Source organism: Labrus bergylta, chromosome 23 (assembly GCF_963930695.1).
Source record: "Labrus bergylta chromosome 23, fLabBer1.1, whole genome shotgun sequence".
Taxonomy (NCBI): domain Eukaryota; kingdom Metazoa; phylum Chordata; class Actinopteri; order Labriformes; family Labridae; genus Labrus; species Labrus bergylta.
This window is the reverse complement of record NC_089217.1, coordinates 21,446,100-21,590,278: the sequence shown is the minus strand read 5'-3', so window position 1 is coordinate 21,590,278 and position 144,179 is coordinate 21,446,100. Positions and strand designations below refer to the sequence as shown.

Below are 144,179 nucleotides of genomic sequence, written 5' to 3'. Positions count from 1 at the left end.
CATCTACTCTACTTTTCAACAAATTCACTACTCTTTTTTTCCCCCCAAAACCTAGTTTACAACCACAAGCTTTTAAATGATTCATTGCCGCAAGCTGAATTTCCTACTGGCCCGTGTTTGAGCCAATAGGAAGCAACTTGTGTTTGCACTGTGAGTGCACGTTAAAGTGTGAGGGATCTTTCTTTGTCGTTTACTCTGCAGTGCAAAGACAACCAGAGGAAAACTCCCCCCACACTACGATCATCATGACAACACCTTGAGTTTCAACGTCTGTTCATACTTCCATTTCAATAATGGCATGCCTTACTGATAAGGAAATGTAAATAAGGTCTACATAAAACTCTATCAAAGTAGATTGGAGTGTGAAATATGCAGAGTGCCAGAGAGGGGAGATTTTAATGGTATCTCAGTGTGCATGCAATAATGTGTGATTGGTCTTATTCTACCAGTTCTTCTGTGATTAATTGTGTTTTTGGTTTGTTGTGTCCCCTTTTGCCTTGTTGACATTTACACTGATGGAGATTAAGCTTTGGTAAAGAGCAGGCCAACAGGTCAGTACATAATAGCAACATTTTAACAAACCAGCACATTGTTTTCTAACCTTTTTTTATTCAAGTCTGGAAAAGACATACATATATGGATGTAAGACAAATCTACATTTCTTTGAAACATGGCAGAAGTTTCCGTAAATTTCTGGCTGTATCTGTTTTTTTTACTCTTGTCTTTGAGACATTGCCATTATTTTTCTGTTGTGCCATCAATGATGTTTTATTTTTATATATATAATAATGCAATGATGCAGCCATTATGAAAAGAGCCATGAAGTGGTTTTGAAAGTCATTTTAGGAACGTGTGGCTCAGGGATGTTTCAAAATGGAACATTGTCTAAGAAAGAATAGGCAGAAAGTAAAAATGCTGTTTATGATGTCTGAAGCCATTTGACAAGTTAAATCAAATTACTTCTCATGGGAACTTGAGTTTAACATGTAGCATTGGCTCTAAAACAATAAAAAATATTATGGAATGAGGATTTGGCGAAGAGAGGATTGTGATTTTTCTTTGAAAAAGAAAGTGTTTCTGGTGGCTCATGGTACATGTAGTAATACACGTTCTCTCTTGTATAAAGATACATGTACAGTAAGCTACAAGAGTGAAGAAGACATGGCAACTCATCAAATGTGTTTACATGAGCATTTCACTTTAAACATCCTGCGGGCTAATATCACCAGCTTACATGAACTCAACAATCACACAAGAGAAATGATTGTGTATGTGATTTTGTAATGTACCTAGCCTACTTTAATTTTTAGCTCTCAGAATATTACCAATTTATTCTTTGGGTCAGCAACAATGAAGACAGGAACATCCAATTCAAGAACAATGTAAAATAATAAATGAATAAAATATATTTAAAGCAATTTCATTTTGGGTTTATTTTGGCTGTGGTAAGTGCATGTGGGACATTTTCTAATTGAAAACTCTATTCATTGTTGTGTTTGAGAGGTAAATGTTATTTTGTATTTACAGTGGGTACGGAAAGTATTCAGACCCCTTTACATTTTTCACTCTTTGTTTCATTGCAGCCATTTGCTAAAATCAAAAAAGTTCATTTTATTTCTCATTAATGTACACTCAGCACCCCATCTTGACAGGAAAAAAACAGAAATGTAGAAATTTTTGCAAATTTATTAAAAAAGAAAAACTAAAATATCACATGGTCATAAGTATTCAGACCCTTTGCTCAGTATTGAGTAGAAGCACCCTTTTGAGCTAGTACAGCCATGAGTCTTCTTGGGAATGATGCAACAAGTTTTTCACACCTGGATTTGGGGATCCTCTGCCATTCTTCCTTGCAGATCCTCTCCAGTTCTGTCAGGTTGGATGATGAACGTTGGTGGACAGCCATTTTCAGGTCTCTCCAGAGATGCTCAATTGGGTTTAGGTCAGGGCTCTGGCTGGGCCAGTCAAGAATGGTCACAGAGTTGTTCCGAAGCCACTCCTTTGTTATTTTAGCTGTGTGCTTAGGGTCATTGTCTTGTTGGAAGGTGAACCTTCGGCCCAGTCTGAGGTCCTGAGCACTCTGGAAGAGGTTTTCTTCCAGGATATCTCTGTACTTGGCCGCATTCATCTTTCCTTCAATTGCAACCAGTCGTCCTGTCCCTGCCGCTGAAAAACACCCCCATAGCATGATGCTGCCACCACCATGTTTCACTGTTGGGATTGTATTGGGCAGGTGATGAGCAGTGCCTGGTTTTCTCCACACATACCGCTTAGAATTAAAGCCAAAAAGTTCAATCTTGGTCTCATCAGACCAGAGAATCTTCTCATAGTCTGGGAGTCCTTCATGTGTTTTTTGGCAAACTCTATGCGGGCTTTCATATGTCTTGCACTGAGGAGAGGCTTCCGTCGGGCCACTCTGCCATAAAGCCCCGACTGGTGGAGGGCTGCAGTGATAGTTATCTCTGGAGCTCAGCCACAGTGATCTTTGGGTTCTTCTTTACCTCTCTCACCAAGGCTCTTCTCCCACGATTGCTCAGTTTGGCTGGACGGCCAGGTCTAGGAAGAGTTCTGGTCGTCCCAAACTTCTTCCATTTAAGGATTATGGAGGCCACTGTGCTCTTAAGAACCTTGAGTGCTGCAGAAATTCTTTTGTAACCTTGGCCAGATCTGTGCCTTGCCACAATTCTGTCTCTGAGCTCCTTGGGCAGTTCCTTCGACCTCATGATTCTCATTTGCTCTGACATGCACTGTGAGCTGTAAGGTCTTATATAGACAGGTGTGTGCCTTTCCTAATCAAGTCCAATCAGTTTAATTAAACACAGCTGGACTCCAATGAAGGAGCAGAACCATCTCAAGGAGGATCAGAAGAAATGGACAGCATGTGAGTTAAATATGAGTGTCACAGCAAAGGGTCTGAATACTTATGACCATGTGATATTTCAGTTTTTCTTTTTTAATAAATTTGCATTTACATTTCTGTTTTTTTTTCTGTCAAGATGGGGTGCTGAGTGTACATTAATGAGAAATAAAATGAACTTTTTTGATTTTAGCAAATGGCTGCAATGAAACAAAGAGTGAAAAATGTAAAGGGGTCTGAATACTTTCCGTACCCACTGTAATTAAACCCAGTCATAGATTGGCAAGCTAGTTCGTGCATATAGGCTACTAGTAATCAAACAATGACTCCAAAATATAGCTGTTAAAATAAAATGTGATTTAATACGTTTTTTAATTCAAGCCACCCTAAATCATTTGAGACACATTTTCAAATGATGACATTCACATTCTCCTGTGATGCCCGAAAAGTAACGAGAGAGAGGGGGTGCCAACATGGTTTACTGTGCTTCCAACTACCCAGAAACGTCTTTGGGTTGTATTTGCATTTAATATATCACTATTATCATTGAGGAGGATCAATTATGGACGGCAAGGAATATTGATTTATAATGCTTCAGAGAGGTATTTAGTAACTTGTAGTAACTGTGGGACACTCCCACATCATGTGTAGGAAAGTGCCAATTACATTCAAAGAGAAAAATGAGCAGTTTGGTTAGGTTGTTAATTTAATTTGATAGCGTTTTTTGGGGTGTTATGTAAGTTCTATTTGCAAAATTGAAATGTATCAGCTGATGATTTGGGTTTCCAGATGCCATACTAATATTTCTCTAATACTTTAGTCCAGTTGATATGTGTTGTTAATAAGATCTTTATATATTGTAACTTTTCCTTTGGGAATACCTAATCATGTTTTGATGAAAATAAATAAGGGGTGACTGGGTGGTTGATACCATGGAACTCTGTATGCCCGCACAGCTGACCTAAATTGTAAATATAGAAAGAAGAGCCCGGTAAGCATCTTTCAGATCTGAAAATGTTCAATAACCATTAACATTCACGACATCGCCTAAAGTATGTAAACCAGAATTTATCCATTTACGAGCTACAAAACAGAAACCCCCTTTTTGACAAAGGGTTTCAACCTGCATTAGTTCATGTTTTGTGTTTTTGCATGTTTTAATATTATTTCCTGGTTTATATTTTTGTATTCACCTCGTCTCTGTGTTTCAGATCCTACTCCTCACGTTCCTGCTTGTGTGTTGGCCCCACTCCGGATTACCCTCACCTGTGTGTCGTTGGTCCCTGATTGTCTGTGTATTTAATCCCAGTGTGTTCTCCCTCTTGTTGCCAGTTTGGGTGTGAGTCTTTGTGTCACTTTTAGTAATGAGGGATTATAAAATAGAAGTGTCTGGGCATGCCTCTTGGTGTCCCAATTATGTAATTTTTCATACATCTGCCATACTGATACTGCATTAGAAATGACTGACATGTTGACATTGAAATCTAAACTTAAAGTGAACAACTTGGTAGGAAATCAAAGATTGGAAGAGATGCTGTTCAGACATTGGCTTCTTCAGTGATGTTATAGGATATATTTTGGAGCAACAGTCACAAAGCTTATGTATCAGAGTTAATAGTTACATCAAATGTATGCTTAAACTCCTGTTATACCTGGGACTTCCATGCATGGTTGTTTTGGTCGTGTCACAATTTGTTTGTTGAAGTTGTGTTGTGTGCAATGCATTATGGGTATCTCAGTAGTACAGGTACATGGTGTGTCTCATATTGTTGCAGGTATTCTTATCTTGAGCTGTGAAGTGGGCTTCACTAGTTAAACTGGCAGAAAGTATTGTATGTGCAACAATGTTTGTTGTAGTTCCTTATTACCACTAGATGGCAGCATAGCCTGGATTTCTGTTCTTTACGTGTAAAAAGGAGCTCTAGAATGAGAGTTTTATGATTTAATGTCATTCATAAAGAGTGCACAGTAGCACAAGATCTGATGCTGTGGTTTGACCGGAAATAGACACCTGACCAACTGTGGTTGTGTGTTTCCCATGCTGTTGCAGAATGTTCTTTTTATAGCAGGCAGATCAAAACACAGAAGGTCACACTTACAAAGTCCATCCTAATCTAGCCTCCCATCGGTGCATTACTGACAGCTGATCTGTAAACAGAGGGCACATTTGGGAGAAGTTGTCATCTCATCTAAATTGTTTATGGATTGACAGGGTGTTAATATGTGCAACAGCAAAATACTGCAGTAGTGTTGGCAGTAACACAAATTGTAACTCATCAAATGAGTTTTACAGGGTTTTTCCTCCACACATCATTCAAATTCCTCTTTGCTGCATCTTGGTCCCAGGACAGTTAAACAACTTTTTTCACCATTTAATCAAATGGAATTATTTGTTTAGGGTGATGCACATTTTTCATCAATAAATTATCATATGTAAAATGTAATGGTTAACCCTCCCCTCCCCAAAACAAATAAAAAAATAAAAAAATAAAAACTGGCCTGGAAGCACCAAATTTTAAACTGCCATGATTTTTCATGCCTTCCAAACAAACCCTGCTATTTGACTGCTGTATAGACACAATGATTGTGATCAGTTATGTTTGACATCAGAGAATGATTAATAAATTATTATTTTTCATAAAGTAGTATTTTTTTCTGTAATGAGTAAATACATATTTTGAAGTATTTAACTCAGATTTGTTGAGCTGTGTAAGGAAGGTCTTGGTCCAGGGACTGACCCCTCCTGTCCAGCGTCTTGTGTCAGCTTTGGCCAGCCTTTGGTTTCCTCTTCAGGGATGATCCTTGAAGAAATTTGTTACAGGAACAAAGGTGTAAAGTGAAGACATACAGCAGTCATCTTTAAATACAGCCCTTTATTCCCCAATCTCCAGCGAGGCTGCAGAAGTTTGAAATTGACATGATTAGAGCTATGAAAGCTTCCAGGAGCTCTCACACCCTCATGCTTTTGCAGCAGCTAGAAGCAGCCTCGCCCAGAGATGCTGTACTGGTCCATACACTGTAAACATCTGAGAATGTAATTTTTGAATAGTTTTTCCACGTTTGGCTACATAAAACAACACAGCCCCACACCAGGTGATAGATGCGTCAATCTTTGGTAGAGTGTAGTTTTTACACAGCAGGAGCACTGTTGTAAGTGCAGTGAGATTCTCCAAACACAGTTTGTCTTTGTCTAGCTCTTGCTGGGTTCTCCTCTCACCTTTCCTTAAACCTTATGCTGTTTCCCATTGAGGTCAAGATAAGGGGGGAAGGAGAGGACTTGGGGGTCATTTTTTGCAGTCACTGACTTCACCACTAAATCTTTCACCCGGCTATAAACCACATTTCCCCGGCAGCCATGTTGCCGTGACAACACGCTCAGGGTGGGAAACCTACTTGTTGCCATGTTAGGTTAAACGTTAGTTTCTTTTCAACGTTTGCACAAGCAATTTGATCATTTCATTAGCGTACTACTTTAGCGCTGTTAACATCAATGTTATGGTTCAATTCATATTTACCTTAACTCATCAAACATACATTGTTAACAGTACGTTATATACAGATGTAGTAGGTCTTACATTTAATGTTATACGTTGATATGACATGATACTTATTGAGCATACACTTTCTTACTACGGAAAATATTATTTATAATATTTAAACATCGCACAGAAAGTAAGGACATCTGTGTTTGGTAGATTATTTCTTTGTTGTAACAATGCTTCTTGGCAATAAATCTTATACCGTTGGAAAGCCTGTTTGTTTCCCTTTTAAATGATGCCACATCTGTAAGGAACATGCATTTGTGGGATGAGCAGCAGAGCTGAGTATTTGGGTTCAGAACAAGAAAGGATAAGGAAACAGGCAAACTAGCCCATAATACACAACTTTCTTGTTCTTCTCTGTTTTTTACACAAATTCAAAATGCACATTAGTTGTAGGATGTCACAAGACATTTTTGAGGCCACCAGAGAAAGAGATTATTATACAGTCGGACTCTGATCTGGACTCTGATGATATGATTGTCCTATTCTGCTGAAGTTGTTGAAATATGCTTGGTGGCTTTGTGTGGTGCTCCTTCCATATTGTTTTACAAACTAGTAGTAATCTGCACTGTGGCTGTGTGCAGAGCTCCATATGCATTCTGATGAAGTCATGGTAGTATACACTTTCATGTTCGCAGTGCACTCTATCGATGTGGCTGTTTGCATCACTCTTTCCATATTCATGAAGTTACAGTGACATCGTTATTTTTGACTCGCTTTTTTGGTCATTATTGTTGAATGCAAAGTGGCTGTGTTTAGTGCTGTTTGCAAAATCTTATAAAGGTTTTTTATACAATATAAAGACTGCATCTGTTATTTATTTATGTTTCTATGCAGTAATAATAATAATAATAATAATAATATGCACTTTGGCTGCATAGTGCTATTTATATAATCAGCTGAAATTGTTGCAATGTGCACATGACTGTATACAGAGCTGCTTTCATATTCTTACGAGCTTATTGTAATATAAACTGATGCAGTTTGAAGTGCTCTTTTCATGAAATTCTTTTGTTCTTTTTTATATTCTTGTGCAGCTTCTTAACTCTGATGCTGTGTGTTAAGATACACACAATGCTTATCATTTAGTCAGAATAAGGGGGGGGGGGGATGAGTGGAAGACCACATTTAACACTCCTAGCGGACACTATGAGTACCTTGTTATGCCTTTTGGTCTCACCAATGCTCCTGCAGTTTTTCAGGGATTGGTTAATGATGTTCTCCGTGATCTATTGAATGTGTGTGTGTTTGTGTATATTGATGACATCCTGATTTTCTCCCATGATGAGCAGTCTCATGTCAAGCATGTTAGGCAGGTGTTGGAACGTCTGTTTCAGAGTCATCTTTACATGAAGGCTGAGAAATGTGAATTTCATGTGGACACTGTCTCTTTCCTAGGTTTTGTGGTAACCCCACAGGGTATTCAGGTGGACCCCAGTAAGGTCAGTGCAGTGGCTGATTGGCCTGTTCCCACCAGCCGTAAGCTGGTTCAAAGATTTTTGGGGTTTGCCAATTTCTATAGACGTTTTATACGCAACTTCAGTCGCTTAGCGGCACCACTGCATGCATTAACATCCTCTCATGTCAAGTTTCAGTGGACCCTGGAGGCTGACGCAGCTTTCCAGAGACTCAAGGTCAGCTTCTCTACGGCCCCTGTCCTCACACTGCCTGATCCCAACCTTCAGTTTGTTGTGGAGGTGGATGCCTCTGACTCTGGGGTTGGGGCTGTTCTGTCTCAACGCTCCTCCAAGGACAACAAGCTTCATCCCTGTGCCTTCCTCTCCAAGAAACTAAGCCCTGCTGAGAGAAACTACGACGTTGGCAATCGAGAACTTCTGGCTGTGAAAGTGGCTATGGAGGAGTGGTGGCATTAGTTGGAGGGGGCTGAACATCCTTTTCTCGTGTGGACGGATCACAAGAATCTCGAGTACCTCAGGTACTCAGTAAAGAGACTCATGGGGATGCGTCGTCGTGGGCGTGGTCGACAGTACCTGGTCGACTGGGAGGGATACGGCCCAGAAGAAAGGTCATGGGTGGCGGCCAGTAACATTTGTGACTCTACGCTTATTCAGGATTTCCATAGACGTCTTGCGTGTATCTTAGCATCCTTTAACTGTTCAAAAGCAGAGGATATGAGTGGGAGGGGGTACCTGTTTTTGACTGTAATGTCATTGAGTCCTCTGTAGTCTATACATGGTGGAAGAGTCTTGTCCTTCTTATCCACAAAGAAAAATCCAGCGCCAGCCGGCGACGAAGAGGGTCGGATGATCCCAGCAACAAGAGCGTCATCAATGTATTTCCTCATTGCTTCTTGTTCGGGCCGAGACAGGGAGTAGAGGCAAACCTTGGGAGGTGAACAGCCCGGAAGGAGGTCGATGGCGCAATCAGAAGCACGATGAGGAGGTAGGGATGTGGCCTTGACCTTGTTGAAGACCTCCTTAAGGTCCCTGTAACAGTCCGGTACACTGGAGAGATCAGGGAAGTCCAAATCCATGGAGGTTGAGACGAGAGGTGTCGAGGAGATTACCATCACCGCCGGGGAGCCACGAAGAATCATGGGAGGGTGCTCGGAAGAAGAACCAGAAGCGCAGTAGGTCAGTCCACATTCCTTCTTCCATTCAATAATTTCCCCAGTTAATGAGGGTTATGTTGCTTCAGCCACGGAAAACCCAAAATAAGAGGATGGAGAGCAGAACGTAAAAGGTGAAAAGACAGTGTTTCAGAGTGCATACCTGCCACAGTGAGGCCCACAGGTTGAGTGCGATGAGTCACTCGACACAGGAGTCGACCATCGAGAGCGCTGGCTGCTAGTGGCTTCATCAAAGGTTGATGTGTCAACCCCAGCTGGTCTGCTAAGTCCTGATCCAGAAAACTCTCATCAGCTCCAGAATCCACTAGAGCCATGAGAGATCGTTGTCCAGAAGTCGTAGAAAGAATCACTGGCAGGAGACGGCGAGGGGAGTGGTTTTCAGCAGAGGTTCGGCTCAACAGTGTCCTCCCTTTCACTGTTGAGCCCTGCCTTTTAACGGACATTTTATCAAAAAATGACCCAGATTATCGCAGTAGATGCATTGTCCCTCTCTCATGCGACGCTGTAAAGGAGAGAAAGACTAGCTCTGCCGACCTGCATAGGTTCATCCAGACCGGCAGGGAAAGATGATGGCTGCCTCCTTAGCTCAGGTAACTCAGGTGTACGCTGTGATGACATGAATTCTCTTGACTGCCCCCGCTGGCCGGAGTTGTTCATGGCTGCCGCTCTCCGCTCTCTCTCTCCCTTAATCTAAGGGTGTCTAGCCCAATGGCCATGGCAATCAAAGAGTCCAAATCTGAGGGGAGAGTTAGTGGAGCTAACTGATCCTTTATGGGATCAGACAGACCGTTACGAAAAGCATCCAATAAAGACACATCATTCCAGCCACTGTCAGCAGCTGAAGTGCGAAACTCAATAGCATAATCCACTACCTCTCTCCCAGGAGTGGTATGGTCGAATATCCATGTTAGTGTCTCAGTGAACAGCGCAGCAGACTGACACACTGGCGAATTTCGCACCCGCTCTGCAGAAGCCCAAGCCTCCGCTCTGCCTGACAGGTGGGTCATAATAAAGGCTATCTCCGTTTGGAAAGTAGCCGCTTTCGAGGAAGGCTCGGCACTTGTCGGAGTCACCAGAAAAGCGCCCAGGCTTGGCCAGGTGTGGAGACGGAGCAGAAGAAAACACAGACACCGGAGACACTGCCGACACAGAAGCTGAAGCAGACGTGGCAGCCGGTGGCACCAAAGCATCCAAACGAGTGAGTAAATGTTGAAACTGTGTACTCAACATATTCACCTGCGATCCCATGGAAGCTTGGAATCCCTCGTGACGTTCAGTAAACTCCCGAACACCACTGTAAACGGCATTCAGCTGGCTCTCTTGACGAGATATTCGCTCCTCCTGTTCATGGACGATGGCACGAAAACTAGAGTCTGCTGCATCCATCTTGCTGGCCAGTTCGTAATGACACAAAGACTCGCAACGAACTGGCAACAGGAGGGAGAACACACAGGGACTAAATACACAGACAATCAGGGACCAACGAGACACAGGTGAGGGTAATCCGGGGCGGAGCTGACACACAAGGCGGGGACAAGAGGGGCAGGATCTGAAAGACAGAGACAAGGGTGAAAACCAAAACACAACAAAACCCAGGAACATAATATTAAATTTGCAAAACACAAAACACTCTTGTCACTATGTGTGCAGGGCTATTCTCACATTCAGGTGAATTATGGCTGGGCGGTGTTATTTCTTATATTCTGTCGATTCTGTTTGTGCACAGTTACTGTTTGCAATGTCTTTTTAATAATCTGCTTATTTCATAGTCTCCAACATGCTTTGTGGGTTTGAACAATGTTTTTTTTCATCATTCCATGAAGTTATCTTAATATAAAGTGTTTATTGTGGTTAACATGTTGCAAATTTGCAAATGATTCAATTTCTGGCGTGCAAGGACTTGAAGTTCTGCCATTCCATCCATACATGTGAACTATTGCAAATGAGTTTTTTTGAGGATAAAAATAGGATAAAAAAGGGTAAACTGTTGCTGTTAATACAACCCTGAGAAACGTTACATGATCGCTGTCTGATAGAATGAGTTTGTGTGCTACTCAACCTGCTCATCCAGCCTCAGATAAAGAGAAAAGAAAACCCCGCTGACACTTCTATTATATCCCCTCAAATCAAATACTTTGTTAACAATCAAGTACTGGTATTATCAGGATGACACTCATCCTACAACAAAAGTTTATTTTTTTGAGATGGTATTCTTTCACGTTAGAGAAAGCCGCCGCTGAATCCTGAAGGAGCTGGAGACGTAAGGGTGACTTCTTCAGTTGTCTAAATGTGGCGAGATTAAAGCACGGATGACATTCTCTAAATCTGAAAGGATAAAAACAACTTCATTTTGGATATGTTTCTGAATATCAGGAAGTAGAGTTGCAGCAGCCTTTTTTTATTTTTATCTGCACTTCAGAAGTCAAGTAACTGTCATCACCACATGCAGCTCTCTGGCCGATGGGCTTCGTGCTGCTGGAAGGAAAGTTTCTCCAAACACGGCTGATTCTAAATGTATTTCAGAGTTACACTTCTGAAACTTTGAAACTTAGGTTATCACCAAGTTTTTTGTGTGAAAAGTCATTGTCCCTCTGTGTCTCCCCTGTGTATTACTGCTTTAATAGTTTAAATGGAGCTCAACAGCTGGGTCAGAGGGGCTCTGATTACATCTGTGACCCTCTCACACCAGACCACTCCTGAAGATTTGTTGCCTTAAATGCTGCTAAGTTCATCCAACGTTCATTTTTTGAACCATTACTGTCGGCTGTAAGGTGCTGTCATTACATTTAAGTGTTTGACATTCTCAGCAGACATAACTATTTGTGATGTGTGTACCACGTCTCATGATCTCAGCATGCAGTCAGAGCCACGCCTGCAGTAGTTACAACACAACAGGTTTCATTTAGTTTAAAGTGCTATATTTTGAATGGAGGCTTGTAGAGGAAATAAGATATGTGGACATTTTAGCCCAATAAATAACAATGTAATGAAATGATGTAGAAACATTAAAGGCTTTATATGCAAAATTTTTTGATCCAGCAGATGTCGCCCTTGAGCACCAGCATGAAACACAGTTAAACAGTGAGTACAGTATGTTATTCTTCTTTTCTCTAGTCCCTCAATTAAACTACTTTTATACACGAGGGGAGGAGTCAGCCGGCCGTCCCGACGATGTAAACAAACTGAAGATAGGACTCTGAAAACTCTGAAAACATCACAGACAGTGGGACTCGGGTGTTACACCCATTGTAGACAGTCATGACTCACAGAGTTATTTTCAGAGGATATACTTGATTTATATTACATTTAAGAATGAAAAATCACATATTAAGGCACTTGTAACTATCCCTATATGGATTGTAACTACAGTATAGTTACTCTATAGAGATAGCCATATCTAGCATAAAGAGACAACTCTGGTCACTTTTATTTCTTGTCAAAGTGACCCTCTAAAACATGGCTGTAATAAACTGTGAATTTATAATGAACCATACTGTATGGTGACATGTGGACGGACCTTCTGCTTGGTGCCTCGCTCTGAAATGACTCCATAGTTCTTGTAGACTTGTGTTACTGTTGGTAAGAGTTATACTATGAGAAATATTCACTATGTCTCATTTTGGTTTGTTTATTAAAGGAGTTCCTCACAGAGCTCTCTGCAGAAGTCTTTTGCTTTTTTCTCTGGTTCAGAATTTCACAGTCCCACAACAGTTTTGACAGTTTTTACCAGCACTTGCCACAAATGCTTTCTCCTTTTTTTTGTCAGTATCACGATCACCATTTTATCTTCATACTTATCTTAAAGAAAATGTTTGTAAGTTAATGACAACCATTTATTTCCCACTTATTCCCTCTATAATGTGCTGTTAAGTTTAGTGTATTTAAAAAAATGTCTGTGGGGGTCTGAAGGTACTGAGGTCTGAACTGAGGTCCGGACTGCCTCCCTCTGTTTCATAACACAGTTTCATTCTTCATTATCACACCAGGTGAGCTTGGAGGGGAGAGGCCTGTTAGTAACTTGTAAAAACAGAGAGAGCAGAAAAACAGTTTAAATAACAGGATTCTATCTCCGCTCTGTCTGACTCTCTTTAACGTCTCTCGTTGTGTTGCCATCCGGAGTACAAACTTTAAGCGTGCAAACCCTGCAAATACCTCACTCGCTGTCGCTTTGGAAGTATTTTAAACATTTCCATTTAACCAGATGGAGTTCTTTTTACAGACTCACTCTGTTGTTTTCAGTAATGAATCCCTCTGCGCTGCAGAGCAGGAGGAGACGCATCTGTAGGAGAATAAACTGCATCATGATAGAATGAACGAATCAGCCCGGTTCTACGATCTCTCTGCTCTGGCAGATCGTCAACACGTTCAAATCCTTCACGATCTAACATCGTTATATCACCCACAACTACATGACAGTCTGATGAACTTTGTCAAAAATGTAATGATGATTGGAATATCGGAAATGATGCCCCATCCATCCTTGTTGTCTAAATTGAGGGACCGGTGGGCTACCAACAGATTATACTACAGGGCTTTTTCCCACAATGCTTTGTTCCTATGTTTTTTACAGTTATTATTTCAGCCAATCATAATTTGACAGAGAAAAAACAAGCTGTTTTATGTTGTTTCTACATTACAAATACAAATACTACTTGTCCATACATTTTCAATACAAGTCTTGTGCCCTGTAACTTCATGTATTATTAATGGATACTAATAAACTCTCAAAGCATGCAGCCTTATTGCAGATTACTATAGTCTTCTTTTCTTGTACTTGTACATTTTGTCAGCTGTGAGTCTTTAATTGATTCAAAGTTCTGTCTCTCTAAACATTTTACATTTAAACAAAGGATTGCAAACAACATGTTACTGCCTCCAAACACATGATGGGAGGAGTCAGATTAGGTTCTTTATTGCCTTCTGTAGCGCTGAACTGTTGGTGAAATAAGAATTTATCATCGGTTCAAACAACAAATGTAGTTCCCTCTAAGCTATATCAGCTTCTTTGTCTACCCTGAGCTCAGCTGATTCAATCAAACAGCCACCTCAGTGCTTACAATAACATCAGAGTAGTTTGATGTTATCAGACGAAAACCTGTACGATGCTGTGGTGTGACGAGCCTTTAGTGAGCTCTCTGCATGGAGATCTAAGGTTTCATGTGAGCTGAGTGTATTCTGAGTGTGCTGGATGAGTAATAGTCTTATACTTTTGAATTCTAATTAGTTAACCTCAATTTGCAAATTATGATAAAAATATTGCACCGTGGATGGATTAAACCATTGTGTTAAGGATGAGTTATAGTTGTGCCTGATGATTGATTAGTCTACATATCTGTGTGCTCTGATGGGCGCGCATGTGTGTGTGTGTGTGTGTGTGTGTGTGTGTGTGTGTGTGTGTGTGTGTGTGTGTGTGTGTGTGTGTGTGTGTGTGTGTGTGTGTGTGTGTGTGTGTGTGTGTGTGTGTATTGATATTTGCACAAGCCATGGCTGATGCCGTCATTAAATAGCCCCTTGGTCCCTCTCCTAAATTTGTTTATTCTGCACTGGGCATGGGAGAAAGTGGCAAACAGATGGGCATCCATGAATTATGGAAATGATGGGCTTTGATTAACCACCACACACTCTGCTGGATAAAAGTAACTCTGGGGTTGCCAAGTTCTGTGAAGCACCGGGCTGAGTCGTCAGTCAGTCAGCGGCAGGATGGACCTGATTCTTTGATTGATGTTGTTTCTGCTCGATCTTAAAAAAAATTTAGAAACAAAAATGCAGTATGTTTGAACTCCAGTTTGGTGCAGGTGTTTCAGATTCACTCTTAATCCTCGTCTCAGTTTCTCTCCGTAGTGGAGATTATCCGTCATTTGGGGAGTTCACTGTTTTGCCAGCACTTAGATGAGAAGATAATGACACTCTCAAGTCTCTGTATTGAAGGTGAAGCTGCAGCCAACAGCCGCTTAGCATAAAGACTGAAAACAGGGGTAGCAGCTTGTCTGAGTCGGACCAAAGATTGGAATAAATCTGTTTAGCAGAACTTCTAAAACTCATCCAAAACACATTTAATTGAGTTTGTTTAATCTGTGAAAACAAAGTGCCAAAAGTTATGTTTGGTTGTGTTGCCTTTGGAATGAGCAACCTTGTGTTTACTTTGTGCTCATATATGCTAGTAATAGCATATCAATGTTTTAAATACTCAAAACATTTTAAACCATTTACTCAAATCTTAAGATCTCGTATTGTTTGACATTTTGTAAAGAAACCATAATTTTATGCAGCATTACATAGAAAGACAATTGATGCCATTCATGTCTGTACAGTCAATTTGAGGCAGCTGAGCCATCAGATAGCTAGTTTAGCCTAGCATAAAGCTCTGATAACAAGGGGAGACAGCTAACCTGGATCAGTAAAAGAGACCATGTATCAGTTAGTAGTTACTTTATTACTAAACTCAAGAGATGCTCGCAGGAAGCTTTGTAACATCCTTTTCAAACTACAGCACACTTTAAATGCTAAGCTAAGCTAATTGGCTTAATTAAGCTGATATGAAAGTAATATCAATTTCCCATGTTTTGTCAACAAAGCAAACAAATATGATTCTCAAAATGTCATTCACAGCATTTTTAGCTGAATTGGTGGATCCTGTCTTACATTTACCGTTTGTATATTTCTTGAATTTGTTCATTAATGGTCCAATAAATAAACTTTAAAAAACAAACTTTATATCAATGAAAAGCTAGATCCAGCTGCTTATTTCTCAACTGCAAAACAATCCAAAAAATCATGAAGCGTTCTTCAGTAGTGTGCTGCAGGATGATTAATCATGTGGCTTAATTATCATGATTTAAGTTATTTTCATCAAAGTCAGATTTCTAAAGTTTCTAATCAAAGCTATTTAAAAAAGTGTCAGATTTGTTTAAAACAGGCACCAATTATCTTTGCATTGGATTTGAAACCAACAACCACCCCCCCCCCCACACACACACACACACACACACACCCACTCTTTCACACACACACACACACACACACACACACACCACTGTCCCCATCTCCTCACTCTCATAAATGAAGAGAGACAGCCTTATCCCGGATCCAACACGGAAAAGCAATTATAAAGGAATTAAGGGTATGCAGGGAGGAATTGGATATGATATCCGACGCCTATTGTAAATGTCAACGTTATTACTGTGTTGTTGTTTCCCATTCCTTTGGCCCCCTTGCCCATTTCCAGGAGTGACAGCCCAGAGTGTGCGGGGCTTAATGAAGCCGTCTCTGTATGTAAGGGTCTCTTCTGCATGCAGCTCTCATTAAGAACTGTTGAAGTGGTGAATAGTAACAACCTCCACTTGTCTGTTAAACTTATTTAACACTGCAGCTCTAATGCTATGTGAATTGTTTAAGCGCCATAGATTTGTCTAATTGTGCCTTTAGCTTGTCTCATTCTGAGGAGGAGCAGGGATCGCCTTAGGCATTAACCAATGAGGCGTGTGATCAAAAAAGTCATACTGACACCTTCAAAACTTTTTTATGGATCACAAAGTTCCTGATTTTACTCAAAATGTTAAAACAACATATAAAATGTCAAACACCAAAACTCTTATACATCATCACATATGATCTCTGAATCTATTTTTTTCATTCAAGATTCAATTTAATAGAATATAGAATAGAATAGAATAGAATGACTTTATTGATCCCAAACTGGGAAATTGTGGTGTTACAGCAACAGGTTATCCAAACACACAATATTAGCAAATAAACACAACATAATATTAAATACAAAGAAAAACTAAGAATGAGAATATATACAACCAGGATTTAACTTAACATTAATTCTAGTCTTAAATATGAAAAGATCTGATAATCAAAATGTTTTCTTTCCTTAACTGGGTCCAGTTTTAAAACAAATCTCAAATGATATTTTCCTTTTCTTGCACTTGGACCTGATTTGATTAGTTTGAGAAGTTTGGATCATTTCTCATCCTTGTTTATAATTACTCTATTGCTAAACCACACTTCATCAGAAAAACACTACTCTTATTAGAGCTCTCAATGCTTTCTATTTTCATAAATGACACAGTGTAGTAGTGCCTGTCACTCTCAGTAAATCCTGTTCTTTGATCGCGCTAAATAACTTCATTATTTCATCTTGTTTGACTAAAACTGTCTGCTGGGTAAACTGGACATTTTCTGCATCGAACAAATCAGAGCTCCTCATTATATTCAGCCCTGGAGAGAGAATCTACCTCGAAATAGGACTTTGGGAGACACTGAAAAGTCATTTTAAATTCCACGCAGCCCTCCTGACACTGTCTGAGCTGTCACTAAAAACACAAGAAGTGATTCTGATGGGAGTAAGTGAAAGGTGTAACACTGCGCTCTGGGATCTCAAAGGTGAACACAGCTGGCTGTATTACTGTAATATGTGAATGTCCTGTTTTATCACACTTTAATTCCCCCAAGGGACTTTTATTTTACACCATGTAGCCTTGGCTGAAAAGAAGTGGTATTCCCATGAGTGCTGCCTAGATTCAGATTTCTTTTCAAATATATCCTCAAAGGGGTTTTCACCAGCTGCTTTTCTCAGCGTTGTGCTTCAAATTCATGCAGGCATTCGACGATTGCAGCCACAGTCTGCTGCTGTCGGCCACTGAGCAGCTTCAGTGGAGCAAGCTGAGGTTTAAGTGGCTTCCTCAAGGGCACCATGGTGTGTTTGTGGAGGGAGCTGGGAGTGTTGCCCATTCATTTTCCACACCTCCAGATCCCCCAAGATAATCTGTCCTGAAATCTAACATCCAATAATTATTCCTTGTTCTGTGATTATACGAGTCCAGTGAGTGTGTGTGTGTGTGTGTGTGTGTGTGTGTGTGTGTATGTGTGTGTGTGTGTGTGTGTGTGTGTGTGTGTGTGTGTGTGTGTGTGTGTGTGTGTGTGTGTGTGTGTGTGTGTGTGTGTGTGCACGTTTCTCTCAGCTTCCTTTGTTCTCACACTCACATCTTACAGTCTGTCTTGTGTGTCCCACTTCATCCTCGGTATAATGGAAGTGTGTGACAGCCACATCTGAAGTCAAGAGATGAAAGACATCATTTACAAGTAGGTGTCTGCTCCCACAGTGTGTGTCTTTCTTACACAAATTTACACACACACACACACACACACACACACACACACACAGGCACGCACACGCAAACGCATACGCACGAGCAAACACACATACTTGCAATACAGAACAGTGTATCAAGAAACCAGCAAAATAATCACTCGGCTGAAAAAACTGTATCTTTGCAAAATGTTGATTTGTGTTAGATAATTTGTTGCAGAAACCAGCATGAATGTAAATAACCGTATTTGATTTTGTAGGATACAGTATGTCATTGTAAACAAGTCAACACGCCTCAAACATCCGAAACGACACATCTCATCCCGGACACTGTATGTTCACCACCTTTCCCTCAGGCAGACTCAGGACCATCCGCACACGGTCAAACAGACTAAAAAACAGCTTCTATCCCAGCAGAGCTGTGGACAAACTCCTCAACCCATAAGGAGACGGGAATACAATGTGCAACAAGACGGGAATACAATGTGCAATAATTACCTAACTGTTGCTAACTGTTCAATGTTACGAGTGCAATAACTTTGTAATTCACTGCTTTATAATTGTTTATTTATTTACTCAGTCACTGCACTTTAACTTTAACTGTCTATTTATTTATTTATTCATTGCACTAAAACTGTTCATTTACTCATCCAGTCACTCAATAATAACTGTATATACTCTTTCACTGCACTATAACTTCGCTTATTTGCACTTTATCTCTCTATATATATTTGTTTAATTAATCAGTCACTGCAAAATAATAACGGTATATAATCTTTCAGTCACCACAACCGTCTATTTATTTATTATTATTATCATTCATTCACTGAACAGCATTTGCTCTGGCCACTTTTCACAAACATATTTCTCTTTTATATCACCACAAATATATTTTTATATAGGTGAACTGTTTTTGTAAACGCTGCTGTTTAGGATTACTGCTAACGAAGTTTTGTTGTGTCCTTGTATACAATGATAATAAAGATTCTATCTATCTATGCTAATGTATATTAGACGGCATCACCCAGTTGTGCACCACCACAGATGGATGGACTTCCTGTGTCACTTATCTTACAGAGGCTGCACACTTCATCAACTCTATTGAAATGTAAACATAGATGATGGTGGCCCACTTAAATAATCAGTCGCAGGTGTTTGCAGGTTGTTTCATTGATAATGGTAATAAAATCTAAGCAGATACACACTGACACATGCTCATCATCCACCTCCTGCCTTTTCTTTTGTTTCACTAGATTCTGAGGAAAACCTTGAAATTGTCTTTTTCCTCCAATTATGAGAAAGGTAACCTGCCAGGTCTGATTGTGTTCCCATAATCTCTGCTGCTCCTTCCCCCTGCATCCTGCTGTACCCTCTGGCGTTGCACAAACGCCACGAGGGGTTAGAGTACAACATGCTTCAGCGTCAACCTCTCTGCACCTTGTCTTGATGCCCTTGAGCAGTAATTGGTGGAATCCCTGCAGAATCTGACTTGAGGGCACAGAAATCCACAGCTCCCCAATCAGTGGGCTGTCAATCATTCTGCCAACTAAAGTAAAGCCAGGGATAACTAACAGGCTGAGATTGGAATTGAGAGTTAGAGAGACATAAATCTTTTCCGACAAGTTTGTGCTCAGCCAGGTAGGGGATCGCCAAACTGAATGATAGTGATGCTGCCAACATGGTGGTTAGAGGGAAGCCAACATCCAATTTAGTTTTCACATCCAGAGAGGAGACGTGCAATTTTTTTGTTTCAAATATGTAGAAGTGACAACATTGAGACAGCTGTGAGAGAGATAATAAATGGAAAAGTGGGAGATTCACACAATATCACATTTAACCCTTTCATGGTTTGTTAGAAAACAATTACATTTGTGATGTCTTTGTTGGACTCATCTGAATCTGACTGAGACATTTCTGGCAGTCATTTGAAGTTGTTTTTTTGTACCACTTTAGGTGTCTTCTTACAGGAAGTTAGTGGCAGATGAATCAGTCCTGTTGATGCTCTGTGAGAGTTCAATGAACAGAATGGTGTAAAATAATATCACCAAAAAGACACTTACTAAATCTCCTTCATTCATCATTCGGGACAAAATTATGTTCAGACATTTTAAATTTGTCAAACATGAATCATGCAGAGTATAAAGCTAACTTTCCCCTTAAATATCACTCAGTGTTCAAGCCCCCTCATGTTTACAGCTTGTGTGCAGAGCCCAAAATGCCGACATATTGCATTGTAAACTATGTCATATATTTACTGTAATGCATCATTTTTAGCTTCATAAAAGTAACACAGTTATTAGTCTAATTGTTTAAAGACCCAACAAGGAGATACACTTCTGAAGTCATAATTTAAAATACTAACATCAATGGAGGTTTTTTTATTTTGTAGTTTTAAATTAAGGCTGCTGTTAAAACCCCCAAAACAAAATGAAAAACAAAAAGACCCCCTCTATACTGTATCATTCTTTATGTCATTATATCAGTATATTGTCAATGTGTAATAATCAACTGAATAAAAAGTGATTTGATATTTCTAATGAAGATCTAGAAATAGCAGCCTTGGCCATAAATGACAATAAGATGCATTATTAGTGTGAAATGAGTAGTGAAATGTAATAAAGGCCGGAAAACTACACAGTCATTTCTATGTGAAGGTAGCCATGAGTCAGATCTGATTTGTAAATACTTTAATCGATTCTCTGAAGATACCAAAATAGTTACATGTTTTACCAAAGTTTGGATCCACATTGAAGTGCCTAGGAAAGCCTTAATATATATATGTTTTTGTCATTTGTACCCAAAGGAACACAGACATGCAAGAAATCAAATGAATGTGTTCTTTTTTTTATCTGTGTGTGTCTGTAAAGGGACTGGTATATTCTCAGAAGTGGCAACACAATACCACACTCAGCTCCTCTGAGCATGAATAAAAACATATTTATTTCATTTGGTAGTGTAGGTGTGAGTGTATCATCCGTTTCCTTGAGCAGAAACAACAGCATCCTTGTGGTCAGAGAATCCATCCTCAAAGCCATAAAACCCCCACATACAATCCTCATAACCCCCAGCATGCACCCTGCAGCAGCGTCCTTTTAATCACAACTCTAAATCTGTACCGGCTCCTTGAGCTGCTGACCCTACAATCTGACCTTTGTTGAGGTGGTGATGGTGGTGGGGGGAACACAACAGCTCGCCAATCAATAGAGAATTAGAAAGTTCAGCAGCCATTTTGCTTCCATTCGCTGATCACAGAAGAAGGACAGCAGTAGATTGTGATCCCATTCAACATGGATCAATACTGCAGAACAAAGATCTTCTCCTGCACCATCATCCTTATGACTCATCGTGGGGCGCTGGTGTTGCAGTAGTTAGTGCGCGCGTCTCATGTATGGAGGCATGGAGTCCTCAACGCGGGAGGCCTGGGTTTGAATCCAGCCTGTGGCTCCTTTCCCGCATGTCAATCCCCACTCTCTCTCTCTCCCTGATTTCCGTTTACTTCGGTCAGAGCTGTGTTTCTCTCATAGTTCTCTCAGTAGTCCTCACTGCAATGTCATACACTAATTAGTATATATACAAAACTTTTGGCCCAACACTGTTGCTAATTTTGGAATATACAATGAATAAAATGAATGCCAGTGGACATAAGTTGTAAAGGGGGGGGGGGGGGGGGGGGGGGGGACTGTGTGGTTACCAAACAATAAGAACAAAGAAGAATTCAAACATGACCTCTCACTACATCATAGTTACATAAAAAAATTATGTTGTCTAAACAACGACTAATAGTGTGAAACTTAAGCCAGTTGTTGAATTTACTTGCTTCATATCTACCGGCAGTGTGTGAATGTGTAGGTGTGACACGCGGTGTAAACGCACTTTGAGTAGTCAGAAGACTAGAAAAACACTATTCAAGTCCTTTCACCATCTACCTACATGGGGGGGATTTTAAACCTCTATGTGACCTACAAAGTGAAACAAGACCATCAGAACAATATTGATTATTCCTGTAGTATTGTAATGCAGGCTTGTATCAGTTTCTTCATCCTTTCATACCGTCTTGTCATGTTACCGGGATATACGGTAAATGACTGTATTTGTTATCATTTGTAATAATAATAGTTTTGTAGCGACAACATTCACAGTTCATAACCTGGTTGCCGACTTAGGATTTGCTTTAGCTTTGTTTTTGAAGGTCACTCAGAGAGAGAAAAGGTTTAAACTGTCTTCCTGCGTGATGATTTATATTACTACAACGTTCAATTTGTGTGCAGCTGTGTCACTCTTTTAGTTCTGTTTTCAGTTTGCTCTCCTACTAGCTACAGTACAGTAGTCGAGCTCTCTGTGAAAGTTGTGAAGCACAGACTCCTAGCTTGCGAGCTCTCTGCCCGACTCCGCTGGTCACTCTTTAACTTTAAAGTTAAATCAAAAGGTTTATTCACAGAACAATATACCACTGTTTTCTGTAAAGTCATGATTATGACCTCGTGAGGAAGAAAAGATGTGCAAAAGTCTCCCTCCTCCACTCTGATGTTAGCTTGGCCCGTTTACCTTCCCAGGGTTTACCATCAGCACTGCAGTCATAGTAGCCACGGTAACGGGCGTCCACATAGGACCTGACCCCTGCTGGTGCATGCTGTGCATTACAACCCCTCAACTCAATACATTATATTTGAGTCACTTTAACAAGAAAAGTAGCATTCATATTTTCGGCGGTATTAAAAGTCATACAGTCAGGATTTCTAAACATCCTGGTTTACCTTCATACCATGATACCACCATAGCCTGTTGTAATGCTGGCGTCACTTCCACTGGATCTGTGTCAGGCAAAGACTTTATAAAGTACACTTGTAATAGAAGCCTGTTCCCTTTAGAAAAAAAAACCGGCATTTAACAAATAAGGTAGAATGGGAACAGTCATCTACATTACCCTATTATTAAAAAGTGATGTAATGTATTTTATGCTTTATTCTGCTACGTATTTTTAGGGTTGTTCACATTCAACCTTAATCTGCTCCCCTTGCTTCCCATCAGTTTACACACACTTGTCCCTCCTAATACACACAGCTTGGCAGGGCAAGTGATTCAGACTTTTCGTCCACATGCGAAAGATGTCTGTGACCACCGGGGGAGCATTTTGGCTTCACTTTGGTTCAACAGGAACAGGTGGAGACGCGTTGTCCATCTTTTGTACAGTCAATGCTTTCATCCCTATGTGTGGCATCCATTCTGGCTACTTTTGATTTCACTGTGTTTTCTGTACATTTTATCAAGCAACAGGATAGAGAACAAACCATATGATGTAATTTTGTAGGCCAACCCTGAAGTAGCATCGCCATGGGGTCTAACGAGAATTCTCCTATGGGATTTTTTGCATTGGATTTTGGATCACTGCAGAAAATAATCTCTGTGGCGAACACACGTTTCTGAAGCGTAGGCGTTTTGTTCAGCAGGATAATCTTCACAGATGAACACCATTTTTATGATGTTTGAAGCGTTAATGTGGCCGACAGAAGTCAAAAGCTAACGTTATGCTACAAGCTAACTACACCACGGTCGGATGAATGTGACGTCACTAGCGTTATGCTTCAGACGATCTCCGATAAACTAATCAGCGTAGCTTAATAAATAGTTTACTAACATAATATTCACCTTAACCTAAAGATTAAACCTACAGGAGACATCTCAGACTAGTGAGAGAGTTCCTGCCCTCTGTGTCTGGCGTGATGACGTTTAATGTCCCCGACAACCACTGTAGTCACATTTAGCCACTTGTTAACAACCGCCTTTTTAAAGACGAGTAAAAACTTCAAAATTCACAAGTGGGGGTGTTACCTAACGTAGTTTATGTGGTCTAACAAAACACCAACATCTCTGAAGCTTGTGTTAACCACAGACCTTATTTCAGGTGTCTAACCACAAACACATTCAAAATCCACGTTGACTTTTAGACGTTAGACCCCATGGCGCTCAAATGCTAACTTACTTCAGGGTGTTAGGACTCATTCCTGTGGCGCTCTATTAACAGTTGTGATTAGCCAGGTCAGTTGGAAATGTGACTAACTTGAAGGGGCACTCACATCTCATCTAGAATAAGATGTTGTGATATTTCACTCAGGACCTAAGTGGTGGACTGAGCAACAGATAGTCTCACTGTTAGCGGTTGCAACATTGCTGCAACAAAATTGCTTCAACTGTCATTTTAGGTCCGAATTTTTTTAATTTGTTTTATTCTGGCTTTCAGAATGATTTGAACCATCCCAGTCTGGCATCATGAAATAGACCGTTGATAAGCACCACTTCCATTAAAATTCAGATTGATCAACTCTTTCTCATAATTCATTTCTGTCTGGTGGGAGCATTGTCACAAAGCACAAGTGGCCATCCAGTTGTTTGATGAGCATGATAATTATTTCAGCCATATGCCAAGGCTTTCCAAAACACCTGTGCGTACCAAACATCCGGCAGAGACGGACTCGAGCCAGAGAATTGACATTCCCTTTATTCATTATTTGCTGCTTTATCTCTCGCTGTTTGCCTTTTTTTTATCACTCTCATCTTGGTCATTCCTTTAAACCCCCCTCCCCTACACTCCCAGTTTCCTCTCTCGCCCCACCCCCCACCCCTATCCTGTTCACTTGATTATGTAGAGCCAGAGTCGGGGAAAGTGTCACTATGGAAACAGGGGCAGAGGCAGCGGAGGGCTCTCTATGGGAGTGAGGGGGAGAGACAGAGAGTTAGGAAAAAAGCTGCTAACTGGCCACTGCTGAGGAATCCATGAGTGCTTATCTGACGCAGGTAAGATTCCAAAGTATCAAATATAACAAACACATTATTTCTTAAACCTTTTACCACACACATGGTTTGTAAAGTGTCTTTCAAAGTATATGAATGAATCACAAGTGCCTTTTTTTTCTCTCTGGCTTTGTCCAGCCACATTCTTTTTTATCTATTGCAGGAAACTAATGACTAATGCAGCAGACGTGATAGGTAACTGAATGTACAAACTCAGCTCAGATCATTTCCTATCTCTACATCTCCTTCTCTGAGATTGCTATCGTTTTAAAAATGGAAAACTAATAAATGAAAACAACTTCTGCTTGGATTTACCTCGTTTATAAATGACAGCTGAGTAACACTGAAACATTTGAGCATCAGTAGAAGTGAATCCTCAAGTAAGAGTAGAATGACTATAAAACACAAGAGATTAGTCCATAAACATGAAATCAAGTGGTTGTTGTGTTATTTATTAAAACTATAATGAATTTAGTCACTTTATCAGGCAAAGATGTCACACATTCGATGGTTTGGGCTTCTCAATTCCTCTCTTTTCCACTTCCTTTTATCATATAAGGGTTATGAATAGGGATGCTCGATTGTGGAAATATTCATAATCCTGATTATTTTCATTTCCACACAAGACAAAACCTTTAAAAAAAAAATTACTGCAACACAGCATGAAGTGCAGTGATCTTTGAATCTTGATTATCTTGTTCACATGATCGTGGGAAAGGCAGTTAGTTTCCCAGCCCTATTTATGGACTATTTTTTGATACAACACCCAATATGAATGCATTACGATGACATAATTTCTCCACTTTTTCTGACCTTTTCAAGAACTTAAGATGAACAAATTGTTTAAAAAAGATGAAATGAGGAACATAATGTATAGTCTACAGAGCTATATGACATTTCCCACTTTCATACCAAATATTGGGATTTTTCCAACACACCTTTGTAGGTGATTGAACATATATGGGCATATATGGATGCACAGCAGCAACTAACTGTAGAAAACTAATGAGCCTTAATATCCTCTCTCACCAATGAGTTTAAAGAGTAGTGTGGTGTAGGAGTGAGGAGGAGAGTCAGGCGGGAGCAGGTCATAAAAAGAGGAGGAGTGAAAAAAGAGGAGGAGAAAAGAAGAAGAAGAAGAGGGAGGGAAGGGTATGATAGAGAGAGGGGCTGAGACGGCAGCAGAGCAAGCCAGAGGCAGCGAAAGAGCAGCTCTCTCCCACTTCTCCATCCCAAAGATGACGGAGGGGAAGAAGACGGGGCGACATCTCCTGCACGCTGAAGTGAAAAGACGTCTGCTGTGAGGTACGTTACATCTCACCGTCTCCTCTTTGCCTCCTCTCATCTCTCCTTTTGGTCTTAATCAGAAACTGTGGAGCAGCAGAAGTCAAACACTGAGGGTGTTAAAGTGTGTGAGTGCAAAGAACCAGTATGAGGCTTTTCCAGCAGCATGTTGCTCTTTCTCTGTGTATGTGTGTGTGTGTGTGTGTGTGTGTGTGTGTGTGTGTGTGTGTGTGTGTGTGTGTGTGTGTGTGTGTGTCTGTGTGTGTGTGTGTGTGTGTGTGTGTGTGTGTGTGTGTGTGTGTATGTTTGTAGATGTGTGTGAGTAGATAGGGTCTGATTTATCAAAATGTCAACTGAGATTGTGCTGAGATGTAGTTTTTTTGGCATTTGAAGAGTGATAACGTTCTCTGTAATCAGACTCGTCCTCAGCAGTGTGACCTGCTGCTATGAAAGGACACGCTGGAAAACGCTCAAAAACATGATTTTTTTTCTCTCTTTTTCTGGTATTCCTTTACTCATATTTTGAAAAAACACACCTAAAATAAACTACTTTAATGCATGCACAGTTTTCAACACAGCTTTTTGTAACTCTCATATGTTAGATTTGACTTTCAGGTAAAAATGCTCACATTTAGAAATTTGCAGAAATGCACAAGTATGTTTAAGATTTCCTACTCAATTGACTTTATGAATCTTCTGATATCATTGTTTTGCAGAAAAATGACTTAATCCTTTCAAAATGTCTTAAATCTTTTCTTTAATGTAAAATAATAAATATACTTAATAGTAAAGACTTGAAACCCTCTAAAATGTGACGATACTTAAAATAGATGTGCGTAAGTGACTGCAGCTAACAGACTGTTTCTGTGCTCTAAGTTCCCCCTGAGTATCTGTCAACCACTCTCTTCATTAGTGCCATTAAGGTTGCTTTAATGTTATCAGGCACATTGCCGGTATTGATCTGCTAACCTGTCCCCGGGGGGGGTGGAGGGCAATAGTCCATACGAGCTAGCCTGTAGTCTTCATGTGTAGCTGTGTTCTGTACAGCAGACAGTGTTGGAGAGCAGAGTGAAGGATTATTGAGTGGACTAGCGCAGGGACGGTCTTTGTGCAGATGTCATGATGTCATACCAACTGGCTGTGCGGTACAAAATGGCTTGACATTAGAAAAGAAGTCAACTCCCCTGTTCAAACCAAAAAAATTTGCTAAATTTTAGATTCACTTGAGAGTTGAAGTGTTATCTTGGAAAGGCTTGAGGTGTATAACTGTGTGTGCTTTAAATGGAGATTTTCACATAAAAATGCAGCTTTTGTTGGTGGTGTGGCAGCAGTCTGTCTGTGTAACATGATGTCCTCTCATTTTAGTTGCTTTTACTATAATCTTCAGCGCTGACTGTTGATAGTTAACAATGCTATGGTTGATTACTAAAATATGATAAGAAAAAGAAAACTAGGATTAGTCAAGCAATTGGTTTATTTATGAAAAAAAATGAATCCAAGAAGTGTGTAATTTCCACGATATAAAAGAAGAGCTCTCTTTGCTTTTTATATTGCACAAAATATCTCAGTTAGGATTTTCATCATGTTAGAGAATGTGTTAACATTTAGTGCATATCATCTTCTCTTATGAAACCTCACAAACTGTTTAATTTCTTCACTAATGATTTCAGGGTTGCTATGATTTGTATAAAACCTGTTGATTAGCTCATGAAGTAAAAGACAATCCATGTACATTTTTTTAATCCATATAATATATGATTGTAATATTAACCCGCCATTTAACAGATTTGTCTCATTATCTTGCAAATGAATAACTGATTGAGGATTATCTCATCGAGCCATTTACATTTTAATTTGTATTTCTAGGGCTGTAACTAATCATCATTTTCATTATCCCTTATCTCCTGATTTATTTTTTGGATTATTTGATTAATCTGTTAGTCTATTTCGAGAACCTGGAACCCCCGTCTCACACACACACACACACACACACACACACACACACACACACACACACACACACACACACACACACACACACACACAGACGCACACAGACACGATTACACCAAGAAAGAAATAGAGAATATAAAATACTTGCTGAATGGGTTTTCTATCAGAGGGAACAAAAGAAATCTCTGAAAAAGATTGCATTTAGAAAAGCTGCAACCACTAAAATTAGTCTGTTTCCCCCAAAAAAGACTTCTTAATTGAGTGATATTCAAAAACATTGTTGATTTATTTTCCCATTTAATGAACTATTCCGTCAATACGTCTGATTTGTACTTTTCAAGCCTGATGCACTTGCAGGATAGTTGCAGAGTTTGGGGTCAGACTCACATCAGTCCTACAGTAGATGCATGTATTCATCTGCCTGTGGGCAGCATCTGTGTTTGTGTAGACCAGCGTGTGGATGGCAAAGAAAGTATATGGAGATCAATGCAAGCAGCTGTTCTCTCTGCACTTCAAACGCAGCTCTGTTGTTGGCGCATCAACGCTCCGACAGGCCTCGCGCAAGGGGATCAAAGGCTAATGAGACAGCCATCGCACAAACGCACCCAGCAGACCCATGAATATTGATATAGAAGGGGAGAGAGAGAGAGAGATGGGAGCAGGGTGTCTTCACTCTCTCAACTGCAGCCCCATCATTTAGAAAGGGGGATGAAGGAGGGGGGTTGGTTGCCACTGTAAGTTAGGAGGACTTAAAGTATTAAAGAAGTGTTAAATGAGCTGAACACACATTTCACTACAACTTCATATCGTGATTAAAAAAATAATTTGCCTCCATATTTACCATTTAAGATGCTGTACTGAAGTTGCCCCTGTTGTTAACATTGCTTACATTAACTTACAGTGCAGAGTGTAACAAAATCTCCTACACACAAAAACCCCAGATTGACACCTCATAAATGTACAGAGGGTTTTTAATGTCTGATTTGATATTCGAGATAAATGTGGCAGAAGCTGATAAATAATTGATTGTCATTTAAAAAAAAAGTTAATTGGTGTTTCTCTATTACTTAAAATATTTGGTGAAAACGTTGAACTTTTAAGTTTGACAAAAAGAAACCCTATGTATTATTTGGTCTTATATTTGAATCCTTAAATCTTATCATTCTACTTTACTGTAAATCAGATATCCTGATTCATGTGCCCCGCCCACTTACTGTATATTCACCAAGAGGAAATGGAAATACAAAAGACTCACAGAGAGTTACCAGAACTGTTTCAACAGTACATCAGTGTAGCTAACCATAAGAAGTCCATAAAGAAAATAAAAAGTTCTCTCTGATAAAATTGTACTTCCTTACCCGTTCCATCATCGCACCACACTATAGCGCCGTTCGTTCACACTTAAGCGAATGATTGAGTTTCCACAGCACATGCTGCGGTCTGACTCCAAAGCGAGCCACTAGTGCCACTCCGCTCCATTCCAAATGTGCATCGAGTCTACACATGACATCAAGCTGAACAGAGTAGACCGACCCGGGACAGGAAGTCAGACAAGGAATGGCGCAGAGCATCTGGCCAATTTCAAAATAAAACGCAATATAGAGGCTTTCAATCATATATTAATTAACTTTATCAACATGACGTCATGGCTGCCCGCATGCTCCAGAAACAGACCCAGTGTACCATCAGAATGAAGCTGGTTCCACATTGATCTTTTTACAACACTGCCTCAGAGTGTACTAAAAAGTGATATGCCCCCAAACAGTGATGCATTGTGTCTCTATAAACCTCATTGTGGTTGTATAACTTTACCTCCTAAATGTCACCAGTTTGTTTCCCCACTGGTGGACAGCTACATGACTTGTTAGAATTAACTCTTTCTTTAAAACATCCAGCATCATCTCCCCTCTGGCTCATTGATGACTCATACAAGGTGAAGGTGACATTTAGGATTTCACCATGCAGCAGATCCAACTGAAGCTAGAGAACACAGTGAAATGTTTCTCTGGGTGGGATGTCGTCTCAGCTCGTTCCTGCTGTCAACAGGCGGGCGAATAGAGGCTGGAAGCAGCACGAGCACAGCAGCAGGCAGGCAGGCGGAGACGGATGCTTGGGGAAGGCCGTCTCCAGCGCATGGGCGACCGTGCCTCTGTCTTGACTCAGAGTCGTAAATCAAGCCTCCCCTCCAGGGCCTATTTTCCATCCTCAGACCTTCACAACAGCTTGTTCTGCAGCCTGTGACGAGAGGGGCTGTTGTCATAGGAGCGATCGATCGTGTGGGATGAGTTTGTCGGGACGGGGGATTTCACCCGTCTGAGCGTGGTCACTGAAGTGTCCCGTCTGGATGTCTGTCTGCGGGCTACATCTTCTATCCAATGCCAAGTTGCTACCAGCTGCTGTCAGCTCCATATATCACATAGTTCCACCCCCCCTTCCCCCTACAAAGAAAAATAAGAAAAAAAGATCTTGGAGATTTCACAAAGTATATCTAGAACTTAAAAGAAGTCTTGTAGGTTGTTTGGGTGCAAAATAAAAAATTTCCAACTGGCAACTTGTACAGGCTGTTCCCTATCATCCAGTGCATGCTTTGATTGGTTCCAGACTCAATTGGCACTAAGCAGAAAATAATGCATGAATTGTTGAACATGTATAGAAGAGTGAATGGAGATTAGTTTTTGGTGGACTTTCTACTTCTCCCTAAAACCCAAAGAGGCTGCACTTTCTTTTCAGCCTGTGTATGACAAATAGGTTATAAGATATTACTAACAGAGCTTCAATGAACTGTTAGATGTTTATTAGCATTAATCAGATCAATAGTAGCTTTATTACAGTCTTTATCCCAAACCAAACTAATCTGAACCATACAGTTACAAGGTGCATTAGAGCCCCACTCATTAATGGGCCAGCCAATAATAGCAGCAGATATTAGCTATTTTCCAGTGACTATCAATAATGGATTTTTTTAATTGCAGATATGTGCCGATGTTACCAGAAGTAGTTAACAGTCAAATAGCATTTCATTTGAGTATCGTCATATTACACCAGCAGTGCTCATGGATCATAACAAGCATCATCACCCTCCACTGAGTGTTTCCAGTTGAGTCCCCAGCTTGACTATGTTATAATGTTTTCAACAAGTGTTCGATAACTGCATTTGAGGGATCAATGCAAAGAATGTGTATATTTATATCTATCTCCACAGATTGAACATAGATCTAAGAAAGATATTGATATATCAGTATCAGGTTTTCTCTTTCCTGGTATCGATATCGTAGACCGCCCCCCCTAAAGTCCCATATCAGTCGGGTCCTAGTATATAAACTGAAGAAATACTCAATGCCATAAAATCAACAAAAAAAAAAACATTGACCAAATATCAAACAAGGTCTTTCACATATTAAACAACAGGCTTTAATAGAGATCTTTTCACTCGAGCTGGGAATCTTTGGGTGTCTCACAATTCGATTCAGAATCGATTTTCGATTCAGTACGATTCTGGATTCATGGATTCAAAGTCTATTTTTGAATTAGTACAGACTTCAGGATCCACTCCAGTCATCTGAAGAGAAAAATCTAAATTTTTATATAAATAGATTTTTTTCCCACCTGCACTTTAGTGAAACAGAATATTTGTGTCATCTATAACTGTTATTATGATGCAAGCTAACAACATCTAAAACATGGCACACTTCCACTGTATCTGTGACAACAGGCTCATTATCACATTATATCATTCTCTTAGAAGTAGTTTAATCCCTCTGGGTTTGTTGTTGACTGAGGAGGAATGTAGAACATATGCAAATGAAGATCAGGTGATGTTCTGATACAAGTGAACGTGTTAACACATCATTGTAAAAGATTAGTTTGAATGGAAGTAAACCTGATGCATAGAAGTGAAACTGACAGATCTGTATGTGGATTCTTTGATCTGTTTTATCTATAGAGCAAACACACGAAAAAGAAAATGCTGTCAGACCCAATTCAATTGAATTTGATTGATGATTTATCACTGTTTTGAGTCTGTTTGCATTTCTATAGCTTCTACAACATTACAGCACATTCAAACTAGACTGATAATATCTTTTAATGAGTTCCTAGACGAGGAAATAAATTCAAATCAAATCAAATGCAAATTACATTTCAGGATAGTGGCTATATAAAAAAACAAAGTTTAACCCTGCACAGTAATGGATTTTCAATATTAGTCTCCCTTAAGTCAGACTACTTTACAATCCAAAAATTTAAATGATTCACCAGGGCTCACTCCACCCTTTCAGAGCCAATTAGGTGAACACTTCATGGAAATCAGGGACAGCGTTTGATCTCCTGATGTCATTTTCAATTCAAGAGGGGAATAAATTACACAAATTTGACAGTTCCAAAATCAAAGAGCCCATCTATCTGACACTGCTGTCAGGTGAATACTTAACAAACTAAAATCCACAATTATGTGATTTTATTTTTGTATTTATTATTCATGCCTTTGGTGTGAATAAATGCATGATTGCGCACGCGTATTCTGTCTTCAACTGCAGTTTCATGTACTTACAATCAGACACCTAAAACCCTAATTCATGAAAAGATTTAGTTGGATTATAAAAGACAACAACATTTGAGTAATGTTTAGATATAAAAAAAAAAGTCACATCACACAGCAGCCCTAACTCCTTTCATCACGAGGAGGCAGTCAAAAGAAGAACAATCGTTTTTTAAACGGGAATGAATTCCATCTCTCCGCTCTCAGAAGTGTATGCAAATGAAAACGTATTGAAAATGGTAATAGCGGTAATATTGCGCCACCATGTCACCAGTGCCTCCACACTCTTTGTCCTCAGGCGGTTTCACAGCATTTCTTCATCTTGTTTCCTCACCCTGAAAGCCTAGTTTGTGAAACTCCACACAAGAGCCCTCCCACTCAACCTCGCAGCCTGCGGAGAGCACTTGAAAGCAATTTTCTTTTAATCAAGTTCACTATAAAGGCCCCTCTGATGCCAACCTCAGCAACACTACCATTTTTTTTTTTTTTTTTTTTTTCCCCCCAAGTCTCTCTCTACATTTTATTGATTCCACAATAGCGACGTGAAATACTTTTGACTGACAAAATGAGAATTCTGCTGGAGTTTATTGTTCTTTCAGGATAGATTCAAATATAAGAGCGCTCATAAGCTGAGAGAGTTTTTCAAATCTCTGCTGTAGTTCAATAAAAAATGTAAAACTATCTGCATCTGGGGCAACCATAGCCTAGTGGTTAGTTTGGACACCCCATGTACAGAGGTTCTAGTCCTCAAAGCAGGTGGTCTTGGTTTGAATCCGGCCTGTGGATCCTTTCCCATAAGTCATTTCACATTCTCCAAATCTATCCACCACCCTGTCTCTAATATAAAGGCATAAAGCCCATAAATAAATCTTAAAAAATATATAATATTCTATATCTGCTTTAGAGATACAAACAATATTGAACAGAACCAGTCAAATAAACAGGGTTTCTACATTCCTTTAACAACAAAGTCAGTTAGATCTTAACTTAAGTAAAATATTAAAATGTGTAAATAAAAAATAGTCCCTTATTACAGTTAGCCTCATGCATTGTAAATTTACTGAAAGCTAAGTGTTATGAGCCATGTTAACATGTTTTTGTATAGCTGTAATTCTTTCTCAATCTTTTAGTTAACAAAATATCAAAAGAAGTGGAAAACAAACGCAGCTCAAGACAACAACTTCATCTGTGTGAAAGTCGAATCATTTCATATTTTTAAAAAAAGGTCATAAGAAATGTTCACATATGAGAAGATAAAACCAGAAGAAGCGTTTGCTAAAATATTCAAAGATGACCAAACTATTACAGATTAATTGTCTTTTGCGCAACAAGTAAAAAGGATTCCTGAAGTATACTTATTGTATGACGTGAACCAGCTGGACGTTTAGCCCAGAGGCTTCTAAGCTATTGTTATTGCACATTTACTTCTCTTACCTCCTGCAAGTATGTTTACATTCAGATGACACGCCTGAAAAATGTTATTTCATTTTTCATATTTTAGACTAGTAGTAATGTTAAAGTTCAATCCTTGATGTGTATATCTCTTCTTATTCTTATTTCTTTGTATATTTTTAGTGCTTACTTACCTTGTATTTATTCTTATATTGTTTTATTTTCTCTGTTAACCTGCTGCTGTAACCACAATTTCCCTGTTTGGGATCAAGAAAGTAAATCTATCTATTTTTAATATCAAATTCCATTTTGTTGACATAAGCAGTGGTAGAAAAATGTCATCAAAGAAACAACAGAATAATACTCTCTGAAATGTGGTGGAGTTGTATGAAAGGCCCATAAAGAAATTCTCTACATTCCAAGACTGATTGAGCAGGAGTTCTGGCTCTTGTCAAACCATGCAGACAGTTTTTTTTTTGCTCAGTTTGAGCTCTCCTCCTGCGCTGCTATCTACTCCCATGTACTGTATGTCCGCAGGCAGAAAAGTTTTTGCTGTATCATTTTCATGAAGGACGTATTTTATAACCACTTAATAGTCGGCGACCTTGGAGTGATGCTCCAAAGTGGATATGAATGTTGCTCTGCTGCATTTTGAATTCAGGGAGAGTTTGAACAGTTAGTCAGACACACTGAGGCTTTAACATACATGGGACAGAGAGTGATTCATGTGGGATTCATTTACAAGTTGGATTTACACACTGCAGGTAGATCATGTATTTTTTTAATTAATGAGTCATTTTCCCTAAAACACTTGTCCAGTTTAGACCAGCAGCTGGATCCATCATCTTTCACCGCCATCAGGAAAATGTGTGGATTTTTTTTTAGGTTACAAACAAAGAATGCAAGTCTATGTTTCCTAACTAATACTCGCTATAACCAAGTGTAAAATGTTGTTAAGAGAGGTAGTATGAGCATCATATTACACAGCATTAACATGAATTCGATGTTGCATACGTGTTTGCCTCTGATGGCCTTCAGTGTGTGAATGAGTGTGACCTGCAGTGTTAAAGCACTTTGAGTATTTAGAAGATTAGAAAAGTGCTATACAAGCTTGTGTTTATTTACCATTTATTTTTCTTTCAAGCTTGGTCAGTCATTCATAGGCTGACCGATCATTTCATAACTTGATGCATTAACTATCAGAATCAGAATCAGCTTTATTGGCTTAAACACACAAGGACTTTGACTTTGGTAAACTGTGCTCTCTTTGTACAAAGGTATATAGATTGTTTCCTTAAAATGATTCAATGGAAATGTCTGCCTTGAAAAGATTTCTACCATGAGGGGGGATCACCTGTAATTGTTCACTTTAGTTCAGAATGAGAACCATTGTTGCACATTTATGACTGTTTTCCTTTGAACGTTTTGCCATCAGGTCAAGAGGACATGATGTGCCATGAAGACTGAACCTGCAAACTTTTCAGAAGACTGATCCCAGAGGTGAGCCTCACTTCTCTACCTGTCTCCTGTCAAAGATTAATAACAAAGATCCTTGAAATGATGGATGTTAGGCCCAAAGAGTCAAGCAGCCATTATGTGATTTGTTGGGAATGACAAGACAAGCTCCCTCAGTGAATGTTTGATGTTTTATGACAGGAGTGTTTTGGTCATAGCTCCAAGGTTTCACTCCATAACTAACTTCATCTATTACAGACAGAAATGATGATAAGGAAATGTAGAAGTTGTAATCCTAAAATATTTCCCTCCTTCTTGATTCAGCCAGAGTAAATCTTGTTTGACCCGACATCAGTCACTGTAAGTGTTGAGCTTAAAACAGAAGAGCAGCCGGTGTATGTGTTAACAGGTCAGCCAAAGAAACTCATGTGGTTTTGATAAAGAGGTCAGTCAATAGAAGCTGCAACCACAATCTGATTTCATGCTGCACACGGCGGGTGTAGTTTTTCAGCACACCAGCAGGACACACATAATCTGGTTTCCTTGCTGAGGAGTCCAACATATCACAGCTCTCTCTTTTTCATTACTTTAAATATGAGCTGACTGACTAACAAAGGGAATTCTGTATTCTTTGAAACACATTATACTTATAAATCTATCATTAAGAGCATGATGTGGCTCTTGCGCATTTTCTCACCCGATGGCTGAATGTGGTATTGCAACAAAAAATTCCTCTTGCAGCCCATAGTGTTTTCCTCTCGGGCCATTGATATAAATATGTCACCTTGAACGAGATTTCTTCTGACTTTTTTGATGATTAGTTTTGGATCTGTCTAACTTTATACTAGCAATTTTTTTAAACTGAACTTTGACAAACAGGAGCAACCCTACCGAATATTTTAGTGGTCTGAATTTCCTTGAAAATGAACCCAGAAGCTATAAACTTTTAGGATCTTGCTCAAGGCAAGCAACTTTCCATCGACGAATTAGACGCTATTACCAGGTCCATCAACTAAGTCTAAATGATACATCAGGGTAAGGCACTTTCACAGGCATTGCTTTAACTAAAACTACTGCACAATATTAGCTGCTGTATATTTTATGTGCGGTATCACGATATGATAAGTGGCCCACAGTAAGGATTATGGGAGAGTTAACAGTAAACCATTATATTCATGGCAACACAGGATTAACATGTTGTAAACCAACACTCAGGCATGTGTTTGATACTAAGAGCAGACTTTGCCGCTAACAATCCAGATGAGAGAAAATCTTCTCTGCATCTTTGAATCATCGTCATGGTGACTTTGACATTTATAATTTAACTCGTCATAGGGACATACTCTAGTTTATGTTCTTCTTTTTTTTTTGCAAAAGAAAGTCAACCAAGTGGGAAAACACAGAAACTTGAGAGATTGACAATCAGACAATCAATACTCTAAAACTGTAATCCTCCCATCAGACTCAGCTGGACTCCTCTTTCTATGAATGTTAAAGTGGTACACATGTTCTTCTTCACTTCCCTGCTGCTGCATCGATCCCCAAGAGAGAAACACTGTGAGTGCCTGTACAGGATGGAGGCACATTCAGCAAAGTGAATTCTGTCTGCAGAGACTGAGCCATAATGACAATTTCTTCTAGTACTGCTTAAAACACCGACAAGCAAAGCACAAACATGCAACTACAAATTGAAGATTGAAGGCCCAATTAAAGAAGTTAACCAAAAAAACAATTATGAGTAAGATAAGATAAGTCGGCTTCATCAAATACCTCCACAACCACCTCATGAAAAAAGGTGATGACACCATCGCAGAGCAATACATTATCTTTGAATCAGGGGGTAACAGTTTAAACAGCTACCTCCTCTAATGGCTTTTAATGAAACTTCACAACTAATCCCTTTACACCGCTGTTTCAAAAGGCACTTTAACCAATACAAATTATGAATGAACATAGCCCTGAAATATTCTGATAGAAGAAATGAAACTGCAATCCCCTGTGGTGCTGAAAAGTGAGAAGGGACACTAAGAGGTACTGTTTCCTCCACTTTCCTATATTCAGCTCTTGTCTTGCATTAGAATTTTCTATTATCTGTGGCCCACTTTATTTTAGGTTAAAAACTGCAGTGCTGCAAAAAACAAAACTTGCTCACTGGGTTTTGTTACTTCTACTATCTGTTTGTATGTTCCTGTGGTAATGATGGTATCCAGAGCTGTGCAGAGTTCACCTTCCAGTCTGTGTTAATGAGATGACTCCTGGGTCCACATGCAGCAGTTTAATTTACACCAACCTGCAAACCCCACCGTGTGAAGCCTTAAAAAATACAATCACAGTATGCATCCAGGCATCATGTCTATTTGCAGCAGCTTGGTGTAGAGGTCTGTGATTGTCCTGGAGTTCACCATGCCAACAGCCCTGAGGTATACAGACAGGGATGATGGAAGTGGAATAGAGTATTTGCATAAATCGGGTGTTTTGACACTGTTTTAATAACGGCACCCTCACTTAGCTCAGGTTGCAGCGTATCAGCGCTGACCCTCGTGGACTAAGTTCTGGGGACACCTTCCAATTTGTGTTAATGAGATGACTCCTCTCCGTCTGCGGGTCACCGTGATATTTACGGGAAGCGGTGCAGCGGCAGAGATCCACTCCTCTCCCGTGGCGCTCCCTCGCCTCATTTGCATAGCTTTCAGACTTCCCTTTTCCCCGCTCTCTCCCTCTTCCAGCACTCTCGCTGCGCTCCTCCATGATAGACAGGCTCCTTCGCGCTTCTCTTCAGTTTGTGTCGCACATGTTAATTAAAGCCTCTAATTAGCTTCCCCCACTAAAAGGCCGCATTAAATCAGAGCTGGAATGGCAAATGATTCCTGGCATTAGCATAATTGTGTTTTTGAAGTGTAAAGATTGGGGCATTAGGGATGCGAGCGATCGTTTTTGTTTCAGTGATTTGTTGTGTTTGGGGCTCATGGCTCAGGGGGCCACTGGAGGTTGGCTATGCCCTGGGACCTATACAGGGGCCACACACTAATGAGGCCTGCTCCTCTCTGATGGAGCACATACAGGAAAAACAAACCTGTGATGAGGTACCCTCAGGTGGTCCTGAGAGCCAGGCAGAGCGGAGAGAGAGAGAGAGAGAGAGAGAGAGAGAGACAGAGAGAGACAGAGAGAGAAACAGACAGAGAGAGAGAGACAGAGAGAGACACAGAGAGAGAGAGAAACAGAGAGAGACAGAGAGAGACAGAGAGAGAGAGAGAGAGACAGAGAGAGACACAGAGAGAGAGAGAAACAGAGAGAGACACAGAGAGAGAGAGAAACAGAGAGAGACAGAGAGAGACAGAGAGAGAGAGAGAGAGAGAGAGAGAGAGAGAGAGAGACAGAGAGAGACACAGAGAGAGAGAGAAACAGAGAGAGACAGAGAGAGACAGAGAGAGAGAGAGAGAGAGAGAGAGAGAGAGAGACAGAGAGAGAAACAGACAGAGAGAGAGAGACAGAGAGAGACACAGAGAGAGAGAGAAACAGAGAGAGACAGAGAGAGACAGAGAGAGAGAGAGAGAGAGAGAGAGAGAGAGAGAGAGACAGAGAGAGAAACAGACAGAGAGAGAGAGACAGAGAGAGACACAGAGAGAGAGAGAAACAGAGAGAGACAGAGAGAGACAGAGAGAGAGAGAGAGAGAGAGAGAGAGAGAGACAGAGAGAGAAACAGACAGAGAGAGAGAGACAGAGAGAGACACAGAGAGAGAGAGAAACAGAGAGAGACAGAGAGAGACAGAGAGAGAGAGAGAGAGAGAGAGAGAGACAGGGAGAGAGACAGAGAGAGAGAGAGACAGAGAGGGGGGGACCCTCATGTCTGGTTCCTGTCCTCTATTTCAGAGTGATATTGGCCTACCTGGATTTTGGATTTAATAGAAACTTGTAGAGTGAAAAATCCTAAACTATCGAACGTGACTGAAGCTGTCACCATCAGACCCGTCGTGCCGCGGGGCAGTGGTACTTTTCAAGAGCTTCCTCTGGGCGAAAAACTTCCTCACTGACTTCTGTGGCTGAATTATTCAGGGAGAGCTCGTCAAGCCAAAAGCACAGCAGAGGAACAGTGACAGTTTGGGGGTTGTGTGATAGCTGCGAGTGTTGTCATATGAGTTATTATTGAAGCAGCCAGATATACCACAATGTTACAGATCCCTCGCTCTGGCCTTGAATCGGCTCCAGGCATAAAAAGCCATTTAGAGTCATGGAGGAGGAAGCAGAGGGAGAGTTGAAAAAATGATGTAAAGAGGAGGAAGAGTCTGCAGACAGAATGATCAGCATGAGGCTACTTTTCATTTGAAGAACACTAATTAAACCTTTTTTTGTGTCAGCAGTCAAATCATTTGCGTTTCTTTGAAAGACTACGTCTGATTACATAAGGACAGGCTGCCATGTTCCTGAGGTGACACATTTAATTATGTGGAATAATTTTTTTAATGGCACAAAAGCGCTGTGTGCAGTAATTTGTCTCTCTACCCAGTCCTCTTCCACATGTAAAAACACAGAGCCTAAAAACATCAAATACGAGGGAAGAAATAGTGAGGATGCAAAAGCAGCTCCAGACTGTGTGTGGAAGTGTAACATTCATTATGTCTGTTTTAATGTTGCTGCTAGTCTGAACACAGTTGGAGATCTCAGCCAGTCAGCAGAGAAACCAAGGGCACCGCCAGAGGCTTGATTTACACAACAAAAAGACATTTCACCATATGTGACCTGGGTGAGACTTTCTTCTCACTCTGTCAAACTTTGTCAAACTTTTGCCAAGTTTACAGAGCTCCTGCGGCCAAAAGGAAAATGTTTTCTGGCAGTACGAGCTGCGATTGTTGGCCGTTGAACTCTTTCTGGATCGCCTGATGCTTCTTTGCCGATTCGATATCCAACTCATGATGTCCACCAGGGTGAAGTTATGAGCGTAACTAAAGTACAAGTGGAGGTCTGAAGAGTTTTAAAAAACTCACTGCAATTCATCTGAAAATAGCTTTATAAAGCCCACTAATGGACAGCTTTGTTGTTAAAGACTTAACAACAGCATGCAGTTGGCAAAGCTCATGTAGCCCCGCTCTCTTCTTCTGTTCATCCAATTTAATTTGTATGTTCTTGTTTAGCTTCAACAACTGTATATGTAAAAATGTAACTATAGTAAGTGTGGAGGAAATAAAACAACAAGTATATGCTGTTACTAGATAGACAGATAGATATATCTACACTGACCTTTCTTTTGTAAAGTCACACTCAGGTTTAAAAGCTGAGATGATGTCGTGCCTCGTTGCTTCATTCCTGGTTTTAAGTTATTTCAGTGTAAGGAATCATTTGACCAGATCCAGATAGTTCAAGGTCACATATTATAAAATATAAACTTCACCATGTTTTTATTAAACTAATATGTGTCTACAAACCCCTCAATTATGAGATATCATCTTGGTCTTTTGACGTGCACTGTATCACAAAGTGACTCCTCCCCCAGGTGGGTGACACTCCCACAGCTAGGTGTTCTGCCCTCTGAGTCTGCCTTCTCACTGTAAACAATAGGACATGGAGTGAGAAAGCCTGAGCCACCCAAACCTTTCCAGAGGTGCGTGGTCAAACACAGCTCACTTGTATTTAAAGATGGTCTGAGCGGGGATAAAAAAGGATTTAAAGGCATGATAAAAATATAGGATCAGAGTGGTTTTTGACAGCTTTTGGGGAGCTCTGACACTTTTTTAAACTTGTTGAAAAGGAGTATAATATGTGACCTTTAAGAAACTAAGGATAGTCAAAGTCAACAGAGAAGTGTTTGGTCTCACTTGAATTTGAAAACAGATTTGATAACCCTTTAACTCCAATCAGACCACAACTTCAGTTAGCTGTTAGCTACGTCTTGGCTAACATTTATGTCTGTGAATAATGGATACAATGCAAAAGACATTCAAGAGATCGACCTTCATCTTAAAGACTTTTATGTAAAACCTGAGGTCAAACTTTATTTACACTGTCACCCTAACAAAACTGTATGAATCCAGTCGATGTATTCTTTTATTCAATCATTTTTGGGATCCTGGCAAATTGTTCAGGCCATTTGTTGGAAAGAGAGTGCTGGCACACAAGTAATGCTTCTCTACTCATCAGCTGCAGGTTCATTAAAATTAATATTTTTAAAATGTAATTCAACAATCAATCAAGTAGCTGGCGAGGTAATTAATTAGGATTAAAAATAAGTAAAACTTCTGCTTATGTTAGAGGAAATCTCCTGCAATCTGCACATTCAGGTAGATCCTTTAGAGAGTTATTTTGACTTTAAATAAAAAGCGATATATTTCATCAGCTACCAAAGTAGTAAACTTATAGACTGACAGACAAACGTCAGTAGAGCCAGGATGATCTTTTGCAAAAAGAGGAAACTTCTAGTTTAACATGTGATGCTGCTGTACTTCTCTGTCAGACAGGAAGCTGGAGTGTTACACAGCTGCAGGTCTGTGTTTCAACATGACATCATTCGACTTGAAATGAACCATGCTGTGCATACAGGTGTGACTTTAATGGACATTTCACAGCAGCTGGGACAGTGACTCACCAGAACAATGTAACCACAAAATAATGTAACATCCAATGAGCAGTCTGAAATGAAGCTCTGTTTGAATGCTGTTGTGAAAGTTTGAATCTATAAACTCATTACGGGTCCTTTCTCTTTATTAATGACCCTTTGATCAATCACCACTGACCTTTAAAGGTGTGCTCTTTTATTGTGAACCTCTTACTCTGAATCGAATAAAAGAGGAAGTACTGATCCTACATCCCATAAAGATGAAAAATGAAACAGTGTGTGTGTGTGTGTGTGTGTGTGTGTGTGTGTGTGTTCACCTTTAAGAGCTCATTCTCAAAGGAAACAAGCGAAAGACAAGATGACAGGAGCAAGAATATACAGATATATTCATTTTCAAATCCTCTGGCTCATTTAAGATTGAGAGGGGGGGAGGGGAGCTCCAAATATCACGACACAAATATGACAGGTAAACACACACACACACACACACCCTCCGCAGCCCTGACTGAGTGTAAGTGTCTGCGTTGGCGGTCAAGGTCAGCTGATAATGGGAGAGATTGAGGACGGGGTGAGGCAGCGGGGGGGGGGGGGGGGGTCGGCAGCAGTCTCAGGTAATGAGATTTACGACCCTGAGCTCTCGCTGCCCCCCCCACCCCCACATGATTTATAGATCTAATAGACGTCATCGCTCCTGCCGTAGATAGATGCTTCACATTATCACTGAGGGAAAGTCATGGGCTCAACAGGGCAACAACTCAGAGATAAAGATATCACTGTGTGTGTAAGTTCAATGTCAAAAACACATTTATTATATATATCAATTATTCAAATGATCTCAAATGTTTGTCAAAGCAGTGTTGAATGTAACAGAGAAATGTAACACAAATACCACTGAATGGAAGTAAAGATGATTTTATATGAACAGACTGAGATCCAGCTCTGCAGGTGCAGACTACATGCAGAGCGTTTTAAAGACTGGACAAACAACAACAGGCTAACTTTGAAGGAAATGTATTTCTTATGAAGCTTCCCTTTAAAGGATGGTGGAGATGAATCAAACAGAAGCATAAAAGCAATATGGAACTGATGCACACTATTCAGACAAAAACAATTGTCTCTGGTCAGATCAGCTGTTAAAACTAACAGCTTTGCTAGTGTAAGCGACGTGTTTGTATGTGAAGGAATAAATCAGTCCTAACACATTCTGGGTCTTTCTCATAACTTTTAGTCAGCTTCTCTGACGCACGTTACATTCAACACCCTCTCTTCTACTCTTCCCCTTTTCTCTTACTACCCAGCTCACTCCTGCCTGAACAGACCTGATAACAGGATATTAACATTACTGTAAACAGACTTTAACCAACATTATATCAATCATTTAAGAACATACTAAAGTTACGTCTGCACAAAGAAAGAACATAATAAACTTATTTGCATATCCTATTTTCACTCTTACACTATTATGCCGACACCTTTCCCATTCATTTATCCCTTAACAAATGTCAAGATGTCATTCCAATATGAAGTGTTTTACACACCGTAGAAATTGTCTTTGTTTCAATTCTCCCAGCAAACGTCTTCACATGGTCTGATGTTGTAATCTAAACTCAAGCTTTTCTCTTAACTCTATAGCCTGCATAATGTGAGGCCACCTGCAGATGTTGCAGCCTAATTTAACTGACAAAAGTAACTACAAACAGATTGCAGGAATTAAAAAAACAAACAGAAAATGTGATTAGCTGCTACACAGAAGTAATGGGATTACTCTACCATGCCATGCTGTTCCTCTCATTGGAACAAAATGACATTCAACCGAAACCACACAAAAAATGATTCCATTGTTCCAATCCACAGCACAAGCCGACTGAGGCGCAGCGGCTGCTGAACTTACTGCTCATTACCCAAACCCCCTCTCCAACATCCAGTGTCTGTTCAGCTCTGTTTACTTATGTCTTTGCAAAAGAGTCAAAAAACGCCCCACAACAATATGGTGACAGCCAGATTGCCTCCCCAATAGATGCTGTGCTAATATTTGCACACTGCCTGCTGTACGTGTTGAAAAAGATGGTAGATTGGATTTGGAGCATAAGCTTACACACATAAACACACACAAGCGCTCCCCGTCAGCTGTTTGTTCTCATGCAGCCTGCCATCTCAGTGTATTCTGAGAATTAAACCAATAAGCCCCCCCGCTAAGCCCAGCCTAGCAGTTATTGATGTGCTGCCTTTTTATTGTCTGGAGTTCATTCTGTTCATATTCACTGTGTCTGCCTTTGCGCACACCAGCAGTTCCTTTAAACGCAGTGACACTGTAGGACTCACAGACACAAAGCAGCGGAGGAATTTAGCAGAGAAATCTGATTCATGTTCTGATATCATGATTTTTAAAATGCTGGAATGGTTTAATGTTATCAAAAGAGGCAACCTCTTCTTTTTGTGTTTATGTTTTCACACAATACTTTTTTAATCAACATCTTAAAAGGTTGCTCAACATGTGTTAGTCACTTGAATGGAAACACACATGAATTGCATTATTATGTCAGGGATATCATTATACTTGTTTTTTACAATTAGAATAAAGTTTAATTTGTTTTTTGTTTACAACAGAAACAGTTTGGAAGATAGTAGAAGACTATTTTGGATTGTCTAGCCTCAAACAGACAATAATACAGAGTTATATCACACTACATTACTGTACAAACAGACAATAATACAGAGTTATATCACACTACATTACAGTACAAACAGCTGGTGAGATGAACTAACAACATCGACTTTCATTTCAACTGACCCAAAACTCTTTAAAGATAAATTATTATTTATCTCAGTGGTAGTTTAAACTCTGGATCTGAGGCTAACATCCCCTGTGCTAACATACAGTTAATATTCTCCTTGCAATCTATTTAACAGACAATTTAGTTTTAGACACATTTTATAATTTGAATATGTCTTTTCATTAACATCCATTTACTATTTAAACGTACAGTGATACCCTTAAATTAGAAAAGAACCATACAAAAGCCATATTTATAAAAAACTAAACAAAGAAAAACCCAGGCACATTAGGACGTTTAAATCCCCGACACACACACACACACACACACACACACACACACACACACACACACATTTACTTCCCAATAAGAAATAGTTTTTATGGTACTCTTACTTTGGACTTTGTTGTTGTGACTACAACAACAAAAAGTTCTGCTCCTCCATCTTTTCATTTACAAACTCGACACCTCAGTCACCTGAAGCTGCTCCCCTCTGCATGCCTCTGAATTCATTATGCATCATCTCTCCTATCTCATTTTATCTCCTCACACCCGCCATGTCTCTGAGCGCTTATACGTCAGAGTCCCTCTGGAAGTTTGTCACTTTGATATCAGGTGGAATAAGAAGCACAGTCAGCCAAACACACAGAACAGCTTCAGAAGTGAAAAGCTTTATAAGAAATTAAATGCAACACCTCTTCATTTCTTCTGAGAATTCAATAAAGCATTATTTGAAAACAGGCGCATCCCGAACCGGGTCGGATGCCCTTTTTCATTTTCTTTTTTTTTGTCCGCTCCTCAGCTCTTTTCACCCGAGGTAGCGTCCTCGACTGAAAGGACAATAAATAGTGCTGTTCAAGTGCCTCCGCAATTTCCAGAGGAAATGCACAGTTGATTTCTCTGTAGTGTCTCAGCTGTTTTATTAGCTTTTCATCCTTCTGTTTATACTGAGCTCCATGTTCAGTATTAATGTCTGGAGGTTAAAGAAGTACTCAACATTCAGTCCAGAAGGGAGAAAAATAAGAAAACTGTCTACATGTCGTGTAGAGTAAAGTTTTTTATTTTTTATTTATTTAACTAGGAAAAAGTCTCATTGAGATTAAAAATGTCTTTTACAAGAGCGTCCTGGCCAAGACAGGCAGCAGCACAATTCACAGGGTTTCAGACATAAAACACTTAAATACAGGAATCAGAAAAAGAACCATTCATCAGAATCTGTCGTAAGTCATCAGCAACAAAGCGATCAAAAAGGGCAATACGAGTTAGCTCAAACATCTACAGTCAGATATTTCTGCCTCCAGACCATCAAGACGACCTTTAAAAACATTCAAGAAACCAGCTCCCGGAGATTTAAAGTATCTAGCAACCGTTTCCAAGAAGAGTGAGCAGCATACTTGAACGCCTTTTTTTCCTTTACCAGGGTTTCTGACTTGGTTTATTCTTTTTGTACATTTTCAACATGGCTTTATCTTTGGTAAAAAGTGACTCTGATTTCTGATGTTGAGACCAGAGTTTCAGATGAAAAACAAACCAGAATAATAGACAAACACTCACTAAAAGCTCACAGCCACTTTGCACACATGGATTCAAACAAGTACAGTAGCAACACTTGAATGCTACAACATTAGAGCTTTGTTTTCAGCTCAGAGGAGGGGGATTGTGTTGCCAGAGAAGAGCTTAAAATGGCTGCTGAAAGTCAGGATGCTGGAGCCGAACCAAGCCCAGCAGACGGTGGACGGGCTTGCGGTTGGGTGGCTGGGTTGGAAGGCAGCAGCTTGTTAGGGTGGAAACGGATTAGTGCAAGGCACAATGGGAGTCTTAGGCGTGTCTGCAGTGTTGTGTTAAAGCCCTGCCTACGTTGCCCGGGCTGCTAGACTCATTTATGCCCAGTGGTGCATGCAGCAGCAGCAGCCAGCTTTCTCTCCGTCTCACACACAGACACAGGGCTCTTCTAATTGCCATGGTCTCTTCTGTGCTCACAGCGACAGCCTCGATTCAGCATCCATCAAAACCGGAAATTAACCTGCGGCACCTCACTATAGTTCTGTTTGTTACATGCAGCTGGAAGTGGAATTATTGCACTCACTCTGTAGCGTTACACAGGGGGAGCCCCCGAAGACAGTCTGGAAATTGGACAGAGAATATCTGAGCAGTGTGCAGCATCCCTCCAACCGTACACACAAACACAACACAATATTTAGGTTTCAAAAAGATTGTTTTTTTTCAAGTTAAAAGTTGTATCTATAGCCACTTAGAGACTTCGGTTTTGTAACAGCACTGTATCACTTACAAATAAAAACTGTAAAGGTGTGATATTGGGGTCCCAGTGTGTGAACTCATATTGCAGTATGGCATTGCAGAACGCTGAGAGGAGTGCGAGAGGCACGGCGTGCGAGCAACAGCGGTAGCTCCACATACACACACTCTGGCATGCACACACACACACACACTGCTGTTCTGCCTCCACGGCAACGTTAAATGTTACTCTGTCACTACCTCAGATGGTGGATCAGATTGGGGACTGTCTACTGACAGATTGTGTAAGCACTTTGCGATGGTCTTTTCTCCCTTATGAGGTCATAATCATGTATTAACTGTGCTATATTGTTCTGTTAATAAACTTTCTTTCGATTGAGAGAGTTCTATATTAATGTTAAAAAGTGACCTGCGGAGTCAGGCAGAGAGCTCGCAAGCTAGGAGTCTGTGCTTCACAACTTTCACTGAGAGCTGGACTACCGTACAGTAGCTAGTAAGAGAGAAAACTCCACAAAGAGAAAACAGAACTAAAAGAGTGACACAGCTGTACACAAACTGAACATTGTAGTAATATAAATCATCACGCAGGAAGACAGCTTAAACCTTTTCCCTCTCTTAGTGACCTTCAAAACAGGATGCGTCTTATATACCGGTGCAACTTATATTCCAGATTTGACGTTTATTCAGTTGAATCCATTTTTACATTCATTTGAACTTTATTAACGATTTAGTGGCAGCCGTGCTCTAATATGGTTTACGTTATATAATGGACATCATAATGTGTTGAGGAGAACAGAACTATCAATCGAGACCAAAAACTCATATTGGAAAACGACTTTGCTTTTGTCAGCAAGGCACTACATCCACTTATTATGTACAGTCTGATGTTTGCTCTCTACATTTGTCAACTCTGAAATGTTAGCTTGCTAGCATGCTGTACTAAGATGTGTTGGCATTGGGCCACTAAAAACTAACACATGCATGAATACACAACAAAAAATATACACAAGTAAGAAGTCTTAAATCTGCTTGCTGTATACCTTTCCCTTTAGTTTACACATAAATTAAGCTTTTTAATAGACATTTTGCATAATTATGCAATGCTGCACTATTCAGAGATGTGAAGATTTAATGATGCGACTTTTTACCTTTCTGCGCTGATGCAAAAGACTGATTATCTGTTTTTGTGTTTTTGTTTATGCCTTTATGAAACAGCAGTCTGTGGAGAGATGACAGTAAATACGGGGAGGAAAAAGATGCAACAAAGCCTTTGAAAAGAAGAACAATTAGGGAGAAAGACACAGGTGTATGTGATAATGAATCGTGGCTGGGTTGCATTTATCTGCTTCAGTTTCATTGGTGTGTCATACTGGGACAGTTGAGTAGAAACATTGTTACCGTTATAACACCTGGGCTTTTCCTACAAAAGCAAATACAAATGTCTACTGCAAAACTTCACACCTGCAGGCAATTTAGAGTCTCCAAATAACCTCCCCTGTATATCTTATAACTGTGTGAGAAAAGCAGCTGCACCAGGAGGAAAACTCCAGGCAGACGTTAAATCAAAAGGAAATCCCAAAAAAGGAAAGACAGAATATAGTGGAGGCACTATTTGATTGACATTTACTCTTTGGGAAGTGAAGTGAAGTCAAAAGACACAACACAAATAGATAACAACAGAGCGAAACCCTGAATGCTTCCTGAAATGGCCAGCAAGTGCCCCGATTTATAACCATAACTAAGTATTCCCCCAAAAGATGAATGTTTTCATCATATGGCTATATGTAATAACATCACTCCAGTGAAGTTATTCAAGGCTCCAAAGTGTCAAAAATCAGGATTTTTCTATTACAGTACAGTAATGAAATAAACATTTTGGTATCAAAGGGGTTTATTAAAGTCTGGGTATCCACCTCCATATTGTGAAGGGAAAATGGATTTCTGATTCAGTACGATGAACATGGGGACTGAATATAACAGACAGTATGAACATTAGAATTTCACATTGATGGTTTTGCATGTTTTGAAGCAGTTGTTGACACACAAAAAAAAGGAATAATAAAATCTTATCTTTAAATCTCTTAATCAGTGGTGCATATCTGTCTCTGGATTAAGACAAATCACCATGACGACAGAAACAGGAAAGTTGCTTGGAGAAATCTCAGACTGGCTCATTTAAAGTCTTTCTCGTCACTCTTTTTAGAGCTGTTGTGTTAAAAGCAGCCACCGCCAAATGTGTGTGGGGTCATGGTTGTAGTTTTTTTTTGCCTGTGTAAATGAGGATTGGCAGGCCCCTAATGCCCTCTGCAGAAAATAAATGGATAATCGAGAATCCTGTTGTGACGCCCCCCTGTCCTGCTATCTGAGCACTGTGTGTGTGTGTGTGTGTGTGTGTGTGTGTGTGACAGAAAGATTAATTCATTCTCTGACTTTTCATAGTATCAGTCACACTATTTACATATTCATTCCTCCAAACATAATGCAGTGACAGTGATGTTATTCTCCTGCTGCCTCCACAGTGTTACTTTTCTCCCCGGTTTGACGTCTGAAGAGCAGTCAGCTTCACACGTCACAAGATGTTCATCTAACATCCCATTTTCTAATTTCTACTCTCCCATCCACTCAAAACTTGATATCTTGAGGAAAAACTTGAAGTTGAGTTGCAACCCCATGATAAATCTGTTGATGATTTTGTTTCTTTTTAATACATCATTCATTAACATCTTCTATTCAAACTGACCATCCATCTCTTGAAAAAGATTGTGTCATGAAAATGAAAGAAGAGCTTCAAAATGGTCTAACTGTTTTGTAATATTATAGCATAATATAATAATATCAAATGTCAAAGAAATCCATATTACCTAATAAGATGTTTTCATCCTAATTGTTCAAACCGACCATTATTCCCACACCCCAAAATATTCAAATGGTCATGAAGTTAAAGGAAACAATGTTGTGAATGCTCTGATTTAAGAATCTATAGCTCCAACAGATGTTTGTCTATGTGAATTTACATGAATTACAGCTGGATTATATTTCTCACAGTTTACAGCCAGTCTTAAATGTAATTTGGTGTTTTGGCATTAAATTGGGAACAAAAAGAAAATAGACTTTGATTGAATACCAACAGATATTAATAGCACACTGGTCTAAGCTTATCATTTAAGATTTGTACTTATTTGTCTGCATGTAAATTGCAGGGAAACCTAAACAACATGAGAACAGCAGGTTTAACTATCAGCAGATTTCCTGTTTTTTTAAGATTAGTTTTGGGAAACAAGAAAAAGCTCTGAGGTTTATTGTCTCAGTCCTGTGATGGAGAAGGACAGAGATGTAGAATTAAATAAAAGCCCGTGGAGGAAATGGACTGCTGGCCGAGGCACGTCTGTCCGTGCTGCACTTATCAGGTGGGGATTTTCTGGAAGTGTCAGTTGGTGTAGGAAGCCTTCAAGGGGATGCTACGGTGCTGACAGGGCTATCTGCCTCTGACAGCCCAAAGACCTCAAACCGGATGTCTGGTGGAGATAAGACTCTGTTGGCACTGGACACACACAAACTGACAGGACACACACACACTCACACACACACACACACACACACACACACACACACACACACACACACACACACACACACACACACACTGGATGTTTGTTTGTGTCTAAGTATGTGCAGGCAGGTACACCAACACACGAGCACACAGCCACACACTGGCATTCACTTTGCATTTACAAATTCCCCATTGCCTGACCACTCGCTCATTCATTCACTCATGTGCATTGACACACACACACACACACACACACACACACACACACACACACACACACACACACAGATTCTGGCTCCCTGTCTGCCAGCCAGCGAGGCTTCCCATTAGCCGTGGTGCAGTGTGCTGGGTGAGGAGCGCTGGGGCGAGAGACATCAATTTGCTTCCTCTAATGCGCTCGCTGCCCCCACAAGACATATTGATTATTTCTTCCCTGCAAAGCGACAAATAGCAATTTCGGGGGCATAATGGAGATAGATGGTTGGTTTATAAGAAGCCCCCAAAGAAAAGTTGTAAGGGGGGGTTGAGGGCTGAGTGGGGAGCTAAGGGTGGAGGGGGGGATGCTCTTCCTTCTCCCATGTCTCCTGTTCGCTCTCTGTTAACTTTCTACAACTTTCAGATTTGAAATGTTGAGCACATAAAGAATAACTCAGGATGGAACACTCAAAAACAGCATACATACCTGAATCACCATAACAGGAAGTGTTGCAAAGGGAAGTGGGACAAATGTCAAAACTGAAATATCCTGTTATTCTGACTGTGTATTCGAATAATAATGTGTTTCTAAAGAAAACAATACAATACTCTAAAGATATATCCCTGCGTCAATACATCATGACTCCTACCGGGGGCGCCCCGGTAGGAGTCATGATGAATATGGGGAACGCTAGGGAAAGCCAGTGGACTGTGGGGTAAGAGTAGAAGAAGACAGTGGGCTTATTTAAGGACAGTGGAAAGAAGCTAAAAATAAAAAGCTGTTCCAGCTGTTCCATCTCTTCATACTCCGACGAGAGCAGAGGTAAAAGATGAGGCTCAGGGGAAACATCATTCATTTAAAGTAACATTAACATGTAGGTGCAGAGGTTTGTATTTCATTTAAGTCTTTTCTTAAAGAAATCTGTTTTTGTTACTCTTATTAGCATTGGTTCATGTAAGTATATGTCAACGCTAACACGCTGCAGTGAGTTAAGACAATACATCCTCTGCTTTACCTTTGTATTTATTTTGTCTCTATTATATCATACTATATTGATACTTAATTGTCTTATATAATTATAGCAGGATTTCTGTATTGTCATAATATCATTATTGTGGGCCATGCATCATATCGTGAGCTACTCTGCAATTCCCACCTCTAGTTGATAAAGTACGAAGCAAATAATGCAAAGAAAAAGGTCCATTCAATAAATGAACAAATGTAAGTTTTGTAGAAAAGAGTAATTAAATTGACAACAGTATCCCCAGTTGTACTGAGAGTAATTATCAACTTTAATAGATACAGGAATGAATGTTACAAAGCATATGATATTTAACACTACTGTACATGTTATTGATTTACGATACCAATGATTCCAAGTGATTGTAAAAGAGAAAGTTCAACTGCGTATGGTGTTAAAAGTGCCATAGATCACAGTCAGATCAGTCATGTTGCACATGAGCCCTGTTACTGTGGGGGGGATAATGCACATGATGATGAACAAAGTAGTACATAAAAAGTATGTAAAAAGTATGGTGTAAATAATATGTGGGGTCATATTACATGAAATGAAAATGTATAGCCTATTGAACATGATAATTAAGTAATATAGCCCACTTCAGTGAAAATTCATATAGAACATGAGGTCAAAGTAATACTGCACAGGATATGGAAATGTTAATTGCACATGATAATGAACATGATATAACTTGATTTATTTGATAGTAATATTGCACATTATTAAAAAGGGACACATGATTATCAACATAACATAACCTGGTTCATTTAAAGTAATACTGCACATGTTGTAAAAAGTCTTCATTGTTCCTCCTGTTGATGGTGTCATATGTTGTTAAAAAAGGAAGAAAATGTGGTGAGATAAGGATGTAAAGGTGTCTTTAGGGTGCACAGATGTTGAGGCGTAACACCAGTACACATTCATTATCCGCCTCCTCCTAGGAGCGAAGTCTCCTCCTGTCTTAATGGTTGTACTGCGTAGAGCAGCTGCCACCGTGGTGTTTGCTCTGCCTCGCCCTCCGTCTGTTACATCCACTTCATATCCCCCTTGTTAGCGTCAGCTTGCTCTTACAGTGGGTGCAGGTCGACTCCCTGAGTTAAAGTTTGGGAAACGTTTCTCTTCCATTGATTGAAAGCTGAATTGTTGTAGATTCATAGTTTTAGGGGTTTTGTTTTGTCTTTCCTTGCACACAGACTTTTCTCACTACATCAACAGTTAAGATGAAATCTTGAAGTGAAGACTGTTTTTAATTTTTTGCTCTTTTCACTCTTGACAAGAAGGCGGCAGCTTGTAATTCCTTAGACAGTTGAGCCTCATAAATTCTGGAAAAAATGGACTTGGGTGTCATCGTGTAGTCTGTTTGCTTTGAGAAATTGTCTTCAGAGCTGCCAAAAAACTCCAAATAAATCCTCAAATTCATGTTGTTAACATCCATATGCATCCATATCTCCCTTCATTTGTTTGCAGAAGTTTCCATGACTCTTTATCCACCTGCTACTCGTCTCCAACTTTCACTGCTAACTCACACACTTCACCTCCTCCAGACAGCTCCGGTGTTCGCTCTGTTACATAACCTGCTGGCTGATTGAAGGTATAGCTGATAGCTGCCAACTGTAGAAGTGCTGCTGCACACTGCAGGCAGTAAATGAGGTAGCACATGTGAGTGTGTGTGTGTGTGTGTGTGTGTGTGTGTGTGTGTGTGTGTGTGTGTGTGTGTGTGTGTGTGTGTGTGTGTGTGTGTGTGTGTGAGTGTGTGTATGTGTGTGTGTGTGTGTGTGTGTGTGTGTGTGTGTGTGTGTGTGTGTGTGAGTGTGTGTGTGTGTGTGTGTGTGTGTGAGTGTGTGTATGTGTGTGTGTGTGTGTGTGTGTGTCTGTGTGTGTGTGTGTGTGTGTGTGTGTGTGTGTGTGTGTGTGTGTGTTTGTGTGTGTGTGTGTGTGTGTGTGTGTGTGTGCTGCTCACATGATGGACTTATGGGACGTGTTGCTCGATAGTTCAGCACAACTTTTCCTCTTGATGATTTCTAACTCTAAATCAACCATATAGTTCTGCTTGTCGAACATTAAGACTTTTATGATTGGTAGAAGTCATGGCTGATGTGATGAAGCTGCTACAGTCTGCACTTGTTTATATCTTTATTTTTAACCGTGCCATCTTAAGTTGGCACCGCAGTGTATGATAGCATGAGCGGTTTGTGAACAGATGGTCTAAGTTCTGTTGTCTTCACCCCGACAGAATAAGTGAATAAATATTAGACTCCACTTTGGATCGCAATCTGAACAGATTTAGTCTTTGCTTTGGCAAAGCTAAATGTGGGTTTAACACTGTTTAATAACCTGTCACATTATTTCTACTACAACCTTAATCCATCATCACCAGTGAGTTGGTTCATAGGGAGGAACAACTTTCAATTCTAGCAACTCTCTTCGGCACAGATTTATATGTTAGCTATGTGTAGCAAAATGCTAACATACGTTTACATATTGATGATAATGGCACGTACACATCATGTTTTTTTTAACCATAATTACAAACAGCAGAGTTGGTGAACCCATGTCAGCCTCCCACTCGAGTTCTAAGTTATCATCAAGGGCACCAGTTCATCAAGTAACATATTTAGAATTTGAATAAATAAAACTAATAAAGTTAATTCAGCAAATTCAGGAGAAGCTATGCATTGTTTCATCATTCATAAGTTTGTGTTCACCATCTGAAATTAATGTTTCCATGTGAAGAGTGACCAATCTGAGTGTGCAGACCCCCCACGGCTTCACTGAAACATCTAGCATAGACCTGTATGTTGCCTTTGCTGCAACTCCAATGAGCTCCACATAGATCTCCTGCACTCTGCATTGGTATCCACTTCAACACAGGCACTTGTGCTAGCAAACAGCTTTCAGATGCTCTCCAGCCACCGTAGATGAGATAATAGTTGAACTTTTCAATTCTTTCATAAATTAATGATTTAAGTTTTTCAAATGAGCTATAAGAAAATCATGACCAAACTCACTGATATGATGTACATCCAGGCCTTTAATTGTCTAACATCATGGATGTTTATCCTGCTAATGACCAATATTCTTTCTTATCCAGGCTTTTTACAATTAACCCACCAATTAAAATGTTTGGTATACAAATAGCCAGATGAGTTTCTGTGCAGTATTCATGTTAAAGAAGTCTGTCCTACCAATACATTATATTTTATAAGCACCAATGGCAATACAAAAAACATATTGACCATAATACTGACACACTGCTCAGTTTTTAAGTTGAGTTAGAAGAAACTCTTCTCCTTTAAACTTTAAGTCTCTTCACTCATTGGTTCATTATACAGAGTTCAATCACATAATTATTATTACTGAGCAAAGGTCATTAATAACTCAAGATTGACATTTACGTTCAGCTTTTCAGATATTGGATAACATCTCACATTTTTCAATTAAGTGAGCTATCTATTCCCTCTCTCATGTCGGTGTGTGTGTGTGTGTGTGTGTGTGTGTGTGTGTGTGTGTGTGTGTGTGTGTGTGTGTGTGTGTGTGTGTGTTCCACCTTCGATCTGAGATATTTCTCAGAGAGCCAGCTCCCTCATATTGCTCGATCCTCCTTATCACAGTCGCTTTGAATATTTCATGTATCTTTTTCTCCCTTTTTTAAACCACTGTAACCAGAAAAATCTTGCAAATCAGAAATCAGGCCCTTGTTCAAAGCTTAATTATGAATAATTCAGTATTTTTGAGTGTGTGGTTTGACTGACAGAGAAAAGTGAAGTTTTCTTGCTTGCTGTTGAAGATGTTTACATGTAGTGAGCACTTTTGTATTTTGTCATAGTTTGTAGTGCGTTTGTACCACAGCCGTCACACTATGAAAAGCAAGATTTAAAAGTGTTTTTTAAAGCCTAAACGTTGAGGTTTCATGGCCTTTTAAAGTTAAATTAAGTGGCATTGGAGTTTATTGCAAAGTTGCAAAATGTCCCTTAAAAAGAAAAACTTGAATAAAAAAAGGATTTATTTATTAATAGTTTGCAGCTTAAGGACACTGAGTTCAATCTTCCCCGACCCCTTGAATGTGAATAAAGTGAGCACGACAGGTCGTTTTGTTGTTTCTTAGCTGTAATGGATCACAGCTTTAATTGTATGCAACAAGCCAGCAGTGGGCCATTAAGCACAATAAATTATTTCCACAGAAAGTTTAAAGAAATGCTAAAAACTTTGACCACTCCAGCGTCTTTCATACCCGCTCTGCCAGCAGCATTCATCAGTTGAGTTTATTAAATGAAGGTAATGCAGCCATTAAGAAATGTAACAGCGGCACGTTCCTGTGTGGAAACTGACACCCTCAACAAAATGGAATTTTTAAACACTTCAGCCAATCCTCGGTGGGCTAATAAGGACACTTTCCCCCGGGGGATGCAGAGGACCTAAATTATAGGAAGCAGCCCAGACGGACAGAAGTGACAAGGGAACGCATCCAGGACAAGCTTATTATCTGTGTTGCTGTCAGCGCAGAACGGCCGAGCTGCAAGTGATCACAACAGACATGTTATACACCACAGCGGGAACACAGGGCGTCTGATAAGAGGATTCAGAGGGGGGATGAAAACAGACAGGCGGGGTGGAGGGAGGAGAGGATGGAGGGTTGATGCAAGGACAAAAAGAAGAAAGTATAGGAGAGGTAGACGCAAGGAGAATGGAGGTAAAGATGGAGGTAAAGATGGAGGTAAAGATGGAGGTAAAAATGGAGGTAAATATAGAGGTGAAGATGGAGGTAAAGATGGAGGTAAAGATGGAGGTAAAGATGGAGGTAAAGATGGAGGTGAAAGGGGAGATGAATGAAGGAGGGAGAGATGGAGGGACGAGGGCGCTGCCTATTATCCTGCATCGATTTCCTCCAGTCAGGGACGGCTGGACAGGTAATGAAGTGTGGGATCTGGGGGTGTCTGCATGCGCTCATGTGTGCCTTATAGCTTTCTGGGTGTATTGTGGGATGATGTGTCACCTGTGTGTGTGTGTGTGTGTGTGTGTGTGTGTGTGTGTGTGTGTGTGTGTGTGTGTGTGTGTGTTACATGCAGATGGTAAGGTCTAACCTGCTGTGGTTAAAGAAGTAGGCGGATGCCTCACTCGACTGCTTAATTGATGGACTGATTCAAATGACAAAACCTACCTACACATGCTTTACAGTATCTACACACCCCTGTAACCTTGGAATCAGGCTGAAGATATTTAGAAAAAAAGAATTGTAATCTCAGCTTGTATCAAAACCTCAAAGAGGTTTTTAAATTGAATTTGAATGAGGCACATTTAAAAGGGTAAACCCCAAAAGTCATGTAAAGGAATGTATAATCTCGATTTATCTGCCCCCCTCTGAAGAACATCAGCTTTTAGACATGTTAAAGAGCTGAATAAGATCACGTTTCTAAATTGTCCATAGAATATTTTGGGCAATACGGTATTCGTTTTTTAAGCCAAAATGTCAAAACAAATTTTTATTCACAAAAAAAACAAAAAAACTTTTATTTGGGGACCTTAACCATTGAGTGGAAAACCTGTTGACATAGCTACACACAGCTACACATGTGTTGTCATTATACAAGCATGGCTTTACATGATCATGAAGCTTGATTAGTTTACAAGACAGGCAGACTCCAGAAAAAAAAGGAGGGGTGGTTGGGTCCTCGTCAACACAGCACAGAGAACAAGACGGGTTCTTTACTGACTCTGTGGCTTATTTGGAGTCATGTTAGTCAGATACAGCCAGAACACTCCGGGATCTCTCCAGAATGAAGGCTGACAACGTTGTGTACCCGCGTGCTTGTAAAACAGACTAAAAGGACCGGAGCTTGTATATTTCTTTTCTAGTATTCTGAATACTCAAAGTGCTTTAACACCACATGTCACACCTACACATTCACACACTGATGGTAGAAGCTGCTGTGTAAAGCGCCCATCAAAAGTAATTAATCCCATTCATACACATTCATACACATTCATACGCATTCATACGCATTTCACATTGGCTTCATTTTTCATCCTTTTTGCCTTTATAATTATTTTGGCAAACTCATAGATACCTATATTTTTCTAGACCCAACTACAAAATCCACATCTGACCATTATACAAAAATAATGGTCAGATTAATTTATGGATGGAAAATACCATTAAACGTACTGTTTAGGAAACCTTTGTAAAAAAAAAACATTTAGTTTTTCAGTAGAATTTCTAAGCAGAGGGAGGATGAAGTATCACAAAGAGTTTTCCATTCTTACTTCATCAAATGCCCTACACTTCATCCCGTCTTTTATGGTAACATCTTCTTCCTTTGCTCAATGTCAGCCATCCTCCTGAGGTGAACAAATCAAAACAAGCTGCGTCCACTGAAGACAATAGAATTCAAAGAAAAACACAACATTTCCTCAAGGGTACTTTGGATGTAACATTTAAATGTTCCCAAAAAGGAACAAAGGAGAAGCATTACAAGCTGTCCCTCTGTCTCCCTCCTTGTTCACTTCTTACATCTTTCGCTCTCTTCCTGCGTCCCCTGTTCCCTTGATTTCCCTCCCCTGAAGCTCCACACTTGCTCCCCCAGTCTAATCTTCTCCTCGACATGCTTTGTTCTGCGACCCTGACAAGTCGTCTCGTTCGCCTGCTCTGAGGACAGCCCCGGTGTGCTCAGGATAATGGAATGAATGCTGGAATGATAAACCCCAGAGGAAGCCTGCAGAAAACACAGGAGTGTGTCGAGCAGGGTGATAACACTCGTATTCTCCCTTGTATCTGTCAGAGGAGCAGGGATTATGGTTTTACAGACGGGCTTTGCAGCCCTTTCTCTGCTGGCTGGGATGTTTACACTGAGACATGTCAGGGGGGCACCTCAGGGGTATTCTTACGTCTGTCTCACAAAGGTCTTAACTAGTCTGGAGTATTTTTTAACATTTCTGTTGGCAGTTAATTTAAAGTCACCCTACCAAAGTTTGCTTTACTTTATTCCTAAAGAAATACCTCTTTAGTCAAGGCTGTGCTTTAAATGTCTTTTGTCCTATAGGTTTAATGTGTCAAACAATTACATCACAGCCAGAACATTCAAACCTAAAACCTCTAAGGGAATCTCTAGTGAAGTTGGTACTGTGACATTTAAGGCAAGGCAAGTTTATTTATATAGCACATTTCAACAACAAGGCAATTCAAGACAAGACATCAAAAGCATCATGACAGAGGAAAGAAAAGAAACATTAAAATAGAACATTTAAAAATCACTGAAATGATTCAATCTGAAGATATGTTCAAATAAAAATAATTCAAATGAAATGAATTTAAATAAATAAAGTAAAAATATAAAAAGAGTTAAAAGTTACAGTGCAGAGTTAAAGTTTAAAATCTTATTAAAGCTGTTTAATGAAAGGCAGCTGTAAACAGGTGAGTCTTCAACCTGGATTTAAAAGAGCTGAGAGTTTCAGCGGACCTGCAGTTTTCTGGGAGTTTGTTCCAGATATAAGGAGCATTTAAAGGATCAGTCCCATTATAAATTCCATGTATTGCCACCAAATTCAAAGTAAAAACCTATCAAAATCATGTTTATTAAACTTCAATGCATTTTTTCAAATGCCTGATGAAGTTTCTTACTTCCAAAACAAGTTTAATGTTATTTCAAGAACAATTAAAACCAATACAAAAGCCGCACTGTTAAAAAACATGTTTAATTATTTGATAAAAGTCTTTCTTATCCTCTTTTACTGCAGTTAGGGATTTGCAAAAAAATAGTTTTCAAATTATTTATAACCATTTATCCATTTAAAGAAAAAAACAATGATTTTTAATTTCAATGTTTTAAACTCTTGTAAGGTTTTAGAGTCTTCTAACCTCTATCAATATGCACATGGAAAATGTAGGGATGGCAAATAATCCATAATTAATTGCAGATAATTGTTAGTAAGATGAATTTTTGGGTTCATTAAAAGTCGGTAATCAAAGGTTAATGCTAATCACCAGCTCTGGACTGATCTCTGCACCCTTACTGTCTGCCAAACTTGAGCAGTCAGACCTTGACTTCAGTCAGAAATATGCAATAACTGAAGAGTAAATCCTAAAGGTGAGTGGGATTCACTGGACTTTGCAGGGATTAGCATTTATTGATGTTTTTACCACGACTGGCTCAGGTTAGAACTTTCTACTTTCAAGATGTAGTTTCACACTTTTTAAGAAGTGAACCCGCCTTCATCTTGATGACCATGACACTAAAGAGATGAAGAGACGGTTTTAAACACTCGTCGGTTGCAGATCCGGATTGGAGTGAGGCTCATTTAATATGTTGGACTTTAACCCTTTCAGGGACAAAACTGAAAGTATGTTCTGTAACAAACGCTCTGTTCCTGTCGACCTGGTCGACATTATCAGACATGAAGTAGGATTCAGAGGAATCAGAGGACATTCAGACTTTCAATTCAATTCAATTCAATTCAAAAAACTTTATTTGTCCCCGGGGGGCAATTCAAAGGCACACAGAGCAGTAAATTAACAAGTGTTAAGTTTTGAGTTGTGTTTGAGTTTTGGTGCAGTGAGACAAGGATTCAATAAGTGATTCATAAGCCTGTTTTGCTTTTCCAAAACAATTATCAGATTTTGAGGCTATGAGTTAAACTCAGCTATTTCTAGAAACGTTCTGTCTTATTTTATTAAGCTGCCGTCCTCCTACTCTTGACCCCAATCTCCCAGATACTTCTCCTCCTCGATCTAACCCTCCACAAAACCTTTTCACTCCACATCAAGCCTATCACTTTGAACCTTCTTCAAACTGACCTTCACCACAAAAAAAATGGAAGATGAGGGGGCTGAAAACCTCCCACCCTAAAAATAGAAAAGGTGGCAATTAAGTGCCAATCTAATCATGCCTGGAGTAAACGAGCCCTGTAGAGTCCGCCCTCATATCCCCCAAGGCCTTTTTTTTCTCTTCTTCACACCACTTCCTCATCATCATCGCCGGCTATCGCCTTAATTACGCCCCCGCCATCCTTAGATAAGAGAGTGATAGCCTTATCGCCACGGTTCATTTCCAAATCCATGAGATGAATATAGTCTGCCTTCTCGTCTCACTTCTACTTCCACTAAACTTATATGAGCTGTCACGTAGGAGAAGTCAATGAAGAACTGCTCCGCCTGTTCCCGCAGCTGGAGAAGAGAAGCTACCGGAAATCATCGTCGGGGAGATTAAAGACAGGACTGTTATGTTGCTGTACGCAAATGATTTGGCCCTTCCTTTGTTCACCCTGATGAGGGTTATGTCTGCGTGTTAGTTTTATGATTCCTCTGGTTTCATTTATCATCCGCACAGTAGCCCGATGGTACATTTAGTGCAGTTAGCTACTTAATTTCCACCTTGGGAAAACTACTAAATCTCACAGTTTTGTTACACACGTCTTTGCATGTGTATGAATTATTAATTAGTAGGAATAAAAAAAAAAAAGCAACCTGGGGGCAGAACATAAACTCCCAGCTCGTTATGAAAAAGAGTATCCTACTCTGTAGATCAGTTCAGGAGTTTTCCAGCTCTCCATGTTGGCTGCTGTAATCAGCGGGTAGACAGCTGCTTTCAGCACGCTGTTCCACCTGCCCGCTCCCCTGAGTAAAGGGCCGTGCTTCACCGACCAGATCCACTCCAAGTCTCTCTCTCCGAGGCCTGCTTCAGCGTGACTGGCAGGGGTCTCACACTGAGATTTCAGAGAGAGAAAAAAAAATAAGGGAAGATTAGGCGAACCCGTCATCACGCCCACGCTGGCACCGGAATGAGACAGGCTCCCACTAGGTTTGGGGGCCTGTCATTTATTTCTAAACGACGGCAGATGGCGGGCTTGGCGCTCGCACCATCCTCTCAATCTCCCAAGGTGCACTTCTGTGATGGATGTGGCGAGTGGGAGCACTGCAGAGAAGGCTGAGGCACATCTGCACCGGCCGATAACGGGGGGCAAAGTATGTCTGGGCTTTTTCTAGCTGTGGACTCGCTTTTCTCATATTACTTATTCCCTCTCAAACCTCTGGAGGACTCAAATCTTTCCCGGTTTATTTGCCTCTTCACTTTCATAGCTTTGCTTTTGGCTGCTCTTATCAGCAGGGCACCTTTCTGTTTACCATGCAGGTGCACCTTTAGGTGTGACATCGCTACCTGGCAGGAAAAGTATTGGAGATACCCCTTTTGAAGAATTATTGCTGGAGTGATTAATCATCACAGTTTTGTATTTATTGAAGCTACCGTGTGGCCTTGAAGCAGAAAGTAGACTTCAGACAAAGTGTCACTTCATGTAGAAGTAGAACTTTGAGGGAGTGCTGGTGGGCCAAGTGGTTAGGTCATGCGCCCCATGTACAGAGGCTTTAGTCCTGGAAGCAGGCAGCCTGGGTTTCAATTCAAACCACAGCTTCTTTCCAGCATGTCATTCCCCACTCTGTTATCATCAGAATCAGAATCAGAATCAGAATCAGAATTGGGGGTTTATTGCCAAGTACATTTACACATACAAGGAATTTGACTTGGTGTATTGGTGCTAAACAATAAACAAGGAAATAAAGCAGAACTAGCAACAACTTAAATAATATATAAAATAGAATTTAAAAATGTAAAAAGTAAAAAACACAAAATGTACAAAAGGTGTAATGTAGGAGCTGTGCAGTGGACTATGATAAAAGATCTTAGTGTGTGTAACTACTCACAGAGTGCATGTAAGGAAGATACATTTACTAGATATAATACTCTACACTGTCCTCTTAAATAAAGGCATGAGAGGACATGTTAGGCTTGAAAAAAACATAACTTTACTTGATTAGCTTTTCTTTCATTTGCCATCCTCATTAGTACTTTGTTGTATTGGATGTGTAAAGTATCAGTTACAGCTTTATTAAGTGTACTTTTACTCTTTAGAGGTGACCATAATGTGGCTTCAACCAGACCAAACCTACACTATTTACATCCTGAATTGTAGTGAAAAGAAAATGTACACACCTAATCCATCTTCAGAAAGTTTTTTGTGATTAAAATGTTTTTAAGCAAACTGATGCAGAACTGATGTGAGCGTGAATGGATATGTCCTCTGTATGGTGTCTTTCCATCTACATGTGCAATCTTTGTTCACAACAGTTTAATACTGTTTTGACATTTGTCAAATGTCCACCTCTTTGCTCAACATCCACAGTCTCTACCTTTGACTGGAGTTGACAAACACACACACACACATCCTACACACTGGATTCAGAGACACATTAAATTGAGCAGTCGCAGCCTAACAACACCCTTGCAAAGGTCACGTCAGCTTCATCATCCTAATCATGGAAAACCATCGCTCCCTGTGATTTAGGGTTGCAGTAAAAGCATCACAACCCATCCAGCCACATCCCTGCCCATAAACGTATCCATGGCAACTGGGATGTCGGGCTGCCCTCTGCTGATGCATCTTTGGGATTCTCTGCGTGTCGCTGCAGGGCGACAAGTCAGGCGTAAAGAGTCGATTTAGCTGCGGCATCAGGGAGGCTCGCACATTAGCCGAGCGGAAATAGGAGCCAGCAAATACTTAGTGGGTGATTGGCTCCACAATAACAGAACACCCCCTTTGGCAGCTCGTCAAGCACTGCTATATGCATGCCATTACAAACAGGGGGCCATTAGCAGGCGGGGAGGCTTTGTGAAGCATGTCGCTGCTTCTTCAACCCCCCAGGGCTGTTTCTTAAGATGTGTATGATCAGCTGTATGCTCATCCCAGGTGGTTTTTTAAAGCAGTGTTTTCATTTGGGGAACAAAACATAGATTTAAAACATGTAGAAGAGAGCCCTCCAAAAGTCTGCTTACACCAAACCCCATTGCAAAAAGAAGCAGTTTAGGTCAGAACCTTACAACATGTATACACTCAGAGGATCAGACACAGATCTGACTCATTAACAAAACCTTTATTTCTCATTTCATATGTTGTTAACATTATGGTTTTTTTTGCATCCTTATAGCAGCTATTTGAGATTAAGATTTTGAACCATCTTTTTGCTTTAGGCAGTACTGAAAACTTGAGCTGCATTATAATGACTCCCTCACTGTAGAATAAAAAAATGTACTTTGTGATTTCTATGCCTCACGCAGCGCCGAGGAGCTCTGTATGCAAGTGTGCTGGATCTGCACAGAAGTGCTATTAATATTCAGTAAAAATGAAACTCAACCAGTGCTGGAATTAATTATTTTATCTGCACAGGGTGCAGAGATGTTTCTCTACACATATTCTTCTTCTTGGGTGAAAAGACTGTCAATTGCAATCTAGGAGTTCTAATTTTTTTAAATCTAAAATTAACACAAAATGCCTGCGGACACTTAAAGGCAACAGATTTTTAAGCGGCCAGAAGACCCTCAGATGCTAATTTTATTTTCTCATGGATTAACTGATCTCATCTGCTACAGCTTTTTGAATCAAGAACTTGTTTTTTTGTTAACTGAAATAACAAGCTGCTGCTTGGGTGTGAATGAAGTCGAAGCACATACCTGGAATACAGCGGCTGAATAAATGGGATATGACTGTAAATTCAAAAAAGATACACATAAATAAGGGAAGGGGGATTTCAAAACACATTTCCTTGCTGCTGCTCAGCTCGGATCAGTTTGTGCTTCACTGCACTGTCAAAATGAAAGAGAGCAAAAATCCTTCTCAGCTCCAGTTTGCATCTGCTCACATCTGACAAGCTGTATTCTACATGCTGACTTCATACCTTTAGGAAACAAGTGAATGTGTGAGCACTTGAAAGGCTCCTCAAGCTTGTTTCTGCAGCAGAATATATGCACATCCTTATCTCCTCTGATATGATAGAACATATGATAGGGAATTTGAATAAGCACCATATGCAATGGGTGCTAATACTCAATATGAAACAGCTCACGTTCTCCACCAATGAACAAGCTTCACTTGACATGTTTTCCTATTTGGTGGCAGTGATTCCTTATATCCAGCAAATCACCTGATCTATGAGGAGGACTCTATTACCTCAAATTTAGATTTTGGAGAATTAGCAAGGCTAATCCAATATCCAATATCCAATATCACAAACCTGACAGCTTTTGCCTTTCTGAGCAAACGGGAGTGAGAATGTCTCGTAACAAGGCTGCATCCGAGGCTCATTGGTAGTGTAGTATTTCAAGCTATCTGCTTTTTATAAATTGGTATAAAATCATGTACAGTTAAAATATCCCCCTCAGATTATTCTGATCAATAATTAGAGTTCAGGACAAAAAGCAGATTTTACAACTTTCTGTCAGCTGCCTTCTGTCCTCACCATTTGTCAATTCAGTGAAAAACTGTACCTACCCCTCAAGCTAAGCCTGGGCTACACCCTTTGGGGTTTCCCATGCAGATAATGCACTGGTGATAGAGTTACATGATTTGGATGAAAATCTCAGAAAGTGTGTGTTATGTTAAATTAGCGGCCTGCCCTGCTCGCTCCAGCAGCATGCTTGTCTCCTCTACCACACATGAAGAGTTGCACTAGCCCCCCCAGGAGGGTTTTTTTTTCTCCCCACTTTCACAGTTCTGCAGGCACCCGTGCTGACTGGCATCTGATTAGGCGAGCAGGGTGCCGTGCTCATGCGCTCGCCGCCAGACAGGCCACGCCACAGGCTGCATGCTAATTGTGGAGGCGTAGCAGGCATGAGACGACCTTGTGTGGTTAAAAAGAGGAAGGGAGGCGGGGAAGTGGTTGTGTTTAGCGTCTGGTGGGCAGGGGGGCTCAACTCTGCAAACCGCTTTAGTCTTGACCTTGTGTTGGAAAGTCAGCCAAGTCCAACCACTCGCTGGTTGGAAATTTAAAAGTCTCATTAAAGAAACATAAGCGCACAGCAGAGTGTAATAATATAGGTACCAAGCCCTTTATTTACTACGTGAGTTATACTGTATAACAGCTTTTAATGAGTATCTCAGTGAGTGACATTAATTTGCTGCTTATCATAAATTTACTACAATTTCAAAGCTTGTTCTCATGTTTGACAACTCATTAGGTTCAAGTCTTCAAGAGAAAGTCATATTGACAATACATTCTGACTGTAATTTATACACCCTCACCTTTTGTGACATTCATTTACAACATGCCTTTGCTGTGTTACAGTTTTAAGGTTTTGGTCTCCTTAAAATGGACTTCTTAGTTCCACAGAGACGATTCCACATATACTGAGCCCAATCAGGAAGTATTGTGTAAAAGTATCATGACACTTAACTAATGGAGCAGGTCTGAAGCAAAATCATTTTGATGTACGCTAACTACGGCTGCACGGCTTTTCCTTTTAACATCACAATAGCAAAGTGCGCATGTGCAATGATCACAAACTAATAGCCTGGAACACGTCCGGTGGGACATTGTTGATACTTGGTTCAAAACTAAACCAACATGAACTGGCTGCTGTGCATGCACTGAATCATGACTGTAAAGAAGCACAGGTCAGCTGGATACTCCAGTCGGATGCTCAGTTACAGACTCCTGTTACCAGTGGCACATTGTCCAGGTACTAGTTAATGCATTGGTCACATACATGGAGAAGACGTCCTGCCAGTGTTTACTTTAAGTTTCTACACCTGCAGAGAAATGTTGTGAGTCATGTGAAGCATAAGATGCTGAACCTTTGTTATAAAAAGAAGATACTGGGATAATCATTACCATATATTTGAACCTTCTAAGAAATGGTTGATGACAAGGAACAGCTGCAACACATGTCTATTTGTAATGCTTGTTAGAAACATGTTGCTCCTCTATACTGCTACTTCTGTGTCCATGTCACATAGCCACTGTTTGAGGTAAAAGCAGGAGAAGAGTTTTTATTTATTTTTTAGCAGACTAATATAATTTTAAAAAATGACAGTGTTAGTTATATGTATGTACATTAAGACATATTTATACTGGGTTTTTTTTCTTTATTTTTACATGTTGGACAATATATATCATGTCAGAATAGATTTCACAATGTCAGTTTTTTCCAGTATTATGCAGGGATCAAACATGAATCCACCAGGAAAGAAAAAAATGTTGTTTAATGGGAAAGAAACCAGAACCAGTACCAGGATCATTGGTGGAAAACCGTCTACCACAACTGGCTGGCCTTAGAAGATGGGCTAAAAGGAGATTCTGAGTGAGAAGGCGGTCCAATCCTGCTCACCACTTGTTTATGTCAAAGTCTGAACCCGGGCTGGATCCGTGATTTCATCATAACCTCTCCAGTCCAATAACACAAACATGTTTGGCAGATCACTCACACCTGACAGGTTTCTCTCAACAGCTAAACTGGAAAAGTCCTGCAGGTTAAACACCAATCAATGACAGGACATGTTAACACTTGGACAGAGAGGTCAAAAACAGCCCACACAGTTGAACCAATTAAAGTGATCGATGGCCTGTCACAAGAAAATAACGCTTTAGTGTCTTTTTAATACCTGAAACTTAATTTAGTTCCTTCCAATAAAGAGTATAAAGCTTGTATTGTGTGAGAGAGAGAGAAAGAGAGCGAGAGTGTTCTATCTCTTTTAGTGCCATTAGTTCCTCCCTGCCACTCATTGATAAAGAGGCGCTGCCATCAGCCAAAGCAGCCATCTCCTTCAGTCCTCATTAAAATGTCGTCATATTAAAAAATAATTTCAGGGCCTTTGCTGATGAGCGTTTTATTGCCTTCATGAAAATGTTCTCACTTCGGAGTCGACGGGAGAGAGAAAAGCTTGAGTAATGAAAGCAGGAGGGGAGAGGAAGAAGGACAGAGGAGATAAGGATTATTGGCTGCATATGTGGGAGGATGGTTTCGATATTTACATGATTAATTAAAAAAAAATCTTCTCAGCCCTACGTAAACATGCTCTCTTTACAGTTAAGTGTGTACACATGCAAGAGAGGAGGAGCCTTTCTCCTGCTCAGTGACCTGAACATATATATAATAATATCATCTTTATGCAACTCTGAGAAGGAGGTTCAATGTCAAAAGTTTAATGGAAGTTCTTCAGTCAAGAGCAAAGACAGTTAGCACTGTTACCTCCTTGAATGTCATCAAATGAGAAGCAAAGTTTATGTCAATTCTAGTGTTGGTGCATGGAAAACAATTTTTCTATTTGATTAAACTATAGAATCATTACCTCACTCTTTTTCTCTTTTTGATCATCCTATTTTGCGATGTTAGCCAAAAGCTCATTTTCAACAGCTCAAGACAAAACTTTCATTCTCAATACTGGACTTTTTTTTATATACAGGGTGCTGATTCTCTCTTTTTCATAAACATAAGATATGTGACCAATGGCCATGTTCTATTTTTGTAAACTAGAATAAAGGACAAATACACATTATGACAGTATATAACACCACATACAAATGTAATAGTTTTTAATGCCTTTAGAGAGACAGGGCAGTGGAGAGAGAGAGGGGAACAACCACAGACTGTAAATATGAACGACAAAAAGTGATGTCAGCCATCTGTTACTGCAGGGGGCTCCAGAGGTTCATCGGCAGCAGTCTCCATGTTGGAAATCCTGTCTCAGCCTAACTTTGAGTCAACCTAACGACAGACTGAGAGCTGGAGCTGAGGCGGGTTTTAAACTTCCTGACAAACCGTTACACCGCAGCCACCTGTCAATCATCTACGAGCCTAACTTTGGATATGTTATGTTTGTATGGTTTACAAAATATTGTAAAATATATATATATATATATATATATATATATATATATATATATATATATAATATATTATCCCCCCCGACAGTGTGTGCCAGTGATGACAATAACTAATCAGACCTATTCCGTTTTATGTACCACGCTATAAACATGTTTATTTATGCTTTTTTACCAGTCAAATGTCAGACTTCCTGTGTTCCTGGAGCCAGCCTCTAGTGGAGATTCGAGGAACTGCAGGATTCTGCACTTCCACGTAGGCTTAATTTTTCAAGACCGGAGGTGTTCGCTTGGGAACAACAGATCGGACTTGAACCAAGGCCGCCCGCCTGGAGGATAACACCCTCCATACATCGGGTGCATCAACCACTACACCAAATGTACCTGTTTAATCAAAAGATATTGATTATTAAGATCCATCAACTTAGATTTAAAAAAAAGGGAGAGACATCTTACTACTGTATAATATAAGTAATAATATAATAACCATATAATAATGATAATAAAAACATGCATGTGTACAAAAACAATATAAAGATTAAAATGTAATTAAAGCCATGCTACAAAAGGCAATGTGCCAAAAAGTGCAACAATTAGCAAAACAGCCGCAATTATACCAGTCACATGTCGCCCTGGAAAAGCGAGCACAGAGTTAATTTTCTCTCTAGCTCCAAAAATGCTTCTATAAGCACTTTCTGAGGCAGAGACGTGTGATATGGAAAAAGCAATCTTCTAACAAACCCCTGTGTTCAAGGAACAGCAGAAACTCTGAGGGAGTAAAAAAGGTTAGTGAAGGGAGGGAATTACACACTTGAAAATGATCTCATGAAAGCCTATCAGTGACACCAGAAGCCACTGATTCAGTACGTCGCACAAAGCGCTCAATAGAGTGAATATCAGAGGATCAAAAAGCACTATATTGGATTAAATGGACATTGACTCTTATTGTCCATCTGTTACCCGCTCCTTTCAGCATTTCCCTTTTGCTGATTTGTCTCAGAGATAATAAAAAACCATTAATTTCTACATATATTTGCAGTAAAAGCTGAAGAGAAAACGGGTGGTGTGAAGTGCACACTGCTCCTGCTGCACATCCATCCAGAATGTAAATTTAATGCCACCATATGCTGATGTTTTCAGGCTGCAGCGTTGACTAAGTGACTCTGTTTTGTCTGATGAAAAAGTCAAACTTTTCTCATCATTTGTTATCTTGCAGAACACATTCACTCGCTCTCTCTCTCTCTCTCTCTCTCTCTCTCTCTCTCTCTCTCTTCCTCTCTCTCTTCCTCTCTCTCTCTCTCTCTCTCTCTCTCTTTCTCTCTCTCTCTCTCTCTCTCTCTCTTTCTCTCTCTTCTCTCTCTCTCTTGGACTGATAATCAAGTTTCTATTCAAACAGGAGCAGAAACAACATCAGCACAGTGTAGATTCTATGTTATTTCCCTGAGCTGTGTGTTTTCCTTATGAGATATTTTAATTGTAAATAGAAACTTAATCTATTAATGTGGGTAAAAAAAAAGAAGTGAATTAAGAGAGGAAATGAAACCACAAATGAACAGACTGAGCACACAACACACCGCTCCTATGAGTACATTAACGTCCCAGCAGAATATACACATAACAACTTGATTGGCCTCCGGGGATATAATATCTACACTTTAATTTCAGATAGCAAGTAAGCTTATCCTGTTACAAGCCATTACAAGAGTTTAATGCCAGCCGCTGTGTTTGTTATGCTCTCATTTTATACACTCGCTTCTAAGGATTTGAGATGAAAAGATCTCTGTTATTTGGGTTACAGCGAGAGTTTCTTTTCTTGCAAAATTTACTCGCATAATTAAAAAATAATCTGTTAAAAATAACTCTGCTGCTTATTCAATGATTCAGGAGAAAGTTGCATAGACAGAAAGTAGATGGAACTAATTGCTTGGAGTGTTATACTTTAAGATGTTTTTTCCACCCTGCATCACTGAGGCTGCTGGACAGAAGCATTTGTTTCCTGTACGGCTCTGGGCTTGCTCTCTCGCTCTAGTCAGACTGTTGCTCAGGACTCTTGAGTTCTGTGGTTGTAATACAGACAGAAGGTGCCAAACTGATGTGCGGTCATTACTCATCCCGTTGCATACTGAGAGCTGCACAGAATTAGAAAACAAGCTCAAATGAGTCAACAAGACAAGCCAGGGGTGGAAGAAGAATCCAGACCTTTTGAGCTATAAGTTACATTATTACAGATATTATAGACACCTCGACACATGCATTGTCAAGTTGATATGCTTCTTTTGCAGGAAAGAGTCTATAATTGATCTATACAGACAGGAAGTTAGTTACCTACTGTAAGTGCAGTTGTGCTTTCTGTTAGAGGTGCCTTTCCTTGAGATTAGAAAACAAGATAAATCTGAGGGGTCATGCAGATTAATATGGGAATGAAGTTTACCAAAATCTTTTTTTTCTCTTCCCTCTGTTTGTTCTTCTCAAATGTTCATAGGTCTCTTGCACTTGCATTAAATTCGTTGTTTCAAGGCCTTTGGCTTGAGAGGCTGTTCCCCGTATTCAGAGGCAAAGTCCTCGATGCACCCCATGGTTCGTCTCCTAACTGCAGCGCCTTCCCTCCCCATCCCCTCCTACTCCTGTTCCTATTAAGTATGCAGCAGTGTTCAGAGTTTAAATGTCTAATTATAGTGTAAACACAGTTGTTAATATCTTCTTGAGATCTCGACTTCTTCATCTCAAAGCTGCAAACACTCCATAACAAATGGCAGCATGGCTATTGTTTTGTTTTATAGATAGACAGAAAACTCAAACACATTCTTACTGCTAATGTGTCCTGATACATACTGCCTTCCAGGGGGAATGATGTTCATTTGTGACATCCTCATTTCATATTCTCACCAGTTGGCCGACGCCTCAGATTTGAGGTGTAATATGGGCCTGCCAAATCAGCGGTAGCCCCATTACTCATCCCCCTCTGTGCCGTCTCCTGGCTGGTGCTCCGGCTCTAATGCAGATTACAGGGATATATGAGGGCTATTGTGTTCGCTGCAGGGTGGAAACGATCACAGGCAACCACATCCCTCTCTGATGCGTCCCTCTACATCTGTTCCCCCCCCTACGTAAGCCTATCTCCAGATCCATCAGAGGCCCCCCCCACGACCCTACTCGCCCGCCCTTATCGGATCTGAGGCGGACTAATCTATCGCACATCAATTATATATGCTATGTGTAAGAAACTCTCACTATATCATCTCTGGGTCCTCAGAGACAGTGTTTAGTAAAGTGATTAGTAGCTTTAGTTTAAGTGTTAAATGGTCCATTTGTGATACATAAACGCAGGCCTCCATTGGAGAAGAAGAATGCTTCTTGAATAATGTTTTTCTCTTAATGATAGTATGGGTTGAACTTTCATTAGTGCTCGCAGAAATGATTAAAAGTAGAGAAAATTCCAAAAGTCCAGACTCTTTTATAGCCTTTTGGGTGGAAATCCACACAGGTGTCAACCCTCATAATCCATAACCATTTTTTTTCCTGCTGCAAGACAATCCAACATGATAAACAAGCCTGAGGTTTCACAACCTAGCTATTTGCTAAGGTGTTATTAGCTGCAGTTTTAGACCAAGGTAGTGTATCCTCATCCCACAGCACTTCTCTTAAACTTACATTTACTCTTCTTATACGTTTTAGTCTTTTTAAGTATACAGGTGAAATACTAGGTACTTTCATTTCAACAGTCACACACACATTGATCTGCTAATATCTGACACTCCAACACTCTGCCTGGTGTCTCCTTTGTCATATCTGTCATTTTCATTTAAATATGTTTATGCAGCCTAGAAAATCTATCTATTTATTTATTTGTTTAAGTCTGCATTGTTCTCCCTCCAAAATACCACTGCAACTTCAAATCATTTCCAACTTGCTGCCCGACAGAGACACAGAGGTATTATTCAAACATCCAATCTATTCTGTGACCATAACGCGTCCAAAAAAACCCACATTTAATCTTTATGCAAGTCTGTCCTCATGTGTTGTGTAAATAGAGCATTCATCATCTCATCGGGCTTCTTACTGACTGTTTGAGTGATCTGTCTCTCAAACTGCTCCTCTCCCGGGCAGCCCCATCCATCACTTTCTCAATGAAGATGTCACAGCCCATTGTGTGGACTGTTATCCAAACGCTTTCAGATGATAAATTAAAAGCTAAACTTTATTTTTTGTTTTGGTTCATAAGGACGGCTGGTTCTTTTTTTCAATATGTGTACAGAATCTTCACACACGCCAGCAGCCATATGTTTCATTTAGGTTTTCCACCTACTGTCAACAATTTTCACCTCAGCGGAGATGTTAGCAGGTGCAGCAATGTGCTCACCATTAACTTTTCATCAGGCAGAGTAAAGTGCACCAGTCATCACAAGTAGACGCTGCTCGACATGGGACCTGACTGGTGGGAGGTTAATGGCTGGTTTTTGTTGTGTGAGAAGAAGCAACGGAAAACTTTTGAAAAGGCCAACGTGTTCTGAGATCGATGGCAATCAGAGTGTGTTTGTTATGAGTCGGCAAACAAAAGATAATTACCCTTAATTAACTGAAAAAGCCATAAGATTGACTCATTAAATAACCAAACAGGTTCATGTCTGAATGTACCTGACGTCTCTCTCTCTTCTTCTCTTCTGTGTTCGCTGCAGGATCCTCGCAGGATCCTCGCAGGACTTGATGTGACGCAGGGAGGCCTGATCTGACATTTGGATTCAAAGTGCAGACAAAAATCCAGAGGATCACATTCGAGCCCACGCACATACACACACGCTCGCTCATCATACTTTCTTCAGTAAGAAATCTCCTCCATCACTTTTGTCCCTCTGTTACATGTTCTGTCACTGAACCACCAGGTAGACTAAGGAACATCAACTACTCATTTTCATCATTTTGCAGGTGAGGTGAATTAATAAATCTGTGATATGTGAAGAAAAAAGTAGAAGAAATCCATCCTATTCCTCCATAAAAGTACAAAAGCATCTAAAGGCTTGCTCCAACAGTATTTTGTTGTGCATTTCCTCTACAGTAACAATAAAGATCATTTATCAAATTATCAAATAGATGTAGGCTCATGTAGTTGTGTTATCATATATTATATCATGGTCTTCACCCCTAAAATCTTAATTTGCATCCTTATATAAACTGGATATTTCAGTGTCTCATAATCACAGCTTTTAGTATGACATGTGGAGGAAGTTCTTTGGTCTACTTAAGAAAAAAAGGATCTTATCACAGTCTAAAAAATATTGTTTTACGTCCTTAATTGGAAATATTCCACCGTTAAAAAGTGTATATAATGAAAAGTGATTTTAAAGCCTGAAAAGTAAAAGTATTTTTGCTTAAAAAAAGTAATTAATCTCTCCTATTTTCAATTTGAAATGTAAAACCTGCTGTCATTAACAAGTCTATAAATAAGGGATTGATGATATTCCATATCTCTCAGTTTGGCATCTTGAGATAGTGGATTTGAGTTTCTTGTGTGACCTGCGAGCTCCTCCCTGAGGGTGGAGGGGGTCGAGCAGGGTAGTCGGTCACTGAAGTTGGACTTCAGAACAGACAGACACAGCTGAGTGCTTCTCTCTGCTTAAATACACAATCTTTTTTACTACTTTATTGGAACATATTGTTTTTATGATGATTACGTTCTTTTTAAAGTAAAATCTTCATCTGAAATCACAATCTGCTTCTTCACATAACTATTAGTTTCATATTTCTTTTATAATCTTGCATAACCTACACAAATAGAAAACCTTTCTCTGGCTTTAAATGGTTTTTTTTTCAGGTTTATATTTTAACTACACCGTTACAGCCAATAAATGTTGCTTTCTGTGCCGATTTCTAACATCATTCTTAACACAAAAATCCTGTTTTATTCCAAGTATCTGCAACCTGAGCGTGGCACTGCGACCTTTTTCAGTTCTAATTAGTGAGATTAAATGTAATCTGTTACCTCACTGTTCTCCTCTCATAAGGCCTAAGATCTGTGTCAGCCCACCACCTTCCTCCTCCACCTTACCACCCTCAGTGCACCATAGTTGCGTTATTAAACTTGCATAAGATCATTAGCATACAAAGCAGGAAACCTACCATGGCGCATTCATACATATTTATCTGCCTGACTTGTGCATGCGTAAACCGGCGCTGTAACCCCGACTACACACAGTCATGACTGCTTCTCAATTGCAGGAAAACACGATTTTTTACTAGAAGTTAATTTAGACTTAAAGGGTAGATATTTATTGGTGCAACATCTTAAGAAGGAGCAGCTTGTATTTGCCCCAAACTACACATTAAAAAACATGTGCCACTGCATGTAAGACACAAATGTGTGTGTGTGTGTGTGTGCGTGTGTGTGTGTGTGTGTGTGTGTGTGTGTGTGTGTGTGTGTGTGTGTGTGTGTGTGTGTGTGTGTGTGTGTGGAAACAGAGCAGATGGAGTTTGGTTAGGTTCATCAGAGCAGTTTGCTTCCAGCATATCAAATATTTTCTGCACACAGAGGAATTTCAGAGTCTGCCAACGCCTGCAATACTGCTGTACACAGCAGCACATAATCAAACAGAGAGAAAGACAAACAGAGAGCATGCACTTAAAAATACCTGTTTCACCTGTGGGCTATCTCTGCTTTTAAATCTGCTCCTCTTTCTCCCTCCTTCCTTCCACTTCCTCTGCTCCACCTCGCTTTTCTCCAGCTCTTCTCCCTCTCAGAGATCACTTCCTGGTGAGAACACAACCCCTCCTTTACTCTCATGCAGCACGGGACTCCTTATCTGTGTTAATAAGGATTAATTAATCTCATTTCCTCCTTCCTCCTTCCTTCTCTACCTCCCCCCTGTGAGATTGCTGTTGTGTCTTATGGCTTTTTATTCCTACGTGATTGGTAGATGGGTTCATGTAGGAGTAGAAGCCACTAAACACGCGGCGAGTTCTCAACGCGCTGGCCAGCCTCCTGTGGATGTGACAGCTGCCATGTTCACATCAGTGTCCTGCCCGTTATCAGGAAGGAGCCCACAATAGAAACAGAGTAATCACTGCAGAGTTGGCTCCTGCTTCTTTTTTAGACCAGATTTTGAATGTGGAGAGGCTGGAACATGACTTAATGAAATGCTTGTTTTACTTAACTGAACAATAGATTTCAGGACAATAGAGCAGAATGGACATCATTATTGGTCAGGGAAAATCCTAAATAGCGAACAAGACCTACTTTTTAAGAAGATTTCCCACCTGCATGCAGGTGTCGTAGCCCCAGGGTCGTAGCACAAAACTGGAGCTGGAAAGTTCTTAAAATAGAGCTCAGGAGGAAATGAAATAACTTTCTGTGGAAGGTCATAAACGTTGTTGAAGTATGTGTGAGTCTGTGCAAAGTAGGAAAAAGAGTGGAAACATAACAAACCTTCACCTAGGATACTGTAGGACACTTTCACAACCTGTCAGTGTGGATTAAAAACACTGCATCTGAATTTGTAGAATAGATATTATTATTGCCATGCTCTTGCTGTTTTGTGAAAATGATGCATGTCCAGCATAACTACACAGGAAGAAAGCTCTGTGGCCAAGTATTCGTCAGATTTTATTTTGTATTTTCCCTCATGAACTATCCATATTCAGATGATTTTGCGAGTTCATCCTTGTTTTTGTTTAGTCCACATTTGGATCTTCTTCTCCACCAACCACTGAGAGGAATAGCTTGCTCTTTAGCTTCTAAATGCTCCACTACATTATTACCACTCACCAGATTTTCCTTTTTAGTGCTGTCTGATGTTTGCTGCTATACAGGCTGTATTGTCTATTGGTTTAGCTTTTAGAATGAAAACAGCAGCTTGCTGAGAGGAAACCAAAAAGTAAGATGAGGTGATGGAATCAAAAAGAAAATGTATTCTACATTGATAGTTAACCTAAGATATTTACCATAGCATCTCTAGACTTTTCTCTACCCATATAAAGACATTTTTTATTTAGCTCAATCAGGAATTCCCAACAATTTTATACTAACCAATAGGGCTGGGGTGTTAACTGAAATTACTTTGTTATCTTCCTATGAGCATTCACAATAAACAAATTGAGGAAGTCTGAAGTTAAAGCAATACAATAAATGATTTCATGCTTTCTCACTCAGAATGTGTCCATTTGGCCTGAGTAGAATGATCATGCTTTCACACTGTTTCAATGCAGTCAGATGAATCTTAAAGGAAGAATATGTGATTTTTTGATCCGGCAGATGTCGCCCTTGAGCACCAGCATGAAACCAAAACAACTTGTGCTGCATTGTTGTGTTAGCATGCTAATGCTAGTGATCTTTATCATGCTCGTATCTTCACACTGCATGTAAATTTACCTGAAATGAGCGTGATCTAGAAACACAGTTAAGCAGTGAGTACAGTATGTTATTCTTCTTTTCTCTAGTCCCTCAATTAAACTACTTTTATACACGAGGGGAGGAGTCAGCCGGCTGTCCAGGCGATGTAAACAAACTGAAGATAGGACTCTGAAAACTCTGAAAACATCACAGACAGTGGGACTCGGGTGTTACACCCATTGTAGACAGTCATGACTCACAGAGTTATTTTCAGAGGATATACGGTACTTGATTTCTGCGTACTCTTCCATTAACCAGTTGAGCCCATAATATTTATCTACTGTTTATCGTATCGGATAATTTTATCACAGATTCTCACCGATATTACTCGATTTTATTCACCAGTCAAACAGCTGTATTACACTAGCAGTTATCTTTCTGGCTGTCACCAGCAGAGGGCGCTATATGGATTAAAACAAGCATCATCACTCTGCAGAGTGTCGAGCGGTGATGCACTTACATGCTCAGTTACATTCCAGTTGAGTGACGGTATTGACTTCATGATATATCCACAAGTGTTTGGTAACTGCGTTTGTCTACTGTATATATCTCTACAGACATAAAATAGATCTTAGAAAGAAATCTGCGTATATATCAGTATCAGATTTTTTTTCCCCTCCCAAATATCAATATCATTATCGTGCCCAAACATCACATATAGGTCTTGCCCTAGTTATCAGCTCCCCACTGATTGATTGGTTTCAATTTAGTGTTTTTAAAAAATAAATTAAAAAGTTTTTTTGGACTATTTTGGATTTAGAAGGATCTGTTAGTAATGTGTAAAAAATCTGAAATAGCCGATAGACATAGAAACAGTCACTTATAATACCCCCATTTTCATTTGGGTTTTTTGCTCTTCATTTTGTTCTCACAATGTTGAACATCGTTTATACACATCCCATGCAGCCTAACTACTACAGGTTATGTTGTCTTCTGGTGGTGACATCACATCCATGTTAGTTTCTCTCTTGATAGGACTGTCGAGACAAAAGCCTGAGACCTGAAACTCGGCTCACAAATGAAGCCTCATAAATCCCTGTTCACTCATAAATGAGGTCCGGGACATTTTGTCTGGCTCCAATCGCTTAATAATGGTAACTTTCTGCCTGAAGTGAACTCTGTGTCAACCAATTAAGCAGGACATTCAAATGATCCTGCTCCTGTTGGGTCCACTCGGGCGCTCTGGGGTTTAGGTTTTAAATGTCAACCTCGTGTTTGTGTTTGCTGCTCGCTCTCACATTCTTAATAAAGCTTAAATGTGCTGTTGTCTGAAACCTGAATTATTAATCCCAGGATATTACAAGAATTTGACACATGCTTGCAATTGTGTGACATTACTTCTGCGCTCGATATGAAGCGGATAATTATTCAAGATTAAACTGCAAGAGATTCAGTCTGCTGAGGTTTAATGATTAATTCAAGGCTGTAAGTTGTTGTGATCTAATATTCAGTGGGCGGGATGGGAAGTTTCTTTAGCTTGCATTATGGGTTTAATTTATTTTTCAGGTTCCAACTCCTACATAGGTTTATTTTTTTGCATTCTTCATAGAGACACAAGGAGGTCTGAGAGAATAGCAGAGCAGCAGAGACGATTTAGAGGAGGCTGAGAAAGGATTGGATACACGGGCCAGTGGGGGAATCTAAAGGTGGGAATAAACTAACAAGAGGTTTGAATTATTAAAGACAGTACTGGTACATGAAGGTAGCATCCTCTGTTTTACCAGAGGGTGTGGTCTCTATTCTGAATCAGGTAAAAATTCAGAAAATCATCAGAATCAGAGTAATGGGATTTTCATCTGACAGCTGCAGTAATGCCTTGCGTGTGTGTGTGTGTAGTAGGTTTAATGTACCAATGTTGTGCTACTGTATCCAACCCCCCCGCAGGCTACACTTTTTTCCCCTCCTGTAATAAATAATGCTCCTTTGTGTTCTCAGCTTCATTTGTTCCCCTGTTGTAACGTCTGCTCAATAAATAATGAATCAACCTGCTGCATAGCACTCCTTTCATTTGTCTGTCAAACATTGATTTTTTTTTTTTTGTTTGTGCTTTGAATGCCACACACACACACACACACACACACACACACACACACACACACACACACACACACACACACACACACGTTCAGGTCTCAGGTCTTAAAAAGGTATTTTTTTGTAATTTGGGCTGTTTAAGAGGAATCTCTCTCTTAAGAGGAATCTCTCTCTGGATCTAAAAAAAGCGGTGCAAACAGAAAGACAGCAGCAGGAAAACACATGCATAATTATTAGTAAAAGAAACATAAAATAAGCTTCATTATGTAGCAATGTCAGTAATAAATGCAAGGTACTGTAATACCTAATTAGTGCATTTACAAACTGCCTATCACTCTCATAATTGCTCATATTAGGTCTGATAAAAGCCATGAAATTGCCATACATAACTGCACAAATGCATACTGATGATAAAATAGTCATATTTGCAGCACCATGTAATCCCATAAAATGTGTCTCAGCATGTGATCTGAAGGATTGTTTAGGGTGAATCTGATGCAGAGGATGACATGCAGAGGCACAGCGTGATTCTTTCACTTTCTTTCGCTCTGAGATTTTTGGGCAGTGCTCTCTCGCCTACACACACCAGCTGGCTGTTGTCTGGGGGAATCGCCTCAGCCATCTTTTTTCTGATGAAATCAGAGGAAATCCACAGGCAGCCAAAGGCAGACCACATATCCTTTCTTTTTTCTTTTTTTTAACTCCTACTCTATTCAATAATTCTCAGTGATGGGCCTCTCCTTTGAGCACTGGCACCACTCCTCACTCTAATTAGCGAAAGGCAAAGAGGCCCTCTTGTTTGTTGGCACGCAGGCGGTAATTGGATAATCCCTGAAATTTGGGCGACTGCACAAAAGGGAATCTGTAATTAAACCAGAAAGTCTGTCAAATATTGACACAGATGAGTCCTGCAAAGTATAGATATAGAGGATGAGTCAACAAAACAAGGTTGTATAAAATTCCTCAAAGTTTTATCCACAAGGGCAAAATATAAAGTTTAGCTTCTCTAATAACAGATAGTCAAATTCATCTGGATATTAATATGAACATTGCATAATCTCTTTGTTTAATTATCTTAAAATCCAAAATTTACCTTGTCCCCTCATGTTCCTTTATGTCTCCCTTCCTAATTTACTTAGTGAGGGTCAGCTTTCAGATGGATTCACCAGGTTGGGACGTTTCATGAAAACAACTTTTCAAGTGTGTGTCATTGAATATAATGGGTTTTGTTCCAAAATGACAAAAGCAACAGCTGTACCTAAGAGCCTATAGAAATGACTCAAACACTATTGCCTTGTTTTGAGTATAAAGTGCATTTCTAGTAATGATATGTAGCACATTGTGAGTACCCAGATGGTTTGCTCATTAAGTTAAGTATGAAATGCCCGACCCTTCATGCCTTCAATGGCTGCCATTTTGGCTACATAGCAGAAGCAGAGGACTCGTGGCAGGCACACCTGAAATGAGGATAAACAACATAAAGTAAAAGTTACATCATGTTAAATTGATTCATTCATTTCATCAACAATGCTCTGCCTGGTTGCAATTCACAAATTAATATCATAAAACTTAAAAGCCTGTCACAGTTTAAGGCCCGGTCCCTTTTACTAGCATGGTGTTGCCTCATCGTTTTTATTAATGAAGGCAGTTCATGCATTGAGTGTTGATTAGTGTGCAGATCAAACATGAATAAGGAGGTTGTCTCCCTCTCTCCCTCACAGTGCAGAAGGATGGACAGCTGTCTTACAATGGGAGATGATTTGAAATTTTAAAAAATGTAAAAAATGTTTTGATATCCTACTTTTGTTATATTATTTCAATATTCTTCCCGTTGTATATTTATGATTTGATAGTATTTCCCATCTTTGCTGTGCTTGAGTTGAGTTTGAAAATAATGAAAGGCCTGTCTCGTATTGAAGGCAGGATCCTTTTATAGACTGAAGGAAATAAAAGCCTGGGCTATTAATTGAAGTTATTAAGCAATTCAGAAGGTGTTCATAATTTGAGTGACTACTACAGTACAAATGCTTATATATATTATATACATATTAACATTTAAAGACAGTAACTCTGTGACTGCTGGTTAAAGCACAATGATAATAAAAGATAAATGCTAGCTGAAGAATGCCAACACTCTTATTTTGAAAAAAGACAGTCAAATGAACTACGAGTTTATTGTGTTAGCCAATGGAGATAGCTTGTACTAAAGATAGGTATCTATTTTAAGAATAACTGCTTTGAAACTAAAAACTGTCTTCAGAACAGTAGCCTGAGTTTAGAGAAATGGAACGATCTTATTGAAAAAGCGAAAGTAATGGAGCAGTTAACGTATCAAATCAGAGCCACAAATGGGAGAGCTATGTAGAAAGTAGGGGTGAAAGGTCATAAAGATGATGCACCACAACTTAATTAAAAAAAACAAAAAAAGTATTGTCTTTTTTAAATGTACGCACAGTAAATAGATGTTTTATATATATCGAGAGAAGTCAACAACCAAACACAGGGAGCACACTTTTTATATTTCTATATTTATTTATTTTGTTATGATTTGTAAACAGTCGACTATCAGTTACTTTTTTATTGCTAGTATTTCTTGTATCTTTAAATATGCTTTCACAATGATTTATGTATGAATGAATCATGTATTATGTCTAAGACATTTTTTAATTTGACTGTTTATCTAACATGAATTTTTACTTCCTTGCTTCATACTGTATCTACTTGAACTTAATCTCAAGTTATCGGTCCCAGTTGTGGAACGGGGGGTCGTACCATGGGCAGCAGGGTTTTTGTTTTATCTTGTGTGTTTGTTTGTTTGTTTGTTTGTTTGTTTGTTGTTGCTTATTTATATACTAGTGTTATTATTTTTTAAGTGGGATGGTTTACATACCCATGACATATGAATTTGAACTGGTGTTTTGATGTTACTGGTTTGTTTGATTGTTTTGATTTTGTTTTTATAGTATGCTTTACGTATGTCTTTTTGTTTTGTCACATTGGTGTTTTACTTTTGGAAAAATAAAGTACAAAAAAAAAAAAGAATGCCAACAGTGGCAGTACAAAAGCTAATATTTAGCATAAATGCAGTGCAGTCTATTGTGCACACCTTCCTTTTGCTCATAAGGTGGTACATGTGTTTTAGTTTCTTTTTCAGTCTTAAGCCAAACTACTGAACTGATTTCTTTTACATGTTGATGGGCCAAGAGAGTAAAAGGATTGCCATAGTTCCAACAGTTTGTCCTCAGGAGACCATCAACATATGCTCAGATTTCTGGTGTCAAACTATCCAACAATGGTTGAGACATCTAGAAGTGCACCAAAGTCTTGTGGCGACCCCTAATCAGAGCCTAAAATCCTGTAGAGCACAAAAACTTCACTCCTTGTCTTTGCTAACTTGCCTGAGCAGAAGCCGACATGACATTTCAGAGAAGATCTCGCACAGTATGACCTGTAGAAGTCCCATTGTTACACCAGTGTGCTGACTTCCACAGATTTCTCTCAACATCTCACTAAAAACCATCACAATGAGACGTCTCCTCTCACAGAGTCCACTTAATAAGAGTGTAGCGTCAGCGTTCTGGCTGCAATCACGGTGCTTAGGACTCTTTAATGATATGTTAATGGGTTGGCTGTATTACCTCTCAGCTGCCCAAACAACATTAAACACCCTGCGGCTGATTAATCCGGCATCCACAAAAACACCCAATTAGAGGGAAAATGTTTGAACCAAGTTCTGCCAACGACTTAAGAGCAAAACAGACATGCAATAAAAGAAACAACACATTCTCCACGGATCCAAATAAATGCAGACGATAGGCGAAGCTTGTGGATCAATTAATTTCTGCTTTACACTGAAAAAAAACCCAATATTTATTATACTTCAGACAGAAGGATTGTGCTTTTACACTGTATAATGATATATCTTACAAATGAATGTGTTATCTGGTGGATATAGTTAGTTTAAGAAAGAAAGGTATTGTATTATCATATTTCATTTTCTGCAGCTTAAATGCTGAACACAGTATCTCTTCTATGGCTTAGAGGTAAAGGAGTGAAACTCTTTAAAGAGCTACATGTTCACCTGTGTGCCTTCCTTCCATAGCTCCATAACGTGCGATAGGATAGTTTATAAACTCTGACAGTTTGGTCACATGTAGCTTAGAGAATTTGAAGGATGGTTAAATGTGTGTATTTTCTTCCAGATATAAGTGACTTGTTTAGTTTAGTTTATGTGCTTGCTCTTTTTGCAATGTTAGCTCAATAACCCTACTTGCTTGCCTCTCATAATGGTGTTATAGTGACACTGAGTAGCTACAGGATGTCGTTGCTTAAAGACCATTCAGTAAATAATGTGAATTAAGTATCTATACTTAACTGACAGCCCTTACCTTAATGTTGTGTGTGAAAAAATGTTTTTCATACCCCGCTGTATGTTAAAAGCAGCCATTACAATCTTACTACAGAAGCCTTTTGATTTCATTTGATCCACCATATTTGCACAGCTGCTATTGTCCTCCCACATCTTAAGTCAGTTCATTTAATTTCATTCCAGCTAAAATAATATTTAATACAGTATTTTTATTTATTTTAAAAGATTTTTGTTTGGGTGTTTTGTGCCTTTATTGTAGAGACAGGACAGTGGATAGAGCCAGAAATCAGGGAGAGAGAGAGTGGGAACAACATGCTGGAAAGTAGCCACAGGTCAGACTTGAACCCAGGCCGCCCGCCTGGAGGACAGCGGGCTCCACACATGGGGTGCACGCACCAATCAATGCACCACCAGCGCCCTTGAAGCACTTTGAATTGCCTTGTTGTTGAAATGTGCTGTGTAAATAAACTTGCCTTGCCTTGCCTTGCCTTAATACAGTATTTTAATTACAAAATGTTAGGATTGATGAGATGATGTGTTGTGAACAGGTGGAAAAGTCACTAATAACGTTAATAAAGACAACACGCTACATACTTGCACATCTATGTGCCTTTCTATTTGATATCTCAGCCAGTCTCAGGCTCTGATCCTGAAGCCAGTAACACTTTGCTCAAGGGCACAGTGCCAAATCACACAGCTGTTGATGAACACTTGGTGTTAACCTTTGACCTTTAGTTACATAATGCTCTGTCTAACCAGCAGGCTGTTCTGCCTACTCACTGCTACACTGTCTGCGTCAAAGTCAGACATTTGCAAAGCTGTAAAAACATGCACCAATTCATTACATATATTTGTTTATTCTTTATTGTAAACCCTAAAAAAATCGAAAAAGGAAAATATTATCAAAGCAATGACATCCTGCACAGTTGCTTAAAATGAACAATCGGAATTTCAGACTTTGGCTGTTTTCGAAACTGCATACTATATTACTGGTACATACTGATTTGGCCAAAATGCAGTATGCAGTATGTGAACAACTGCGAGATCTGCACTATGCCAAAAATACCAGGATGTCATACTGATTCGGGAAAATTGTACAGTATGCATCGGACCAGTCTACCTCGCGTACTGTTTCCCACAATGCAAAGTGCTAGGTCAGAGATCAAAATGCCGGAGCACAGCTGTTTGAACTCGTCGGTGGCGGTGACTGAATATCTTGCCACATTATGAACCAATAACAAATATGACATGTTCATATATTTATAAGTCTTACCACCTCGGATTTTCCTGCTTTGTAGACTGTACAGTGCATGTGCCACAGCTGGACAAGCAGCTGCAATTACAGGGTCCTTGGCTTGCTCTATTACTACAAATTATTCACAGCTGAGTAAAACCAGTTTAACCGGGACCAAGCATACTGCAAAATAACTGACGACTGGCAGTCATACTACATACTACTGTTGAACTCAGTATGCAGTATACAGTATATACTGCATACTGATTTAGATAGTAGTATGTAGTATACGGTTTCGAAAACAGCCTATGTCATGGCTCTCTCACTCTGGCTCCCTCCTGATTGAGGTTCATTCCTTTCACCTGCTCTCACCTGCACACCAGCTCTCCATCTCCTCATCAACTCAGCAGTATATATACCCCGGCTCTCCAGCCACTCATCACCAGATTGTTGTTTCAACTATTGCAGTAGACTACGTCGCAGGCTAATTAAGAGTTTGAAAAAAAAAAAAAAAACATTGAAATAAATATTTTTGTGCTTGTTTTGGTTTTTTGAGTCTCATCCTGTTTTTCCTTTGCTTCAGGATCACCATTCAGCCACCTGCCTCCCTGCTCAGCCATCTGCATCAACCTGCTCTCTGGACTCAAAACTGCTCAGCCACACTCACACCCCTACTCTGGTCTGGTCAGTCTTCGTCCCCTTCACTCTGCTAACCTCCGGAATCTTCAACCCATCTTCATCTCCATTTGCCACAATAAACCTCATTACCAATCAACCCCTCTGTTTATGTGTCCTGCATCTGGGTCCTAAATTCACTGGTCGTAACAGACTTTTAATGAAAAAAAAAAATCACTTATGAACATTACCATTGTGTCAAATATGATTAATACATGACACTTCAAAAACAACTCCCTGCACAGTAAAGATCTCGTCAGCACATGGTGTGTAAGTTAATATTAAAGTGCAACATCTGAAGTCAAGCTCACAAGGGGGTCATTCATTGTCAAACAGTCAAGTGTTGACAAAGTACCTTTTTATTCCATAGAGGAGAGTAAATCCTGTTCCTGATAAACCTACAGCTCCAGTAGCAGTAGGATGAAGAATCCATAGTCAGGTTGAGAACATTTTGTCCTTGAGTTCTGAGTTGCTCACACTTAGGTTACTACTTTATGCTCAAGTTTGTACATCAAGAAGAAAGTGTTCTACAAGTCTCTCTGTGTTTTCAGAGGAATAAAGCAAGATTCTTCAGAAGTAGAATCCCTTACATGGTGTTTTGAGGAACATTGTAATCTCCCTTATGTGTTTAGTTTTTTGAAGGCTTTGAATCATTCAAAGGTGGATAAGGGTGTTTTTTTGTCACAATACTGACTCAACAAGGTGTTATCCGTTAAACTAATTATGTGATCTACAAATCCAACAAACAATTTTTTTGAACCAGCCATGTGGGCTTTCCATAACAGGAGAGGTACGGGTGTCATTAACAACTTTTAGAATGAGTCAAACCATAAGGGTGAGCTCTGTGCTTCTCCTGCTTTAACAGGTAAAAGAAGGCTGGATGTTAACCTCCACACTCACACACTCTGAGACACTTTCCCGCTGAGTGAATGAGAGTTTAGTGCTGTCCCTCTATGGGATTGTCAAGTGCTTGAGGGCTCTGTTCCCAGCCCTTCATATTACGCTCTTTCTGTGTGTTCATAGCGAGCTTATAGACATGAAGGACGTGAACGTCTAACGCCCACTAAATGTAAACAAACGTTCATGTATTGAAGCATTAGCTATTCTGTGAAGTTCAAAATAAAAAATGGAATCAAAGCAAACATGGGCAAAGCAAACAGAAAACCTAAATCATTTTTAATTGAAAATATGAAGCCAAGATTTTAACTTTTGTGGTTATTTAAAGCATGATTGAAGAGTTGTTTTTTTGTTTTTCACTCTTTTATTCAAAAATTAATAATAACTATTTTTTTCTGACTTGAAAGTTAGCTAAATATATATAAAAAAAACTGTAGTGAAATAAATAATGTGGTATTCTGATTGAATGGTTATGCTTATAATATGAGTTCAATATTTACTGGAGAGATGTTTCCTCTTCTCTTGTCATTAAAGGGTTGGTGTCAGATAGTCACATCAAATTTACCTACGTTACAGTGGAAAGTAAAAACTTCCTTTTAAGAGGCAGAAATCTTGGGCAAATCCAGGCTCATGGCGAGCAGCCATCTACCGAACGTGCGCCAGGCTTGAAAATGGAAAAGGGTGAGATGGGATGTGCAAACTGACAGCAAACATGAGGCTTTTGGAGCAGTTTTCAGATGTCAAAGAAATGTACCACTCTTAAAGGGATACTTCACCCATCTGCATTAATCTTTGTATCATTAGAAACCTGATAGTATTTTTGAATGGTCGTGCATCCCGCCCTCATTTTCCCCTGAGACAGGAAATCTTTGTATTTTTCTAACCCCCAGTTAACATATACTCCGTGCGCGCCGCGGTCCGTCGCACTAAGTTGTTCTTAGCTGCCACTCTAGTCTATCATTGTAGTCTATGGTTCACACAGGGTGCGCTGCGGTCCGTCTCCGGCGCGTGTCACCGACGGCACTACGCTCTGCTTCGTTTCAAATATGCAGCGAGTCTATTTTCACCGGAGTACGCTTCAGGCACGCGTCAAGCAGGACAGAATATGACAGCCCGGACAGGAAGTCAGACAAGGAAATGCACAGAGCATCCGGTCAATTTCAAAATAAAACACAATATACGGACTCGCGATCGTATTTTCCATCACTTTATCAACATTATGTAAAAACAGGCACCGAATGAACAACAATGCATCCTCAGAAAGACAAAGCAACATGTTGTTTGCATGTTTTTCTCTTTATTCCCGCGGGATCTTGTAGTTCTCGTAGTGTCATGGGTACGCTCCGCTGCGCTGACGCCCCAGAAACAGATCCAGTGTGAATGGGCGCAAGCCTTCTGACGGAGCAAAACCATGGCGCTGACGGACCGCGGTGCGCACGGAGTAAGTGTGACTTGCGGGTGAGTCTGAAAAGGAGCTTCCAGTGAGACAAAATGACGATTTTTGCATCACTGGAAGCTGTGGTTAGCGGGGTGAAACTACAACGCTAGTTCCTCATATTTTCGACCACTGAAGCTACAGACCAATCACAGATCAGTGGGTGGGAACTAACTCCCAGAATCGAAACTTAACGTCCGCCATATTGCTTGGAAGCTGTGCTAACAGGCTCTATGGAGAAAGCTGATAAGAACGTGCAATGGAGAAAAAATTATGTTTCAGCTTCAAACTGATATGGATGAAGGGGATTCTAAAGGTCTTGTGCTCGAATCGGATGTTCGTGGCTATCTCTTTTTTTTTTTTACATGTATTTCTTGAGTTTTTTTTACATTTTACAAAAACATTTTTTTAATACATTTAACAAAGCATATAACAGTCAAACTATATAAAAAAAAGAAAAAGATAATTTGTGGCTATCTCTATAGCAGCGAGGCGGCAAGATCAATTCTGGAAGAAATCTCTGAATCAGTTGTGTAAACGGCCTTATGTGTTGAAGTAAATATGTCTGTAAACCTGACCTTAGTGGGAGTGGCCTGCGGTGCATTCTGGGATTTGGTTTCTTTCATCAACATGAGCCAAAAAGACACTTTCTGCCTTTTCTCGGTCAAGAAGGCACCAACTTCAAAATGTATTTCACATTTCTACATAAATGACCCAATGTCAATACAGATTCATGTTTCAACGGGTGAAGTATCCCTTTAATGATAGGATGTTGCAGTCAAATAACCAAGCAGGTCAACTCAATGTCTAATAGGTGACTGTTCTGAAGCCAACGATCTTCTCCTTGTCTCTGTATTCACATTGCAATTTTTGTCCTGAAATACTTTGATTACCTATTAATTCATCAATATCTAAAAGAGCCTTCACCCAATGCTCATTTCTGTCAATGAAAGGCTTTGTAAAGGTAGTAGTAACTCATTATTGGTAGTTGTACCATGCAGACGTACCATCAGCAATAGTTGAAAGTATGATAAAAGTGACAATTTAAATGCCATCCTGTCTTTGACTAATAATTTGACTACCCATACGGCTCTTAGTACTCGTAATAGTGCTAACAATCATAATTTTCTCCACCATGAAAGCCTCGTGTCAGGCAGGTCTATGCTTTTAGCTCCATCTCGTCTGTCTGTTATCACCGCTCATCAGCAAGGGAGGGGGGGTGGGGGGGTGGTTGAAGGAGGGAGGCTGCTCATCTGAGGCAAAGAGAGCCAAAAGGAGGTGGAGCAGCTTCCTTATCAAAGACCCGGGTGCTGAGCCGCGGTTAAAAATAGAAACTGAGGGAGATTGGCATCGATTTCTGCAGGCGTTGACGGCCCGATTGACAGCAAGCAGCGCAGCGTCTGGCTGTTGAGCCATCGAGGGAATCCGCCACGCTGCCTATGATGAGATGAGATGGGGAGATAACTTCTGACAAGCCCTCCACCCGCCACCCATCTCTAATCACCTCATTGCACGCACACGCACACACACACATAAACACCCACAGAGAAAAAGTAATTACCACATGCACGCACGTGCACAAACACACACACACACACACACACACACACACACACACACACTCACACGTACACACATTTTCTGTCCCCTGAGCAAGTAATGGGACTTTGGCTGGCTGAGCATCCACCTGTCCGGTGTCTCCTGCCAAGTCAAAGCTCATGTGCTCACACACATACAAAATACCTCTGGATGTCCCTCCACAGCCACCATCCAGTGTCTGTGAGGGTTAAATTATCCTCCATCAGTAAATAGTGCCTAATATCCATGAGACATCCCAGACCAGGAGTGTCAGTGACCTTTGTTTTACGGCTGTAAATGAACTCCACTGAGTGATTATTACACTGTCTGCTTTACTGCACCGGGTCTTCATTATCTTCCCTGAGTTTAAGCAGTCAAGCTGATATCAATCTTTCTGGGCTGCCTGCATAAAACCAAGGTGTGTTAATGTAACCGGTGGATTTCTGCGCTGTGTTTTTGTTTACAATTGCCAGGTAATATTTGTGTACTGTGAAATATGCACTAACATATTTGACCCTGTTACATTTACACCAATAGAGGTTCAAGTAAAACATGGGAAATGTACAAATATTTGCTCTCTTGCTTTAGTCAAATGGAAAAAATGGACACCACTTCTTTGCAACTCTATGGATATCACATTGTATCTTTGCGTTAGCTTGGAACCTTCGAGGCATAAAAACAAGGAACAAGCCTTGCAGTATGCTATCGCTAAAGCTAAAATGTGGTAGGCCTATCGTATGTTGTATAGTATATATAGTATACTGTATTTAGTACTTTGATGTAGGCTATCAGGGAATGTCTTACGTGGTAATATACAGTAGATAGCTACAAGTCCTGAAACTGTTTCAAATATGTTGCTTGAAACCGTAGCCAGTTAGCTTAAAAAAAATAAAGAGATGGCTAACTTCTTAAATGTCTTACCAGTTACATATCACATGTTTGTTTATTTAAATACAAGAATCTAAACTGTGAAAAACCTCTATCATTTACATACTTCTCTTTGGAGCCAGAGCCAGGCCAGCTGCCCTCTGTTTAGTCTTTGTGCCAGACTAAGCTAAATGGCTTCTAGCATCAGCCTCAAAATGTACAAATTATTTACATCTTAATCTGTGGCTCAGTGATAGAGCTGCTCGTCTCTCAAGCAACAAGTCAGAAGTTCGAACCTCCGCTCCTGCATCTACATGTCCAATGTGTCTACATGTCCCTGGTCTACATGTCCAATGTGTCTACATGTCCAACGAGTCTACATGTCCAATGAGTCTACATGTCCAATGTGTCTACATGTCCAACGTGTCTACATGTCCAACGAGTCTACATGTCCAATGTGTCTACATGTCCCTGGTCTACATGTCCAATGTGTCTACATGTCCAATGTGTCTACATGTCCAACGTGTCTACATGTCCAATGTGTCTACATGTCCCTGGTCTACATGTCCAATGTGTCTACATGTCCAGGTTGCTCCCACTGCTTCATCATGGATGTGTGAATGTGTATGAATGGGATTACTTAACTGACACAAGGACTCTTTAGATAACATCTGCCATTGTGTGTGAATGGGTAGGTATGACCTGCGGTGTAAAAGTTCTTTGACTAGTGCTATACAAGCTCAAGTCCATTTACCAATAACTCATCTTCATATCTAACTATAAGCAAGACAGCTTAGTTATTTCCCAATATGACAAACTTGTAAAAGGCGTTATAGTCGTCAGAGCCAGAAATTACAAACGAGATAATATCATCAACCTTCAAGGAAATTCTTAGCAAAATAGGAGCCTGTGTGATCAAGAATTGGTTATCTTAACAAATAAGTGGCCTGAATGTGATTCATTTTGTTATAAACCCACCATGTGTGAGCTTAAACCTACAATATTTCCAGAAAAAAATCAAGTTGATAGCCTACTGCTCCACTAAGAGTTTAAGTTTAAGCTCAAAAACATTTCAGAATAATTTAAATATCCAAATGTGTATTTTTATTCCACTGGTTTAAAAAAAAAAGAGAATACAAAAAGGAAAAAAAACGAATAAATTAAAGGACTAGATCCCTTACTATTAAAGTACATTTCAGTTTTGGTTTTACATTTAAACTTGGAGGTCTTTTCATTTGAGACTTCATAGAAAGGTCTTAAATAAACATGAAAACTACAAAATTCATTATGAAAGAAATACAGATCAATGCCAGGAACAAACACAAATAATCCTCTCACACACACTATCTGTGCAATGTCTGTGGATCTTAAATCACCCAATAAAGCCCAAACACTCATCATTAAAAGCCAAAGTTTGACTTCCACTCATAATTAGGTGATTTGCAGCAATCTGCCACAAGAACTCTGTCAATCTGTCATGGTGATCCTCCTCCTGTTAAAGCGCTTCAGAGACGATTACTCTGGGCTCCTCCTAATTAGAAACTCATTGAAAATGATGAGTGCCTGGTATGAATTATTGAGCTGTGTTTCCTGAGAGGGATGCCATTGGGGCTATTTAAGCAAGTGAATTTCTTTTAGGCCGCTTTTATAGATGTGGTTGATCATTTTCGGCTGAAATATGGCAAGGTGTGTGTCTCCCTCTGGTGGTGGGGAGGAGACATTGCACCTTAAGATGTGGACTAGAGGAGAGAAAGAAGAAGTTGTCAAGTTTTGTGACTGGAAAAAACACTAAAAACGAATGGAAATATCAGGCATGGATGTGTACACAACAGTTTGCTACAGTTTCCTTATCTCCAAATTACCACGTTTTCTAAGGAAGAAATTAATATGCATGAATCTATTATGTCTTTTGACATTAAGGACTGACGTTTATCTCCTGAATATTTTCGGTATTTCTGAGTGAAATGTGGTGCTGCTTCAGTTGTTGGCTGCTTCAGTGAGTAAACTTTGGTGTTGTTTGGAAGGGGGTGTCATTTCAGGGGCTTTTTGTAATTCCTCTGATCCAGATGTTCTTTACTTGTGCCATGGAGCTTTTGGAGCATCTGTGCTATATGAAGGCGGCTTCACCACATGTTTCTGCAAGGGAGCAAGGGATTGGCAGAGAGATTCCATTGAATTTTAAAACTAGGAAGTATGATGCTCTAGTTGACCGGAGACATCGACTTACAACACATGTTGAGAAAGTAGACAGTAGTACAGAGTCTGGGGTGAAGTTCAGCTTATCTGTCTATGACCTTGGTCTCCTTGGAGAAGGGGCCAGATCAGTGTTATCAGGAGAGCTGTAGTGTCAGTCTGCATTGGGAAACAGAGAAATGGTTGTTTGCTTTAGGAGGAACAGGCTGTGACCGTCTGCTCTTTGATGAGACCCTGTCCTGAAAGTTACACATACTGTAAGATAGAAATACTGTTTCATTTAACCAGAGTATCAAGGAAGGAAAATTAAAAACAAAGGCAAGCATAGTCACTCAAACACACCAACGTTTATACCAACAAAGACTCTAAAAAGAGGTTCAGGCAGTATGTTATATCAGTATATATGTGTGTTTGTGATGTGATCATGTTAAACTGCGACACATCGTATTTTAAATTTAATATTTCCCACTCCTCTGTGGCAGAGAAAGTGATGGTAGAGTTTTATTAGAGCTGTCGTCAGCTCCTCCATCATCCTCTCAGCTGTCATACACAGCATCCTTTGTTCTTTATCGCCTCACTGTGACTGCTCAGTGCTGTATCTGTTCTCATCCATCATTTTATCAGTTTCATCTTCACCTGCAAAAGTGAGATTTGTTTACAGGCGAGTGGACAGGATCGTGTCTGACATGAAGGATTGACTGTCAGAGCATGATATGGAACACATTTTCCTATGTTTTGGTGACTAGGCTTATGGTTAATGTCATGGTTTTCATAAAATACAATGCCTTTTTATGTTACATTTGTATATAGTATCCATAGTATCCAGGATGTCCAGGAGATAAGGCCTTTTAAAGAGTTTTCTTTTTTCATAAAATAATTGTTCAGAACAAAAATCTCGGTGTGCAATCACATCTCCATAGTAACAGATTAATAGTTATAATTTTTCAGAGATGCAGCAAAGCTTAAAGTTGCCATTTAGAAGGTATTTTCCCCTTATTCATTTTCAAACATGTATTTCACTAATATTTGATATGGTATTTGAACCATTTAATATCATAATTGTAAAAAAAATTTAATGTATAGATTGTCACAATACTCCCAGAGTATAGTATTAAAAAACAAGTGCCTTTTGAAAACTATATTAGCTCAAGAATGATCATTTCATTGGACATGGTGTGAAGCCCAAATGAAAATTGGTTGATTTTAAGCATTTATATTGATATATTTAAAGTTTAAACTTAGGTCAGGCCTTTACACAAGAAGGTACGGACTCAAAATATAAGTGAAGGGTTGGTGGAATTTCTGTAGTTATTTAGATTATAATGTACAGATGTCATTAGGTTTATTCACTGTTCTCTAATGTCAGTCAGACCTGACAGAGTTCATTTGTTATTAGAACACCAAGGACAGCTTAGAGAGTGTCAACTGTTCTTCCTGATATCTGCAAGGATGTTTGGTAGACTTATTGTGTGCTCCAGTGTTATTGACGTCACAGTTTAGTCTAGGTGGGTCAATGTGACCCTGATAATGATAATGTCTTTCAGGATATATGCGATGTATTTCAAAAAGTTCTGCAGATGTGATTGAGCAAGACACGAGTACAGAAGTGTGATGTGGAATCATGTCTCCACATGAGTATTCATCTGATGTATAAACTTTCATCAAAGTAAGCCACCTGAGTCAACTGAGTCTTATTGTGTGGAGTCAAGTCTTAAGTCATTTCCTCATTCAGTGACAGTGCAGGACTATGTAAGTGAGACAAATAACACTGAAATCAGACTGATTATGATTTTATTGAGTACAAATATGCAATGTCAGGTACAAACTCTGGAGAGTAAGTGATGTTAGAACTAGTAGCTAGTTCTACAATATGACTTTCAAACATCATCACAGCCACATATTAGCAGCACAAACAAGACCCATACTGATATGATCACTCTGTAGGTGCGTTGACATTTTTTGTTGTTTTGTGACTCTTCACGTGTTTCCTTAAGTTGCTTGCTAAGTTAAATCTTTTGTCACAAATAACACATTTATATGGTTTCTCTCCCGTGTGAATTAACAGATGTCTCCTCAGTCCAGAATCGTGTCGGAAACTCTTGCCACACTGGGGGCAGGAATGTGGACGCTCCCCTGTGTGGATGGTTTGATGATTTTTGAGTTTCTGGAATGTTATGTAGCCTTCTCCACACTCCTTGCAGCGATACGGCCTCTCACCTGTGTGCAGCCGAGTGTGGACCCGCAGAGCCCCCTTGAATGTAAACGTTTTCCCACAGTGACTGCACAGGTACAGCCTCTCTCCTTTGTGCAGTCTGATGTGCTGCGTCAGGCCATACTTCTGGTCAAATTTCTTGTCACAGAACTTGCATGCATACGGACGTTCCCCGGTGTGAAGTCGCATGTGCGTTTTCAGCACTTTTGGACACGAGAGCCGTTTGCCACATTGGGAACAAACGTACGGCTTCTCGTTGGAGTGAGCGTCCAGGTGTGTGTCTAGACGACTCTTAGTCTGAAAAGTCATGTCGCATTTATCACAGCGAAACACCTGAGACGGGTGTGCAACTTTTAAATGACGTCTCGCAACTTTTGGTCGATGAAACGTTTTGTAACATACAGGACAGGTGAGGTCTGCGATGTCCTTTAAAGTGGAAGCTAAGTTTAGCTTAAATCCTCCAGTGCTGCCGCTCTCCTGGACTCCTGCAGTGTTTGCTGAGAGATCTTCTGAGTTCTGTGTCTTGTAAGACACTGGATGGGAACTTCTGATGCTTTGAGGGAGCAGGCTGTTGGCATTATCTGCAGGTACAAACATTAGTCTCTATTAGTATGTATCCTTCAGCAGTTACTAATACAAGTATTTAGCGGTTTAGCTAGTCTAAAGGTCATTTTTACAGAATTCTTAAAATGCACATAGTGCTCCAGCACTTCAATTTATGAGAAGGCAAATACAAATTAATATTTTTTATCCCAGGATGGCTTCAACTTCTAGCTACAACTGCCCAAAAGTCATTACTTATCTCCTAAATGAAGGATGCTCACCATCATCACCCTCTTCAGAACATGGAGAGTTAGTAAGCGGTGACAGCCCTCTGCCCTGCCACTGAGAGTTTGAAGGCTCTAGTTCAACTGAACTGTCATCAGTCTCTTCATTAGTCTCTTCATCGGTGCTGTCTCCACCTGTTTCATCTGGTACACCTTCAATGTGACCTTCTGATGTCTGTTTAGATGCCAGTGTGGACAGGATAGTGTCTGACATGAAGGAGAATTCACCTGAAGCAGAAAACATTTAGTGTTCCTGATCAGTACGGTGCAGTGACTGTAAACCTTTAAAGTCTATATTCATCAGTTTTTTTGTGTTAAAAATGCAAAATGTAAACAGGCCTTTACTTTTCGTCAACTTTTTTCGCTGCTTCTGATGCTGCAGGATCTTCTTCAGATCATCTTGGTCACAGAAAAACTGCTCAAACCGGGAGTCAAAGGAGGACAGGTCAATAAAGGAGGACACCTATAAACAATGGACGAGAGTATTGTTAAATGTTACGTTTCTGTTGTCAGAGTTGTCTCTGGTGTTTAGCTTTAACCTTGAAGATGACTCTTGACAGTGTTGGATTTTATATTAATAATCTGTGGGCTTAACAGTTGCTTAACTGATGTACAATTGCTAGCCTGCCACATTTTTAACAACCAAAACTAAAGAAATGACTTGTACAATGACTTTCTCTCTCTCCCACTGGTCCTGATTTGACAATATATGTAGTCAGTACTGCCGGTGCAGCAGAGACTTACTGTCTTCACATAAGAGTGATACACCAAATCATACTTCATTTACTGTTTTACCACTTCAACTTTAAGTTAATTGGAAGCACATATTGCAGAGGAAATCATTTGTATGTAGTAGAAGGGCTGTAATCTATTGCTCATCTTAAGGGGAATAGTCATGCATTGATACTGCCTACCTTTGAAAAACTTGGTACTGGGAGGAATTCTTCCAGCCGGTAGAGGAACTCCCACACAAGGATCTGCAACACTGTGTCAAACCGGGCTCCATACAGCTCTGGAAACACCTCCTTGGAAAGGAAAAATAGTAAAAATACACGGTAGTCAAACTTATCTTGTAGAGAAAGGTATTGTTTGAACAAGCTATGGGTATTCATGAAGCAGAACTCACTTTAATAAATGTATCCTTTTCATATTTATCCTTGAGTAATGTCTGAACCTGCTTCACAAATGCAGACTTTGATATCTTGACCTGTCGATCTTGACCCTGCGATAAAGTCCAGAAGAAGTTTAGTTTAATGTCTGCATCATTAGTATTAGATTCATTTTTCATATATGTCTAATATGATTATGATTAATAGTCCTTACTTTTTGATTGCAGCTCTTTTGGAAAAGGTTGAGGTGTTCCTCAACAGCTTTACAGTCAACTGGATCTGCCTTTGTTAATAACTCCACAATGATCTGAAAATCACAACATATTCATTAATGTGTCATGTTTTTCCTTTGTCTTTTCTTCATGGATCAACTTTTAGTCAACATTTACTCACCCTCGCTCTCAGTCCCAGGATGAGCTGAATCCTTTGCTTGTCGCTCAGAAGATCTGGGACAATCTCTGTCACCAATGTAATGTAATCAGCCAGTTTGTCATACTTGTCTACATTTCGCTCTAGCGCCACTTGCCACAAACAGGCTGACATCAACCTCAGTGGAGGAATCAGGAGGTGGAGAGAGGACAGAGGGAGGTGAGGATCTAACAGAGGATCCAGACAGAGAGAAGTCAATCATTACATAACCCTCTCAATAGCAGCTTTGACATCTAAATTCCATCATTTAGGACATTTTAAGTTTTCACTATTTGTCTGTAAGGTAATAAGCATTCATTTTTGTAAAATATAAACTTGAATCCGAAATTCATTTCCATCCAGATCTTTGTTAGTGTCTTTGTTTTCTGACTTTACAACATCTAGGTACCATTAAGTTAAAGTACAGTAGACTTTCTTTCGTGTACAATAGCTTGTCACGTATCTAGACACGTCCTACCAGCCAACCGAGCCAGTGGAGGATGGACATAACAGCAATTTGCTCATTTGTTTTAGCTACCATGCAAAGATTATGAGTATGAGCATGTACAATTTAATACTGACCTCGATATCTGGCCATGTTAGCAGCGCGTCAGTTAGCCTTGATTTGCTAGCTTTAGATGTTCAGCAGAGTCAAAGTTAAGTCACAATACAATCGTTAATAATAGTTGAATTTCACACGACTACTAGTTTATTAATTCCATTATGAATGCAATATTTGAGTGAGGTGTAGACTAGCAGGTTAACGCTTTTAATCGGACTCTCTTTCAACAGCATCAACAACATTGAAGCTTCCGGTCTTCTTCTTCTTCTGTGGTTGCTGTTATCAGATCGTTTACCACAGAAGTGCACACCCTGACTAGCTTACTTATTTTTAATCAAAAACGTCTTTCACTCATTAACATCCCATTTAAAATATGGCGGTGAAATGAATGAATGACAAATTTGAGCAAGTTAATTAATAATTAACCGTCACATACAACAGGGATGAAACGGTCGGGAAACCGAGGAAACTCATTCATGACTGTTTTTGTATCGTGTAATGCTTATTCTTACATTTTATTGTGAAATTTAAAAAAACAGTTTTTGATAGCCTACGAATTTGATACTTTCTCCTTAAATACATTCCTCACGGGGTGCTACTGTGGTAGAAAGTAGAAGTAGAAATCATATATTTTCCACAGGTGTAAGTCCGTCCACATTATCTGACTCACCACCAAAGGAAGGTTGTTTTGAAAATAATTAATCTACAACTTAACAGTTCTGGCAGGCCGTCAACCAACGATCTTGAGGAGCTCCTGAGAGCTCAAGAGCTCTCAGGAGCCTATAGCAGCATAACTAAGAGCTGGTCTACACCAGCACCGGCCCTAACTATAAGATTTATCAAAAAGGAAAGTTTTAAGTCTATTCTTAAAAATACAGACTGTGTCTGCCTCCCAGACCCCGGCTGGAAGGCGGTTCCAGAGGAGAGGAGCTCGATAACTGAAGGCTTTACCCCCCATAGTACACTTAGAGACTGTAGGTGCCTGGCCATTTAGAGCTTTGTAAGTGAGAAGAAGGATCTTGAATTCTATTCTAGACTGTATAGGGAGCCAATGCAGAGAAGCCAAGACAAGAGTAATGTGGTCCCTTTTGCTAGTTCTGGTCAGTACACGAGCTGCAGCGTTCTGGACTAGTTGAAGAGTCTTTAGAGACTTGCCAGAGCACCCTGACAAAAGAGAGTTACAATAATCCAATCTGGAGGTAAGAAATGCATGAACTAGTTTTTCTGCATCATTTTGCGACAGGATATTCCTGATCTTGGATATATTACGAAGGTGAAAATAGGCTGTTCTTGAAACTTGCCTGATGTGAGAGCTAAAAGACATATCTTGATCAAATAGAACTCCTAGATTCCTAACAGTGGTGCTAGATGCCAGGCTGATGTCACTAAGGACAGTCAAATCACTAGAAAAAGTCTCTCTGAGGTTCTTAGGGCCTAGCACAATAACTTCAGTCTTGTCTGAGTTAAGTAGCAAAAAAATTGTGGTCATCCAGGTCCTAACGTCCTTAAGGCACGTTTCTAGCTGACATAACTGACTGGTGCCATCGGGCTTCATTGATACATAAAGCTGAGTATCATCTGCATAACAATGAAACTGTATGGAGTGTTTCCTCATAATATTTCCCAGAGGAAGCATATATAATGTAAAGAGAATTGGTCCAAGCACTGAACCTTGTGGGACTCCATGGCAAACGTTAGTGTGCATAGAGGACTCATCATTAACATGTACAAACTGAGATCGGTCTGATAGGTAGGATTCAAACCAACTTAAAGCAGTCCCTGTAATTCCAAGCAAATGCTCCAGTCTGTACAACAGGATCCGATGGTCATTGGTGACAAAAGCAGCACTAAGATCTAACAAGACGAGCACAGAGAGAAGTCCCCTGTCTGAAGCTTGAAGTAGATCGTTTGTAACTTTAGCTAGTGCAGTCTCAGTGCTATGGTGGACTCTAAATCCTGACTGAAACTCCTCAAATAAACTGTTGTCATGGAGAAAGTCACACAGCTTATTAGCTACCACCTTCTCCAGGATCTTCGAGATAAAAGGAAGGTTGGACATAGGCCTATAGTTAGCTAGAGTTTCTGAATCTAGAGTAGGCTTTTTAAGTGGAGGTTTGATTACCGCTACTTTAAATGCCTGTGGTACATAGCCTGCCAGTAAAGACGAATTGATCATATCTAATATAGAGTTGCTGACTAGGGGAAAGACTTCCTTAAACAGCTTGGTTGGGATTGGGTCCAAAAGACAGGTTGACGGTTTCGACACATAAAAAATGGAATAAAGCTCTGGAAGGTCGATTGGAGAAAAACAGTTAAGACTAATATCTGGTCCTGGAGCTGTCTCTGCCGTATCAGACGTATCCGCACCAGGTAAGGGCAGGAGATTACCAATTTTGTCTCTGATGTCTAGAATTTTGTTGTTGAAAAATCTCAGTAAATCATTACTGCTGAGGGCTAAAGGAATACAAGGCTCAATGGAGCCATGACTCCCTGTCAGCCTGGCTACAGTGCTGAAAAGGTATCTAGGATTGCCTTTGTTTTCCTCGATTAGAGAGGAGTAGTAGGCAGCTCGAGCGTGACGTAGAGCATTCATATATCTTCTATGACTATCCTGCCAGAATAAACGAGATTCTACCGTTTTGGTCGAGCGCCATATTCTTTCAAAATTCCGCGACGGTTGTTTTGGAGTACGGGTTTCTGAGTTGAACCATGGAGCCACTCTCCGCCGCTTGACAACCCTCCGTTCCAGGGGAGCAATCGAATCAAGAGTAACTCTCAGCGAATCCACTGCACTATCAACAAACTGATCCAGCTGAGAGGGACTAAAGCTGTCATAAGAGTTTCCAACTGGGTTGAAACACGGTACTGAATCAAAAGCAACTGAAATAGCTTCCTTAAATCTAGCCACAGCACTATCAGACAAACTTCTAGAGAGCACACCTCTTCCAAGCAGAGATAATTCTGGTAGGACAAAGTCGAATGTAATAAGGAAATGGTCTGATAGAAGAGGATTTTCTAGGAAAACTGTAAGGTTATGGATTTCAATGCCATAAGCTAAAACAAGATCCAGGGTGTGGTTGAAACGATGAGTAGGTTCGTTTACAACCTGGGTGAAACCAATAGAGTCTAATAGTGACATGAAAGCTGTGCTAAGGCTATCATTATCAACATCCACATGGATATTGAAGTCACCTACAACAATTATTCTATCACTGCTAAGGACTAAATCTGATAAAAAATTCTGCAAATTCAGATAGAAACTCAGAATATGGGCCAGGAGGGCAGTAAACTACAACAACTAGAACTGGCTGAAAGGTTCTTGAGACTGGATGTGAAAGACTAAGAACAAGGCTTTCAAAAGAAGAAAAATTCAGCTTTGGTCGAGGGTTAACTAGAAGACCAGAATTAAAAATAGCTGCTACTCCACCACCTCGTCCGGTGTCTCGAGGTATATGAGTACAAAAATTACTGGGAGGAGTGAATTCATTCAAACTAACATATTCATCTCGACACAGCCAGGTTTCAGTCAAAAAAAGTAAATCAATATGCTGATCTGATATCAGATCATTCACTAAAAGAGATTTGGATGCTAAGAACCTAATGTTCAAAAGTCCGCAGTGTATATTCTGATTTTTTAGCAAAATCGTATTTGTAGTTTTGATTCTAATGAGATTTTGACGATTTACGCCGTTTGGATGACTTATAAAAACGGGTCTGGGCCGGGGGACAGACACAGTACCTATAGTATAACTACAGTTCGATTCAGAATTACAGCTATAGTGACTGGGAGACAGATCTAAGGGAGGCGCAGAGAAGCGTGTAAGACTGCAGCTCTGCCTCCTGGTCTGAACTCTGTCTTGTTGTCAATATAATGGGATAGTAGCTCAAAATATTGAGATAGTATCTCAATATATTGAGATACTATCTCAATATATTGAGTCCACAAAGCACGCTGTTATCATAAGCTTTACATATTACACACAACCTACAGTAGCAAAGCTTACCTTGTTATTTAACACCTTCATCCTAGAGGACAGACAGATTGTACTTCAGAATGGGGGTCACTGGGAAGGTGTTTAGAAAGACGGGCAGTGTTTGATTTAGTTCTACTCAAAAGTTAACCTCAGAAGCTAAAAGTGAACTTGATTTGTAACAAACATATTGAGTGAAGCATGAGGATTAAGATTGGCAAATTTGAACAAATATGTGTAACTTTTTATTTATTTATTAGATGAAAGTCAATCAGAGAAACCTATACATCAAATACATTCAAATACCTACACAGGCATGCTCAAATGGTAGAGATTTCCCTGTGAATAACTCTGGGATACAAGGATAAAGACTGGAAATAATGTGACTGTACAACAATTATCACTATTAAATATAAGAAATACAAACCTAACAATCAATAAGAGGAGTCTGCTAATTTGGAGGATACAAATTAAAATTAGTAAATAAAGTTGCCTAATTATATTTGCTATATTTTGATTTGGTTTTCAATAGAGGTTAAATCTGTTGTTTTGAATTGTAAAAGGGGATAATTTGTCAAGCCTTTTCAGTTTGTGTAAATAATATTTTGCTCAATCATACATATAAATACATACATCAAATAAATTAAGCATAGTTCATCACTGAGAAGTTAGACTTGTAAAAGATTGTGTAAATCACCAGTTTTTCTCAGTTTTATCTCTTTTCCAACATATTTCGAAAAGGTGTTTCTCGAAATCAAACAAAAGGCTGTGTGATATGAAAGCGAGAATTAAATCTATTGATTACATAACTGGAAATGTTTATAAATATTCAGAGAATAGTATCTATGTACAATTCTGAATAGAAATGCTTTGATCTGTTGGAAATTTTACAAGAATGAGGCAAGTGTGATAAAGTATTCCGTGGATTGTGATTTAAATAGGGAGTAGTGATATGTTTAAAAAAATTAAATTATAACTTTCTAGAAAGGCTTCCCTAACACATTCTTCTTTCTCGGTTGTTTAATAGTTGTTCTTCTTTTTGTGGTTATTGGCGGTTGTCAAACAACTTTGTAGAGCATTACCGCCCCCTTCTGGATGGAGTGGTCCTTCATGGATTTAAATGTTTCTACATTCTTGAGTTAAGTCCGGTCTTATCCCACATGCCCTGAGTTCAGTTTTAACATTGACTCGATCATGATATGTTTCTTTTTATTTTGTTAGTGAACATCCGGTGTTGCTGGTAACATGATGTATTATCCTAACCAACAAGGGGCGCTACTGTTTGTTTTCTTTGAGTGAGCCCGTCGAGTACAACCTCAACTTCCTTCTGAATTTAGCGGCAAACTTCAAATAAAGGGAACTCAACTGCATGCGACCAAGAAATAGTAATAAGAAAAGCATAAATCTTCAGTATTTGAAATATAATACTTGTAAAACACTTCGTGAAAAGCCAGGTAATGACACAAAGCTGTATCGATCATGTTTATCCTCTTTAAAACATTAGGGTACTTCTATTACTACAGCATCAAATGGCGCCATCTAGTGTTGAAAACCCTTAACTGCTTGCCTGATCCGGTCTTCATCAGCCAACCAGGGAAGAGGGTTTGCCGTGATCTGGACTGAGGCGGATGAGACCAGAAACCTTTGTTCCGTCTTCCCTCTGAAAAACGGTTTGCAGAAACCAGAGCCGTCCAATGCCTCCTACCGAGCCGTGCTCACGATTCATGCATGAGAATGTTTTATTAATTAAAAATTAGATCAAATCATTCATTAGGCTTCCTCTGTTTTTATCACTCATCGCTACTAGCCGACGGGGACATCTGGACGTTTTTTTCCCTGTTAGCTACTAAATGGAAATAAACCACAGGACTGAAAGTGGAAGCAGCCGAGGTGCGTGAACTCTAATGACATATATCACGATATCAGTAAAAATCTATAGTGACCTGAACGGAAATACCTGCTTTTATTCTTAATGATATTCCGGTTGTGTGTCTTTAAGGACCAACTGGATCCAGAGTGAGTGCTACGTCTGGGATTTGCTAGTAAAGCTTATTTTATTATTGATCAGATCTTTATTATACAGTGTGAATATATATATATATATATATATATATATATATATGGTGCATTTGATCCCTGTACCTTCACACAGCATACTGTGAGTCTATAAAGAAACTCAATAGGCTCCTGCAGCATTCAACAAGATGTGTGAGTTTGTCTGAAGGTTGATGGATGCTGTTGTTGTCAGGGCACCAGAGAGCTGCACTGTCATGTCATTATATCAGCCGGCACTTTGCCACCACAAATCATGCTGTTGGTTCAGACTGTAGCATTAAGGAAGCTGTTACTGTGTGGCATCTTTGTCCAAACTTAAGATCAGTCAGCATACAAACTCCATCATCATCTATTTTCACAGACAGACACACAAATCCTGAAGACTTTCAAAGACTTATGAGAAGAAAGAAAATTCTGAACTTTTTACCCCAAATCGCGAGACAAAATATAAAGCAAGTAAATTTTTTAAGTTTCTGTGTATTCAGCAAAAATATTCTCATCAAACAACAATCTAGAGAAGCTACCTCATGCGACACATTTTACGAGTGAATTAATATGTTGGTGTGTTTCAGTTTTTACACTGAATAACTATCCTGTCACATTTTGTATGTTTTCTCTTTTATTTGCTCCCTTGCTCGTGCCAGAATAAAATCATCACACATATGCTGACATTACATTTAGATATGACATTGCCAGTTTTCCCAAGATATTCTTGTAACTGGTTATTGACTCCAAATATCTGATACAACCTAAAATAACAAAGAGATAGCTTTAAAAAGTGTGTGACGATCAGTTGATGATTGACACTTGTCATAGGGCTCATCCCCTCAGCTGATTGGACATAAAGATGTGTACATGTGTTTTGTGTACTTTGGGAATAGTGTTACCTATATCAGCTTTATTCTAGTTATTCATTTGAGTTGGTGGGAATGTTAAGTGAACTGCAACTGTGACTCAACTGCATGTTGAGTCACAAAACAAATCCATATAACAAAAGTGAATTGTCTCTCTCCTCAGGTAATGACCTTCCAGTCCACTACTATCGCCTCCTGGCCCCGCCCCTGCAGCTTCTATCAGCTGCAGTGTGGCAGGTCGTGCAGCAGGGACTCGTGGACCACTATGGGATGCTGGAGGAGTTTGTCACCATGGTGACAGAGCTGGTCCCAGAGCTGATGAACTACAGTCAGAGAGCTCAGCTCATCCTGGGACTCAGAGCCAGGGTTGGTAATATTGACTAAATCACACAGATCTGACACACTGATCAAAGACTTTACTTTTTACTTTACTGTTTACTCTTGTTAGAGCATTTATAAACAGTAGATAATGATTAGATGCAAATTTAAGCTACTTCTATTGTCCTTTTAAACACAACAGGCGGCTTTAGGTATCTCAAGTCCACTCACCATTTACAACACTATTTACTTTATTCACAACAATAACCTCAGCCAAACACATCAAGGCAAAAGTTGGAGGTTTGAAAAATCTACAGACTTTGTAGGACTTCTTTTTATTTGGTTGCTTTCATGAAATGATAGACTTGATCGACATGTTATACCCATTTATACAAACCCATGTTATCCCAGCATGAAGTGTCCCTGCATATGTCCCATTGGGTTGAGGTCAGGTCAGTCAGTGGAGGAAGTTGCATGACTTCCAGGGTCTCCTTTTGTCTTTCAGTTCTTCTTTTAAAGGGGGGTCTTTATCCTGTAGAATGAATCAGAATCCACATAGAATCAGAGTGTAGTCATTTCAGTCCAAGTGTTCAGCTCCAGGAGAGGCAGAACATGAACAGACTGGAATATTTGTACCACCAGTGTTCACTATTGGTTTGATACACTGCTGCATCATTCTCCTTAATGTTTTACAGGAATTCCTATAATTCATATTTGCCACAACATTCAACATAGAATCTATATGCTCAACGTCTACCTCCTCCAGACTTATTCAGTCATTTATAAACAAACTGCAATTTCAAGAGATGTACAACACTTTGGATTTTCAAACACAAATGAACTTTTTAACATCATTCATACTTTTATGCAGCCCAAGTTTAAACCTTCAATCGATTTTCTCTCCTTTAAGGATTTCGTCATGAGTGTGTGTGGGTCAGATTTCAGCAACAGAGTATTGCACGATATTGTTCAAATGTTGAGCAGCTCTAAAACTGTATAAAAGTGGCTGACACAATGACTCCCCTATCAACACAGAGCAGAGATTTGGAGGGGGGAAACAGACATACCCCCTCCCTTTTTACACCACAAATTCAAAATCAACATCAAAGTGTTCTTATCTGTCATACATTATTGATTTTACTTTAACCTTCTAGTTTAGCCTCCACATTTAAAACAATGTGTACACACTGTTACAGCAACTTTTACATCTTTAAGAAAAATTACTTTTCATTTTGTCATTAAGTTTGAAATTCTAATTCTGTTTAACGTGTCACAAGGGTCTTTTTGTGTCCTCTTGAGCTTTGAAGTAGGCCTGGGAGATATGACTAAAAATGTTCATATCAGTCGATATCCATAAATATAACAATAAATGTCAAATCATTATTTCTTTCAAATTGAGAGGCGGATCTTTGCCCCTGAGTCAAAGTTGAAGAAAGCAGATGGTTAATTTAAACATTCTTTATTGATGGAATATGACAAACTGTACTTGAACAGAGGAACATTTCACAAAACGCTGATATGACAGTTTGCTGCTGGACAGTAACACTTACTGGCCCGCTGCTTGATGAGGGGACACAAACACTCGTTTGGGAGCTTTAATCATTTCTTGCTCTTGGTGTGTTCTAACGGGTCATTTTGTTTCAAATGGTGGAAAAGGTTAGTAGTGTTGCCTGTTTTGGCTGGTGCATTTTTTCGGCACAGTTCACAGAGCAGGCTGATCTGTTTTAGTTAAGGTTTGCCTTTTTTATATAAAAAAAAATATATATGTATATATATATATACATATATATATGTATCTGTATATATATATTTACATATTTCTATTGAGAAAAGTTACATGGCCATAATCATCTTCATGGTTTTATCACCCAGGCCTTCTTTGAAGATTGGAGTATTTTGTTCTATATTTCGCTCATTAAGTTTCTATGATGAAGTTGCGTTCTTTTGTCAGTGTGATCTTAGCTTGATGCAAAGTGTTTTACAGTTTGATGCCCCTTACAAACATTTAGTTTCGTCATTATTTGACGAACTGAAAACGCCTCTCCCCTCAGAATAACAATTTGATGTTTGACACTTCCTCTTAGCTCTGAAAAAAATGCTTAAAAGTGAAACGACGACTAACTCTTTTAAGTGTGCATTTTATGGTTTTATTCTGTGTGTGTGTTCATTTAGCTTGTTCTGGAGATGTGTCGAGGCGAGCACCCAGCTGACATGCAGACCATTCAGCCACATCTGGACAGAATTAAAGCTCCTGTCAGCTCTGCCAAAGATCACCATGTAAGCAAACAATCACTAGAGAATAAACACAGACTACTGTACAATTTGTACTTAACACAGATCTATATTAAAAAGGAAATAATCTTCAGAAAAGGTAAAGGGGTAATAATGGATTTGAAGTGTCTAAAAATGTAAATTCTGGTTGGTGTTTTTTGTTTTGGATTTTGAAAATTCCAAAAAAATCAGAGAATCGAAAAAGACCAAGTACTTTGAGTTTTCTGTTGTATCACTACACTGATTTACACAAGTCTTCACTGTGTGTGTGTGTGTGTGTGTGTGTGTGTGTGTGTGTGTGCGTGTGTGCGTGCGTGCGTGCGTGCGTGCGTGTAACAGGTGACCATCAACCAGGTGGAGGAATCTGAGGTGAACTTTGTGGAGTTGGTGCATTCATTACTGGAGGATCCCTCTGAGAGAAAGTATTTTTTCCAGGTGAGAAGGCCACCTCTCCCTCTTGTGTTTCTTGTGCCTCTGCACACCATGCAGAATATTTCAAAATATGTTGGAGACAAAATAATAATAATTCTGGGAAATTTTAGCTTCAAAAATCTTCTTTTAAAAAAATCCCAGGAAGGGGCGCTGGTGGCGCAGTGGTTAGTGTGCGTCACCCCATGTGTGGAGGCTGTGGTCCTCCAAGCGGGCGGCCCAGGTTCAAATCCCACCCGTGGCTCCTTTCCCGCTTTTCATTCCCTACTCTCTCTGTTTGATGTCCGACTCTATCCACTGTCCTGTCTCTCCATTAAAGGCACAAAAAAAGGAATCCCCCCCCCCAAAAAAAAGAATCCCAGGAACAGCATTAGTCTTTAAAGTCTTTATTATGATGAGGCAAACAAGCTTTGGGAAATGATTGCTTCAGTAAAAACTAAAAGGAATTTTTTATATTTTTTTTCTAGTGAAGGTCTTTTCAAACTGACCCATTTTTTTTCACATGCTTTTCTTGGATCCGTTTACCCATAAAAAACACGATCTTTATTATGCTCGTATCTCCACATTGCATGTAAATTTATCTGAAATGAGCGTGATCTAGAAACACAGTTAAGCAGTGAGTACAGTATGTTATTCTTCTTTTCTCTAGTCCCTCAATTAAACAACTTTTATACATGAGGGGAGGAGTCAGACGGCCGTCCAGGCGATGTAAACAAAGTGAAGATAGGACTCTGAAAACTCTGAAAACATCACAGACAGTGGGACTCGGGTGTTACACCCATTGTATCATGACTCAGAGTTATTTTCAGAGGATATACCTGATTTCTATTACATTTAAGTGTTAAAAATCACATTTAAAGCCTTTAAAGAGAAGTCCACCAACAGCTGGAAGTATGTTTGAGGTAGACACTACAGACACACAGACATACACAGGGAAAGGATGTGAAAAAAACACAGAAAATTTTACCTTTTCCGAATTTCTTTTTCTTTTTTAAATTGCGTCAATTTCAGACAAAAAAAATGGACTCAGTGTGCAAAGGCCTTGACTAAAAGGTAAATAACTTAAAATGAAGTCATTGTATTTTAAACAAAGATTTTGATCACATTAAAAAAGAAAGAGACAACACAGACGCAGAGAGACTGGACAGCAGAGGCTATCTGCTGGATGTCCAGGCTGTTAGGAGTGTGTCCAGGGGGCTCCAGAGGCTTTAACAGTCACTTGTGAAAATGTCAAGTGTTCTCGTGCACTTGAAGGAAGCTTTGATGCTCCTGAATGAATACCTGGTTTTGTTTTGTATCTGCTCTCTGTGTCTTTGATCTCAACAGCCCCAGAGAAACAGACCTCTTTATGGGTTTCATGGGGAGACACTCACACACTGTAGCATGAGACTGAGGTACAAGGTGTCTTCAACACACACACATGAACTACTCTGACTTACACAATTAACCAACAACCAAAAACAGCATCTGTAGGAGGTACGAGCTGTTTATGCTGCACAGACATGATCTGACAACCATAAAAACTAAACTCAAAAAGACCTGATAGTCTTTTATGTAGTGTTACATCATGTCAAGGACTCTCAACATGCATTTCAATTATATCTTTTAATCTGCCACAGGGATCTTTTGCTGATCTTAAGTGTTGGAAGCTTTTGTGCCAAAAAATGTTGGAGGCACTAAAGGAGAGCAGCAAGGATAGTCGGGAATCCGAGAATCCCCTCCTCCAAAAGCATGGCGCGGTGGTGAAGTTGTAGCATCAGGACTCCCTCTGTCTCAATCTCTCCCTCTCTTCATTCTGATCTGCAGGAAATCTTCCCCTTGTACTTTGGCCCAAAGTATGACGAGGCCCTCGAAATGCTGGTGTGGGAGTTTATATCACGACTGGAGGAGCTGCTGCCGGTTCCTGACTTCACACAGGTGCCCAGTTTCTCTCAATTCTTAAATACTTTGCAGGGTAGGGGGATTTATGGCACATATACCTCGACGTTTAGGATGCACTTAGGTCTCCCTTTAAGTCTGTGATGAACGCCACCAGCCGAGAAGTTCTGGTCTGCTGATAAAGTTGTTGTAGATGTAGAAAATGATATTGATTATAATAATTATACTCATGGTTAACAATTCGCTTTACTGCGTGCTAAAACCAACTTCCATTGTTAGTCTGAGTACTATTAATATATCTGATAAACACCTTAAAGTAAAATTCAAATAAAGGTTGTTTCTCTTCCCCAGTGCTACTATCGTGCTTATTCTAAAGTCCTTTCATGTTTATATAACAGGTCATGAATGTGTACCTGGGGAGGTCACCATGCCCTTAGAGAGAGGTGCATGCAAACATGGTTATTCACTTCCTTTGATTTCACTTTCAAAGTAAACCAAATGCATCATGATTAAGTGTAGAACATGGACATTGCTGTGACATGGCACACTATATTGTTGCCCCCTGGCTCAGTGAAGGGGCTCATCTGTCTTCACAAAATGACCTCGAGACAGAGCAAGGAAGGTTAACTGGGTACAGGTGCAACACCCCCTCTCCTCTGTTTTATCTCTAACAGGTGGAGGGCTCTACTGCCATAATGAAAGTGTTCTTTAGACTATGAAAGAGCAGCTCCACTCTGAACTCCCTGTGGGTCATTTAGATAAAAACATTAAAAAAATCTCTGCACACCTAAATGTGTGACAACTTAATAATAAGAATAATGCACATAATACACTATACCTGATGAAGGTGGGTATGATTAAATACATTTGTCAACATGAAGAGAGACAGTGTGTGGGAGGCCCTTCTCATTGTCTCATTTGGAAGTCTAAAAATAAACAAATGAAGGACTAACTTCATGATCCCAATGGTGCTGCAGCTGGCACGCACATGAACTCAGGTACAGAAGACCCAGGATGAAGAATAAAAGAGGCATTACATCCTTAGTACCATGGTGCAATCAGCTGATTCAAAAGCTATGAACTTGATGATCACTACATGTGATGCTTTCATGATGTCATGATGTTAGTTTCATGTTTAGTACATGTTCTGTATGGTTGTTGTTTTTTGTTCTTCATGTTTTAATGCGCTTGGAGTTCCCTGCAGAACAATAAAGATTGAATTGAAGTGGATAACACGATCTCCTCTTTCAGTTGGCAGCTTTACTCAGAGATGCTCCATCATTCCTTGATGACTGTTTACAATCCTTTTTCCCGCCGGAGGACATGAAGGCAGTACTCAAACACCACAGAAACCTCGGCCATTTTGAAGAAAAGGGTAATTTGATTGTTTACTCTTAATTGTACAATTGTACAAGTTTTTTCCTTGTCCTTTCATTTATTGAAGCATCCATTTTTGATATCATTTTCTCTTTCTCATTTGTAGATCCTCGATTATTACCCATGGATGACTGCATCCTCTCCTCCCTGTCTCTGCCTCCGGGGACCAAAGCTGCCATAAAGAATACCTCCTGCACACCTGCGTTCAAAGACTCAAACCCTCCAGAGCACCAGGGACGTCTCACTGCTCCCTTCAGCACGAGCAGCCTGGAGAGGGCGAGCAGGACGAGTGAAGGACCTAAGGAGACGAGAGTCCTGGGTTCTCAGGAGAGGAACGCACAGAGCTCATTTAGCACACAGACATGTGATGAAACAATAGACCTCACTGCATCTAATGAGACCGCCCACCCCGACTCTGCAGCTGGTGACAACAGCCAAAGCTTGAGAGGAGGGCGGGTTCTCAGGAAGAGGAAGCTGAGCGGAGGAGTGGACGTTCCAAACAGCAAACAGCCTCCAGAGGGCGCACATTTTTTGTAAGATTACCGCAAATGTTTATTTTTTTCTTCTTCTTCTACAAAGACATGACATTAGGATTTCCATCGATCATCATTTGAAGACTAAGAGAATTTATTTTGATAAATCACTTTGTTTTATTAGTTGTTTTTTCCCCCTCCCTGTCAGAAACTCGTCAGTGGATGATGTGAATTCAGGTGAATCTCCTCTGATCTCCATATGGGGAGAATATACAGGTGTGTACTGTTTTTTGTGTGGCCTCGTTGATACATAAGTCCAAGATCAAAGCCTGTGGATAACTCCTCTTGTGTCATTGTAGACTCTCAGGAAGGCCCCCTCCCAGTTATCACAGACTCTAAAGTCCCCTGGTCAGATGAGGAGACCCTCCACCTCATCGACATCTGGGGGAAAGACTCTGTGCAGCGGGCTCTGAAGGGCTGTCTGAAGAACCGTCACATCTTCACACAGATCGCACACAGGATGTCAGAGAGAGGCTACATGAGGTCGGTGGAGCAGTGTCAGACCAGGATCAAACGTCTGAAGAAAAGCTTCAGACAGAACAACAGGTGAGTCCTCTTTTCTGTTTCATCGCTGCAGTTTGTCAGATCACCTCCATACTCATACCTTGAATGTCACAGCTGTAAATTCTGTTTGTCCCTGATGTGACACCAGAGGGAGCTCCAGGATCGAGTATAAGTTTTACGAGCAGCTGCAGCACGTGCTCGGCTCTTCGGCTCCCTCAGCCGTTCCTGAGGTCACCTATGACGTGGAAGAGGTCGTCGATGAAGAGCAAGACGGAGACCATGACTTACAGTTTGTCGGCCACACAAGCCGACTGGAAATCGGTACAGTGTTACATTTCTCTGATTACCAAATTACCAAGTTTCTCAGTGTCCAAATATCTGTCTCAGACTAGGTGTGAACATGAGTTCTTTGCTCAAGTGGAAATCCAGATCTGTGTGTAAGATTTCTAAATCATTGTTGATGTTTAGTCCCTGTTAGAAATAAAAAGAACCAAAATCAGGGAAAACTGGAACTGGAAAAAACCTGGAAAATCAGAGAAAAAGTAAAATGTCCTGGAAAAGTCCTGGAAAATAATTTCTGGAAAAGAGTGGGAACCCTGCAAAATTCCACCTCAAATTCTTTCGAGCTAAAGTAAAAAGTCTCAATTGAAAATTTGAGGATGTAGAAAGTTGTGATCAAGAAAATAATACAAGTAAAATGATTTTTTGTGATGAACAATCTACTATTGATCTTTCTTTAAGGGACTAGAAGTGTTCCTTGGACAGACTTGGAGACCTTGACCCTCATCAACACGTGGGGTGAAGACAGGATGCAGCATGAGCTGAGAGGGATCCACAGAACTGGACACATTTTCTCCGTTATATCCGACAAGATGGCCGCCCAGGGTTTCTCCCGAACACCAGAGCAGTGCCAAACACGTCTGAAGAGGCTGAGGTCGAGTTTCAGGCAGTGCTACCAAAACAAGTACGTCTGCTCATAGCAGGAGGCAGGAAGAAAAAGAAAAGTGCCGCATTTGTTGTTGATAAAGCTTTTTTTCTTTTTTCTTTTCTCACCTCTCCATCAAGTATGAAGGGACAGGAGCAAATCGAGTGTAAGTTCTATAACGAGCTGGGAAGAATTTTAGTGAAGGATTTCCTCTTAGCGCCACAAGAGGAGGAAACGCCTTCAGGAGAGCCCAAAGACAACGATGTCCCGTCCTCCACCGGACCTGATGCAGGTACATTTTGAAACCCCACAGTGTCAGCTGAACATTAAGTGAGCTCTGTATGTGATGCAAAGAAATACATGCTGTGAGATTCTGTCATTACTCACCTAACGTTTTTTGACTCAGCCAAGTTATTCTGGGAGCCTTTATAAACAAGAGTTAGGCAAAGATTGAGATTACTTTTGTTGAATTAAACGCACAGTATGTCAAATCTGCCACCAGGGGGCGCTCAATCAAAAACAGAAAATGACATTGAGGCTAGCGGGGAATTATGGGAGTTCTCTCTGCTACTCCCTACTAGATTTTAGATTTTAGAGGTATAATAAGGATGAAAAAGGAAAACATTTTATGGTTATTTAATTGGCCTACATTTAGTCAATCATTTTTTTTATTTATATATATATATATATATATATATATATATATATATATATATATATATATATAGGCCTATTTTTTTTACAGAATGTATTTTTATCATGTCATGCGTTTAGTTAAAAGAGTTATGTTAACATTTTCTGAAAGCTGGTCAATCGTGTACACATGGTCTCAGGAAGTTCTATTTTTGTTCGCAGAATAAGAACAAATTCAAGTAAGAATATATTGATGAATCCCAGATTCAGCAGCTACTGCTTCCTTATGCAGCGGTCTTTGACTTAACATCCTTGGCAACGATAAACATTTGGTGTCATGGCAGCTGCAGCGAAGACACGTCCAACCACAAAAAGATTTCTCTGATAACTGTTGGGAATATTAGAGTTACTGAAGTACTCTACAAAAAAAATATATAATATAGGCTTAGTCAATTTTTAATGAATTTAGATAAACCTGAATGTAAACATAGTCATACAATTTACTTTTGCCAGAATTGTATTTTTATTTTATTGTATTTTTATTTTTATTAAACTTATTGATAGTTGCGACTAGCAGTTAGTTTAAAATAAAGATGTTAATAAAACAAGAAAAACAACATGTCGGGAGAAACAGCATGGAATCTTTTGAACCTCTACTTAATCATGAATCCTCAGGGAGGTGCTAAAGGCTCACTAAGCAGTCTGAACTCTCAATGGCTCATGGTTCTCCATTTTCTTGGTCAAACTTCATTTAAACAACTGTCAATGAACCACTGAAAAGTTTTGATTGTCTGTTTGTTCTTCTTCAGAGTCTGCTGTGGGAGTTCAGGAAGACAGGAAGAAAGTCCCCTGGTCGGACAAAGAGACCATCATCTTGCTGGAGTTATGGGGAGACCAGCAGGTACAAGACAGAGCCACACTCCAGCTTCTAACGATTCAGTCAACTAGACAGAAAACATGAACACTTAAAGCACCCACCATTGTTGGATCATCTCTTTACATTCATGTAGAAAGTCATTAATGTCTCCTTCATCATGCCACTGGTGATTACTTTTTTGGACGTTTGCAGGAGAATGATACCGTTTCATTCCGATTGTTAACAGTCAATTATCACCTACATTCAGGTCCAGAAAAGCATGAGACGCTACCCACACAACGGTCACATTTTCACTGAAATATCACAGAAACTCAACGCTAACAGCTACTCCCGCAGCCCCGATCAGTGCCACACCAGGATCAAACGCTTGAAAGCAAACTATCGGCAGTGTCGGGAAAACATGAGGTAGAAAAAGATATATATATATAAATATGGCCTTTCTTACTGTACTGTTGCCTTTTCATGTGTGTTAATTTGTTTGTTTGTAAAACTGCCTTTATCGTTCTGTAGCTCTTCTGGCTCTGACAGAGTGGACTTTAAATTTTACGATCTGCTGGAACAAATCCTGGACAAGCAGCCGTCGACGTCCTCCACTATAATCACGGACTCCATCGAGATATCAGAAGACTCCAACAGTGAATCAGTGACTGAAACAGGTTCAACTTCACCTTCATCTCTCTTTGCCGCACGGCACAATCACAACACGTTGAATACAAAAGGAGTTGACACATGGAATTTCTCAACTGGGATTGGAAAAAACAGGGATTTGTTTGTTCTTTAACAGTTTTGTGCAAAAATTTGGTGATCAGAATCAGAAATACTTTCTCACTCCTGGGGGGATTAGGTCATAATAGTAGCTCTCAAACACAATATAGCAGAAGGAAATATAGAATAAGCAAAAAGAAGTGCCAAAGGGCAGGGTGTCCGAAAAAATGATAAGCATTGTACAAAGACAAGTTTGAAATATGTGAACGATATTTACAAAACTAAAGGTGCAGTGTTGAACAGTGTAGATATAGCACAGACATAAGGCTCAGTAAAGACAGAGTTATCCAGCATGTATTAGACATGATGCTGAGGTACAGATACAGTTCAAGTGAATGGGGCAGTTTGATCATTTGTGCGTCTTACTACTTCAAACAAGCAGTTCAAAGTGTTTTTTTAATGCTTAAACGTTAAACAAGTAGAAACTCTCGAGTCAGCAGATTTACTCAGTAATGTTGTCTAAGTGATGCTGCCACTCATCATGACAAAACATATGAGGCTGAAGCACTCGGAGCTGGAAGTGTCCACTTGATGTAATGCGTCTGTAGCAGCTAGGGGTGCAGAAATGCAAAATGTTCTCTAATCGATTACTCTTCCCATTGTTAAAGCGAGTACTCGAGTAATCGTTTTGTAGTTCTTTTTTTTTCTGTGATTCTTTTCCCCCACGGGAGGCCCCGCCCCCAACTATGACGCGATGCTGACTGTATCTATTGATTAATTTGAATCTTTGGGATTTTAATAATTGTTAGTAAGAGGCCTTTGTATTAACATTCAAATATGACATTTCTTACTTCAACAGACAGCAAACCTCAAATAAAACTTCACACAGATGTGTTATGACCGTTTTTACACTTTATTATAATTAGAGCAGTGAGTGTGGCGAGCGGATGCACGTTGAAGCTGTTTTGACAGCAACATTCTGTTAACAAAGACTACAGTCTGCAGTGTAGAGCACACTTTACTCTGGTAAATGAAGTTACAATAGAACAGGTGAATGATTTAAGTGTCTGTTTCATCTTTCTCCTCTGTGTGTAATGACACACTCGCTCAATCTCGCTCGTCCGTCCGCTATGAGCTCTGTCTCCCTATAAGGTTGTTCCATTTTGTAGTTATTAAAAGAATAATCATCTAAAATTCCAAAATATAGGTTTGCACCCCTAGTAGCAGCTAAGCCTGAAACTTAAAGCCACTGAGGGGCTACATAGACGGGCTAATCTATCCTATTAATTGACACGCTTGCCGGCTTCGCTCCTGAGCGTAAGAATTCAAATATAAGACAGTCCAATATCTTCTTCGTTTAGGAATATTTATTTGTCATTACATCATTGTCTTCATTATTGTCACATGTGAGCTGTTCAAACAATAATCCAGACATTTCCATTTACTTTCACTCCTGTTACCTCGTAGCGTACAGCGGTCCCCGTCTAGCAACACCTGACACCCCAGTGATAGTTCCTACCTATATATATATCACCTTAACCTAAAGGCAACACCTGCTGGAACAATTTGTGTTTGCACTTCCTAAACATGGCTCCTACAGCGTCAATCTTCACATGTAGTCAACATCTCCAACAGTCATGTCATGCTCTCTATTCTCACTCCATACATACAACATGTAGTGACCCGTGCTCTGTTTCTCCTTTAAGATGGAGAAGTCAAAATGTCTACAGACAAACCGGCGCCCAGCTCGTGGTCAGACGGGGAGACTCTGGCGCTGATGGAGATCTGGGGCGTAGAAGACGTTCAGACGGCGCTGAGGGGCTTCGTCCACAACGGACACGTTTACGCTGAGATCTCTGAAAGAATGCAGGAGCTCGGCTTCTTGAAAACCTCGGAGCAGTGCCGATGGAAAGTCAAATCTCTGAGGAACAACTTCAGACACTGCTACGACAGGAAGAAGTGAGATCTGTTTTCATCTGTTTTCATCTGTTTTCATCTGTCTGGAATGAAGCTCATTGTTGATTTTGACATTTCAATATTCTTTCTAGAAGTGGAAGAAGAGTGGATTATAGATTCTACAACCAGCTGGAACAGATCCTGGGACATGAGGCAGTGTCTCTAGATGAGTATGATGAGAGAGATGAGCAGGCAGACCTGGATCCAGGTACACATGACTTCATACATCAAAGGCTTTCCACAACGGGCCGTCCAATCAGAGTGAAATCATTTGTTGTGACTTACATGTTCACCAGAATCCAGTGCAGACGGTGTCACCACAGCATGGACGGAGCAGGAGACGGTCGCTCTGGTGGAGGTGTGGGCTACAGATGATGTGCAGCACAGCCTGAAAACCTGCGTGCGAAACGGGCACATATTCGCCGACATAGCGGAGAGGATGACCGCCACAGGATACCTGAGATCAGCTGAGCAGTGCCAAACTCGGATCAAAAGATTGAAGAAGGCGTACAGGCGCTTCTGCAACAGTCGGAGGTGAATAAAACACAGAAGTTCTTCTTATTTTTAACAATGTGTTTATTGAGTTTTAAACATTTTTCCAAGACACACAATTACAATTAAATAAATTCTAAGGAAAAGATATATATACAGTATATATATACAGTATATATATACACATGCACATATATACACATTTATGAAATAAGGGGGGAAATTAAAATATGATAATACAAAATTTAAAAAATTTAAAAAACTTTAATGACAAAATGTTGCAACATTATTACTGTCCGTATTAAATCAAAATAACCAAATGGAGTACATTGCCATAGATGATTTGTTAATCACAAATATTCTGCCCGAGAACAGTTTCTGCAAAAACGACCACAATTACAGACATCGCCAACTCTTTACCAGCCTAGCTCAAAATATGTGACAGATGAGAAGTTCTTTTTCTTTGAGATCCTTTTTTTTTTTACTAAGAAACATGCTTTACATCTTGATTTGATTGACATGTTTTAGAAGTGGGCGGCCTGTTACTTTTCGATACTTCCACCTTCTTGCTCCGGTGCTCGGTGATGACTCTGTGCTCGCTGGTCGGGACAACACTGCTGCTGACTCAAACTCACAACCCGTGATGGACAAGGATCCTGACATGTGTAGGTTTAGATATAACCTCAGCATATTTGCAAACAGTCTGTTTGTGCAGATACAATCTCAATATGAAAGATTAATAATCTGGTGTTCCTCCACGTAGACGACCAGCCTTCACGAAGTCACCTCCTGTCCGACCTGAGCAGAAAGACGCCCTGGTCAGACCAGGAGACTCGCACCCTGCTGGGGATCTGGGGTGAAGACCCGGTCCAGCTCACCCTGAGGGGCTGCCAGAAGAATCGCCACGTGTTCGAGTACATCTCTGAGAAGATGTGTGAGCGAGGATTTATCCGGACGTCAGAGCAGTGCTACACCCGCATCAAGCGCCTGAAACACGGCTTCCTGCATGAAAAGTCAGTCGTTAGTTCTCCCACTGTTTGTGTATTCTTCTTATGTGATGTCATTGAAAACTGGAGCTGGTTAAATGTCAAAAACACTTGAGATCAGTGGTTCTCAACTGGTCTACCCTCGGGACCCACCACCAACTCCTTCATGAAAAAACGGGACCCGAATTCCAGATATTTTTCAACCTATCAGATTTGTTCAATGGAAAATTGTGCAGTTTGGACCTCAGACGGTACAAAACGTGTGACAGAACAATGAGATGGAACAAAACACAGATGTTGAAAAAGCGCTTTATAGACTTTTTGACACAATATTTTTTCCAGGCTTATATTAGTGACCCACTAAAAATTGCTCAGAGACCCACTTTTGGGTCACGACCCACCAGTTGAGAAACACTGCTCTAGATAACTGCGTCGATAGTAACTTTCTGTCTCCTTTGAATCCAGGGAAGAATTTAAATTCTTCAGTGAAATGGATGAAATCTTCAGGAGTGAGCCACAAGCAGACAGCCAACTCGCTGACACGTCGATCCCAGACGAGCCGGACGACTACCAAGTCGTTTCTAGTCAAAAGACAGGTGAAACTTAAAGAATATGTACATGTGTTTTTCATCGTGTACATCACAAAGTGATTAAGGTTCTGGCTTTGATTTATTATGGGATTTATGTGTAAACATGTAACAAGATCAGTTCTATCTGTATTTGTTAAAAGCTACCTGTTTAGCTTTTCTCATCGTTATCAGAATCAGATTTATTGTCCAGGTATTCTTACACACAAAAGGAATTTAACTTTGGTGAACTGTGCTCTCTTATGTACAGGTACAACATTAAATATCAACAATAAACACAATAAGAAAAGACTAATATTTACATGATTAAATATGAAACAGAGCAGTGGTGAACAGTGCAAAAGATGCTGAAGTAACATGCAGTTATGTGACAGACGGGTCAATTAAGATGTCAATTACAGTATTTACATAAATAAGTATGCGTGTATTGATCATTTAAATTAAATAATATATATATATATATATATATATATATATATATATATACACACACACACACACACACACACACACACACACACACATACATATATGTGTAGTTACAGTGACGGTTGGTTTAGAGTCATTTCACCGCGACAGGTCTGACACTCTGTGACTGTTTAGCATTCATCAGAGTGACAGTCTGGGGAAGAAACTGTTCTTATGATAGCTTGTTTGTTATTATGATAAAAGTGGTTGTTTTTTTATTTGAAGTCTTCCTATCTGTAACTTTCCTTATAGGTATACAGTGGATGGCTGAAAGCTCGAAGCTGCCCTGGAGCGACGAGGAGACAGAGGCCCTTCTGGACGTCTGGGGGAGCGAGGAGATCCAGGAGAACTTGAAGGGCTGCACCAAGAACAAACATATCTTCATCCAGATCTCTGAGGTCATGACCAGCCAGGGCTACATGCGCACTCCTGAACAGTGTCAGAGCAGGATCAAGAGGCTGAGGGCCAATTTCAGACAATTCCTTGAAGGCAGAAAGTAAGTCCAGCTGACATGACCCGGGCAGCATACAGCAGTTTTCATCATGCTGCACATTTTCTTATCAGGCATTATCTCCCTCTTCATTTGGTCTCTGTACTTCTGTTTCCTGTTTCCAGAGGGGACAAACAGGAATGCAAATTCTTTGACCAGATGGTGCAGATCTTTGGTAGCAAGTATGTCACAACCAATGACGGGCTGATCGACGACACAGCAGATGTTATAGGTAAGAAGTGACATCATCTTAAAGTGTGACAGATTGACCTTGTTGTTCCTGTTAAGACTGACTATGTCAGTACAAGGGATTATCTCATTTCAAATACAAGAAGAGTTTTGATATATACAGTTAGAAAACAGAATGAAGAGGAGGTTACTGTAGTTCACTTTTATGTCATCTCTGTAAAACAGGAAGGTGATGGGAAGCCTATTTTGATTGGCTGAGCATAAATGCTGGAAAAAGAGGAAGCAACTCCTCGAAAACTTACTGAAGTTTCATCATGATTCAAAATTCCATTTATTGGCCACAATACAAACCTGAGAAAAATGCATCTTTCCTCAAATCAGGCACATTTAATATTTGTCTTTTTTAATCCGTATTTAAAAAAATACGTTTCATTTATCCATTATTTTAGCAGGGAGGAGCCACTGAGACCGAGGTCTCTTTCCAGGGGGGCCCTGCAGCAATACAACAATAACAAAGAAATGTAAACATATAAACAGTGAAAAATAATGACACTGAAACACATGTTCAGACTTGCAAACCATTTAAATTGCAATGATTTAAAACAGCTGCAATTTCCTTCCCTCTGTAGTTCAGACTCTTTCAAAAGGCAGTATGAAACAAGAGAGGGCAGCTTAGCTGTACTGGGACAGTTATTCGACATAATGGGTGCAGCCACACTATAAACTATCTTTCCTCATTCAGTCCTAAACCTTCTGGTTGAATGTCTTGAAATGTGTGTCGACAGGAGATCAGGTAAGGACAGAGTTTACCTGTGAGTGCACTGTAAATATTTTTAAAACAAAATACTCTGTTACTTCTTTGTTGACACAATGATGCATTTGAAATCTGTCGCCTATGATATAAGGCATGTAAAGTTTTTAAGACACAAGCAGATGCATGTGTGCAGAGTGTTTCTCAGTATAGCCTGGACAATCTTTTTTCTGTTATGCACTGTTAGGCAGGATTTGTTCCTATGAGGAAAACCAGTTTGAGGCCTTATTTTTCCAGTTAAACATGAAATATGTGACCTATAAAACTAATCCTGATCCAGCCAGATACTTCAGTATTTAAACTGTTGGACACACTCAATGTTTACATTGTCTACTGTGGACAATGTAGCATTAAATGTTTCGATGTTCTGTCTTGAGAAAATCATACATTTATTTTTTTGGGGGTTCAGCATCGATTAAAGATGAACAAGATCCTGCTGGAGAGAGTAAAAAGAGTAACAATAGAAACAAAGTTTCATACTTAGTGTTTTAAAATGTGGTTTTCATTTGGCTTAAAACCAGAGATATCCATAGACTGCATCAAATATTGATGAGGCCAGTTTAGCGTTTACACTTCATAATGGAAACACCAAATGTTGCCACAGTGATGGTTGTATAGTCTCAGTCTCTCTTTCTAAACCAGGCTAACAGGCGTCTTACTCAACATTTTGTTGTCATATTTAGTTTACAGTGGTATAAGTCTTTTTATCTATATTTCTTTACATTTGTATCTGTAGACTGATAATTTTTTATATGTATTATTACTGCAAATATAATCTTAGTAGTAACTAGAAATCACAATTGAATTGTTTTAATGTTCTTTGTGTGACTAGAGACCTGAACCAGAGGAGCCAGCAGCTGACCACAGAGACATCCAGAAACAAAGATGAAACAAGATTAACCAAACGAGTACACTTGTGCTCAAATGGTTAAATAAAGACTGTGGTGTGCAGCAGTTTACAGCCGAGGGCCTGAAGAGGCTCACCATAGTCTTACCTCTGTTTAATGTAGACTTTAAATACTTTTACTTTCTTCATAGACACAGGCTAAAGGTGTGCGTGTGTGCGCGTGCGTGTGCGCGCGTGTGCGTGTGTGTGTGTGTGTGTGTGTGTGTGTGTGCGTGTGTGTTTTCATCCCTCCACCAGAGTGTCTTTGTTATTTATAAATGATAGAGCCATGACATCAGGTAGCTCAGGGCTTGAGGGATTAAAATGAAATCTCAAAAAGGAGGAAGCGCTCCTCAAGTACAACACAACGTTTCTACTTGTATTTTATTATTTTATACTTAGACTTAAAGTGAGGAGGGTTTGAAGCACAAGCAAAAACAAACTCACACAAGGCCTCTGTTGTGCTAACCACACCGTTCAGATTCTCTACACTGGTTTGTCATGTTTATATCTCAGTGTTAGAAGGTTCAACTTTGACTCTCTGTATGAGTTGATCTTGAATATTATTTATTTAAATTATTATTTATTGTCTATTTAATTTTTGCAATTTACTTGAAATATGTTACACTTCAATCTTTATTAAAGCACATTCTTTTGCGCACCCATTAAATCACCTTCAAATGATTCATTTAGGAGTCTTTATTTCACAAAACAACCACATTCAAAACAAATGTGTGATTATTCTTATATTACAAATAAAATCACAACTTAAAGCTTGACCAAGATATTACAGGTAAGACAATGACCTTAAAGTATATATCATAGGTCTTCCATCAATGCTTTTACACTGGTTTAGTAAGACATTGCTAAAAGATGTGTTCACACATACTGTATTTAACTAGCCCGCTTACTTCCTGTGTCACCCCCACACACACTCTGGACTCTGCAGGATTTACAGCTGCTTACATTTCTTACAGTCAGCCAGAGCTTCCTGCTGTGTTTCTGTTGGATGATGAGAAATGTCTTCTAAACAATCTAAGGTTTCCCGTCATCAGTTTGACCTCATTCTGTTGAACAGGCCTCGATCACATTTTTGGTCGACACTGTTGTAAAACATCGAGGCGGAGCCGAGCGGGAACACTGGGCGCTGATCTGGTTTTCATCATATTAAGGACGGCAGTGTGTCGGACTGAAAAATAAAAACTGTCAGATGAATTTGCGTATAATTTTGTAAAGCTATTCATGAACCCAGGCGGATGACTTTGGCAATCTTGTTAATTCTTCTTTTCTTTTATAATTAGAAAAACAATTTAATCTTAGAAGGTCACAAAACAAGAAAATGTCTAAAGTTAGCTTGTGAAATGCTAGCAGCGCTAATGCACGCTAGCTCGCACTAAAAAGGAAGTATGGCTCTTCAGTCGATATTAGTCTTGCAGTTATTTGTTGAGAACAATTCTGTTCAACGAATAGAACACAAGTTTTGAATTTTACAGACTGGGTCACCGATATTATGCCATAGCATAATCAACATGAACGTACAAAGGCGTACTGACGGCTAAGCTTCAATGCGGCGCTGGTGCAGAATCACACACTTAAAAAATCTGCAATGACATTGACCACCCTAACATGCTGATGTCTCAAAGGTAATATTTACCATGATCAGACATCTTGGTTGAGCGTGTTAGCATGCTAACAAATCCAAAAACAAAGCATAGATGAGGCTGATTGGTTTACAGCTATTTGGCCATACACCAGATTAGAGGGTCAAATACGACACCTTTTTTACAATTTATCCTTCAGTGACCATTTACTTTTGGACTAAACATATAAAAGAAGAAACAGACATATCTGTTTCTTCTTTTATATGTTTAGTCCAAACTAAATGGCTCACTTCAAAGACATGAGGACCATCTGACCAAAGACCTTCTCTGGTGGGTTTGTCAGAATCCACTAGCACAGCTCCCTCTGGTAAAAGTGGTGAACCTTCATCTATCAGGATTGTGTAGAATTTCTCAGGGTGTTTTTGAATTATACACAAGCACTGGACTAGGTGTAGGACAGGAGGGGGGTCCAGTTCTTCCTGTAGCTTCCTGAGCGCCGACAGAGGAATCCTTCCCACTGGGTTGTCTTTCTAGTCCTTCGCCTCTTTTTCCTCTTTCTCCACATTTGTAGCATCTTCCACGTCCAAGGCTACATCATTTTCCACACTGCTTCTCTCTTCTGCTTCCCCGTTGTGTTCCATTCCTCCCTCTGTTTGATTGTTATTGTTTGTCCTGATGAAAACAACTGTAAACATTTCCTCTCCTCCTTGTAGTTTGTAAATCCAAAAGCTGAGATAGTCGCAACAGTCTTCAATAAAAACCTTAAAACATAAAAAAAAACATGTTTGCTTTGTGTTGGATGGTTTATTAACAGTTAGCATTATAGTCATCATGTTCTCATATCAGGGAACTTACCACATAACAACAATATCCAAAGCAGCCCAGGAAACACAGCCCGTAGAGGAGACTAGGTACAGCAGCACAGGTCATCTGGACATTTAAAAAGAAACATTTCAGGGCACTACATGAAAAAAACATGTTCACTTTATACAACAGGTGGACCTAGCTATAGCCATTGCTTTGTGGTCTTCATCTTTGGAACCTCACATTTTGCATCAATGTGCTTCAACGAGGACTTAAAACTAGCAGAACACAAACCCAATAGGAGAATGTTTGCTGAGGCCATAAGTTACGTTACAAGCTGGATCAATTTCTCAAAGACTTCTTTCAAACTATGCAGCCCATGGAGTTGGCACGTGCTGGTCGATAGACGGACTAAAGAAATAAAAAAATGTTGGCATTGGTCTCACTTTTCAGACACTATGAGAAATGTCCGCATCTAAAGTCTGTGAGCAAAATCACAAAATCACAGCTGCATTTGATTTCACCATCACTGTAACTAAATGTATTCAATCAAAGTCAAATGTTCTTTTAGTGACTCAAGTATACTTACCCAAAACATCAGGATGATCCAAGTAATGCTGCGTTTTTTTGCAGTGGATAAGACTATGGAAAGACATGGCTACACACACACACACACACACACACACACACACACACACACACACAAAGAATGTGTGAAACATGAATGGTGTGTTTTGCTATTTAAAACCACTGAAAACTTTTTGAAGACACTTTTATAATTTAGTATGCCGTACAACTTGTCAATGTTTTTCCCTGTCTCACTTTAAACTGGTAAAAGTTTGTTTTTGAAATGTCATAAGAAAAGCGTTAAATAACTCTATATGTTTCGGATCACAGAATATGATGACTTCTGCATAAAGTTTAAGGGTGCATTCTACCTTTTCATAAACCAGGCTGTCTCCAACTCCAACCTGAAACAGTAAACATTGTTTTTGTTCCTCACAATGTAAAATAGACAACATGTTGTGAAATAATTTAACAAATGTCTGTCTGTTATGGACTCACACATCCCGTGCTGTTGTCGCCTCCTTCACACAAGCAGGAGTCTGGGATGGATGGTTTCCAGTCTTGGTAGCCTTGGAGTCCACAACACTTCAACTGGAGCCAGCGCACACACACAGGTTTTTCAGAGGTACTAAGAAATGTCCCCAACTTGTGTATAAATATCATAAAACTGCCAAAATATGACATATCAGTAGTTAAGGACTGTATTTAAAGCGCTTTACTTTTCCTGCTTTTGTTTCTTTCTTTTGTTTTGTAGCTTGGTGGTAGCAAAAAGTTGTGAAGGAAAATTTGACATTTGGGTGAAAATGCAAACTTTTTCACGGTTACATATTTGAAAATCATAAAGAACAACATTAGGATTTATTTAGTGTGATGTTTGGCTAGAGTAAGTCCAACTCTCTAGACTCTGTTTGTCCTGTTTGGTGAGCAGGCAACAAGTCGACTGTGGGTCTCTGACCTAGCTGCTGCAAACGATGTGATGTGACAGTAAACTTAGGTTGTTAGCTGGCACATGTAAACTTGTTCTAAATCTCCTAAAGCTGTGTGGAGCTGAATATTCAAGTATTCTGTCTGTCAGTGCAGGAACAATCTCAGTTAAGGTCATGACAGCACTCTCATTCCCCTTAATGTTGTCACACAAAAGATTGTTTTTCTAAGAGTTCATACCTCAGCCTGCCAGTGATACACATTGATGAGTTCATGGCAGGATGTGTCTGTCGACCCGTTTTGTGGGTTGCTTTGTATATTTCTCAGAGGAATTAATTTCATGTAGCGGTTCTCCAACTCTTCTATCTCCTAAAGGCAAAAAGAAAGAACAACACATGCAATGATGTTCCTGCTGCACATGGACGATTAGTGAGCAGCTGCTAATATTTCTGAAAACATGGAGTTGAGTGTGACGAAAGGATAAATAAACTTTAGGTCCAATTGGATTTTTAAAAAGGTTTATTTTGGGCCTTTATTGGAGGGATAGGACAGAGTCAGAAGTTGGGGATAGAGTTGGTGCATGATGCAGGAGAGGAGCCATGGATTCTAACCTGGTCCTCCCGCTTGGAGAACTAGGGCCTCTGTGACCTCTGTGCTAAATCATGATGTGTGTGTTCAGATATACATAAGCAGGCATTTTTCAAACCTGAGCTTCTTCCTTCCGTGATATCATAAAAGTTGGGATCATAACCACAAACAGGACAGTGGTTGTAGCCACAATCTAAGGAGAGACAGAACACACAAAACAAACAGCATTACTGTGATGTAACATCATATGTCTCATTTGCAAAAACTGATAAGAGCTATTCAGAAAAATAGTTCTGGTGCAAAAACCCAATACAGTCTATATGGAACTCAGTCAGAGCCACACAACTTCAATTTGAGTGATATTACCCGAAATAAACAATAAATAATATGTTTTCTGACATTTTATAAAACGGAGTAATATGCTTCTGCAAATGAGCTCTTCAATATATATCACAAAAATATTCACATACCACCGTTGCACAGAAGCCGTTCTTTCTCCAGATTTCGAGCTCAGATTTGGAGACTGAGCCCGGCCCATATGTACACCAGTCTGGCTTCACTTGTCAGCCTTGATGCAACAAAAGTCTACAAGGAAGAAAAGAAACAATCATATCAGCATGAACAAACACAGCACTGAAGGGACTGAAGCTGGAAATTAAATTACAATCAGTATTGAAAACTGAATTAAAATCATCTATTATGTTCTTTGATCAGTAAAATACAAATCTTTCATTCACTGTTGTGCAGATGATACAAGCTCTTATTTTTACTGCTCAATTATAATCCATCCATCCATTATCTATACCGCTTTTCCCGTTAGCGGTCGCAGCTCACAGCCCATCCCAGCTCTCATTGGGATCATTGGGAGAGGCAGGGAACGCCTTGGACTGTTGACCAGTCAATCATAGGGCTGACATGATGTATTTTAAATAGAATTAATGTTTTATATAGCTTTCATTATCCTCGTGATTGGCCTTCAGACATCATGTGAGTCGATCTCATTTGACATGTATCCTATATCACTCTCTAGGTTGTTACTAAGATCAGAGAGTTTTTATATTCTCTTTTAGCACAAAATATATCATGACATTTGTTATCATAAAAAACAACAATAGAAACTTTAAAAGCCGTTTGTCTTTAAAGGTATGTGCCTTTCAGAGTAGATGTTCAGTAGTCTCTCAAACCAAAGCAAGCACTTTCCCTCGGGGCACCGCCTGCTATAAAATGTTGCATATTAAACCTTTATTTATGGTATTATCTGTTGCTAATAGGAAAAAAAAAAAAGCATGAGTCGTGTGAAGTTCTTTTTACCTTGTTGTCGATGTCCCAACATTCAAAGTTTTGGCTGTCCAAAATACTTCCTGTTGCTGTCAAGATGAGCAACAATAAACTCCAGACCTGAAAAAATGGAAAGCTTTAATTTACTTTTCTTTTATTTGTGTATGTATTTCTCTCTTCTACTGTTTTTATTTTTATTTTTTCTTTCCTCTTCTCTCTCCTTTTTTCGTGTGTGACTGTGATTATTTCTGTGTACTATTTTTGAAAACTCAATAAAAATATTCTTTAAAAAAAAATCAGCAGACTGAGGAAGAAGAGACGTCCGCACACTTGCTCAAATACTAAAACTGAATTTTAACTTTTTGTGGCATTTCAACAAATAAGTTGAGCAAGCGTCTCTTCTTCCTCAAGTCACCACTCATAGACAGTTATTATTATATAATATCATAGAGTTCATTTAATTCCATAAACAGATAGAATCTCCTCACAGGAGCTTCAAAGGCTAAATATGTAACATGTTAGTCTCCATAAGGTACATTTCACAAGCCAACGTCTTGATATCCATGTCTGTTTCTGAGATCACAGATATTCCATATGTTGTTTCTTACTGTGATTTTGCTCTCACATGTCACTTCCTGATTAAAGCTTGTCCTAGCATGAAGTGGATCTTTGATGTCTGTGGCACTGATATGACTATTAGCTTGTTGATGATTATCGTAGCACCACTTTTCAAATCACTTAGAGTTGGTTTATTATCCCTGTAAGCGTTATGTATGAGTGGCCAATTAATGTGTCTGGATTGGCACTACCTTTACTACATATCTTGGATCTACATACCCTTTATTTAATTATCAGCAAATTATCCAGTGCCAAATTAACTGTTAGTAGTCATTAGAAACTTTAAGTAGCCTGTGTGTTTCACAGATTCATGTTCTTTCACATGGCAGCTGTGGCTCAGTTGGTAGTGTCATCTCTCAACTAGAAGGTCAAGGGTTCGATCCCCTGCTCCTGCAGCCACATGTCTGATGTATCCGTGGGCAAGACACTTAACCCAAAGTTGCTCTAGCTGCTTCATCAGCGGCATATAAATCTATCAAACCCCTGCAGATGATACAAAATGCAGCAGCACGACTGGTCTTCAACCTTCCTAAAAGAGCACGTCACTCCGCTGTTTATCTCCTTACACTGGCTCCCAGTTACTGCTCACATCAAATTTAAAACGCTTACAAAACAGCGACAAAAACATCTCCTTACTTTAACTCTCTGATCCAGGTCTACACTCCCTCCCCCCCACTACGCTCTGCCAATGAAAGACGTCTGATCCAACCTTCACAGCAGGGTCCTAAGTCTCTGACTAGACTCGTCTCCTCTGTCGCCCCCCGGTGGTGGAATGAACTTCCAAACTCCATTGGATCTGCAGAGTCCCTCTGCACCTTTAAGAGAAAGCTAAAGACCCCGCTCTTTCATGAATACCTACTAACTTAATGATGATGGTCTCCATATTATTGATGATGATGATGGTAATGACGATGGTTTTTGTTTGATAACGATGACTTATAAGATGGTTTCTATACTGATTAGAGCTCTCAAGAACTGCCGTCAATGTTGTGCTTTGCCTCTGGTCACTTCCTGTCAGCACCTGTGTGTCCAATCAGACTCAAAGCTGATCGTTTGCTCTTACTGACATTGTTCCCTTTTTTCTACATCCTTGCTTGTGTTGTACTTACTCTCTGATGTACGTCTCTTTGGATAAAAACGTCTGCTAAGAGAATTGTAAAATTGTAGAATAAATATGTATGAATGGGATTAGTTAATAGTGATGGACACATAGTAACATCTACCATCAGTGTGTGAATGGGTATAAATGGGTAGGTGTGACCTATACACAGCATTTCAGTGCCCCCTTCCTTATGTCCTCACAACATTACTCACAAGTTACTTGCACTGCCACTTGATGGCGCCACTGGATCATATGATGCTCAACCAAATGGAGTCGCCTGAAAAGTATTTTGAGTCAATGATTGTTTACCTTTATGTGTTTATGTTTATGTGCTCGTCTGTGTGGTCTTTATATTCTCTGGACATTATCTACCATCTCATTGGATTCAACATAGGCCTTTTATGTAATTTAACAGTAATGTGTCAATATGCAAGCAGAACATGTGATAGTGTCAATGACATGAACACACTCCATACAAAACACACATAATACACTTAAAAAGGCTTAGACACACACACACACACACACACACACACACACACACACACACACACACACACACAGCTTTTGAAAGGCTAGGACAGTAATTACGTGCCTAAATCTGACAGTGCGTCAAGCTGCCAATGTCTGGCTGCCTGCCAGAGTGTGTGTGTGTGTGTGTGTGTTTTTGCACTTGTGCCCATGTGTGTGTGTGTGTGTGTGTGTGTGTGTGTGTGTGTGTGTGTGTGTGTGTGTGTGTGTGTGTGTGTGTGTGTGTGTGTGTGTGTGTGTGTGTGTGTGTGTGTGTGTGTGGGACATTGGTGAAGACAGAGACAGGCTGGCTGGAATCTGTTCTAGGTTTCTACTGAGGGTGTTGCTGCAGTCCCCACACGGGAACACACACAAGAAGGCTAAGTAGTGCCACATCACCCACCACACACATTTATCCCTCTCTTTACACACACACACCCTCACACTCATGTCACACACACACAGTAAGCCTGAGTGTGTTGATTCTGTGCCATGCTGTTGAATAAATAAACTTCAGTATGTGACTTCAGTTATGTGGAGTGGACTGTTTTGTTTGTAAAATTACAAGATACAGGGTTTCTAGGAAACATACAGTACTTTTATATCACACCAAAATCAATAGACATGCATTTTTTACCAAAGTAAAAGTATTGATACTTTTTGTTAAAAACAACAGGTTAAAGTAAAAGAGCTGCTTCAACTTTTTTACCAAGGTAGAAATTAAAAAGTGAGGGCTCTGACTAACTAAAGGTAAAAACAAGCCCATCTCTACCAGCTCTGTGCAGAGCAAGCTGAATCTACACCCCGCCATTTGACATACAATGGAAATGCAGAGGAAGAATATTTTCTATGACATATTTGCCCATCTATTCAGGTTGGTTTTTGAAAGGTTGAGTGCATTAATGCTGAATCTTCAACCAATTCCAGTTGCCTTTGGATCAAGCTTTGATTTATGGCTGAGAGCTTTAACCAAGATTAATGCAAGCTAAAAATAAAAAGTCCCCCCAAAATCCATGTAAGCTTCAGTAATTAGCCTGGTTCCAAAATTTTAGGAGTAAAATAGGGTTCAAATGTACCTGAAAAATGTACAAATGTCTAAAAAACTGAACTTGAGTACAGGATGCAATATTGATACTGTGCACTTGTGGGAAGATATCCAAGTCCTCTGATCACCATTGGATGTCTGGACCATCCAGTCCTCTGAAAGGATATCCCTTCATTCATCATATTTACACAGCTACCAATTCCCCCTATAGATATCAGGATACTGCTGGGACTTTCAAATGCTCATCTTAACTGCTTCAACGAGGTTGAAGACACACCTGTTTACAGCTGCCTTTCATTAAACAGCTTTAATAAGATTTTAAACTTTAACGCTGCACTGTAACTTTTAACTCTTTTTATATTTTTACTTTATTTATTTCAATTAATTTCATTTGAATTATTTTATTTGAACATATTTTCAGATTTAATAATTTCAGTGATTTTTTTAAATGTTCTATTTTAATGTTTCTTTTCTTTCCTCTGTCATGATGCTTTTGATGTCTTGTGTGAAGCACTTTGAATTGCCTTGTTGTTGAAATGTGCTATATAAATAAACCTGCCTTGTCTTGCCTTAACTGCTTCAATTCAAGTTTTTTGTGAGAAACCGGAAAGACATGGAAGAAGCTATTGCTAACATTTCATGTCTTCCTGGCTAACATCAGAAAATAACAGTTAGTTATAAATTCATAAATAAGTGATGTAACCAGTTTCGTTTGTTTGAAAAAAACATCCTTGCCAATGTTGTGTAAGCAAGGAATTAAGTGTCTGCTATTATATTGCGTAAGGTTGTCTAAATTTTTTCAATACTTGGATACTGTTTGATACATGGACAATGTTTCAGTTATTCCAATGTAGTCATGGAAATTAGACAGTGTGCATTTTTTGGTTATAACAAATAAGAGAATAGTTGCTTAGGACTTGTATTTGTGTTGCTTTGGTATCAAAAAAGTTTAATCTTAACCAAAATTGTGTTGCAGTATTAAAAACCTGATTTCCTGACAACCCCATATTGTGTAACTTAACCAAACATAAGAGAAGCTTTCAGCCACCTCCTAGCTAATCCTTATATATAACCCTAACCCTAACTGATAATATAGCCAGATTTCACTCTGAATTTTTATAGTGCATCATCTTTGAAGTTGCTCATCAATTGGTGCAATGCTTATGATTTGTTATATACCTTGAAGGACTCACATCCTGGAACACAGCAGGGAGAGATTCAAACAGCTCTTCAGCTGATAACTGTTGAATGCAAAGGCCCCAGTGTTTTTTCTAATTAACATTTTCATCCAACCATTTAGGGAGCCATTAGTGGCCTATGAGTTTGGGTGTAGACATGCAACACAGCTTGTCAGCATGTTGAAGTTGCATGTTTTGGATTCTTTTGCATTACTTATTCAGACGTGTCTCGATGTAAATGACTCAGTCTGAAAAAGAGGGAGGCATAGCAATGTTGTGTAACATACTACTTAGTCATTCATCTCCCCTGAGGGCAGACATTTTCACCCGTCTTCATTACTGCAACACACGGGCTCACCTTTCCTGTGTGTGTGTGTGTGTATATGTTTGTGTGTGTGTGTGTGTGTGTGTGTGTGTGTGTGTGTGTTTATGTTTGTCAAGACCTGATATGCTGACCTTGCAATGTTCACAAACATGCAGCTTCATTCTATGTGTCTCCTGCTGCAGAAAGAAGGGAGTTTAACATCTAGCAGTGAGATGCCAAAGTCAGAATAAGAAATGTCATGAGAAAAATTGTGTGTGTGTGTGTGTGTGTGTGTGTGTGTGTGTGTGTGTGTGCATGTGTGCGTGCGTGCGTGCGTGCGTGCGTGCGTGCGTTCGTGTGTGCGTGTGTGTGTGTGTGTGTGTGTGTGTGTGTGTGTGTGTGTGTGTGTGTTTGTGTAGGGAGCCTCCCTCCCTTGGGGTTGTGTATGGGCTTGTTGCAGCAGCATTCCTCCACTCAGCTGCTTCTGGGCAGCACATACCAGAAAGAGAGAGCGATAGGAAGAAAATACAAGAAAGAGAACAGAAGAGAGTAAAAGTGGGAGACAAGGAGAGTAGTAGATATATAAGGCGGGGGGGGGGGGCTAGAATAAAAGAAGTTACAGAAGGAGACAGGGAATGGTGGTAGGAAGGAATATAATTGAGGATAAATTAGTGTGTGTGTGTGGGGGAATACAATATGATATGTGATTGATGTTTGTTGTGACGTTTTTGTGCAGCCGACCTCTCTCGTCTCCACAGAGAGGTTGGAGGTCAGGGTCAGTTACAGTGCTGAGTAACTAGAACCAGTGCTGAGAAAAGGAAGGGGAAGAGAGAAGGGGGAGGGACTCAGGAGGCCACAATCTTAAAATATTATTCCACATAACACACACACACACACACACACACACACACACACACACTGTACAGTAGAGGACTCTTTGGTGTGTGTTCATCCCATCAGTCTGCTTGACCTGTTTCTACTGAACTGTGCAAGAGAGAAACCAATCCCATCTTTTTAATCTACAAGCAAACCAAATCAGACCAGATCATATTCTGATTGTATCCTTGGGTGTAAAGCAAAAAATTAAAAAGGGTTATTGAAGTGACATCTAATAGACCGGCCCTATTCAACAAGCAGTCTGTGACCTGACCCCTTTTTTCACTTAGCCACAGAAATATTTATTTATGGAATTGTTAACAACCAGATAAATTAAATCTTCAAATGCAACATAACGGGTGATAAAGGTTTTTTTTCAAAGATCATTATTTAGGTTAAAGGCTATTTGGACCACCTATTTTATTCTGGATTCAGGCAGGAGGGGTTTTAAAGAGCCAAACTGCATAAGAAAATATCTTAAATGCAAAATTGTTTTAATTAAAACATCAACCGACTTCTCTTTTACAGCAGCATGATGCAAAGTAAAATTCCTCAGCTTTAAAGATCACTGGGAAATATGGCAATTCTTTTTGGCCACTCCAGAAAAGTATCTAATGGGCCACTTACACCAAATGATTCATTAGTAAGTTGAAAAATGAATGCATATTGGAAGTATTCATTTGTTGCATCCCTGATGCAGGCAAACAAACAAACAATGCTTTCAGTACACAGCTAAGGACATAGCCACTTCATATACAAATGAGAGGAGGAATCAAATTAAACAAGATCGGGAGAGAAAATAGAAAAACAACTACAGAGGCAAGGCTCTGTTTTCAGACATGGAACTCTATGGTATTTCTCAAGTGTGGGGGATAAAGAGGCGAACAGAAACACAGAAAAGAAAGAAAATGTTAAATATTAACTGTGGATAACAAGCACATAAGTTTCAAGAGTGGAGCAACAAAAAGCAGTTTGTGTGAGAAAGCTTGTTGGCTCAGCCACAGCATCCCTTCTCCTCTCTCTCTACTCACACTGAATAGACGGGTTTGTTTGTTGTCACTGGTAGAACGAAAGGAAAACAAAGTCACTCGATTCCCCTTCTCTTTGTGTGTGTGTGTGGGTTTTTGTGAGGACAGTTAATCATGCATAAGTGTCTATTGAGTCCCCTGAAAACTCTTGCCAGAATCCTAAAATGTTTTTTTATTCTCTGTTCTTTTCTCCATCTCTGTGTCTCTCCATTTAGCTCAACTATTTTTCTTTCTTTAAATCTGAATGAACTTGGTGCTTAAAATTTGCACACCCTAATAATCTCATGTAACAGTCATATAATCCAATCACTGCAACTTTTTCACTCTTGGAAATTGAGTTTCCCAGTCTGCCAGCAATATGCAGAAAAAACATCCCTCTCAGTCTTTCATCATAGTATATATGTTCTTGGATTGTAGCACCGCTGAATGTTTCTGTTGCATTTTAATGCACAGTTGTTAAGGTTGTGCTCACTTGAAGCATTTATTGTTGGGTTTGCTTAATCCTGATATAATAAAAAGTAACTTTTTTACTACTGATGTAAAGTATAGAGTTGTCAAATGAACTGCATGTGCCTCTGACATTTAGCATAAATAAGATGTTGCTTGAAATGAGAATTCTCAAAGTCAAGGCACTATAGGTTTTACAGGAGTGATTGTTCTCCATCTGAAGATTAAAATGCTGAATGTATTTGCAAAATTGAACAATAAAATGTGTATATTCATTTGAATTTGTCATTCTTTTCAATGTTTTGTGCATGGTAAATGGTAAATGGATTTGAGCTGATATAGCACACCTTCTCATTCACATACAATAATTCTGTTTTAATCCTAAAGCCATGGACAGGGGTTGCAGATTAGCGAAGGGTAGAAACTTTTATGCATGGCATCTACTTTGTTTTTAATACCTGAAGCAATGTTTACTGCATGTGTCCCGGTTAAATAAACAAATATATAAATAAATAAAATGATGGCAGGGGTTGCTATGAGACCATCAGAAGTAACCAATCCCATCAGACATGTTGCTGCAGGAGCTGGGGATCAACCTGCAGCTCTACCACAACCGCCCCAGGTGGAAGGTTAACATCTAAAAACTGTAACAAAAACAAAATGGTACGATGGTAAATGGACTTGAACTGCTATAATGATATACACCGAAAGGTCTCCAAAAATTCACTGCTAAGTCATAGTTATTTGTTGTCCGTGGTCCATCCATCCATCCATTGATTCCGTTCATCCATCCATCCATCCATCCATGTTTTTCTTGTGTGTGTGTTGTGTGTGCACATTAACAGCTGTAAAACTGCAGGACACAGATCAGTCTGCTGTAATCTCTTCATACAGTTGACAGTTGAGAACATGTATGATGGTGGATATGTGGAGCTTGTTATCTACCTAGTGGGATTGTACACATGTGCCTCCAACTATAACTCTAAGAGGAATTAAACCCGGAGCCACCTGGATCTCTTACATAACAGAAATACTGTCACATTAAAGCTTGAATAGTTTAACTGGAGGCAGACACCAGTAAACGTTTTAAATTGTTCATCCCTGGTCTTATATAACAGACTCTTTTAGACAAATTCATCCACATCTCCAACTGTTGGATACAAAAAAACGAAAAAATGAAAATCTATCACAACCAAAAAGATGGGCCTTATGTGCAAGCCGGGAGACTTCATTAAAATAAGAAGTCAGTCTTGAGTGATTTTAAACTAGAGTTGAATACAACATGAATTAATTAAGACAATGCCAGGATTATCAATAATGCTACACACTGTGTGTGTTTTTAATAATAATAACTCTTTCCACAAGTGGAAGTGTACATACCTTGTATTATTCCATTATTGTATTTTTTCTCCCTTTATTTAACTGATGTAAGTATGTTTGATTTTTAACTTCTTGTTATTTTTAATAATTATATTCCTGTTTCCTGTTTTCTTGAGCTGTTGTAATGAAAAAAATTCCCCCATGGGGGATCAATAAAGTTTATCTTTATCTTTAAACAATCAGATAAAACGCAACATTAATGGGAAAATCATTGTGCATGCAGCAGAACTTGTTAAGAATCAATTCTGACATGAGAACAATGCTTTAAAACACAAAAAGTCTACATGTTCCATATTTAAATCAGATTATTATAGGATCATTATCAAACAGAATATGCAATTTTACAAAAATTAAAATGTCTAGAAAGAGTTTAGGAATTTCACATAATAAATATTCAGATGGATTAGAATAGAGCAAAATATAACTATAATGTGAATAAGGGGATCAAATGTTTTGGGACCATCGGAAAGGATAGACCTATAATACAAATGAGATAATAATAACGGGGACAATCATAAATAAGGCTGTAAATCATAACATTAAGAACATAGCTATAGAAAAAATACTTTAAAAAAAACAATAAACCGTCACTTATCCATATAATACATAGCACAAATGATCAACACACTGTCATTTACGTCACTTACAACATGTGAAAATGATCAATTTGTGATATTAAGTTGTTGTACAGTCATTTGGTCATTCATAAGACCAGTGACGATGGCTGGTAGTGTCAAAACGACAGACACCCATCTTGTCCAATCTGATTTTGCGTTTAGGTAGAGCTGCACCAACCACAGCCAGCGAGTTTCTCACTTCCGGTATCAGCTGTCCAATCACAGGCAGCAAAATTGTGGAAGGGGAGGGGCCTATCCTGCCTTGGTTTTGCCCAGTCCGGATGTTTCCCAGTAGCGAATAACGAACAGCAGTGTGTGAATGTGGCAACCGAGGTAGACAGGGAGGGGTAGATAGAGTGACCAGACCTCAGGCTTTTTGTCTTTTGTCTTTATTTCTCTTCTCTGACGAACTGTTTGCAGTCTATGTACAGACACGGTTGTAAACTTGTGTATGTAGCAGAAAACCCGACCACTGCTGCTTTTCTCTGGGACTCACCGTTACCGTAGTGAAAACAGCCCAGAAGAAAGAAGGAAGGGGAGAAACAACATGGGGCGATGATAAAAAAAGAAGGTGTTGTGCTGTGAACCGACGATGACTCTCTGGGAGGATCCGTGAAGCTTATTTATTTTTATTTATTGCCCCGCTTTCCCTGTCCCTGTTTTATTTTTGTATGTTCTCCTCCCTTGCTACTTTGGTGAGGTTGCTTTTTAAAGGATAAGGATACGTTACAAGAAATACAGAAGGATGGACCAAGCCGGCATCCTTAGAAAGTTTATCCAGGGGGTGAAGGCCATGAGCGAGGGGGACGAGGAGAGGGGAGAGGACAACTTCGGCAGCGACTTCATGGTGAGTCAAAATGAACAGGAGCCGAGCTAGCTTCTTTTATCTTATGTGCATTCACCTTTGCGTTCACAATTTCCACCTTTCGTCCCAGCTGACCCTCCATACCCCCCATTCCCCCTCCCCGTATCCTGGTTCCCTGTATCCCCCAGGAGGTGAGGCAGGGGCGGTCACACTGCCCTCTTCCTCTTCCTCCCGTTTCCAGGCTTTAGATGGCGGCCTAGCATTGTCTCTACTAGTGTTTCTTCAAAATAAGGAGACAACAACTGAACAACACACAGTCACGTCTGGCCCTGGGCAAACATTTTGACATGGCGTTGTTGGCATAGCTTAGCTTTAGCTTGAAGGTAAAGGCTTCCTGTCTGTTAACCATGTATGTTAGGATACAGTGCAATGATTCATTGTCCTACAGGATACTCTCTAACCAGCAGATAGACACTCACAACACTTTATTATCGAAGTATCTGTAGTACTCTTGAACAGAAATAGAAGAACGTGTTGCTGCTGTATGCATTTTGTCAAATATCCATGTATGGCTAGCTAACTGACATCTATTGTTATTTATACACTCTGACTTCTCATAATGACCGACTGAATGCAAGTGACAGTTTTACTCTATTATATTAGAGGAATCTTATTGTCCCTCAATATTTATAATTAACAGTTTCCCGTTTGTAGTTTTTTTTTTTTATCAAACGAGAAGCAGTACAAAGCAACATGAACAAGCTAGTTTTGTTAAACCTTTGAGCACATTTGAAAGGTAATTTCAGCAGGGAGATTAGACTTTTATTGTGAAAGTAACATATTTGTAATATTATTTATTTGTTATATTATATATTTGTTATTATGACAAAAATGAAATGGGGAAAATTAAAAAAGGTTTTGATTTTTTTTTTATTTGCACTTTAAGCAACCACAGTTCTGAGAGAAAACATCCCACAAAGTGTAACCTTTAGTAGTAGATGTTGTATTTGTTCTGTAGTTCATTTTAAGTTTATTATCCTAGTGATAGCTGCTCACTCCTTGGCAGTCATTTGTTAACCCACGCTGTATCACTTCATGTTATTGTGTTGCAACTCTGGACTCAAAATAGGACTTGTCCCAGGCTTGTGAAATAGCTGAAATAGCCATGACTGTAATACCACTCATATTATTCTGTGGTCTTTTTAGCGTAATGGCTTTCATTAGGATACAGTAGGATGTACTGCTAACTACAGAACATGTGCACGCTTAATGCATGTAACTTGAAGTAAATACTAAAATGCTTTCAGATACTTTAGGCCTCAGTAGTGTTTTTGGTTAGTTGTATTTTGCTGCAGTTTGTTTGCTGAAAGGCTCATAAGCATCAGAACTTTTACCCTTTTGCCTACAGTTGCAATAACACACACACACACACACACACACACACATTCTCCCTACTTCCCTACTTCATGCAAGCTGCTTGCCGGAGCTTGCAACATTCTTTCTTGGCCTATTTCATAACATTTTGTTCTGGCTTTACAACTGAAGCTTTATCAACACCTTGGCACACTAAAGGATACATGATACACAGTTTCTACATGTGTCTCTTTCTCTGAATAGGTGGATCACATTCTGAAATAAGGAAAACTTTGTGTGAGTTTTTAATGATGTGATCTGTCCTGATCTTCAAATGAGTGTTTCAGAAGAAAGGGAGATAGAGGATGTTGCACAAAAACCCTTCTACAAGGGCAGTTTAGGAAGTACTTCTTTGGATGAGTTTGAGACAGTCAGCGGTTCATCTCATTATCATGTGATCAAATAAAACTTTAACACAGGTTTGAATAAATGTAACTATTTTAAAATTATAATTCAGTCATTGTGCAGAGTAAATAAAGGTTCTTCTTTTAGCACCACCACATGTTTCATTCATAACTTTACACACATCCTACAACAACCACAGTCCTCTGCTGCATTGAGAGGCGAGGTCATCTTAAATATTGTTAAGGGTCAAAAAGTGTGGTTTTAAAAAACAGAACCCAGAAAATCAATTTTTCCAAAACCTTACAGGATACCACAGTTGCTTTTTGTGCCCTGAGTCTTCATGTGATATCTGTTCAGTTTCCTTTTAAGCTAGCTTTATTGGCATGAAGGACAATAAATCTTTTCTGCAGTGAAACATATTTCCTGTTAGCCTTTTGGCTATCATGCAACCCTCCAGACTGTAGTGCTATTATCAAACAGCCTGCTATCTCTGGGACATGTAAGTGCTTCAATTTGAACTATTTCTTTAATTCGTTAACTCCTGACAAATTCAATGTCAGCATTATTGCATGCAAGTAAATGGAGCTTCAACTAAATTATTAAGCAGAAACAGCAGAAATCTTGTGCCAATAAGGGTTTTAGCTGCTGCTCTGTTGTACCATTTTCAAAGCTTTGGTGAAGCTTTTAATTGCTGTAGACGACCTCAGAATACCACAAGAGCACGGGCTGTGCTCCTTAGTTCACTGAGTCACCAAAACACCCTGACATAACACCCACTTTAACTGCCCATTGTTGTTTATATATAGAATGTGTTTTATAGGCATAATTACAGTGATCTTTTAAGGCAACAAGTCAGCGATTATATGCTTTGTTCAGTACCCTTTACAGCACTTTGATCAAATGGGAAAAAAAATTCTTATACCAAAGTGTGAAAATTCAAGTTCTGGTATTAAGTTGGCAGGTTTTCCTGTCCGGAAAAAATATCGGACCCATTTTGTATTTTAAGAATAATTTCAGTGCTGTTCCTTTAAGGAGTTTCTATAACTTTCACATCAACAAAGATGTGTATGCACCTGAATAACTTCAGACAGACCGGCAAGACATGATTTACAAAAGACACTGTGAGAATCTGAAGTCTGCTTTTATATCAATGCTATGTGTGATTGGACGTATTTAAGTTATCAACAAACTAGTGGAAAAGAACAGCTTCATTAGGTCCCTGATCATTGCACCAGTTGGGTGATAAAAACGTAATTCTCCCCGCCGCTCTGAATATTTCCTTCTGAGTTTACACATCCACTTGACAGAGAAATTTAGAAAAAAAAATTTAAGGGTGAAAATTTCAGCAGTTTGCGTTCACACATGCTGCTCATCTGGAAAGTTTCAAGAAATTTTAGTTTTTACAAGTGTGGATACATGCCAAGTGATCTGGTAACATGACCCGTTCTGGAGCATGTGCTGTAAATACATTAGAGCCTCCTGTGGCGTGAAAGGACACAGCGAAACATGATGAACATTAATAATCACACCTTTTATACCCACGATACATCTCACCGTGCGTCACAGTTTGGGAAACTACATGATGATAATGAAATCAATAATGAACGCAATAAATAATGTGATATCAGACATGTAAAAAACAGAAGGTAAATCAAGTAAAACATGACATTTTAAAGGTTGTGCAGCAGTGTGTAAGGCAGAAGCATGTGAGTTTTAGTCAAAGTAGTGGTGCTACACATACCCTCTAAATGTACAGCATTATATATATATAAGTGTCTGCCTATCAGAGGTGATGTCATGCAGCATGTCAACAGACCTGTATGATCGATTTAACCAATCTGTTGTGATGATGGTGTCCCTCTTTACAACACCACACAATATTGAATTACAAGGATAGTTATCAACTCACTGTGTCAACCCACGACTCTCCAAACTAGAGGGCTTATGTAAGAGAGCTTTTTTAAATTCAAATATCCAGTTACAGAAGTAACATTATAAGGAGATGACATTCAGAGAAGAAGAAAAAAAAGACATATTAGAGGAGAGGTTCTCGCTGCAGTATGATATGATTCACTGGGTAAAGGCAGCAAAAGATATTAGACAGGGTAAGAACTAAAGCTGCACTTTCATTAATCAAAACTGAAAAGAAAAAAATGCATCTACCGTCTGCAAAATATAACAGAGTTAGCTCCTCTTTGAGGCATTCAAAGATACTAACGGTATTCTGCAGTTGGCTAAAATATAAAATGACCTTTACAGCAGATTCCCTGAGCTATATTATTAGCGAGCATGTTCTCGTCTTTAAAAGCACATTTAAGAGAAAACAGTGACATTTACAAAGTGCTGACCAATTCATCTTTCAATGATTTGGCAGAGATTATATTATATTTTTTATTATCTGGGAACCTGCACTGTGACCACCCCCTGCTCAACTGACAGAAATGTCCTGGTAACAGGTAGCCAAGTAAACTTTAGTTACTTTATTTAAAAAAGTAATAGGGTCAGGTGTCAGTAAGAGAGGTGGTACCAGGATAGAGTTTAGCTCAAGGCCTGCTTGATTGATCTCACCGTTTTTAATAGACATACAAGCTTCAGTGATTGAGCCTGCGAACTCTGGGTTAGTAGGCCATCACTAGGCCTGAAAGAAACATCACCATTACAGTACACTCTTATAACTCTTAAGTGTCTAACGGTGGCAGGGGATGTGGAAATATAGAAGTGATAGATGTGTTTCAGAAGACAAACTTCTAGTCAAATGAGGAACTGATCATGTTTTTTCTCATTTACATTTTGGCGTCTTCCCTGATGAAAGAGGCCTCCCTGATGCAAATAAACAGACATCTTCATATAAACAGATGCCTTGGTACTGCATGCAGTGTGTGAGAGAGGACCAGACACTTTCGGTGTTATGGAGGTGTGAAAAGTTATTTCACAGGTTCAGCAAACATAGCTATTTTGTAGAAGCCGGAAACGAGGAGACGTGTGAGGAGCTTGCTGTAAAAGCAGGATGAGAAACCTCAGCGTGGTGATAGCTACAGTACAACTTTAATATTGTTTCTGTACATGTTTTTAATATTTGTTGAACACAGGGCCAAACTGTAGTCTAGACAGGTTTACAGTTAGAGATTAGCCTCTGTATTATGTGCATGTTTGTGTGTGTGTGTTCCTGCCCCACCTTTGCAAGCAGATTACTCCCAAGCAGCACATCAAAGAAAACCCAAAAAGTGCAAACACACGCTTCTCTAAGCATGCGTCCTGCTGTGTAGACATAAAACACAGAGGAGGGGGGGGCAAGACAATGTGATGTGGCAGTGCCTATCATTTTAGTGTGTTTATGTGTGTTCCTGTGTGTTTGTATGTGTGAAGTAACAATTTCCACTATCACCAGGGGGCTTCCCCTACTTCTTTCTGTGTGTATGTGCATGTTGAGTGCTTGCACACACATCTAAGCCTGAGGCACATGATTTGGACGCCTTCATGCTGGTGAAGGTTTCAAAAAACCATATAAACACATCACCGGTCAGAGGCAAGGACCCTGTTTGTGGAGAAAATTAGCTTGTGTGGCTCTGAATGGCTACGCTAAAACTATTCTCATCCTCTCAATAAAAAATACCCTGGTGATTAATAATGGTAAAAACAGTTTCAGACCTTTACAGATAGGAAATATGTGACGTTCTTCTGTGGTTACAGCCTAGGACATCAGGAGGGGCTGTGAGCCAAGCTGCTGCTAGCTTGCTTGAGGGTGCACTCACACTAGGCTAAAAAGTTGTTCTGTAATGTGCTTAAGCCATTTATCCCCCCTCCCCATTCCCCCACTGACCTGCACTCACACTACTCCAGGACTAACCAGGCCTAAGCACGATGACGCTGTAACACATGAATGGCTTTATGAAGCGTGCTTAATTCACAAGACAGATGGACTCAAATAATAAAATAAAAGGGACGTGAGGTCGAGTTTGCATCCGCACATTGGGGTGGCTGTGGCTCAGTTGGTAGAGCCGTCATCTCTCAACCAGAAGGTCGAGGGTTCGATCCACTGCTCCTGTAGCAACATGTCCGATGTGTCCTTAATGGCAACTTAACCCCGAATTGCTCCCGCTGCTTCGGTGATGGTGTATGAATGGATTAGTTACTTCTGATGGATGATACTACATAGTGATCACTACCATCAGTGTGTGAATGTGTAGGTGTGACCTGTGGTGTAAAAGCACTTTGAGTAGTCAGAAGACTAGAAAAGCGCTATACAAGCTCACGTTCATTTACCATTCACTTCGGAGAACAACACAGAGAACATGACTGCTAATTTACTGACTTTGTGGCTCATTTTGAGGCATTTTAGTCATTTACAGCCATAACATTCCGGGAATACTCGATAAGGAAGGCTGTACATGTTGTGTACCTGTGCATGTGCTTGTGCATGAACTGTACTGTGCAGAAGCATGCCAGGGCCGAGGAAGTGATCGTGCTCTCACACTGGACAAACTAACCGGACTTTAGGGGTGAAGCGTGCTTGGGCGAGGTACGGATTGCCTAGTGTGAGTGCGCCCTGAATCAAACTTATAGTGCTCAACTTAATTAAAGAAAAAAAAAAGTGATATAAAATTGAATAAATATTAATATAATTTGAAAATATGTGTTTCTCTGACCTGCTTTGTGGGCTGCAGGCCGAGCTGCTCGGTAACCGTCTAAACCCATCCTCTACTTTACAGATACAGGTTGTGACTGTTTTAATGTAAGGCTAACAGCAGAGTTTAACACTCTAAAGCTGCATTTTGAAGATAAACTATGAGCCTCAAATAGGATGATATAATTCCTGAGTCAAGAACAGACCTATTATATTAATTTGGTCATCAACAGAAAGGACTCGGTCCTTTATTAGTACCTGTTGGACTTTTGACAGAGCTGTGGACAAGCTTCTTTTTTTTATGTCTCTTCCACATTTTTAGTCCAAACTGCATGAAGAATTTCAATCAGCTTGGTTGCACCCGAATGGCAATAAAGTTTTGAACTACCGCATTGGTCCGATTTTAAGACGACCCTGATTATAAGACGACACCGGTTTTTCAACAATCATATTTAGAAAAAAAGATTTGCAGACCAGATCTTGTTTTTATAAAGAACTTTTTTTAAAGAACTTCATTTTATTTGAAAATAACAATATTAAAAACACATTGAACACCTGTTGTATTAATAATTAACACACCGTATTTATCGGTATAGGCCTACAGCACTTTTCAAAACAAAGTTTTTCACAAGGTCAAAATATGTACAGTATGATTCAACATTAAAATCAAGCAATAT

The 144,179-nt window shown here is 39.7% G+C and overlaps 4 protein-coding genes and 1 long non-coding RNA gene across 11 annotated transcripts in view; 4 read left to right on the top strand and 1 right to left on the bottom strand.

Moving 5' to 3' along the window:
* Positions 1-1,030, top strand: part of rassf8b (Ras association domain family member 8b) — a 20,139-nt gene extending 19,109 nt beyond the window's left edge. Inside the window, exon 9 of the mRNA XM_020638808.3 lies at positions 1-1,030. This exon is cut by the window's left edge and continues 2,542 nt beyond it. The gene's annotated coding sequence lies outside the window, so the exon portion shown is untranslated.
* A 24,577-nt stretch (positions 1,031-25,607) lies between these two features.
* LOC109987651 (uncharacterized) lies at positions 25,608-85,265 on the top strand. The gene is made up of 3 exons (XR_002278121.3): positions 25,608-26,177; positions 35,474-35,538; positions 73,150-85,265. It is a non-coding gene; the product is annotated as an uncharacterized lncRNA (long non-coding RNA).
* An 8,644-nt stretch (positions 85,266-93,909) lies between these two features.
* Positions 93,910-97,534, bottom strand: LOC109987646 (uncharacterized). 2 transcript variants are annotated; one of them, XM_020638799.3, is made up of 8 exons: positions 97,274-97,534; positions 96,677-96,879; positions 96,498-96,590; positions 96,301-96,396; positions 96,089-96,199; positions 95,520-95,589; positions 95,172-95,402; positions 93,910-94,928 (listed from the first exon to the last, which is right to left on the bottom strand). In XM_020638799.3, the coding sequence occupies exons 1-8, from the start codon at positions 97,287-97,289 to the stop codon at positions 94,069-94,071; spliced, it is 1,680 nt and encodes a 559-aa protein (XP_020494455.1). In that variant the 5' UTR covers positions 97,290-97,534; the 3' UTR covers positions 93,910-94,068. The 2 variants fall into 2 exon arrangements, with proteins under 2 accessions (XP_020494455.1, XP_020494453.1); XM_020638797.3 differs by having other exon boundaries at positions 95,520-95,637; positions 97,274-97,533.
* Positions 97,535-102,831: 5,297 nt separating this feature from the next.
* zgc:113263 (uncharacterized protein LOC503753 homolog) lies at positions 102,832-122,132 on the top strand. Of its 2 annotated transcripts, none has more exons than XM_020638800.3 (24): positions 102,832-103,114; positions 104,297-104,499; positions 106,624-106,728; positions 107,062-107,157; positions 108,958-109,068; positions 110,281-110,404; positions 110,513-110,939; positions 111,088-111,155; positions 111,239-111,485; positions 111,592-111,764; positions 112,185-112,407; positions 112,509-112,660; positions 113,811-113,902; positions 114,126-114,283; positions 114,389-114,534; positions 116,290-116,542; positions 116,632-116,747; positions 116,836-117,073; positions 117,560-117,696; positions 117,795-118,044; positions 118,483-118,613; positions 119,325-119,568; positions 119,688-119,794; positions 121,395-122,132. In XM_020638800.3, the coding sequence occupies exons 1-24, from the start codon at positions 103,075-103,077 to the stop codon at positions 121,400-121,402; spliced, it is 3,849 nt and encodes a 1,282-aa protein (XP_020494456.1). In that variant the 5' UTR covers positions 102,832-103,074; the 3' UTR covers positions 121,403-122,132. The 2 variants fall into 2 exon arrangements, with proteins under 2 accessions (XP_020494456.1, XP_065807484.1); XM_065951412.1 differs by lacking the exon at positions 102,832-103,114 and adding an exon at positions 103,224-103,240.
* A 14,470-nt stretch (positions 122,133-136,602) lies between these two features.
* The window catches only part of ptpn12 (protein tyrosine phosphatase non-receptor type 12), a 48,257-nt gene continuing 40,680 nt past the window's right edge, over positions 136,603-144,179 (top strand). For 3 of the 5 annotated variants that reach the window (XM_020638771.3, XM_065951397.1, XM_020638770.3), the window contains exon 1: positions 136,604-137,162. In XM_020638771.3, coding sequence (XP_020494427.1) covers positions 137,061-137,162 — 102 coding nt within the window. In that variant the 5' untranslated portion in view covers positions 136,604-137,060. Of the gene's footprint in view, positions 137,163-144,179 lie in introns of all 5 variants that reach the window. The other 2 variants (XM_020638768.3, XM_020638769.3) reach the window with 1 other exon arrangement.

Coding starts and splice junctions, on each gene's coding strand:
- zgc:113263 (XM_020638800.3), top strand. CDS start 103,075: ATGGAAATAAACCACAGGACTGAAAGTGGAAGCAGCCGAG. Junction 110,405..110,512: donor CGGCCATTTTGAAGAAAAGG/GTAATTTGATTG, acceptor TCTCATTTGTAG/ATCCTCGATTATTACCCATG. Junction 111,486..111,591: donor AGCTTCAGACAGAACAACAG/GTGAGTCCTCTT, acceptor ATGTGACACCAG/AGGGAGCTCCAGGATCGAGT.
- LOC109987646 (XM_020638797.3), bottom strand. Junction 96,397..96,497: donor AAAAGAGCTGCAATCAAAAA/GTAAGGACTATT, acceptor ACTTTATCGCAG/GGTCAAGATCGACAGGTCAA. Junction 95,638..96,088: donor CAGTACCAAGTTTTTCAAAG/GTAGGCAGTATC, acceptor CATTGTTTATAG/GTGTCCTCCTTTATTGACCT.